General features: G+C 37.8%; 2 protein-coding genes and 1 long non-coding RNA gene across 3 annotated transcripts; 1 reads left to right on the forward strand and 2 right to left on the reverse strand.

The window, feature by feature from the left end:
- Positions 1–32700: 32700 nt before the first annotated feature.
- LOC145164834 (putative serine/threonine protein phosphatase 2A regulatory subunit B''delta) lies at positions 32701–47745 on the reverse strand. The gene is made up of 6 exons (XM_079083499.1): positions 47594–47745; positions 41179–41248; positions 33292–33507; positions 33075–33186; positions 32908–33007; positions 32701–32815 (listed from the first exon to the last, which is right to left on the reverse strand). The coding sequence occupies exons 1-6, from the start codon at positions 47743–47745 to the stop codon at positions 32701–32703; spliced, it is 765 nt and encodes a 254-aa protein (XP_078939625.1).
- Positions 47746–72660: 24915 nt separating this feature from the next.
- Positions 72661–83244, reverse strand: LOC145164836 (uncharacterized). The gene is made up of 2 exons (XM_079083500.1): positions 82850–83244; positions 72661–73684 (listed from the first exon to the last, which is right to left on the reverse strand). Exons 1-2 carry the CDS (start codon positions 83242–83244, stop codon positions 72661–72663), a joined length of 1419 nt encoding a protein of 472 aa, XP_078939626.1.
- An 11115-nt stretch (positions 83245–94359) lies between these two features.
- On the forward strand, positions 94360–96794 carry LOC145167500 (uncharacterized). The gene is made up of 7 exons (XR_013741201.1): positions 94360–94692; positions 94959–95130; positions 95259–95467; positions 95551–95596; positions 95683–95711; positions 95924–96040; positions 96602–96794. It is a non-coding gene; the product is annotated as an uncharacterized LOC145167500 (long non-coding RNA).
- Positions 96795–109859: the final 13065 nt, after the last annotated feature.

The raw sequence follows: 109859 nt of genomic DNA on the forward strand, positions 1-109859 counted from the left end.
TCAAAACAAAATCATCGAGGGGCCCAGATATCGCTTTTAATCCAAGAAGGAACAGATAAACTTTGATTCATATGCTTGTTCTACTACTTGTTAAATCACACACAAACGCAGGTTTTATAACATCGAGTTACCAATGCGTTTTCGCACGATCAATGCATAACCAACTCATAGACAACAAGTCATATCTCTAGGTTTGAAGACTTATATGATATTACTGTCTCGCGATCACTCGAGATAAATTCCATGAAGTGATAGCAGCGAGCGTGGGTTGAATCCAATACTCAGAACTTATGAGCACTCATGAGTGTTGAGGCCATGTCCAACATCTTAGACCTCTACAACCAACTCATGACAGTCTTAATTCATATCTACTTCCAACATATGACCGACTGTGGATAATTTGAATAATATGTAAAACACAACATAAATATTCTGGAAGTCAAAACATGCAAATGAAATAATAGTAAACGATTGACAAAGGATAGCAACACTTTACTTATAAATAAAACACACCTTTTATTCATCATCAAATGTCAATTACACTTTACAAATTTCAAAAATTATCTAACTACTAAAACTAATATCATCCTTTAGCCCTATGCTTCTTGCGTGCTGGAGATGCTTAACCCTACCCAGTCCCTTCGTGAGGGGATCTGCCGGGTTCTCATCCGATGATACCCTCTTTTCCACGAGGAGTCCTTCTTCTATTCGATGTCTGATGAAATGATATTTTCTGTCAATGTATCTGGATCTCCCGTGATCCCTTGGTTCCTTTGCTAAGGCAACAGCACTTTCACTATCACAGAAAATCTCTATGGGGTCCTTTATAGCTGGTACAACTCCAAGGTCTCCAATGAAGTTCTTTAGCCATATCGCCTCCTTTACTGCCTCGCTTGCCGCTATATACTCTGATTCCCAAGTTGAATCAGCCACTGTCTCCTGCTTGGAACTTTTCCAAGAGATTGCTCCTCCGTTTAAGGTAAAGACCCAGCCCGACTGAGAGCGGAAATTATCCCTATCAGTCTGGAAGCTAGCATCACTATACCCTACAACTCTCAAGTCATCACTCCCACCAAGAGTAAGGACCCAATCCTTAGTCCTCCACAGGTACTTGAGAATGTTCTTTACCGCATTCCAGTGAGCCTTACCAGGGTTCCCCTGATACCTGCTAACCATGCTCAAAGCAAAGGCTATATCAGGACAAGTACAAGTCATAGCATACATGATCGATCCTAAAACTAAAGCATAAGGTACTCGACTCATTTCTGCTATCTCAACCTCGGAACTCGGGCTCTGAGTCTTACTTAATCTAGCATTAATCTGGATGGGTAACTCTCATTTCTTGGAATCTTGCATGCTGAACCTTTTCAGCACCTTCTCCAAGTATGTACTCTGACTAAGTCCAATTAGTCTTTTACTCCGGTCTCTCTGAATCCTTATCCCTAGGATATAGGCAGCTTCTCCAAGGTCCTTCATAGCAAAACACTTCCCAAGCCAGGACTTCACTTCTTGCAAGGTTGAGATGTCATTTCCTATGAGTAGTATGTCATCCACATACAGTACCAAAAATCCAACTATACTCCCACTAGCCTTGACATATACACAAGATTCATCTTCACTCTTTGAAAAGCCAAATTCTTTGACTTTCTCATCAAAGCAAAGATTCCATCTGCGAGGTGCTTGCTTTAATCCATAGATGGATTTCTCAAACTTACACACTTTATTAGGGTACTCTGTGCTGACAAAACCCTCTGGCTGATTCATGTAAACATCCTCAGCCAACTTTCCATTGAGGAAAGCGGTTTTGACATCCATTTGCCATATTTCATAGTCATGAAATGCAGCAATGGCTAACAATACCCTAATAAACTTAATCTTGGCTACTGGTGAAAAGGTCTCATCATAATCAACTCCTGGAGTTTGAGAAAAGCCCTTTGCAACCAGTCGCGCCTTATAAGTGTGTACATTACCATCCATTTCGGTCTTCTTCTTGAAGATCCATTTGCACCCTACTGTCTTATGACCTGGTACATTGTCAACCAAGTTCTAGACTTGATTGTCATACATGGACTGTATCTCGCTGTCTATTGCCTCTTTCCATTTAGCAGACTCGGGGCCTGCCATGGCTTCCGCATAGCTGTTAGGTTCATCCAGACTTACCAATGTCTCATCACTGATAAGTGTCTCACCTTCCGCAGTAATATGGAAACCATAATAGTGCTCAGGTGCATTCCTAACCCTTGTGGAACGCCTCAGAGGTACGGACTTGTCAATTGGATCAACAGGAGTTTCCTCCTCAAGTTGACTGCTAGGGTTTGAGGTTCCTTCACCACTTGACTCTTGAATTTCTTCAAGGTCAATTTGCCTCCCACTGTTTCCTTGGCTTATGAACTCTCCCTCTCGAAAGACACCCCTCCTTGCTACAAAGACCGCATTCTCACTAGGTCTATAGAAGAGGTAACCAAAGGATTTCTGTAGGTAGACGATGAAAATACACCTCTCACTTCGAGGTTCGAGCTTGTCGTGAGTCTCGCGTCTCACGAAAGCTTCGCAACCCCAACTCTTGATGTGGGCTAGACTAGGAACTTTTCCAGTCCACATCTCGTGAGGTGTTTTGGCAACCTTCTTTGTAGGGACCAGATTAAGGATATGGGCGGCAGTCTCTAAGGCATATCCCCAGAATGAGATTGGTAGCGTAGCTCGACTCATCATGCAACGAACCATGTCCAACAGAGTTCGATTACGCCTCTCAGCTACACCATTCAACTATGGTGTCCTGGGAGGTGTCAATTGTGAGACAACCCCACATTCCCTAAGATAGTCGAGGAACTCTGTACTAAGATACTCACCGCCACGATCGGATCGAAGCATCTTAATGTTCTTGCCCAATTGATTCTCTACTTCCTGTTTAAAGTCTTTAAACTTATCGAAAGTCTATGACTTATGCTTGATTAATAGACATATCCATATCTACTATAATCATCTGTAAAAGTCACATAATAACGATTAGCATCCTATGTGGCAGTTTTGAAGGGTCCACACACATCCATGTGCACTAGATCCAACAAACCTTCACCCCTTGCACAAGAACCTGTGAAGGGTGACTTTGTCATTTTTCCAAGTAAGAATGATTTACAACTATCATCTGACCTTAGGTCAAATGACTCCAAGACTCGATCCTTTTGGAGTTGGCCTATGCGTTTCTTGCTTAAATGTCCAAGACGACAATGCCACAATGATGCTTTATCCAAGTTATTATCATTAGTAGAATCAATACACAACACATTATTTCCTAAATTTGTTGGATTAATGTCTAAGTCCATAACTATAATTGGTAAGACTTGACCCGACCCGGCATGGTCCATTTGGGTTGCATGGCATCATGCATTTAGATAGACTATAATGAGAGAAATAACACTTAAGGGTGGTTAATATATTATAAGTTCTAATATATTAATAAGGTTATTTAATTAGTATTGATCAAGAATTAATTTGGAATTAATTAAGTGATCAAAAGGAGACTAATTAAATATATGGGTTGATTGTGTAAATCATTCATTCTTATATATGTGGGCTTGTGATCCAAGATTCCTTATGTTGGACTAAGTCCATGGGGTGACCCATGGATACTCCATGGAGGTTAAAATCCATGGAGCATAAGGAATGGGTAAATTTATGAGTTACATGGTGTAACCCTAATAGCCACCATATAAAAGAATCCCATGGCTCAAGAAATCGTGAACTAATGTGTGAATATGAAGGCTAGACGATTTCAAGGAGTGTTCCATTTCTCTCAAGTCATTCCATGTGCATTTGGTGTTGTGTGAACCATTTGAGGTGTCACACTTGGGGCACTAGGCACTCAAGCTTCATGGAGACAAGCTACATCAAACAAAGGTATGTATTCTATCCATTTGATTACCCAAGTATCAAGTATTGTATGCTAGATAGAGTAATACCTTGGAAAGTTCATAATTGCATGTATAATAGAGAAAACATAGATCCAAGGTATTTAGGGTTGCATGTACACTTAGGAGTGTTAGAATGCGCAAAACCCATCAGTGGTATCAGAGCCAAGGCTTGTTTTCTTGTTATACTTGCAAAATTAGCTGAAAAATCGAATTTTAGAACCCCTGACAGCATATATTCGACTGTTTTGGCTAGAAATGGACTAGGAACATTACCCTTAGATGTTTTTGGACTTATAAACTTGTTTTTGATGTGGTAATGTTCATGCTAATCCAATTTCAAAGATAATTGTCAATAGATTCATGTTTTGTATTAGTTTAAAAGTTATGCTAATTACTTGAAAAAAAATTTGATGTGAATTATCTTTGTTCATATGAGTTTATTAGATTAATAGAAAAGTTAATTGATTATGTGTTTTCAATCCATTTTAATCTAAGAGTTGATTCTAAAGTGTGTTTTTGTAACTTGTCCTCAAGTTATATGAAAAGTCACATTTAAGTTTCATAAAACTCATAAAAAGTTGGCAGTGGTTACAAAAATGAAGAGTCTTGTCCTCATTAAATGGTTTTATGACTCCATAACTTGTCCTAAAGTTATGGAGGTTCAAGAGTCACTTCATTAAATGATAAAATGTGTAACCTTAATTAGTTCCATAAGTTACAAAAATAAAGAAAAGTTACATTCTTTTATTAGTTTAAAGTCTTCCATAACTTGTCCTCAAGTTATGGAACTTGAAGAGTTTTTTTTTAATTAAAACTACTTTAAACACATAAGTTATGGAATTAATTAGTTTTGAATATTTTCAAAACTTGCCCTCAAGTTTTGGAATTTGTAAAGTTTTCCCCATGAATACTTTAATTCCAAGTTAGCCCTTAGAATTTTAAAAGTTAAAATTCAACCCTTATACTTTATAGTATTATATGTTAATAATAAATATATGTATAAGAGCAAGTCCGTCTTACCGTTAGTAGGCCTCATTCACGAAGCCGGTCTATAAGGGGGGTATAAGGTTACTGCCTATAAAATGGCAGTTTAATGGGTGTCCACTCTCACCCACCGCTTCCTTGACTGGTGGAGGGTCGTTCGCCGAACGGGTAGGACAAGGACTATAATTCTCCCTTCATTAAAAGTATTAATGATAAATACTAAGTAACTAAACACTTATAAATTCCCAATCTTAGTTACTTAGGAAAATGTGAATAAGGTGCTAATCCATGAAATTACACTTTGCACTTTGTTTAAACCGTTAGTGGAGCGTGTGTGGTTAACCGACACACTAACCTAGATTTAACAAAGTAGGCAAAGGGTAACTTAATATTTATCATAGTATCGGTGGAGCTCGTGTGGTTAACCGACACATCGATTGAGGGGTAAATATTAAGGGTACCAAGTATATTTGCATGGTTACTTCACACCTTGTTTTGTGATCCTCGGCATCCCAGTCACAAAACCTGAAGGGCACACTCGAGATTGAAACATGCCATTGAAAACTTCAATGAATCTCAAAAGATCTAGGAGTTTCAAATCCAATTAAAAAACCTAATTACATTATTTCGTTTTTCATGGTGGAAATTGGTAAATCGTCATTTACCTACCTTCAACTATTTTATAACTCGGATTACGGCATCCCTCTTCCAGTTATAAATAGGTTGTTGGATCCTAGCCTTAATATTTCATATTGGGTGTTATATTAAGGACTCTAGATCAACTATCTTGAATATCTCCCAAAAGATGTCTAGTTCAGACATCTATGATCTTCCCAAATCTCTTGGAACTTTACTTCCTCCACCTCCTCCAATTATTCTCCCTAACCCACAAGTTCAAGGTCACTCAAGCCCTAATGGCAAGCAAGGTCTATGTGTGATCACATCTTAGAGATGAAGTCACATATTGACAAGCTGGGAGAGTTGGGTGTCAAAGTCTTGAGAAAGTTGGATGTTCAATCACTTTCTAAGTCACATAGTGAGTTCCTTTGGGACTACTATGAAACAGACTATGACATGAACCTTAATGATCATATCTATTTGCTTGGTGCTGCTGAATCAGCAATAATTTGGAACGATAGTAAAGCAAATTTGATTAGAAGATCAACTTCCCAAAAAACTTTATGGACAGTGACAATGGTGACACTGGAAATCCAGAAAAAGCATTCTCTTCCCAATGGAAAGGGATTGGGCATAGTCAACCCGGTTGACCAAATGGTAAAGAGAAAGGCTAAGTCTGAGATAGTCCCATTACCAAAGGGTCCATATGTTTATTTTGCCAAAGGAAGGGGCGTTGATTGCAAAGCTGCCAAATTTACCTAAGGATGTTAAAGTCAATAAGTTTGACTCTACATTAGGTAGAGCCCATTATCTAACTCTGTTAAGTTCTATTCTGAGATCCTCATTACATGATGTGATTGGGTCACATGTTGATGTTTTAAGAATCAAAGAATAGAGAGAAATCTTAAAGGAAGTATATGTTGATTCTGATCGCGAAGGTGGATTTCGATCGCATCAGAATTTTGAGCAAGGAATAGATAACAACAATTTTCCATGTGCATTGTAAGGATAAGTTTTTCCGCAAAGTTTTAAAATAAAAGAAAATTGTTTAATTTTATTTATTTGAAGTATCCTTACAATCGCATTTGTGGAAAATTGTTGCTTATATGATTCCACTGACAGCAATATTGGAAAATGGATTTGATTCTTTCATTTATGGTAGTGTCTAAATTTACCAAATCAGGAAAGTTCCTTATCGCCCAAGTTTCAATTGGACCGAAACTTGGAATCATGCAAGTTGAATAGTATGATGAATGAGAACTTTCAAGCATTGGAAAATCAAGACTAATTACTTGTTCACATGGATGTGTGAGTCAAGTGAAGGACTAAAGGGATCGAGTACACATTCTTGTGCACTGGTCATGTCCACCACAAAGCTCGTTAAGACTATTTGATTTACTAAAGTTTAGTAAATATGGTTATACTTACAAGCTTAAGTATAATTCTGAAACATTGGAAAAGTCTCAATGTATGGCAGAACGAATGGGAAGAATCAAATTAGGCAGAAAGATAAAAGTTTCTCAAATCTGAAAAGATGGGAGAGTACTTTAGTATCATGTTTGTGATCATCTTAATGATTTAGAAATCATATCACAATTAGTCTTTTTCTAAGGACATCTTAGTGCATTCTTATGACTAAGAAGAGGAGTCATGAATTGTTGAAATGGTTAAATCAAGGAGATGAGTCATACTGCGTTTCAAAACAAGTCTTAGAGTCATACTCCAAGACTATAAGTTGAGTGGCATATCTTAAAGAAAGGTTTATAACACTTGTCAAATGTAAGAGTAAAAGTGTCCTACTCTTGTACATTTGAAGTTGGTAAGTTGTGATGTTTTGGATTAAACAAAGACCAACTAAGGCCAATTGTGTGAAGTGTTTGTCTTGATAAAGAATCCGCACTATCTCTTGAATATTTGGCAAGATAGTCTTATATGTCAAGAGGACAGTGGGCGTCTTAAAGATCCTAAAAAGAATTTCAAGAACTAATCAAGAATAAAACCTGAGGTTCTTCACTAGCACACGACTTGAGGTTTATAACCTATCATGTTGACATATTTTGTGCCCATTCCAGTTAAAGTTGGCTTTGCATAGGAGTTCTGAAAGTTCTCAATTGGTTGCATAACAACTTGGAAGCAATGGCAGGCCATGTACTGCCAGGTGGCAAGAAGTTAAGATTGCATAAGTTCAGTCCATATGAGTTTGGATTTGTCATTATCCTTGTCTTGTGACTATGGTTTTGACGATTCACATGGATAAGAACACATACACCATAAAATCTAAGGGTCATAAGGTTTCTCTCCGATTCATGAAAATGATGGTGAGGAAACACTTCCACCAAGTAGATTTGAAGCAGATGGCAAAAGGTCTAAACAATTGAGACTATGATTACGGCATCCCTTTTCATAGTTCTGAAATTGTTTAGACACACATGCATGCTATCTAAGGAAAGGTGTATGATTTTGATAAAGTTTTATCAAAGCATCTCGTATCAGAAATCTGAACTTTGGTAAGGAAGTCAATAAAGTATTGATTTCTAGAAGTCCAGCTGATTTCTGAGTACATGTCAAAGCTAGTGGGAGCATAAGTGTTATGCTAATAATCATCATGTTAGTGGGAGCAAGTTAGCAATGTTAATTATAGAAAACAAAAGTTTCAATTCGTGAGGCTGCCGGGATTGAAAAAGTTGTTTTGCTATAATTAAGGGAGAGGATATACTTCATTTCAGTTCTAAAGGCTTAGATTGAGACCTTAATCATCTTTAGTCAAGAATATATATATATATATGAATTTCATGTTGGATTGGTTCAACTTAAGGAAATTCTATATATTGCGTTCTCAAAATTCGATTATGATTACGGCATCCCTCTTCATAGTCAAATTTTGAAAACATGGGAAATAAAAATATTGTAGCAAAAGACTGGTCTAGAATCATGTCTTTATGTGAGACATCATGAATCGTGTACCATTTGCTTTGGGTACAGGATCGATTGCATGTGCTATAATATTTGTCATTTCTAAATTTTTCCAAATGCCCAGAGGCATTAAGAAGGGAAAAGGTCTAGAATTGGATATGACTAAAATGATTAAGCAATTGTCGAGGACAATCTGACGTTTTCCAAAGATTGGTTGCTCAGGGACAGTTGGAAGTATAGTACTAATTTTGGAAGGACCATATTGACATATTCTGAAAAGAGGCATCTCTTGTTCAGAAGTGATAGTCAAAAGGAGAATATGGAGTTGTCTCCATAGCTGGAAGTTATCTGTGTAAGATTAGAAAACTTAATGCAAGAAGCATGTCCAAAGCAATGTACTTTGAATATGAGACTTAGTTTCCATGGAGTTGATCTCCATTGGAATACCTTATAATGACTGTTGACAAGTGTTTGTGACTTTGTACATATTCATTACAGGAGGGTCAGTGCATATAAGTTTAAAATCTAAACAGATTTCGATAAATGATACGAATTTGAAATTCTCACATTTTTCGATAAGGATTTGGGAGTGTGAAATTAGAATCATTGAAATTATGTTCAATTGGTTTATTTCACAAAGTAAGGATCATAGACAAACATAGAGTGCATACTTGGTGTATGGCAAAGCTATTGTTTAAGAAAACATAGTGTACATGCTTGGAGCATGGGACAACTAGTGTTTTTAATTCAAGTATAAAGTTGATAAAACCGAAACAATGAATAATGAGTAATCAGTATGGTGATAAATAAAAGTGTTTATTTATATTCATAGGGTTTGATACCATATTTGATTCATTTATTCTTGTTTTTCACTTTGCATGTTTTGACTTCCAGAATAAACTAGGTCATTCTTCTTGAATGACTAAGTTATTCAAACTATCCACAGTCGGTCATATGTTGGAAGTAGATATGAATCAAGACTGTCATGGGTTGGCTTGTAGAGGTCTAAGATGTTGGACAAAGCGGTGCTACAACACTCATGAGTGCTCATAAGTTTTGAGTATTGGATTCAACCCGCGCTCATTTGAATCACTTCATGGATTTTATCACGAGTGATCATGAGACGATAATATCTTATATTCTTCAAACCTAGAGATATGAGTTGTTACTATGAGTTGGTTATACATTGATTGCACGAAAATGCATTTGGTAACTCGATGTTATAAAACGTGCCTTTGTGTATGATTCAACAAGTAGTAGAACAAGCCATATGAGTCGAAGTTTATCCATTCCTTTTACCTTCGGGATAAAAGCGATATCTGTGGGCCCCTCGATGATTTAGCGATGACACATGTGAGTGCTTGGCCAAGCCAGGACTGACTTGATTTGTTCAATCAGTCAGTCATCATAAATCAAAAATCGGGAAACAACAAATGGACAGAGAGAATGATTATAATCCATGTCTCAGTCCATATGATATCTAGAATGGAGGAATATATGATCCCTTATCTAATGGACAAGTCATTGACAAGGTCAGAGTTCGACAGCGGCTTTAAGAGCTACGATTGCCAGTTAGGTTTTGAAGTCATACTCAATAATAGTTTTAGACTTATCCAAGTAGGAGACTGTTGGATTAATGTCTAAGTCCATAACTATATTTGGTATGTACTTGACCCGACCCGGCATGGTCCATTTGGGTTGCACTTCACCGGCATAATTTATATGGATAGTCTTTTGAGAATAGTATATTTATGATTTATATTAATATATTATAAGTTCTAATATATTAATATGGAATCATATTATTTAATTAGTATTGATCAAGAATTAATTTAGAATTAATTAAGTGATCAAAAAGAACTAATTAAATATGGAATCTTATATATATGGAATGGGCCAAGTTCATTTAGGTTGGGCTAAGCTTTCATGGATGGTCCATGGAGCTTTTAACCCATGGTTCCTATGTAAATGAAAGGTCATGGGTATTAGGGTTTACATGGATGTAACCCTAATCCTCCATAATATATAAAGGGGTCCTTGGCTCACAAAATTGGCACAAGTGTGTGAAAATAAGAGTGAGCCGATTTTAGTGTGCATACATATTCTCTCAAGTTCTTCCAAGGTGTTTTGGTGATTTGTGATTCCATTTGAGGCTTCTACACTATTGGGGCTAAGCTCTTAAAGCTTGAAGACATCAAGCTACATCAAAAGGTATGTCATCTAACTAGAACTTTGTAGTATAGGTGCTTCATAATATGCTAGTTAGGATGAAACCTTGGAATAGTTAATATTTGCATGTATAATAGAGAAAACATAGATCCAAGGTTTATAGGGTTGCATGTACACCATAGGAGTGTTAGAATGCTCAAAACCCAACATCAACGTCTCAAATACGGCCTGCTGCTCAGGCCCCCAGCGAAAGTCCATGGCTTTCCTTGTCAACTCGGTCAGGGGCACGACTATTTTGGAGAAGTCCTGAATAAATCTCCGATAGTAGCCTGCCAGTCCCAGAAAGCTCCGAATCTCAGATGGAGACCTCGGAACCTCCCACCTCATCGCGGCATTCACCTTGGCCGGATCGACCGAAATCCCGTTCTGATTGACAAGGTGCCAAGAAACTGCACCTCGTGCAACCAGAACTTACACTTGGAGAACTTAGCATACAAGCTCTCCCTCCTCAAAGTATCTGAAACCTCTCATAAGTGCTCCTCATAATGCTCTCACGTCTTGGAATAAACCAATATGCCGTCGATGAAAACTATCACAGACCGATCCAACATCGGTCTGCACACGCGGTTCATGAGATCCATGAACGCGACAGGAGCAGCCTCAAAGGTATGGGAACCAAATCTACCGGATAACGCTCCTCGAGCAGCCTCAAAACACAATCTCGGTAGACCTCTGATGCTCGCACTGACCGGTCGTCCGCAATCTCGACCTCTAGAGGGCAATCCAACATGCCTGAAGACTCAGGAAACTTCTTGCTAAGCGCAAGAGAGAGACAAACGATCGGGTAGCACCCGAATCAGACAATACCTGAACTGGGATACCGTTCATATGGAACGATCTGATGGGTTTTCAGCATTCTAACACTCCTATGGTGTACATGCAACCCTAGAAACCTTGGATCTATGTTTGACTAAGATACATGCAAATAATTATTTTTCCAAGGTTCTTATCCTAACTAGCATGGCATGGGGTACTTGAATCAAATAAAACTAGTAGAATTACTTACCTTGTAGTAGTAGTTGATTGCTTGGAGTTTGAGAGCCTAGCACCAATAATGTGGATGCCTCAAATGGAAGTCACAAATCACCACAAACTTGGAAACTTGAGAGAATAGTCACAAACTTCTTGAAATCGGCCCTCTTAGTTTACACACATCAACTAGTGCAATTTCAAGAACCAAAGCCTCCTTTATATAGTGTGGTGGATTAGGGTTACATCCATGTAAACCCTAATACCCATGTCTTTTCATTTCCATGAGATCCATGGGTTAAAGCTCCATGGAGTATCCATGGACTTTCCATGCAAGCCTAGCCCATTCCAAATAAGCATTAGCCTACACTATATAAATACAAGAGCCCATATTTAATTAGTCATACTTTTGATCTCTAAATTAATTCTAAATTAATTATAGATCAACACTAATTAAATATTATGATTTTATATTAATATATTAGGACTTATAATATATTAATAAATCATAACTTATACTATTCTCAAACGATTATCCATAAATTGTTCGGGTGAAGTGCAACCCAAATGGACCATGCCGGGTCGGGTCAAGTACATACCAAATATAGTTATGGACTTAGACACTATATCCAACAGTCTCCCACTTGGATAAGTCTAATAACTATAGTTGCAAGTATGACTTCAGGAACCGATCAGCAATCGTAGCTCTTTAAACTCTGTTGAACTATGAAGCGCCATTTTAGATAAGTGATCATATAATCCTCTGTTCTAGATATCAGCCGGACAAATACATGGAACATGGTCTTGCTTATTGTCCAGCATTTGTTTCCCGATTTCCGATTTGTTTGACATAGAACTTAACTGAACACATCAATTTAGTTCTGACCGGGCCCGGTACATAGGTCAAAACAAAATGATCGAGGGGCCCAGATATCGCTTCTAATCCTAGAAGGAACAGATAAACTTCGACTCATATGTTTGCTCTACTACTTGTTGAATTACACACAAAAGCACGGTTTATAACATCGAGTTACCAATGCGTTTTCGTGCAATCAATGCATAACCAACTCATAGGCAACAAATCATATCTCTAGGTTTGAAGACTTATATGATATTACCGTCTCACGATCACTCGAGATAAATTCCATGAAGTGATACAAGTGAGCGTGGGTTGAATCCAATACTCAGAACTTATGAGCACTCATGAGTGTTGTAGCCCCGCTTTGTCTAACATTTTAGACTTCTACAAGCCAACCCATGACAGTCTTGATTCATATCTACTTCCAACATATGACCGACTGTGGAGAGTGTGAATAATATGATATAAACCATAACATAATTATTCTGGAAGTCAAAACATGCAAAAAGAAATAATAGTAAACGATTGACAAGAGATAGCAACACTTTACTCATAAATAACAGCTTTTACTTATCATCAAATGTCAATTACATTTTACAAATTTCAAGATTATCTAACTACTAAAACTAATATCATCCTTCAGCCCTATGCTCCGAGCATGCTGGAGATGCTTAGCCCGAGTCAGTCCCTTCGTGAGGGGATCTGCTGGGTTCTCATCCGATGATACCCTCTTTGCCACGAGGATTCCTTCTTCTATTCGATGTCTGATGAAGTGATATTTTCTGTCAATGTGTCTGGATCTCCCATAATCTCTTGGTTCCTTGGCTAAGGCAACCGCACTATTGCTGTCATAGAAAATCTCCATTGGCTCCTTTATAGCTGGTACAACTCCAAGGTCTCCGATGATGTTCTTTAGCCATATAGCCTCCTTTGCTGCCTCGCTTGCTGCTATATACTCGGATTCACAAGTGGAATCAGCCACTGTCTCCTGCTTGGAACTTTTCCAAGTAATTGCCCCTCCGTTTAGAGTAAAGACCCAGCCCGACTGAGAGCGGAAATTATCCCTGTCAGTCTGAAAGCTAGCATCACTGTACCCTACAACTCTCAAGTCCTCACTGCCACCGAGGGTAAGGACCCAGTCCTTAGTCCTCCGTAGGTACTTGAGGATATTCTTTACCGCAGTACAGTGTGCCTTGCCAGGGTTCCCCTGATACCTGCTAACAATGCTCAAAGCAAAGGCTACATCAGGTCGAGTACACATCATAGCATACATGATCGATCCTACAGCTGAAGCATAAGGTATTCGACTCATTTCTGCTATCTCAGCCTCAGTACTAGGGCTTTGTGTCTTACTCAATCTGGCGTTACTCTGGATGGGTAACTCTCCTGTCTTGGAGTTATGCATGTTGAACCTTTTCAACACTTTGTCCACATAGGTGCTTTGACTAAGTCCAAATAGTCTTTTACTCCTGTTTCTCAAAATCCTTATCCCTAGGATATAGGCAGCTTCTCCAAGGTCCTTCATAGCGAAACACTTCCCAAGCCAGGACTTTACTTCCTGCAGGGTTGGGATGTCATTTCCTATGAGTAGTATGTCATCCACATACAGTACCAAAAAGCTGACTATACTCCCACTAGCCTTCATATAGACACAAGATTCATCTTCACTCCTTGAAAAACCAAATTCTTTGACTTTCTCATCAAAGCAAAGATTCCATCTGCGAGGTGCCTGTTTTAATCCATAAATGGATTTCTCGAGCTTACACACTCTACCGGGGTACTCTGTACTGACAAAACCCTCTGGCTGAACCATGTAAACATCTTCAGCCAACTTTCCATTAAGGAAAGCGGTTTTGACATCCATTTTCCATATTTCATAATCATGAAATGCAGCAATGGCTAACAGAGCCCTAATAGACTTAATCTTGGCCACTGGTGAAAAGGTCTCATCATAATCAACTCCCGGAGTTTGAGAATAACCCTTTGCAACCAGTCGTGCCTTATAAGTGTGTACATTACCATCCATGTCGGTCTTCTTCTTGAACATCCATTTGCACCCAACTATCTTATGATCAGGTACATTGTCAACCAAGTTCCAAACTTGATTGTCATACATGGACTGTATCTCGCTATCCATAGCCTCTTTCCATTTAGCAGCCTCAGGGCCTGCCATGGCTTCCGTGTAGCTGTTAGGCTCATCCAGATTTACCAGTGTGTTATCACTGATAAGTGTCTCACCTTCTGCAGTAATATGAAAACCATAATAATGCTCAGGTGCATTCCTAACTCTGGTGGAACGCCTCAGAGGTATAGATTCTTTAGTCGGCTCAACAGGAGTTTCCTCCTCAGGTTGAGGGCTAGGGTTTGAGGTTCCTTCACCACTTGACTCTTGAATTTCCTCAAGGTCAATTTGCCTCCCACTGTCTCCTTGGCTCATGAATTCTCTCTCTTGAAAGAATCCTCTTCTTGCTACAAAGACCACATTATCATTGGGTCTGTAGAAGATGTAACCAAAGGATTTCTGTGGGTAGCCGATGAAAATACACCTTTCGCTTCGGGGTTCGAGCTTATCGTGAGTCTCGCGTCTCACGAAAGCCTCGCAACCCCAAATATTGATGTGGGCTAGATTGAGAACTTTTCCAGTCCACACCTCGTGAGGTGTTTTGGCAAACTTCTTTGTAGGGACTAGATTAAGGATATGGGCGGCAGTCTCTAAGGCATACCCCCAAAATGAGATTGGTAGCGAAGCTCGACTCATCATGGAACGAACCATGTCCAACAAGGTCCGATTGCGCCTCTCAGCTACACCATTCAACTGTGGTGTCCTAGGAGGTGTCAATTGTGAGACAATCCCACATTCCTTAAGATAGTCAAGGAACTCAGTACTAAGATACTCACCACCACGATCGGATCGAAGCATCTTAATGTTCCTGCCCAACTGATTCTCCACTTCTTGCTTAAACTCTTTGAATTTCTCAAAGGTTTTTGACTTATGCTTGATTAGGTAGACATATCCATATCTACTAAAATCATCAGTAAAAGTCACATAGAACCGATTAGCATCTCTTGTGGCGGTTCTGAAGGGTCCACACACATCCGTGTGTATGAGGTCCAACAAACCTTCACCCCTAGCACAAGTGCCAGTAAAAGGTGACTTTGTCATTTTACCAAGCAAACAAGATTCACAACTATCATCTGACTTTAGGTCAAATGACTCCAAGACTCCATCCTTTTGGAGTTGGCCTATGTGTTTCTTGCTTACATGTCCAAGACGACAATGCCATAAGGATGCTTTATCTAAGCTAGTGGAAGAGTTAATACACAATACATTATTTCCTAGATTATCTACAACAGATACAGTTTCATACACGCCATCACAAGGTAATGTTTTAAAATAAAGAACATTATTAAAGAAAGCATCAATACTACCATTATTATTATCAATATAAAAGGTAAAACCTTGTTTATACAATGCATGAAAGGAAATAACATTTCTTGCCATTTCTAGCGAATAATAACATTTATTCAAATCTAATGTAAACCCACTATTTAGCACTAAGGAATAAACTCCTATCTTAGTGACAGGTGAAGCTTTCCTGTTTCCCATGATCAAGTTTATCTTTCCCTGCTCCACGTTCTCACTTCTTTTTAGTCCCTGCAAATCACAACATATGTGAATACCACAACCTGTATCAAGGACCCCAGACTTAGAATGAGGTGAGTTATTAGACAATATAGTGTATATACCTGCATGGTTGGGTTTTACTTTCCCATCCTTCAAATCTTGCTGGTACTTTGGGCAGTTTCGCTTCCAGTGCAACTTTTCATGGCAATAGAAGCATTCAGCCTCATTAGGGTTAGCAGAAGGAGTGACAAAACCTTTCTTGGTTTTGCTTGAAGAGGAGCCTTCAAGGGTCTTACCCTTGGTACCCTTAGAAGGGTTCTTTCTCTTCTTCCCTTTGCCATGCCCGATTGCCAAGACATTGGCCGCAGTTGAAGTAGGAGTAGGAGTAGTAACAACCGACTTACCCTTTAGACCACTTTCGGCGGTCTTCAAGAGTCCTTGAAGTTTGCTGAGGGTGACTTCTTCCTTGTTCATGTGATATGTCATGCGGAATTGATCATAACACGATGGCAAGGAGTGAAAAATGATGTCTATTGCTAACTCCTCAGGGAAGTTCACATTCAGCTTCAGTAAACGGTCCACATACCTTTGCATTTTCTGCATGTGGCTCGTGATGGGTTCACCATCCTTCATTCGGGTTGTTATCATGGATGAGATTATTTAATATCGCTCTTGACGAGCACTTTGATGGTAGCGATCCATCAAGTCCTGGTGCATCTTAAAAGGATAATAGTCCTCATAGGACTTTTGGAGCTCGGTTGTCATGGTGGCCATCATGATGCATGCCACTTTTGTAGCATCTCTTTCATATACCTCATATTCATCAAGCTCTTCAGGAGTAGCAGTTGGCTCGGGTACCTTCAGCTCCTTGTCGAGAACATATTCTTTGTTCTCATACCGAGTGACCATCCTGATGTTTCTGATCCAATCTGTAAAGTTGGACCCATCAAAGATGACTCTCCCACAAAGATTCATGAGAGAGAAGGAGCTAGTAGGGTTTGAGCCAGAAGCATTGTTATTGGAAGACATCTGAAAAGAAGAGGGAATAGATTAGATTAGATATAGAGATAGTCCTTAACAAAACACCCAAATGTAATATTAAGGCTAGGACCCAACACAATATTTTATAACTTAGAAGAGGGATGCCATAATCTAAGCTATAAGATATTTGAAGGTAGATGAATGACGATTCACCAATTTCCACCATGAAAAACGAAATATTTAATTAGGTTTTAATTGGTTTAGAAACTCCTAGATTCTTTGAGATTCATTGAACTTTCTTCAATGGCATGTTTCAATCTCGAGTGTGCCCTTCAATTTTTGTGACTGGGATGCCGAGGATCACAAAACAAGGTGTGAAGTAACCATGCAAATTACTTGGTACCCTTAATGTATTATCCCTCAATCGATGTGCCGGTTAACCACACACGCTCCATCGATACTATGATAAACATTAAGTCACCCTTTACCTACCTTGTTAAGTTCAAGTTAGTGTGCCGGTTAACCACACACGCTCCACTAACGACTTAAACAAAGTGTAAAGTGTAATTTCATGGATTAGCACCTTATTCACATTTTCCTAAAATAACTAAGATTGGGAATTCAATAAATTTTAGTTACTTTAGTATTATCATTATACTTTTAATGAGAATTTATAAGTCCTTGTCCTACCCGTTCGGCTAACGACCCTCCACCGATCAAGAAAGCGGTGGGTGAGAGTGGACACCCATTAAGTTGCCATTTTATAGGCAACAACCTTATACCCCCCTTATAGACCGGCTTCGTGAATGAGGCGTACTAGCGGTAAGACGACTTGATCTTATACATATATATATATATATATATATATATATATATATATATATATATATATATATATATATATATATATATATATATATATATATATATATATATATATATTATTAACTTATAATATTATAAAGTATAAGGGTTGAATTTTAACTTTTAAAATTCTAAGGGTTGGAACTAAATTTTAATCATGACTTTACTTGTTCCAAAACTTGAGGGCAAGTTTTGTAAACTTTCAAAACTTTTCATTTCTTATAACTTATGAATTTAATTGAGTATTAAAATGAAGCCTTTTCATTTTTCTAACTCTTGTGTTCTTTTAATGGATTTTTATTAAAGTGTGACCTTTGGTTTTCCATAACTTGAGGACAAGTTATGGATTCCATTAAAACACATAATGATCAAGAATTAAACTACCAAGTAGGTTACAAACAATTCCTATGATCATCTAATCTTCATAAGTTCAAGAACATGAATATGAACATTTCAAGAATCATAAATTACTCATAAAACTTGTAATTTTTGATAATAGCCATTGTAGATGGATTAGCATAAACATTACACCATCTAAAACAAGTTTTATAACACCAAAACAGTTTAGGGTAATGTTTCTAGTCCATTTCCAGCAGCAAAACTCGAAAAATTGGACACTGCAGCCTCTACTCGTCGAGTGCATGAACAGACTCGACGAGTAGCAAAAAAACGATTTTTAAGCTATTTGCATCAAGTATCAAGTAAACAAGCCTAGGCTCTGATACCACTGATGGGTTTTCAGCATTCTAACACTCCTATGGTTTACATGCAACCCTAGAAACCTTGGATCTATGTTTGACTAAGATACATGCAAATAATTATTTTTCCAAGGTTCTTATCCTAACTAGCATGGCATGGGGTACTTGAATCAAATAAAACTAGTAGAATTACTTACCTTGTAGTAGTAGTTGATTGCTTGGAGTTTGAGAGCCTAGCACCAATAATGTGGATGCCTCAAATGGAAGTCACAAATCACCACAAACTTGGAAACTTGAAAGAATAGTCACAAACTTCTTGAAATCGGCCCTCTTAGTTTACACACATCAACTAGTGCAATTTCAAGAACCAAAGCCTCCTTTATATAGTGTGGTGGATTAGGGTTACATCCATGTAAACCCTAATACCCATGTCTTTTCATTTCCATGAGATCCATGGTTTAAAGCTCCATGGAGTATCCATGGACTTTCCATGCAAGCCTAGCCCATTCCAAATAAGCATTAGCCCACACTATATAAATACAAGAGCCCATATTTAATTATTCATACTTTTGATCTCTAAATTAATTATAGATCAACACTAATTAAATATTATGATTTTATATTAATATATTAGGACTTATAATATATTAATAAATCATAACTTATACTATTCTCAAACGATTTTCCATAAATTGTTCGGGTGAAGTGCAACCCAAATGGACCATGCCGGGTCGGGTCAAGTACATACCAAATATAGTTATGGACTTAGACACTATATCCAACACGATCCTAAACAGAGCACATACATATAACATATCAAGATCACAGTGACATAACATAAAGACAAGAAATCATACCCGTCACCACATCGGGTGCGGCGCGTGCCTCTTCGGCTGTCAACTGAAATGCTCGGCTCCGCACCACTGGAGCCTCTGCCTTGACCTTTCGGCCATCCATAACCCCCGTCGAGTCCCATGATTCCCAGGTCCCTTTACGCATCTAAACCACTAAGGGACTTTCCACCCTAACAACTGGTCCATCCACAGAAAGGATTTGGTGGCATTGCACCCCGACTCGCCGAGTCCATCCTTGACCATTACCATATAGTCGATTTAAATGGGTTTTAACACATCAAAACCATAGATCTGGACTCCTAATGTCCATTTTACACGTAAAGCTACAATCTTGCTATACATGCATGGGGTATTTAGCTCAAATGGTCCTAAAAGAGGTTCTTAAAATGATTGGGACTTCTCATGGCCATAAAGTTGACAACTTTATGCCATGTAGTCCCTTAAGGACCCTGGATCTGGAGTCTTAACCCCTAACCATGATTGCACTCATGATTGGCACCAAAAATGGTTGCCAAAAGCCCTAAATCACTCCAAAAAGGGATCTAGAAGATGAATGGACAAGGTATAAGCTTTATACCTCAAATGAGCTGTAAATGTTGCACAAACTCTGGATCTTCTGGCTTCCTCTTGGTTCTTCAAGCTTCTCCTTCCTTCTTGTGCTCCAAAATCACCAAAATGTACCACCAAGGCTCAAAAACCCTCAAGATAGACTATGGTTTCGATACTGAGTTCTGGGGGGAAATGGCGGCTGAAGTTGGGCCATATAAAGTGTTTAAATAGGATGCAAACCCTCAAATTTAGGGTTTCATCCAGACAGCTGCTACTCGCCGAGTCGGTATACCGACTCGTCGAGTAGGTCACTTAACTCCCACGTCCACGCCCGATCCTACTCGACGAGTTGGTCCTTCAACTCGTCGAGTCCCTTTGCTAAAATGATAAATCTTCATTTTAAGAATGCTTATCAGGAACTGGGTGTTGCAGAGTTAAGTCTCAATCGTCGAACTTTGAGGGAGAAGTGAAAGACTTGAAACGTGTGGCCAAAGAACGACATGTGTTGTTCATTCAAGATGTGAAAAAGGTACGAGAAAATGTTAATCTCAAACTTCAAGAGCTTCGAGAAGATATGGCCAACGAAAATGAAGTAGTGCAACGTGATTATGCTTCTCTTAGTCAGCAAGTTGATGTTATTGCTGATGTGGTCACCAAGTTCGTGAAATTATACGAAGTAACGAGTCCTCAACTTACTCAGTTGTCTACTCAAGAATCGAACAGTTTAACTGAGATCACTACTCAGTTGAATGAGTTGAAGTCTTTAATCACGAAGTCAAGTTCTTCTCCATTAATAACTCCATAATTTTTGCCCCAGAAGTTTATCCAGTTTGAAGTTGTTCTTCATAAACAATTGGCCCTATTATCAATAATTTCAAGTCTTTTACCAACAGATGTCCCGCCTGTTGTCACAGAGGTACAAGGGGGAGAAGGAAAGGTTGGTGATGGAGTTTCGAATGAAAAAGTCAAGGTTGCTGGAAAAGTTTTCTCAACAAAAATTCCAACAACAAAGCCAATTGTTTCAACAGCTGGGCCAGTAAGTTCAATGGTGGTGACTTCAAAGCCAATCTAAAAACCAATTACAAAAGGCATAGTGATTGGTTCTTCTGCTAGAGAGCGAAGTAGTTCTAAACCAAAGGAAGTTGTTGATAATTCTGCTAAGAAAGACAAAGGTAAAACAATTATAGTGGAAAAGTCGAAAGAAGAGATGAAAGCTGAAGTGGAAGAAGAAATGGAAAAACAAAGGTTGATTCAATGCATTCTTAGACTTCGTGAGAATGATGCACCTGAAATGAATAAGGGAGATCCAAGCAAGCATTACAACTACGAAACTATCGAAGCAAAAGTTGCTTACAATCACATGTATGCTTTCGAGAAAAAGCCCAAGCAAAGCTATGCTGTCACTAACACTGATATGAGCCAACTTGATTTCCCTGTGAACGAAATGATGTTCATGATTGCTCAGTACAAGATTGTAGAGAAGTTTGATAATGATGATGCTTACACATACATGAAACTTAGGTTTCATGCTGTTCTTGGAAAAGTGCCAGAGGAGATATGGTCGTTGGTGAAAATCAAGAAGGTGCTCAGCATAACAAAGGATGTATTGTTCGAAAATATGTTACAGAATTTTCGTTATCATGTAGTAAGGGCGAACAATCAAGTTTGTGATTTCTCTATTGCTGATTTTCCACTGATAAACTTGTAAGATCTCATTTAAGTTGCATTGCTTTTGAAAGACAGAAATGCATCACATCTTCAAGGGACTGATCAAGAAGTTTTTAGGCTTGGTCTTGCTCACATCAAAATATTCATAGAAAATTACTATTAGTGTTTGGCTTTGACAAATGTGGAGTTGGCAACAGATGTGGAGAAGGAATTTAGGTTGCTATGGAACTGTCGAAGACTCAAGCTAAATTAAAGAAGTATGCAGATGGGGAAATATGCTTGAAGTCATTTGGATTGGTCTTCGCAGGAAAGGATAAGAATGGAAAGGCTAAAAGATTTTTGTTCCAGGCATGCGAAGTGGAGAGATACACTACCTCCCAGTATACGAACTTTATTGTTCGTATGAATAATTGTTCAAAGAATAATCAAGGAGATAAAAAGGAGTTGAAGAAAATTTTGTCATGGTATACAGAGATTCGAAGGGTGATGCTTTTTGATGCACAGATTCTTGCGAGTTGAGAAGTTCGACATTATTACAAAGGGGGAGATTGTAAGGGTCGAAGTTTTGTTGTAATATGTCGAAGTCTGTTATATTATTTTACAAGGCATTTTGTATCGAAGCTTAGAGTTTTAATCCTTGTAATTTTTTGTATGCTTTCACGTCTCCTATAAATAGGGACTTTACTTAGAGTTAGATAAGATCGGAGAACAACTTGTCTACTTTCTCTTTGTAAGAACTAAAAGCATAATACGAGCTGAAACCAGATTATATTTACTCTCTTTGTTCATTTAATCAATTACTCTGATATATTCTTGATTCATCACTTCATCAAAGTTTTGGGATTAAAATGTTATTTGACCAAAGTTTGAGTCATAAATGTAAATAAACCAAATTTAGTGGTGAAAATAACATTTATTTCTAAATGGGACAAAAAATGTAACTTTTATCAAAATTGGGCCGCAAGTGTAAATTTTTACAAACAAGGGGCTGAAAATGCACTTTTCTGCAAAACTGGGTCATAAATGTCAAAATATAAATTTTTGGACTAAAACCGTGAATTTCTAAACATTTGGGACGAAATTACAAATTTTTATAAGTTATGGACTAAAGTATTATTTTTACAAAACTTTGGGCTTTAATTGAAAATTTGAGGCTTATTGGCCAAGAACGTCGTTTTTACAAAAAGATGACTTTTTATAATCAATTTGGCAAACTTTGAGCTAAAACAAATAACGAAACAATAACGAATGAACGAAATATGTCGATAACAATTTTATTAGGCCTAATATTCACATTGCATGGCCAATGGGCCTTAAGGGCCCATTCAAGTGTATATTGAGCCCAATATTTTCCATGACATGTTTATTGGGCCTTGCGACCCATTTACATGTTAATTTGGGCCTGAGTTATGGGTCACATGTTTGTTGGGCCTTGGTGGTCCATTTACATGCCTATTGGGCCCAAATTACCCTTTTACATGTTATTGGGCCTTTGTGGTCCATTTACATGCTAATTGGGCTTGGACTGAAATTCACAGGCTTAGTAGATCGTAACTATACCTTTACATAATTATTAAACTTCGTATACTTATATATGTACCTTTGGATTTGATAACATACAACATACACGTAATCATTGAACATAGTACGAAAGGTTGAGAATCTAGTGAGACGTGTCGGTTGGCACCTTTGAGTGTATAATTGTAACATGTAGTTATAACCAGAGTTTCCTGGAGGGAGAGCCGGAGTTTGTGTATAGATCTATACGGGGTGACCCCCCACGCCTTAGTTGTTCGCTACACCTAGACTAGGCCAGTCTAGGGCGACAAAACCTTGAGCAAATACCGGCATTTGGAAAAATGCCAAAACAGGCAGCCTAGTCATTATCATGTATGGTTATAACGGCTCATATAGAGATCCAATACCAAATTTAACCTTTCGAAGATTAACCCTTCGATTGTGTTAATACGAAATAACTTAATTAATGATCCAAGAACCTCGACATTATTATAAATCAGAAAATATCGAATTTTCTGGGGAAATACTATTATTCAATTATCACTTACTTACAATATAATGAAATCTAAACTACATTCATAAATGTTACTACTACGAAATTCACACATTCATCTATACTTGATTTCACATCATTTTCAGACACTTTACAGAAAATATCGGATTTTCTGGGTTTTTACAAGAGATACAAAGACTTTTATCTAAACATACTTATGAACTCACCAACATTATATATGTTGACCGTTCTCAAAATAACTTGTATTCTCAGCTAATCGTTAAGCAGGAAGATTTTCAAGTATGTATGGATTTAATTTGTGTAACATCACTCAGCGTACTATTAATACTTTGAACTTATGTAATTTATAACAATGTACTTGATGTGAACAATGTTGGTTGTTATATATAATGTTGGTGATGAATGTGTTACGTTTCATGTATATTCATTGTGATGATAATTCAATTGTTAGTCACACGATCCCCCGGACGTTTCCGCCGTCTGGTTGGGGTGTGACAACTTTAGACATGAAAATGTTCCATTATACATTTGTGGTACTTGATACATGAAAGGCTTCATGATACCTCCGTGATACTCTAGACAAAAAGGAAAGTAGTTTGTACTAACAATATGTCTTAGGAATTTATGTGTTATGTGAAAAGTATATGAAAGTATGTTATAAGTGTATGGATATGATTGATATATTAGGTGAGTAATGTGTATGCTTACTATGCTTTATGCTTACCCGTTGTTTATTAACATTTTTAAGGAAAATATATACAAGATTAGGCCTGAATGCATCACACCCAATAATGTTTATGACCTTTAAGTCTTCTGCGAATTGTTTCTTACAGAGAAATAATTATTATATTTTATTGTTTGTTATTATGTAATAAAAATTACCACTTTTAAATAAAATATTTATGTTTATACCTTATATTTATATTGTCTCTTAGTATTATTGATGTAAATTAATTAATATTGATGTTTAATTTAAGAAATGTAAATTAATTTATGATGTGTGTAAAATGCACTAGCTTTAGTCCTATTTTTTAAATATAATTTAGACACACAAAAGGCAGTGTACCTGTCAATTTGTGGTATAGTTAAACAAGCAGGGTATCGAACATAGGGAACGGTAATTAAGTTAATTACTAGAATTATCTAAAACAAGTAATAAAAGGAAAATGTTTTCTCTAGTTTTGCAAGACTAGAAACTTAAACAATTAACTAACACTCAAACTAAGCAACTAACAACTAAAACAAATAAACAATCAACTAAGTTCAATAATGGAGAAGACTTCTGTTTAGGTTCAACTTATTTATTCTTATGGTTGATTTTATGGCATGTGCAATGGATTAATTTATCATTGGCTACCGATTAATATGATTAGGTTCATGTTCACTATTACTAATCCTTAGAAAACAAATTAATTCAACCAGTGATCAGTTGATTAAACTAATAAATTTCCTAGTTTATTGATTCGGGTTAAGTAAGACTTGTAATTAGCTAATTAAATTACAAATTCAATTAACTTTTTGTATGATGGTTCGTTACACAAGCTCACACATTAACTTACATATTTTCTAGTTAACCCTAGTTTCACGTTCGCTATTCCTAGACACATAACAATGTTTTCACATAAATCATATGAGATAAACAATTAAGAGATGTTCATGCAGCTTAATATACTCGTTAATGAACAGAAATAGTTGTTGTTAACACATAAGGTTCTTCAACAAGCTTAACAAAACAAAGTTCACCAATTTAAATTAATCCAACCACAAAATCAAACCATAGTCATAAATTCGTCTACCCTAAACAGAAGATACGAGTTTTAGCTCATAATTACTGCAGAAAATAGCTCAAAAACGAAATCTAATGATTTACACATAGCTCAAACAAAAGATTAAGTAAAGAGTAAACTTAAGTTGCCTTTGATCTTCTCAAAATTGAAGGTTAGGGTTGTTCCACGAGTTCTAGAGCTCCAACTGCACTTCCAATCGCAATTTTATCCCCAAGGGTTCCAGAGAAGGCTTTAATTTCGGGCTCTTGTGTCCTATTTATAGATTTCTGAAAACAGAGGCTACTCGCCGACTCCAGTAACCGACTCGCCGAGTCCCTCATTAAAAATCCGTGTATAGCAAGGACTTCTATTGCTTCACGAATGTCCGTGTCTACTCATCGAGTAGGCATCCAACTCGCCGAGTAGATATGGTTTTTTGACTATTTTTTTTTCTTTCTTCAATTCCCGAGCTTCCGATTGCATTTCCCGCTTCCTTTTGCTTCTGAGCATGTCTTTTAGGCTGAAAATACAATTTAAACATAATTAAGTACCTTTTGTCAATAAATTGTAATAAATTAGCCAAAAAATATTAAAATTCTATAAGAAATATATAGCTAAATATGCACATATCAATTTATATACATAAATTTAATATTTTAAAATTTTCATTTTGCTTTGAATTTTTTAGTAATCTACTTTAATTCAAGTCTTCAAACTTTTGGTAAGTATTAATCAATTATTTATGCATAATTGATTTGTACAAAAAAATTTATAACTTATACCTCTTAAGATTCAAGATATGACTAATATATATATATATATATATATATATATATATATATATATATATATATATATATATATATATATATATATATATATATATATAAGAGTGGGTTCAACATAGAACCAAATTAATCTATAGAACCATGTAACCATTTTTGACCATTTAATCTAATTGTAACTATAAGCTATGATAGTAAAATGATTACTTTTTTTTAAACGGAAAAAATAATCATTTTATTAATGATGTTCCTAAATTATAGCATTTTTTAAAAAAAAAATAGGATAACTTTCACAATAGCATAATGTTTATATATGTTCATGAATATTCATACAAACACCTAATAAATGATCATGTTCATAATTGTATGAATATTACTTCCATACATGAATATCTAATATATGAATTTTCTCATGTTCATGTATGAATATAAGTCACTTAAATAAGTTTTATGCAATGTGTTATGTTCATAAATGAACATTTATACAAAAACCGAAAATTATTCATGTTCATAAATGTTAAATAGTGAACATGTATGAATACAAATGCTCATAAATGAACATCCATGCCTAGAGTAATATCAATAATTATGATATAAAAAAATTCCACCATTCAAAAGTAATATACTTAATCCAAGGAATAAATCCATTATTTTACAAATCGACTAAACCAGGGATGAGAAAAGGAACCGAACAAGTCGGAACCGGCCCGAACCGGAACCGGCCCGAAAACCGAACTTGGTGGAAAATTGTAACCAAACCGGTTCTTACCGTGTATTCAATGTTGGAACCGGTCCTCGAGAAGTAGCAACATACGATTCCGTTTTTGCCGGTTCTACCGGTTCCGATTTCCGGTTCTAAAATTCCACAAGAATATCGTCCCGGTCCCGGCCCGACCGATTTCATCGGGTTCCGGTTCCGGTATCGGTTCCGGTTCCGGCCGGTTCCCCGGTCCATATGCTCATCCCTAGACTAAACCAACAATTAAAATTTATGCAATGTGCCTATATTTGTAGATGAACATAGTTTCAAAAACTCACAAATTGATTATATTTACACAAGTTCTGAACATACACCGAATACACATGTTCAGTTACATATTTTTTGAATAGAAGAACAAAAATATCCTACAGCTTGGTACTTCATCTCTGTTTTGTGTTCACTCCATCCCTCTTCATCTCATTGAATTCAACAATTTTATTTATAACTGTCTTGAATCATCATACACTTTCATCTAAAACACAACTATCCCACAAGATTAGTCAAGATGCATAATATGGAGAAGAGTATCAAATGGGTGGGAATTCAATATCAAGCACCAAATCAAATGAAAGGTATTGTGATGTCTATGTACCGTTTTTCGGTACTAGAACTCAATCGAAGGGCAAAACAATTGATTTGATTTATCATGGGAAAATCTATAAAAATATGTATTAACCCACTGTCGACTGCTAGAAGTCCACATAATGATTGACAAAAAAATCCAATTCAAGTTTGAAAAAAGTAAATCGTTATATGTGTAAACCATCAGAGTGTTCTGTTTGAATATGAAAAAAAAATCCAATTCAAGATTAAAAACATATTATCTCCCAAGTTAGACAAAAAGTAATCCAATTCAAGATAATAATAAAAAATATACTGTATGTTTTGTTTAAATTAGAATAACTAGTGATAGTTATAATACACGATTACTTGATTATCGATTCACTAAAAACAAAATACCCAAAATATGAATTAGAGATTCATCGATAAATAAAAAACCTTAATTACTAAAGGATTAAGCGGTGAAGGTTTAGAGGAAAGCAATGCGTACCTACCTAAACTCTAAATTACACCAGGAAAAAAAGCTTTAATACCTCAAATACAAGCTTGTGTGTGTGTATTTTCAAAAAAGAGAAAAAAAGAAATGAATGAAAATTTCCTCTACTACCGATGCAAGTTTGAATCAAGATCTAGTTGAAGATAATAAAGGTACCAATGGTGGTGTAGGGTTGAGGATGTATCACCAACGAAAAATGGCACAAGATGGTGGTAGTTCAGCGATCGTAACGGGCATTGATCGTAGGTGATGGCGTTGTAGTTGGGCGTTGATTGTTAGTAGCGATGGCCGATTAACAGAAAATTAAGTGGGTTTTTCTCGAAAAAAAAATCGTTTTTATATATAATCATGGATCTCTATGGAAAGATGACGAAAAATCGTAAACAACGGTATATTCGGTTTTTTTTTCGATAAAAAACTTGGCCTAAAAAAATTTTAAATGAAAAAAAGGAAATGAGTTTTTTTATAATCCGGTACATGTACGTCCATTATAAAAGTTTACAACCCTTCTTTTTGCCGTTGATCGCTTTAAATTTCGACGCTTTAGATTGGTTCTTTGGTTCCTTAATTAATAATGGTTCTCTATTAAACTTTTTCATATATATATATATATATATATATATATATATATATATATATATATATATATATATATATATATATATATATATATATATGGTGAGGTTCTATAGAGAACCATAATTAACCAATGAACCAATCGTGAGCGTCGAAAATCATAACGATCAACGGCCAAGGAAATAGATGTACACTTTTACATTGGACGCACACACACCGGATTATACCAAAAAATCCACCCTTTATAAAAAAAACCACCACTTTTTTTCGTTTAAAATTTTTTTTAGGCCAATTTTTTATCGAAAAAAAAACGAATATACTTTTGTTCACGATTTTTCGTCCTCTTTCCATAGAGATCCATGATGATATATAAAAAACGAACTTTTTTTTTCGAAAAAAACCCACTTCATTTTCTTTGATGAAAAAAATTAAAGGTCTATTTTTTTATAGAAAAAAAATTAATAAATATATCAAAATTTATATTTTTTTGTACTTTTTAAAAATAGATTAATATTCATGTTAAAAAAACGATATTTCTGTTCAGATTCATATTGTAAACCTGTTCAGATTCACATTGTGAACCTCCTCAGATTCACAATGTGCATAATAATAAGTCAGATTCACAGTGTGAATCTGAACTGATTAAAGCTTTTTCACATTGTGAATGTTAAAATTTGAAATATTTACAGTTTAGATTCACAGTGTGAATCTATACTGATCGATGTTTTTTTTTTGTGAACCTCCTCAGATTCTCAGTGTGCATAATAGTAATTCAGATTCACAATGTGAATGTGAACTGTTCGAAAATTTTCATATTGTGAATGTTAAAAATTGAAATATTTACAGTTTAGATTCACAGTGTGAATCTACACTGTTCGAGGTTTTTTTTTTAATCGGTGTTGATGTTTATTAATAGAGTACAAAAAAATAATATTTTTGGTATAATTAGTTTTTTTTATAAAAATAAACTTAAATATTGAAAAAACTAAGAAAACTAAGTGGGTTTTTTTCGAAAAAAAACTTCGTTTTTTATATATCATCATTGATCTCTATGGAAAGATGACGAAAAATCGTGAACAACGGTATATTCGGTTTTTTTTTCAATAAAAAACATGGCCTAAAAAAATTTTAAATGAAAAAAAGGAAGTGAATTTTGTTATAATCCGGTACATGTACGTCCATTATAAAAGTTTACAACCTTTCCTTTTGCCGTTGATCGCTTTAAATTCCGACGCTTTGGATTGGTTCCTTGGTTCTTTGATTAATAATGGTTTTCTATTGAACTTTTCCATATATATATATATATATATATATATATATATATATATATATATATATATATATATATATATATATATATATATATATATATATATATATATATATATAGGGGTGAGATCCGTTGAGAACTCATAGTTTCCCGAGAACCTAAGAACAAAAGGTGGAACGTTAGATCAAAATTATTTCATTAAGGGCATGATCGTCATCTTACCGATCTTATTTAATGTTTAATTGTTTTTTGTTATTGGAGATATTAATAAAAAGCTCTATAAATTAACATAATAAATCAAATTTCAGACTTTTTTTTTAAAATAATTTCGGATTTTTTGTTAAAAAAATAAATTTTGACTTTTTAAAAAAAATTTAATTTTTTTTCAGAAAACATTAATTTTTCAAAAAAAATGAAAAAATATACTTTTTTTTAAAAAAACTACATATTTTTCAAAAAAAAAAACTGCACTTTTTTTATAAAAAAAACTGCATTTTAAAAAAAAACTGCAATTTTTTCAAAAAAACTGCGATTTAAAAAAAAATTGCATTTTTTTCATAAAAAATTATAATTTTTTACAAAAACTGCATTTAAAAAAACAACAATTTTTTTAAAAAAGTTAATTTTTAAAAACTAGTAAATTTTAACACAAAAAAAAACTAGAATATTTAAAAAAAAAAAAAAAAAAAAAAAAAAAAAAAAAAAAAAAAAACTCTAATTTTTTTAACAAAAAAATCAACATTTTAGGTGCATATATGCATATTTCTTATACTATAATATTCGTAAGTAATCATAAAAAATCTCATTTTTATTAATAAATCTATAAACATAATAGTACAAGTATTTTATTTGATATAAAATAAAATATAAAAAATAAAAAATGCTAGGAAGATTCACGGTGATATCATTTCTTCATATCAAGATTTCCATATTTTCTCCAATTTATCGCTTTTTACTTCTTCAATATTTTCCACAAATTCTTCAAAATCTACAAGAAAATTTTTAAAAAAAATTGATTAATGCAAGAACACTTACAAAAATGCATATGTATATATCATGTAAGATACATGTGTTTATATAATGTGATATTCACATGTGATTGTATCTTTTATGATTCAAATGTGAAATTTACAAAAAATTTTAACAAAAAAATAATTAACGAATAACACTCACACAAAATGCATGTGTGCATATAAACGTAATTCATATGTGATTCACTTGTGATTTACATGTGAATCACATGTAATTCATATGTTATTCACTTGTGATTTATATGTGAATCACATGTAATTGATATGTGATTTACATGTGATTAATATGTGAATTACATGTAAATCACAAATAATTCATATGTGATCCACTTGTGAATCACATGTAATTCATATGTGATTCACTTTTGATTTACATGTAAATCACAAGTGAATCATATGTGAATTACATGTGAATCACATATAATTCATATTTTTCACCAAGTTCGGTTCCTATAATTCATATCTGATTCACTTGTAAATCACATGTAATTCATATATGATTACATGTGAATCACAAGTGAATCATATGTGAATTACACGTGATTTATATGTGAATCACATGTAATTCATATGTGAATTACATGTTATCTACATGTGAATCACATGTGATCCACTTGTGATTTACATGTGAATCACATGTAATTAATATGTGACTCACTTGTGATTTACATATGAATCACAAGTGAATCATATGTGAATCACATGTAATTAATATGTAAATTACATGTTATTTACATGTGAATCACATGTAATTCATATGTGAATTACATATTATTTACATGTGAATCACATGTAATTCATATGTGATTCACTTGTGATTTACATGTGAATCACATGTAACTCATATGTGAATTACATGTAAATCACATGTAATTCATATAGAGAAATTGAAGCAGACCAGGTTGGTTTTAGTTATCAAATGATTACTAAAACGCATCAATACTAGAGGCCAACCAAACATGGTAATGGAATATGATGGAATCAGGGAAGAAATGGAATGGAATTACAATACTAGAGGCCAACCAAACATGGTAATGGAATGTCAATTCAATTCCGTAGTTTTTTGAATAACCTTACCTAAATGAGTAGTAGTGTTTTGAATTGAAATCAAAATGGAGCCTCAAGAGACTCATCCCATATATTGCCACTACCATTGGATGCATCATGTACATCTTCCTCCATTGAAAGCCTTGTATATTCCCGATATGCAAACCGATCTCATTTAGTCAATGTTGGATTCTCACGTTCCTGTTTAACAAAAAAATGTTATTTCCATTTCTACCCCTGATGATATTACTAAAGATGGAATGGCTTACCTGGAAAATAAGAAAGGGGTCACGGGATTCAAAGGCCATGAACTTATTAAGGTTAAAGAGGATATTGAAAGTGCTTCCAGAGAGCTTGCTTCCTTTCAAGTCTTGTAATGTAAAATAAGCCTCTTCCTGTAAATAAAAATTATATATAGTTAAAAAGAAAACTAATATGATGGTATAAAACTTTGGTTAATAAAATAAAGGGTACCTGTGGTTTAATCATGTCAACTATTTGACATAAAATGTCTTAAAAAAGAACAAGCTCTTGAGCCATGCATTCCATCCTATGAAACTGATCTTCATAGAAGAATTGTAATTCATTCCTAGTCAGCACCCCATTTCCATCCAAATCTATGCACTTAAACCTGAAAAAAGAAATTTAATTTATTTACAGTGTCTGAGTTATATATCTCAAATCAGGCTGCTTTAGTAATGTATAAATTTGAGTTGCAGTGTCTGTTGTCAGCATGTTGCCATTAGTCCAATAATCCAAAAATGCATCCCTGCAACCATATAAATATAATGTTCCAAAAGTAAATCATATAAATATAATGTTTCAAAAGTAACAAAATTTTAAAAATAATAAAAAATGCACCTGATTACGGTGCCAGTGCTGGCAACATCAATCTTTTTAAAAAGATTGGAGGAAAAGAATGATGGCAGAATACATATTTCCTTTGTAACAGGCTTAAATTCTATTAATCCAAACAAAAATTATCAAACTAATTTCATTTACAGTAAAAGTAAAAAATAAAAACTTACCATCCAATGATAATCCATTAGCATAACCATAAAAGAACTGATTGGTTTTAGTCAAACATTTATCTTTTAAATCATTACGGGGTGGGCGACCAATACCATTCTGAAAATAAAACTACAATTCCAACAACAATTTCAGTTGAGTTAAATGAATCTAGAACATTCTAGAAAGTAAAAATCATTTGACAAACAAAATAAATAAAGAAAAAGGAAAATCTACCTGAGGTATGAACTCTCTGACTGGCTCGCTGACTACTTTCAAAGGAGAACTTAAAACAGAGGGGCCCGCCCTTTGTTTTGTGACATGTGGCGAACCAGAAGAGCTTCTTGGTGAAAGTGGAGGCACAGAGTTGCTATAAGCAGATTTAGGGCTTGAACTTGCTACAGATACATTCAATGTAAGCCCTGATTTAGCCTTGCTTACCAAAGACTTCACCTATATCCAAAAGTGAAAAAGTGGAAAATATAACAACCTTTAGTGGGAAATTGGTAAGATGACATAAATGCTTATCATGTAAACAAGAATCAACAACAATACAGAAAGTCATGAATAAATAAAAAGGAACTATAATATCAAAAGAGAAACATCTATGAAGGAATGGCCTTACAGTCACTTAAATAATAGCCTAGAAATAGTTGTCCATCATAAGACGTTATCTATGAAGGAACATATTTATACAAAATCAAAAACTAATTTACTGAATTGGAACTATAATATCAAAAGTTCGAACTCATACATCGAGAAAAGCTAGGAAAAGGTTATAAATACCTACAGCAAGACCAAATTCAAAAGATGATACTATTTGAAACATAAATCGAATGTAGAGAGCAAAAATCAAACTAATAAAGACGTTGAGTTTACAGTGACATGACAGTCAAATTTAGGTACAGATGTAAGCTGTGGAATTGGAATTGGAATTATGAATTCTGAAAGATGAAGGAATGTAGTATAACTAACCTGTTAAATGGATGAGGTTTCTATGATTGTGAATTCAATTTCGCTAATAGAATTTGTGTAGAGATCGGAGTTAGTGAATTGTTTCAGTAATCGGATGCCTTTTGTGAAGAACTTGCTCCGATATATGCTCAATATTTGAAATTGATGCATCATCACCGCCCTGGAACTCCTCAACAAATCGTCATATTTGATCGGTAGTCATATGGATCCCATCATCGGAGTTTGATTCAATCAAAGGGAGGGCCGGCTATTGGAGGGTGGAGGGAGGCGGACGATAGGGAGAGTCAGTGAAGAATACAAGAGAAGTCGATTTGACAGAGGCGAAGGCGGCAACAACGCCATCTGACGGAGGTGAAGGTGGAGGCAGCGACGACGCTCCCTCGTCGTGGAAGAAGGATCTGATCTGTTGATTCCCTTAATGAGTCATTTTCTGTTATCCTTAAAATACCCTCTGTGACATTTTATTAATATACCCCCGCCCTTCTACTATATTATTTATTTACAAAAATGTCACAATGCATCTTGACCATCCTTTTTTTTATCCAACGCTCCTCTTTTAGTTCTCGGGTTCTCGGGAAACTTTGAGTTCTCAAATGATCCTTCCTCTAATATATATATATATATATATATATATATATATATATATATATATATAGTTAGGTTCAAGTATTCTAACTAATTATTGTGCGGATATCGTATGCTATGAGAATGATAAAGAAAATATGTTGTTTGATAATATAAATATGTTCATTCTTACATAACTATTGTCATTAACACACATTCGCACTAAACAAATCATCTATAAGGTTATTATACACTTATTATTATTATTCTCATTTCTGTCAGAATGTTGTCAGAATGTTTTATTGGGTCGTATTCTGTCAGAATGAAAATGAGCGAAAAACGATGTGTGAGAACAAAAATAAATAATAATTAGCGAGAATGCATGAAAATCACGATATTTTTGTAAGGTTGAACGTATTGACATTGTTAAACAACTTATTCTCTTAGTAATTCTCATAGCATACGATATCCGCACAATAATTAGTTAGAATAGAATAACCTAAGCATATATATATATATATATATATATATATATATATATATATATATATACACACACACACACACACACACACACACACAAACACACTAGTAGTCGACCCGTGCGATGCAGCGGCGCCAGATAGTTACTTTCGGTAGATAGTTTTCATTCGGCGATTAGTTTCATTTTTTTGTCAGATATTTTGTTTCAGCCTTTTGATGGATTGTTTTATGTTGGAAAGTTCTTTCAGTGAATAGTTCTAGCTAGATATGTAGATACGACAACGACAAATTGTTTCTTTCAGCGGTTAAATTTATATCGGTCCTAAATAAAATGGTTTTTAGATAAAAGATACTCCATTATTTTTACTATAAATAGTTGTATTTATTTTCGTTTTAATAATACTATAGGTTTTATTTGTTTTTCTTTTAATAATACATCACATTTCATTTAATATGTTGCTATAATAATAATAATAATAATAATAATATCCAAAATTCTAAAAATTGTTCGGCTTTAAGTAGTTTTAGTTGTAGAAACTTTTGTTTTACTAATATCAATAAATTTAAATGTAATGTTATTATAAACATGTCTTTTAAATACTAATAATATATTAAATCAATATATTTGATAATAGTGTTTATAATAGATAAATAAATAAAATTTAAAATATAAAAGAAACTATCACTATAGTATGGGCAGCTATAACACTGTTGACCAACTATTCCAATATTTAATTAACTTTACATTTGTCTGTTTCGTTGTACAACTGTTGCAACTCTCACTTTTGGTTACCTTCATTTCAAAGAGACCAAGCTCATCTTTTTGTTTATAATATAATTTTTACACAGCATAATGAAAATCCATGACATGTCTTGTCATATTGTAGAGATTGAGCTCTATATTATACTGACTATATATTTTTATTGAATATATGCTTCAGACTCTTTTTAGGCTAGTTATATTATTTTTAAATAAAACTTGGTACCGCATGTATACTCGATAAAACGATAACACCGGTGTTTAGTTTTATATTTTGTTTTTTTACCATGATCATCATTCTTGAACCAATTTAACTACCAGAAACACACTTAAGCACAGACACAAAACCAAACAGACAAACACATTTTTAAATCCTCCAAAACACCAAAAATTAAACATAATAGCTAAAAAAATACCAACGTTCTAAGCCTTTAGATGTATTCCAAAATTTGCTAAAGCATCATCTTCATTGTTAATTCAGGATCCGGGTAAAATTGGACCAAAAACAGATCAAACAATCACAAATATATAGAACACTAAAATCACAAAGCACACACTTGAAACATGTTGCTCCTTGTTCTTTGTCAGATCTGAACGAACAACTAATATCTAACATACACAAGATGACCTATAACACACACACACACATATTTACAATATTTTCACAACCCAAATTGCCTTTTTCAAACCCATAAACCTTCTACAAGATCATATATGCCGTTTTTAAGAGTTCAAACAGCAAAACCGCAAGCAGAATCACTTCAGCACTGTTTTACAAAATCTAGATTTGTTGGCATCTTTCCCTTTACAAGTTCCGATAGCAGCCAGCTAGCATGGTGGTGACTGGTGAAGATGTTTCGTGTAGTGCTGGTTGAAACAGGTGGTGGTGGTGGAGACAGAGTGGAAGGTGGGTGTAGACATCGGAGACAGCCGGAGGTGGGTGAAGGCGTCGGTTTTGAGAAAGAAAACAGTATTATCAGAGTAAAACAAGAGAGAAGAACCAAAATGTTCAATGTATTGAAAATTACTTCACAATGAATACAGAGTACAAGACTTATATACAAGAAAGACTTAACTAACTACTAACTCATCATCTAACAACTAACTAATGCTAGTTAAGTTAATTAACTGTGATTAAACCATCTTCTAACTGCCTTGAGTAACTAACTCTAACAGACCCACCATAACAAACTTTAACGAACAAAAAGCCAATATGACAAAAGTCAACATGACGTCCAATACCCCTCCTCCCCCCCCCCCCCTCAAGACGAGCTCTGGAAAATGGTGTGCCTGTGTCCATTATCTCCGATCGGGATAGCAGATTCACCTCGAGATTTTGGCAGTCACTGCAGAAAGCTCTTGGAACTAAGCTGGATATGAGCACAGGTTACCATCCACAAACAGATGGGCAGAATGAGAGAACCATTCAGACATTGGAAGACATGTTGAGAGCATGCGTTATAGATTTCGGTAAGTCGTGGGACACCCATTTGCCCTTGGTCGAATTCTCCTACAACAACAGTTATCACACCAGTATCAAGGTTGCGCCGTTTGAAGCTCTGTATGGCCGTAAGTGCAGATTCCCTCTGTGCTGGGCTGAGGTGGGCGACACGCAGCTAGCCAAGGGGCAAGTCCCCGACAGCACTCTCACAGCCCAGAAATCATCCGTGAAACCACAGAAAAGATCGAACAAATTCGGGAACGACTAAAAGCTTCAAGAGATAGACAAAAGAGCTACGCCGATAAAAGACGAAAACCCTTGGAGTTCCAGGTGGGTGACCGTGTTCTATTGAAGGTCTCGCCCTAGAAAGGCATGATACGCTTTGGAAAGCGTGGAAAGCTAAATCCGAGATACATAGGACCGTTCGAGATCCTTGCTAGGATCGGTCCCGTAGCTTACAAACTTCGTTTACCACAAGAGCTTAACAATATTCATCCTGTCTTCCACGTCTCGAACCTTAAAAAGTGTTTATTCCCTCTTGATGAGATCGAGATCAACGAGAACCTTAACTTCCTGGAAGAACCGGTCGAAATCATGGATCGGGAAATCAAACGAACGAAACAAAGTCGCATACCAATAGTGAAGGTTCGTTGGAATGCCAAGCGAGGACCTGAATTCACTTGGGAGCGCGAAGATCAAATGAAACAGAAACATCCTCATCTTTTTCTGAGTCCATGATTTGTATTCTATGCTTGAATTTCGGGACGAAATTCCCTCTAACGGGGGGATGATATGACAACCCGAACCTTTTTCCGTTACCTTTAGCCGATTTCTGTTAATAAAATTTGAATTTTATTGATTTTCCTATCTGACAAATTCCTTGGTTTGGAAAATCACTAGTTTTATGTAATTAAATTTTATATATACGAGTCGGAACCAAAAATCACGCGAAAAACTCGAAGTTTACTTGAAAACTAACAGTTTTCGGCCTGAGTGAGTTTACGGCCGTAAACCTGTGTACGGTCGTAAACTCGTTTGTGGTTGGTGCCAGGTGGACCCCACCACCGACCATACCCCCAGCCTATATATACGGGACCCCCACCTTCATTTGAGCCTTCTTGGCCAAAAACTCTCTCATTCTCTCTCTCTACCTCTTGACCGTAAACCCCAAAACACCCTCGTTTCTTCCGAAAAACATCAAGAAATCGCCTTTGGAGGTTGTTTTGGAGAAACTGAAATGCGTTTTTCATCGAATCCAACATCCTTGTTCTTGAGTTTACGGTCGTACACCCTTCAAATATGCAAATATTCATTGGCTGTAAACAGTTCACGGCCGTAAACCCTGCAAGAGGTTGTTCACGACCGTAAACCCTTCAAGGGACAGTTCACGGCCGTAAGCTCCCTTCACGGCCGTAAACTCCATTCACGGCCGTAAACACTTTCTAAGTGGTGCATTAGACTGAAAACCCATTTTTCCCGATTCAATCGAGTCCCGGTAACATTCCTTAACCGAAAGCAAGTGTTTTTCTAACACTTTATCTAACGAAATCGCTAATTTAGATACATATATGTATTTAATTGTTATTAGGATTCCGTTAATTGCCACATACAACAACTCGAGGGTCTTCATTCCAGTTCGTTGACTCGACGCTTGCACACAACTAACAGTGAGTTCATACCCCTATGCTTTTATGGTTTTTAAACGTTTTCAGGGGGAATACAAGTCAAACACAAATGATTTTGTGAACCAAAACAAAAGGATTTCAACGAGTTTAAAACTATGCAATTGATTCATTCAAAACGATTTTCATATTAAATATTTAGATATTTATCCTTCTTGTAATATGCGGAGCATAAGAGACACTTTCCATTTGAAAACATAATTGCATAGTTTTCAGAACAATAAACAAACCAAGTACATAACATTTCAGGCAAACTATAGTAGGTATAGTTTGAGGAGTTTATCATACAGTTTTTACCGATCCATATTATATACATGGGTAAACATATAAACTATGACAGCTTTAGTTTATGATATACATTACTACATTCGGATAACAAGAGTATAACACTAAATAATTATTTAAGTATAATTATTAATACTCTACCAAGTATACAACAGTTTTAGTTACGAGAAAACGATACAGAACTACACGTAAACTAGTTAATACAGGATTGTGAGACATCTCTTCAATTGTACCCTTTTGGGTACTGGTAAAATCCTTGACATTTAGTATAACCAGAGTCTCCTGGAGGGAGAGCGTGAGATTTGTGAATAGATCTATTCGGGAATGACAATCTCACACCTAAACTGCTAGCTACAGTTAGGCAGGCATGCCTGGGGTGACAAATATCATATCGTACGACGCCTAAAGAAACGTCGTTGAGGTCACTAGTCATATCAAGCATGGTTATACGAACTCACAATAGTATAAACTAACATACTATACATACTGGTGGTAGCCAGGGTTTTCATTCTTCATTAGTTTTATTTTAATTAATAGAACTACCATACATTACACTGGAGGATTCCAGGGATACATTACTCGGTTTTATTTTAAATAATAAAACTACTATACATACCGGTGGTAGCCAGGGGTTTTCAAACAGAACATACTATACATACTGGTGGTAGCCAGGGGTTTTCAAACAGAACATACTATACATACTGGTGGTAGCCAGGGTTTTCAAACATAACATACGATACATACTGGTGGTAGCCAGGGGTTTTCAAACAGAACATACTATATATACTGGTGGTAGCCAGGGTTTTCAAACAGAACATACTATACATACTGGTGGTAGCCAGGATTTTCAAACAGAACATACTATACATACTGGTGGTAGCCGGGGTTTTCAAATAGAACATACTATACATACTGGTGGTAGTAGGGGTTTTTGAACAAAATACAGTAACGAACTTACATGATAGAAAATATTGGATTTTCGTGGGAAACATGCATACATTTTACAGAATCCAATGACTGGTTTTCACTACAAAAACATTCTTATGAACTCACCAGCTTTATGTTGATAATCTTTCAAAATCGCTTGTATTCTCAGGAAATCACTAGGCAGGTACTTCCGCAGCATTTTGAGAAGACGGAGCGTATAGGGTCATGTCTTCGTATTTTGTTATACTTTTGATGTACGCAAACAATGAATCAAACAGATGTAAATATTCATATCTTAATGTAATGGTTGTGTTTACTTTGATTACTATGATGCAATTGTTGTGATACATTACATGACGTCCTCCACCCCCGAACGTTTCCGCCGTTTCGGTTTCGGGGTGTGACACTATTTCTATATGTTTATTTCGTTCATGGAAGGTGGGATTAAGAGCTAACTGAATAGCAGATTCATTGTCACAGAAGATGACAGTTGGTTCATGTTGGTACACCCCAAAATTAGTGAGTAAATGACGAAGCCAAACAATTTCAGTTGTAGTAACAGCAAGGGCCCGATACTCTGCTTCTGTTGATGATCTTGATGATCTGGACACAATTGTTTGTTTCTTTGACTTCCAAGAAACCATGGAATCACCAATGAAAACACAAAAACCAGTCATTGACCGTTGAGTGTCTGGACATCATGCCCAATCAGAATCAGAAAAAGCACGGATCTTCAAGGAGCTATTTGAAGAAAGAAATAATCATTGTCCAGGATTTAACTTCAAATACTTGAGAAGATGAGTTGTAGCTTGCATATGAGGAACTCTAGGATTTGTAACAAATTGACTTAACCAATTTACAACATAGGTGATATCCGGACGTGTAATAGTTAGATACATCAGACGACCAATCAAACGTCTATAAGAAGCGGGATCTTGTAATGGAAGTCCCTCAAAATTAGAAGTTTTGCGAGCAGGCTCCATTGGGTATTGAACTGGTTTAGCTGCCAATTTACCTGTATCTTCAAGTAACTTCAAAGTATATTGTCTTTGCGAAAGAAAAATCCCTTGTGCAGACCTTGCAATTTCCAATCCCAAAAAATGTTGAAGTTTGCCCAACTCTTTCAACTTAAATGTGTTGCTTAAGCTTTCTTTAATGGCATTAATTTCAGATATAGAAGTTGTCACACCCCCGAACCAACGATGGCGGAAACATCCAGGGATGGAGGACTTCATGTATAGTATCACAACAACGAGTATAATAGTGCTCAAAGTAAATACAACCATTATAAATATAATCGAGAAAGTTACATGATTTCACAAGTTACATGTTTCAAAATCAATTACAATATAATGACAAAATGTTTTGATTAACGCCTAAGCGTTCCATCCTCACAAGCTGGTAGTCACCAATTTCTATTGATTACCTGAGAATACAAGTAAATTTGAAAGAGAGTCAACAATTAAGTTGGTGAGTGCATAAGCTTTTGTATGTAGAGTTTGTAAAACCTTTGTTTGTAAATGTAGTGTATACTCAAGAAAAATCAAATATTTTCCTTATAAAATGATATGTAGTCTTAAATCCCAAGACCGAGCGTAAGCATGTTATTTCGTACTTGTAATAGTGTATGCAGATTTAAATGAATAAAATCCCTTTTTAACGTAGAAATTCCCATAAACTATATGTGTCGTTATCTCCCTATGTGAGTCGCTATAACCATACTATGACAGAGAAGACCTGTTGCGACGTTCTTCAGGCGTCGGAATAGATATGACATTTGTCACCCCCGACCGGCCGGTCGGACTGTTGCAAGCAGCTAGGGTGTGGGTTGTCAATCCCAATATAGAACTATATACAATTATCACGCTCTCCCTACAAGAGACTCTGGCTATAACTTACAGGAATTTTAACCCGTACTCCACGAGTACAATGAAGAATGTCTGACAATTTACGATAACGAGTTTACGTGTAGTGTGAGTGTAAAACCTTTTCTGTGGTGGAGTTTACGTGTAGTGTGAGTGTAAAACAATTTACGATAACGAGTTTATGTAGTAAGTTTGTAATGTAAAATCCATAAACTATACCTATTATAGTTTATCATGTGGTAAATGAAAACCCGTTTGTATTGAGAGTAAAACCTTTTCATAGTGAGTAGTAGTTTAGCAAAACATAACTATACTTATTATGTCTTCATCTTGTATGTTTGTAATGGCTAAGGACTCTTACAATTAGTGACTAATTTCTGTTATTAAAATGTAACTTAACAGAGAACACATGTAAAATATGAAGTCATCAAAGATATACACTTTGCTCAACATGTTACAAAGTGTTATAAAAATTGTAAGCTGTTTAACTAGTTTTTAACTTTTTTGCACTGTTTTAGAGAAATCACAGAAAAATCATACGAAGTCGAAAACTAAATCCGTAAACTCTGAGAGTTTAGAAAATGTATCTAGTTTGTTCGTAATTTTTATTATGATTTTTAGTGATCTCCAAATTGTGTCAAAACGACCATTTTCACTGACTGGTCCGAAATCTTATCTACAGTGATAGACAATTTTGTAAAATCACCATAAATTGTAGAAAAATCGAGTGAACATGTGCAAGTATTCATTTAAAAGGTGTAAACCTGAACTATTTTCATATTGAGCAGTTTTGAAAGTTATGGAGTTTAAGATAGTCAAAAAAGTTCGTGATTGAACCATAACTTTTCTGCTGGAAGCTGTTGGTTGTATTAAAGTTTGTTTTTGGTGTTGTAACTTGTATTCTCCCCCTTAAAACTTAAAGAAAACATGAAAATGTGGGGGTATGAACTCACCTTGACTGATTTCTTGGGATGGATGATGAAGAGAAGAGGTTTCCAAGTCAAGAACGCTTGGAAAATGCTTGAAGATTTGAGGATCCTAAGAACAAATATGTCGATATTTGTGTAAGAAATCCATGATTCGAGTGAAGGTGTGTAGAATGTTCAAGTGTAGGATGATGATACTTACCAAAAGTGGATGACAAGCTCAAGATCAGCCTTGAAATCTCGAGATTTTAGAGAGGGAAAGTGAGTGAGAGAGAGATATATGTTTGCTTTTGGTGAAAGAGTGAATATTTTGGGAGGAGAGATAAGGATTTTTCCCCAGCCTTTGATTAATGTAACTTGCTGGAGAAGGGTGTGCAGGTACAAATAGTTGACTAGCTAGAGATGAATAGTGACTGGAGGTTGTTATAGAGTGGGTATGGGGGATAGCTTGTTGTCATTACTTTATGGGAAAGTCAACTCTCATAACCAATATCTTGCACAAAATATATTATTCATAGTTAATGGTTTCCCCCAAAATATGATTAAAATATGAATATATGGGTTCTTATATGTCAAAATATGAGTTTGGTTGAAAATCCCACGTTAAAATCATGAAAAACGGGCTTAAAACGCGAAAGTGGTCGAAAACCGGGACCAGGAGGCGAACCTGCGAAATTCTGAGGGTCAGAACCGAAGGTTTGGTCCAAGGAGGTTGAGAACCGAAAGTAGATTGATCCGAGCCGAAGGGGGATTCGGTCCTCACAGTGGTTTCAGTCTCAAGGAAGGTTCGCAGGCGAATGCGTAAGGGAAGCAAAGGCGAACCGAAGTGAATAATCCGAACCGAAGGGGCACGAGGCAAAGCTAGTATCGGTCCGAAAGCTGCTTTCGGTTTGCAAGAAGTCTGTTTTGGTATTTTAGGGTTTCGGTTCCTTAGGGTTCGGTTCTTAGAAGCTGGCTTCGGTTTTTAGAGTAGCTTCGGTCCTAAGAGGCTTCGCCCCCTTTAAGCTGTTTTTCCATAAATGTTTCCGTCTCGAGTGATTTTTGACCAAGTTAAGGGTCAGGATGTCCCGAGTGATTATAAAAAGTTGAGAGAGGTTGTGAGCGAGATTTGGGAGAGAGAGAGAGAGAGAGAGAGAGAGAGAGAGAGAGATTGAGCGAGAGAGATTGAGAGAGACTTTGTTTGTGATTTTTGTGAGTGTTTAGCTTCGCAATGCAAGGTTTGTAAACCCCATTAAGCCTCGTTAGGAGTGTTATATACCCCCGGAGGGTATGTAATAATGTTTTTATCGAGTAGTTCCATCACTTACCCTAATTAGGGTTTAGATTTTCTGAACACGTGAAAACTCAGAGTGATACTTTGCATTAAGATAGTGTGTTGTACAATAGTAAACATAATGTAAACCCTAATATACAAGGGTTAACTAAGTTGACCGGTTTGACTCGTTGACTTTATTTGACTTTGACTTGACCAGAAATTGACGATTGCCACATCATCCCCCCATTAGAAAGAATTGCGTCCCGAACGTAGCACTTTGACCGGGACTTCAAGAGTTGGGGAAAAGATGCGGGTATTTTTGTTTCATCTGATCTTCGCGTTCCCAGGTGAACTCGCGCCCTCGCTTGGTGTTCCATCAGACCTTCACAATGGGAATGCGACTTTGTTTCGTTCGTTTGATTTCTCGGTCCATGATTTCTACCCATTCTTCCACGAAGTGGAGACTCTCGTTGATTTCAATCTCGTCAAGAGGAATAACAAGAGTCTCGTCGGACAAGAACTTCTTCAAGTTTGACACATGGAAGGTAGGATGTACATTTTTGAGCTCTTGCGGTAGTCGAAGCTTGTATGCTACCGGGCCAAGCTTAGCGAGGATCTCGAATGGTTCGATGTATCTCGGGTTCAGCTTTCCCCGCTTACCGATATGTATTAAGCCTTTCCAGGGTGAGATTTTTAACAGCACTCAATCTCCAACCTGGAATTTCAAAGGCTTTCGTCTGTTATCTGCATAACTTTTCTATCTGTCTCTAGAAGCCTTTAACCGTTCCCGGATTTGGACAATCTTTTCGGTGGTTTCTCTTATGATCTCCGGGCCAATGAGGGTGTTGTTAGGTACTTGCCCCTTTTCTAGCTATGTGTCACCCACTTCAGCCCAGCACAGCGGTGACCTGTACTTCCGGCCATAGAGGGCTTCAAATGGAGCAACCTTGATACTAGTGTGATAACTGTTATTGTACGAGAATTCGATAAGTGGTAAATGGGTACCCCAGGCTTTACCAAAGTCTATCACACACGCCCTAAGCATGTCTTCTAGCGTTTGAATGGTTCTCTCACTTTACCCATCAGTTTGTGGGTGATAGGCTGTACTCATATCCAGCCTAGTTCCCAAGGATTTCTGGAGTGACTGCCAAAATCGCGAGGTAAATCGACTATCCCTGTCAGAGATAATGGACTTTGGCACCCCATGTAGTCGTACAATCTCTTTGATGTATGTCCTAGTTAATTTCTCCATCTTGTCGGTCTCTTTTATTGGCAGGAAGTGTGCGGACTTGGTAAGCCTGTCAACGATCATCCAAATGGTATCGAGACCACCCGTTGTCTTAGGCAGCTTGGTTATGAAGTCCATTGTGATCCGTTCCCACTTCCACTCGAGTATTTCCGGTTGTTGCAACAGACCCGATGGTTTTTGTTATTTGACCTTAACTTTGGCGCAAGTCAGGCACTTACTCACGAAGGCAGCAATTTCGGCTTTCATGTTTGGCCACCAATAGAGTTTCTTGAGGTCCAGGTACATCTTGTCTGAACCAGGATGCACGGAGTAGCGAGTTTTGTGTGCTTCGTTCATGACGACGTCCCTGAATCCCCCAAACTTGGGTGTCCATATGCGATTCATGAAATAGCGTATTCTGTCGCCCATGATTTCTAGGTTCTTATCCATTCCTCTTAGGGCTTCACCTGTTACATTTTTTGGTTTCAGGGCTTCCAGCTGAGCCTCTTTAATTTGCATAGACAGGTGTGAATGGATTGTCATGGTTAACGACCTTACTCGACGGCCCATGTATTCCTTTCGGCTGAGGGCGTCAGCTACCACATTGGTTTTGCCTGGGTGATAACGAATTTCACATTCGTAATCATTTAACAGCTCCACCCATCGTCTCTACCTCATGTTGAGCTCCTTTTGATTGAGGATGTGTTGAAGGCTTTTATGATCGGTGAAGATAGTACACTTCGTCCCATAGAGGTAGTGCCTCCAGATCTTTAGAGCGAACACCACTGCCCCCAGTTCGAGGTCGTGCATGGCGTAGTTGACCTCGTGTGTTTTTAGCTGTCTGGATGCGTAGGCAATGACCTTTCCTCTTTGCATCAACACACATCCGAGACCTTGGTTTGATGCGTCGTAGAAGACCACGAAGTCTTCGGTTCCTTTTGGTAGGGATAGAATCGGAGCGCTACACAGAGCCTGCTTTAGCGTTTGGAACGCGGCTTCTTGATTTTCTCCCCAGTCGAAGGTTACTCCCTTCTGAGTTAGGGTGGTAAGTGGTTTAGCAATTTTGGAGAGGTTTTGGATGAACCTCCTGTAGTAGCCGGCTAGGCCTAAGAACTGACGGATTTTTATGGGCGTCCTTGGTGCCGACCAGTTTTCAATTGCCTTTACTTTGGAATGAATACTTTGCTTAGCAGTTCGTTTAGTTGACTGGACAATTCCTACATCTCGGCTAGCGCTAAGCGGTATGGCGCTTTAGGTACAGGGGTAGCTCCTAGAATTAGATCGATTCAAAAGTCGACCTGTCGTGCGGGCGAGACTCCGGGAAGGTCTTCTGGGAATATGTCAGAGAACTCACAGACCTCCGGAATGTCCTTGATGTCTTTCTCCTCTTGCTTCTTATCGACTACGTGGGCTAGGAAAGCGTGATATTCCTTTCGAAGATACTTGTGTGCTTTGACGCAAGAGATGATTTATAGGTTCGCACTAGGTTTGTCGCCGTAGACGACGAGAGTTTCGCCACTCGGCAGATTAAGGCGAACGGCCCTTTCGTAACATAGAATGTCAGCACGATTAGAACTTAGCCAATCCATGCCAATAATGATGTCAAAGATTTTTATTGAGACCGGCAATAGATCGACTTTGAATGAGTGCTTGTCTAGAGTGAGGGTACACCCTGAGTATATGTCGTTAGTGCTTTCTATCTTTCCATTTGCTATTTCTACGACGTATGTATCTTTTAGTGATTGAGGGTTTTGTTTTAATAATTGTTTGAATTTGTGGCTAACAAAACTCCTCTTCGCTCCATTATCGAATAATATGCATGCATATGAGTTATTGAGGAGAAACGTACCGGTAACCACCGTGGGATCTTCCATTGCTTCCCCTTGCCCTAAGGCCAAGACCCTTCCGACACTGCCGGTGTTTGTGTTTCTAGCTTTTGGGCAGTCCCTCTTGTAGTGCCCAGTTTCTCCGCAGCCGTAACAAGCTCGGCTTGCTCCGGCGTTGGCGGCCGGGTTGGCTTGTTGGGCGGTCGCCCTGCAGAAACGGGCGGTATGTCCTTTCTTTTTACAGTTATTGTAGTGCATCTCGCGACAAGGGCCAGTGTGATGAAAGCTTCACTTGTTACATTTGGGAAGATTCCCAGCGTACTGTCTTAGAGGAGTTGGAGCGGCGGCGGTAGTGGCAGCGCGAACCGCCACTACTTGTTGTTTCTTGGCGGGATCCTGGGCCGGTTGGCTTTTCCTGTTGTTCCAGAATTTCCTTTTGTTGTTTTCCCCTTTTGTTTGCTCGGAGGTGGCCATTACGATGCCATGGTTGGCACGGTGGTCGATGAGTTGTTGTGCCAATTGCTTGGCACTGTCAAAAGTAGTCGGCTTTGAAGCCAACACATTTCCTTGGATCTTGGGTGTTAATCCCCAGATGTATTTTTCCACCTTTTTGCTTTCCGGGGCGACCAACCCGGGACATAGTATGGCCAGATCGCTGAATCTGGTTGTGTAGGATGCGATGTCAGAGCCCGTCATTTTAAGGCCCCAAAGTTCCTGTTCAAATTTCTGAATTTCGCCCCTTGGGCAATATTCCGCTAGCATAAGGACCTTCAGATCTTCCCAGCTCATCGCGTTCGCTACCGGGAGAGTTAACGATTTCACATGACCGTTCCACCAGATAAGGGCTCGGTCAGTGAAGGTGCAAGTTGCAAATTTAACTTTGCTTGCTTCAGGACAGGCACATATTTCGAAGACTGGTTCAGTCTTCTCAAACGACTGCATAAGGGCGATGACGCTCCCGGTTCTGTTGAAGGATTTGGGTTTGCCATTCGAAAAATCTTTATAGGAACATTCCTTCGAACGTCCCTGACTGTCCCCCTGATTGGAGGTAGTAGCACCAGTACCCACCAGCGCCGCTTGTACCAATTTGTGACATTGCAGCTACCACAGCTGCTGTTACGGCAGCTTGGAACATTGTGGGGTCAAACTGTGGAGGTGGTGGTGGAGGTGGAGAGGGTGCTACGTTGTGAGTAGGCCTGGGATTTTTCCGCGGTGGCATAATTCTGCCATAAATTTGAAAAGTTTGGTAAGCCTTTAATAGTAGTGAACAGTCGGTTTTTATTGAACTAAAATTGAGTGCGTTATGTTCCGATTATGTAAAGTAATTGTAAGTAATTCGTGCTGGAGAGTTCATATGATTTTGAGCCCATGAATTTAGTAGTGTCAGCGTGCAAACTTGTGACTTGATTCATGCCAGGTCCTTCTACTTCTGCTTAGTGTATGCTTGTTATATGCAATTAAGATCGAATAGATCGTTGAATCTAATGGGTCTGCCCCAGGTCCACAACCAAACAAGGAACAGGGCCTAAAGCGGAACCACCATTTCTAAATCGATAGAATTTTAATTGCATACAACTTTATTTCCTCCACCAAGTAGTTGTAGACTCACCATAAGCAACGATATGTACTGTTTTATGAATTTAGTGATAAGACCGCCAATGAAATATAATATGCATGCTAATTTTTTGTACATAGAGTTCGGAAAAATTTGACCTTGACGCAGGTCAACATCACATCATTGAAAGAGAAGTTTTTGAAGGCATTAAGCTCCTTCGATTAGTGTAACCACATAATCGCAGGATTGTACATACACAGAGAAAAGAGTAGCACCAACGCATACTCATAAACCTAACTTATAAAGATTTGTGAGCAGTGTGGACACTACTCACCGCGACTAGTCCCTTGCGGGCTTTGAGACGAGGTCGAGGCTCCTTGTAGCTCCGCTAATCGACGCTCGGCTATAACTACTCTCTCCTCGAGAGCTAGGTGCCTTTCCCGATATTCCCTTACCTCCACCCGTGCGGTGGCAAGGTCCTCCATGAGTTGGTCCTTGGGATAGTGGTCTCTTTCCAGGTTTCGAGTGCGCACGTTGGCAATATCTGCAACGTCACTCAGCTCCTGAACACGGTTGGCAGTTTCCCTATTCTGATTTCCAAGGTTCATGATTTGTTGGATCACGACTGGGAAGGCGTTGTCAGCCGGTCCTCCGTGGTTGAGGACGTAGTAACCTCGTTGATCGCCAAACGGTAACCGTTGTCGCTGTTGGCGACTCCACCTTTCGATTTATGTTGCCCTACGGGGCTCAGGTCCGTTGTAACCAAATCGGTTCGTGGGAACCCTGGCTATGTAAGGAGGGTTGATGACCTCCGGTTCCTCCTCCGACTCCTCCTCATCTTCTTCATCCTCCAATTCTTCTTCGAGTTCTTCCTCGTCAACTTCTTCTTCTTCTTCGGGGTCTTCCTCGGGTTCCTCCTCGAACACTTCTTTGGGATCTTCTTCTGGGTCTTCTTCTATCCAACCACCGTTTCCTTGATTCGGAAAGTAAGGGTCTCCGGGTAAATGAAATCCTGCCATGACGTCTGTACGAGAATAGGGGTGTAAGAGGCACATAATGAATCTAGAAATATTGTGCTCTAGTAACATAAAATACTCCTATAGTATTTTAAACATTTTGTTTGATTCTCATTGTAGTTTCTGTATAAGTATTGGTAGGTTGATAGACTTGTTGCCCACTACAACTATCCCCTGGCATATGCTAGTCACTTCTCGGACGAATATAGTTGATCAAGCTAGATTCCTCCCAGACTTGATTACATATCCCAAAGCATAATGTTAGTATACAACTCATCCATTTTTACTTTTCGTGATTTTCCAAGATGTGCTGCTATACCGGCATGCATACATGTACTTATACTTTTCATAAAAATAATGTTTTATTTTTAAAAGTATAATTGTATGAAAACGGTTTAATCAGAGAATCTTAGTCCCATTGCATTTATAGTTTGTATATCTTATATGGTTTGATATACTAAGTTCACTATAAACAATGCTCTGATACCAATCTGTCACACCCCCGAACCAAGGATGGCGGAAACGTCCGGGGATGGAGGACTTCATGTATAGTATCACAACAACGAGTATAATAGTGCTCAAAGTAAATACAACCATTATAAATATAATCGAGAAAGTTACATGATTTCACAAGTTACATGTTTCAAAATCAATTACAATATAACGTCAAAATGTTTTGATTAACGCCTAAGCGTTCCATCCTCAAAAGCTGGTAGTCACCAATTTCTATTGATTACCTGAGAATACAAGTAAATTTGAAAGAGAGTCAACAATTAAGTTGGTGAGTGCATAAGTTTTTGTATGTAGAGTTTGTAAAACATTTTTTTGTAAATGTAGTGTATACTCAAGAAAAATCCAATATTTTCCTTATAAAATGATATGTAGTCTTAAATCCCAAGACCGAGCGTAAGCATGTTATTTCGTACTTACAATAGTGTATGCAGATTTAAATGAATAAAATCCCTTTTTAACGTAGAAATTCCCATAAACTATATGTGTCGTTATCTCCCTATGTGAGTCGCTATAACAATACTATGACAGAGAAGACCTATTGCGACGTTCTTCAGGCGTCGGAATAGATATGACATTTGTCACCCCCGACCAGCCGGTCGGGCTGTTGCAAGCAGCTAGGGTGTGGGTTGTCAATCCCAATATAGATCTATATACAATTATCACGCTCTCCCTACAAGAGACTCTGGCTATAACTTACAGGAATTTTAACCCGTACTCCACGAGTACAATGAAGAATGTCTGACAATTTACGATAACGAGTTTACGTGTAGTGTGAGTGTAAAACCTTTTATGTGGTGGAATTGAATCCCCTTTCATGTAGTAAGTTTGTAATGTAAAATCCATAAACTATACCTATTATAGTTTATCATGTGGTAAATGAAAACCCGTTTGTATTGAGAGTAAAACCTTTTCATAGTGAGTACTAGTTTAGCAAAACATAATTATACTTATTATGTTTTCATCTTGTATGTTTGTAATGGCTAAGGACTCTTACAATTAGTGAGTAATTTCTGTTATTAAAATGTAACTTAACAGAGAACACATATAAAATATGAAGTCATCAAAGATATACACTTTGCTCAACATGTTACAAAGTGTTATAAAAATTTTAAGCTGTTTAACTAGTTTTTAACTTTTCTGCACTGTTTTAGAGAAATCACAGAAAAATCATACGAAGTTGAAAACTAAATCCGTAAACTCTGAGAGTTTAGAAAATGTGTATAGTTTGTTTGTAATTGTTATTATGATTTTTAGTGATCTCCAACTTGTGTCAAAATGACCATTTTCACTGACTGATCCGAAATCTTATCTACAGTGACAGATAATTTTGTAAAAATCACCATAAATTGTAGAAAAATCGAGTGAACATGTGCAAGTAGTCATTTAAAAGGTGTAAACCTGAACTATTTTCATATTGAGCAGTTTTGAAAGTTATGGAGTTTAAGATAGTCAAAAAAGTTCGTGATTGAACCATAACTTTTCTGCTGGAAGCTGTTGGTTGTATTAAAGTTTGTTTTTGGTGTTGTAACTTGTATTCTCCCCCTTAAAACTTAAAGAAAACATGAAAATGTGGGGGTATGAACTCACCTTGACTGATTTCTTGGGATGGATGATGAAGAGAAGAGGTTTCCAAGTCAAGAACGCTTGGAAAATGCTTGAAGATTTTAAGATCCTAAGAACAAATATGTCGATATTTGTGTAAGAAATCCATGATTCGAGTGAAGGTGTGTAGAATGTTCAAGTGTAGGATGATGATACTTACCAAAAGTGGGTGACAAGCTCAAGATCAGCCTTGAAATCTCGAGTTTTTAGAGAGGGAAAGTGAGATATATATATATATATATATATATATATATATATATATATATATATATATATATATATATATATGTTTGCTTTTGGTGAAAGGGTGAATATTTTGGGAGGACAGATAAGGATTTTTCCCTAGCCTTTGATTAATGTAACTTGATGGAGAAGGGTGTGCAGGTACAAATAGTTGACTAGCTAGAGATGAATAGTGACTGGAGGTTGTCATATAGTGGGTATGAGGGATAGCTTGTTGTCATTACTTTATGGGAAAGTCAACTCTCATAACCAATATCTTGCACAAAAGATATTAATCATAGTTATAGGTTCCCCCCAAAATATGATTAAAATATGAATATATGGGTTCTTATATGTCAAAATATGAGTTTGGTTGAAATCCCACGTTAAAATCATGAAAAACGGGCTTAAAACGCGAAAGTGGTCGAAAACCGGGACCAGGAGCCGAAGGGGGTTCGTTCCTCACAGTGGTTTCGATCTCAAGGAAGGTTCGCATGCGAAGGCGTAAGGGAAGCGAAGGCGAACCGAAGTGAATAATCCGAACCGAAGGGGCACGAGGCGAAGCTAGTATCGGTCCGAAAGCTGCTTTCGGTTTGCAAGAAGTCTGTTTCGGTCTTTTAGGGTTTCGGTTCCTTAGGGTTCGGTTCTTAGAAGCTGGCTTCGGTTTTTAGAGTAGCTTCGGTCCTAAGAGGCTTCGCCCCCTTTAAGGTGTTTTTCCATAAATGTTTCCGTCTCGAGTGATTTTTGACCAAGTTAAGGGTCAGGATGTCCCGAGTGATTATAAAAAGTTGAGAGAGGTTGTGAGATAGATTTGGGAGAGAGAGAGAGAGAGAGAGAGAGAGAGAGAGAGATAGAGCGAGAGAGATTGACAGAGACTTTGTTTGTGACTTTTGTGAGTGTTTAGCTTCGCAATACAAGGTTTGTAAACCCCATTAGGCCTCGTTAGGAGTGTTATACGCCCTCGGAGGGTATGTAATAATGTTTTTATCGAGTAGTTCCATCACTTACCCTGATTAAGGTTTAGATTTTCTGAACACGTGAAAACTCAAAGTGATACTTTGCATTAAGATATTGTGTTGTACAATAGTAAACATAATGTAAACCCTAATATACAAGGGTTAATTGAGTTCACCGGTTTGACTCGTTGATTTTATTTGACTTTGACTTGACCAGAAATTGACGGTTGTCACAGAAGCTCTAGTTAAGACTATGTCATCAATATAGACTAATAAGGCCACATAATTTTCGCCAACTCCTTTATAAAAAAAGGGAATAATCTGCTTTTGATTGGATAAATCCTTGAGAAATTAAGAAAGAAGAAAACTTTGAGTACCATTGGCGAGAAGCTTGTCTTAAGCCATACAGATATTTTTGTAGTTTACAAACCAAAGTAGTGTTGGCTGAATGAATGGCTGAAGGAGTGTAGCCTTGGGGCAATTGCATATAAACCTCTTCATCTAAATCGTCATTTAAGAAAGCATTATTCACATCTAATTGAATAAGAGGCCATGAATTTTGAGCAACTAAAGTTAATAAGATCTTGATAGTAACCATTTTTGCCACATGGGAAAATGTGTCCAAAAAATCAATACCCTCTTGCTGATTGAACCCTTTAGCAACCAAACGGGCCTTATATCTCTCAGTAGTGCCATCTGACTTCCTTTTGATTTTATAAACCCACTTTGAGCCTAGTGGTTTTCTATCAAAGGGTAAGGGAACAACTGTCCAGGTGTGATTGGCTTCTAATGCTTGCAAATCTTCATGCATAGCTTTGACCCATGCAGAAGATTGAGAAGCTTCTTTGTAATTCTTGGACTCAATTTCTGAAGAGATAGCAAGAGTGTAAGCCCTGTATTGTGGTGATAAATTGGAATAAGACACAACATCCGATAAAGGGTATTTTGGTCCATTTTCCACAATGATGTTATTGATAAGATTGCAATGATAATCTTGGAGGTAAGATGGTGGTCTATGTGCCCGAATTGGTCTTGTAGGATGTTGTGATGCCTCAGAAGATTTGTGATGATGAATTAGGTGAAGATGATTAAGGATGTGGAGGTAATGAAGAAACAGGAGAAGAACTAGAAGAATCCTGATCTGTTTGAAAAGAATCATCAATATTATAGGAGTTGGGAATAACTATGGAATCAAAAGGATTGTGAGAAAGATTCTTTGATGAATGTGATGGATTTTGAGCATTCTAACACTTCCTAAGTGTACATGCAACCCTAATAACCTTGGATCTATGTTTGTCTAATAATCATGCAAAGTTGAATTCCAAGGTTATATTCCTATCTAGCATACATGGGGAACATTTTTAACTTGAATGAAAGATAGAATAACTTACCTTGTTGTTGATTATGATCCTTGAAACCTTGTGAGCCTAGCACCCCAAGTGTGATGCCTCAAATGCTTCACACAACACCAAATGCAAAGGAGTAAACTTTGAGAGAATCTTACACTTGCAAAATCGGCTCTAGCCCTCTTGTTTCTTATGTCGCCGATTTTGGTGGAGAACATGTTTCTTATATAGTGTGTCACATCTAGGGTTACACCATGTAAACCCTAATATGGCATGACTCTTCATTTCCATGACCCATGGGTTTGTAACTCCCATGGAGCCTCCATGGAGCATCCTATGGGTGGAACCCAACTTGATAATCCATGGAGCCTCTTAGCCCACTATATAAGATATGGAAGATTTACATAATCTACCCATATATTTAATTAGTTATCTTTTGATCACTTAATTAATTCTAAATTAATTCTTGATCAAACTAATTAAATAATATTATTAATATATTAGAACTTATAATATATTAATAAACCATAAGTGTTATTTCTCTCATTTTAGTTTATCCAATTGCATGGTGCCATGCAACCCAAATGGACCATGCCGGGTCGGGTCAAGTACATACCAGAAATAGTTATGGAATTATACACCTTATCCAACAGTCTCCCACTTGGATAAGTCTAATAACTATAACTGCAATACTTCAGGAACCGATCGGCAATCATAGCTCTTTCAAGGTCTCTCGGAACTGAGAAGATGATGATACGCCATTTAAGATAAGTGATCATATAATCCTCTGTTCTAGATATCAGCCGGACAAATACATGGAACAATGTCTTACTTATTGTCCAGCAGTTTGTTTCCCGATTTCCGATTTGTTTGACAAAGAACTTAATTGAACACATCAACTTAGTTCTGACCGGGTCCGGTACATAGGTCAAAACAAAATCATCGAGGGGCCCAGATATCAGCTTCTAATCCAAGAAGGAATAGATAAACTTCGACTCATATGTTTGTTCTACTACTCATTGAATTATACACAAGAGCACGTTTTATAACATCGAGTTACCAATGCGTTTTCGTACAATCAATGCATAACCAACTCATAAGTAACAAATGATATATCTAGGTTTGAAGACTTATATGATATTACCGTCTCACGATCACTCGAGATAAATTCCATGAAGTGATTCCAGTGAGCGTGGGTTGAGTCCAATGCTCAGAACTTATGAGCACTCATGAGTGTTGTAGCCATGTCCAACAACTTAGACCTCTGCAACCAATCATGACAGTCTTGATTCATACCTACTTCCGACATATGACCGACTGTGGAGGTTCGAATAATATGATATACCAAACATAATTATTCTGGAAGTCAAAACATGCAGAAGAAATATAGTAAACGATCGACAAGAGATAGCAACACTTTACTCATAAACAAAACACCTTTTATTCATCATCTAATGTCAATTACACTTTACAAATTTCAAGGTTATCTAACTACTAAATCTAATATCATCCTTCAGCCCTATGCTCCGAGCATGCTGGAGATGCTTAACCCGAGTCAGTCCCTTCGTGAGGGGATCTGCTGGATTCTCATCCGATGATACCCTCTTTGCCACGAGGAGTCCTTCTTCTATTCGATGTCTGATGAAATGGTATTTTCTGTCGATGTGTCTGGATCTCCCGTGATCCCTTGGTTCCTTGGCTAAGGCAACTGCACTTTCACTATCACATAAAATTTCCATTGGCTCTTTAATAGCTGGTACAACTCCAAGGTCTTCAATGAAGTTCTTCAGCCATATCGCCTCCTTTTCTGCCTCGCTAGCTGCTATATACTCTTATTCGCAAGTTGAATCAGCCACTGTCTCTTGCTTGGAACTCTTCCAAGAAATTGCTCCTCCATTTAAGGTAAAGACCCAGCCTGACTGAGAGCGGAAATTATCCCTATCAGTCTGAAAGCTAGCATCACTATACCCTACAACTCTCAAGTCTGCACTCCCACCGAGGGTAAGGACCCAGTCCTTAGTCCTCCGTAGGTACTTGAGGATATTCTTTACCGCAGTCCAATGTGCCTTGCCAGGGTTCCCCTGATACCTGCTAACTATGCTCAAAGCAAAGGCTACATCAGGTGGAGTACACGTCATAGCATACATGATCGATCCTACAGCCGAAGCATATGGGACTCGACTCATCTCAGCTATCTCTTCATCTGTACTCGGGCTCTGAGTTTTACTCAGTCTGGCATTACACTGAATAGGTAAATCTCCTTTCTTGGAATTTTCCATACTGAACCTCTTCAGCACTTTGTCCAAGTAGGTACTCTGACTAAGTCCAATTAGTCTTTTACTCCTGTTTCTCAAAATCTTTATCCCGAGGATATAGGCAGCTTCTCCTAGGTCTTTCATAGAGAAACACTTCCCAAGCCAGGATTTCACTTCCTGCAAGGTTGGGATGTCATTTCCTATGAGCAGTATGTCATCCACATACAGTACCAAAAAGCTAACTATACTCCCACTAGCCTTGACATATATACATGATTCATCTTCACATCTCGAAAAGCCAAACTCTTTGACTTTCTCATCGAAGCAAAGATTCCATCTGCGAGGTGCTTGTTTCAATCCATATATGGATTTTTCAAGCTTACACACTCTATTAGGGTATTCTGTACTTACAAAACCCTCTGGCTGAACCATGTAAACATCCTCAGCCAACTTTCCATTAAGGAGAGCGGTTTTGACATCCATTTGCCATATTTCATAATCATGAAATGCAGCAATGGCTAACAGAACCCTAATAGACTTAATCTTGGCCACTGGTGCAAAGGTCTCATCATAATCAACTCTCGGAGTTTGAGAATAACCCTTTACAACCAGTCGTGCCTTATAAGTGTGTACATTACCATCCATGTCGGTCTTCTTCTTGAAGATCCATTTGCACCCTACAGTCTTACGACCTGGTACATTCTCAACCAAGTTCCAAACTTGATTGTCATACATGGACTGTATCTCGTTGTCCATTGCCTCTTTCCACTTGGCTGACTCAGGGCCTGCCATGGCTTCCGCGTAACTGTTAGGTTCATCCAGACCTATCAGTGTCTCATCACTGATAATTGTATCACCTTCCGCAGTAATATGGAATCCATAGTAATGCTCAGGTGCATTCCTAACCCTTGTGGAACGCCTCAGAGGTACAGACTTGTCAATTGGCTCAACAGAAGTTTCCTCCTCAAGTTGAGTGCTAGGGTTTGAAGTTCCTTCACCACTTGACTCTTGAATTTCTTCAAGGTCAACTTGCCTCCCACTGTCTCCTTGGCTTATGAACTCTCTCTCTCGAAAGAAAGCCCTCCTAGCTACAAAGACCACATTCTCACTAGGTCTGTAGAAGAGGTAACCAAAGGATTTCTGTGGGTAGCCGATGAAAATACACCTCTCACTTCGAGGTTCGAGCTTATCATGAGTCTCGCGTCTCACGAAAGCCTCGCAACCCCAAATCTTAATGTGGTCTAGTTTGGGTACTTTTCCAGTCCACATCTCATGAGGAGTTTTGGCAACTTTCTTTGTGGGAACTAGATTAAGGATATGGGCGGCAGTCTCTAAGGCATACCCCCAAAATGAGATTGGTAGCGAAGCTCGACTCATCATGGAACGAACCATATCCAACAAGGTTCGATTACGCCTCTCAGCTACACCATTCAACTGCGGTGTCCTGGGAGGTGTCAATTGTGAGACAATCCCACATTCCCTAAGATAGTCGAGGAACTCTGAACTAAGATACTCACCACCTTGATCGGATCGAAGCATGTAACATCCCAAAATACAAGCCAAAAAAAATTTTCATTTTTGAAACATATACTTAGCAAACATTGGAAATAAAACATTCACTGATCATATCATTTCATAAAAATGTCGCATGTCCGGAAACCATTTTATAAAAACATAATAATGTCAGAGTACAAATCCCAGAATAACTCATGATGCGGAAATCAATGTGTGTGTATGATGTGCCGCTACCGCGCCAGCTCTTTCCCCTTCGACGAAGAGGTACCTGAAAACAAAACTATAAACTGTAAGCACAAAGCTTAGTGAGTTCCCCCATCATACCACCTACCATACAGTTACATAACATACATATATTGTCCGGCATATCTGGGTGCCCGACCTACCCCTTCGGTCCTCCCGACCGGATACTGTCTAGCATATCTGGGAGCTGGCCTCCCCTTCGGTCCTCTCGACCGGGTTCTGACTAGCATATCTGGGTGCTGGTCTCCCCTTCGGTCCTCTCGACCGGGTACTGTCTAACATATCTGGGAGCTGGCCTCCCCTTCGGTCCTCTCGACCGGGTACTGACTAGCATATCTGGGTGCTGGTCTCCCCTTCGGTCCTCTCGACCGAGTACTGGGGACTATTTCACCCCCTTACTACTACCACATAACACATTTATCACATAATCTATCTAGCATGGCTGGGCACGACCGCCCCTTCGACCCTATTGGCCGGTAATCTGGGGACTATCTCCCCCTACAGTCACTAGTACATAGCATCATGTCATTTTAGCACATAAACATATCACAGGTAGTAACAACCCTAGATGAATATCACAGAGACAATCATCTATCATGCAACTCCTACTGGTGGGCCGGCATTGTGGCCGTAGACCCACCGCTACTGGAAGGTAACTCACCTCAAAGTGGCTGCTAATCTGCGTGGGAACTGACTGACTTCTGCTGCTGCTGCTCCGGAAATCCTCCGGCTATAATTCCCACAAAAACACTCAGTCAAATACTGCTAACCGCCCTCAGGGTAAAATGACCATTTACCCCTAACTAAACCAAGAGTCAAAATCAAAGTCAACTTCCAGTTGACCCGACTCGCCGAGTTGGCTTGCCAACTCGCCGAGTCCCTATCCACTCGATTGACCATAATCTCGTCTCTACTCGTCGAGTTAGGCATTGACTCGACGAGTTCCCTTCTAAACCGATGACCACTAGTCCTTCATCCTACTCGCCGAGTTGTATGAACAACTCGCCGAGTCTGCTCTTGAGGCTCGCCGAGTCAGGGCATTGACTCGCCGAGTTCCTCCATGAGTGAGTCTGGCTTCCGACTCACTGAGTCACCCCCTCCCCCCCATGACTCACGACTCCACTCAGCAACACGAAAAGGAGAAAACTCGAGGACTCGCGACTCGACTCGCCGAGTCCGATGAACGACTCACCGAGTCGGCCACATGCCACTAATATATACTCGATTTTGCTTGGATCCAGCTCATTCCATACGTAGATCTAGGTTCCTAGGGCTTCATTAACATGTAAAGTTTCCAACTTTACGTGTAAATAAACACCAATGAAGGTTTTAGGGCTCAAAATGCACTAAAAGAGTAGATCTAGGGCTTTCATGCAATATGGCTTCATAAAGGCAGTGGATCCGAGCTCCTAGAGCTCAATCATGCCTAGATCTAAAGGTTGATCGGCTTATCACAGACCCTAGTTCATACCCAAGCTTGGAAATGGCTCAAGGAGGACTTTAATGGAGCTCTAAGGGACTATAAGCATGAGAACAGAGGGAAACTGAGTTATACCTCAAGGAAATCTCTGAAATAACACCAAGATGCCTGGCCTCCTTCCTCTCCTCTTGATCTACTCTCCTTTCTCTCTCAAAGTCTTCAAGAAATCACACCAAGCACTTCAATTTCACAAGGAACGATGTTAAAACGATATAGGGGGCTCTGAGGGTGAATGGGGGCGAGCTTGGGGCGCATAAGGTTGGTTTAAATAGGGTGCAAACCCTTGGAATTAGGGTTTCACCAGACAGCGGGGACCCGAGTCCAGAATATGGACTCGCCGAGTCGCCAACTTAAACGTGTTCCATGTCCCGGCTCTACTCGGCGAGTCGGGCCTACAACTCGCCGAGTCCAAGGCTAAAAATGCAAAATACTTAGATAAATTTACATACCAGGAACCAGGTGCTACAAATCTCCCCCACTTATTTTAGACTTCGTCCTCGAAGTCTGCTGCTCGGTCCTGAAACAGCTCGGGGTAATGCTCCATCATTTCTTCCACCGGCTCCCAAGTCCACTCTGAACCCTTTCAGTGCTGCCATTGCACCTTCACTAATTCCACCCTCTTGTTCCTCAGATCCTTCGACTTCCGGTCGAGGATTGCGACTGGGTGCTCAATGTAATTCAGGCTGTCGTCAACCTGGATATCCTCTAACGGCACCACCGCTGAATCATCCACTAGGCACTTCCGCAGCTGGGAGACATGGAAGGTGTTGTGGATCTGACTGAGCTCGGCTGGCAGATCCAGCCTATATGCCACCTTGCCCACCCGGGCCAGAACCCTGAAGGGTCCAATGTACCTAGGGCCCAATTTGCCCCGTTTCCTGAATCGGATGACACCCTTCCATGGTGACACCTTCAGGAGGACCATATCCCCGACCTGGAACTCCAGGTCTGATCGGCGCTTGTCAGCATAACTTTTCTGCCGACTCTGTGCAGTCTGAAGCCTGCTCCGAACCTGCTGGATCCTCTCGGTCGTCTTGAGCACCACTTCGGTGCTCCCCATGACCCTCTGGCCTACCTCACCCCAGCATATCGGGGTCCTGCACCTCCTCCCGTACAACATCTCGAAGGGAGGTCGGTCGATACTCACGTGGTAGCTGTTGTTGTACGAAAACTCAGCTAGAGGAAGATAGGTATCCCAGCTACCACCGAAGTCTAGTACGCACGCCCGCAACATATCCTCCAGAGTCTGGATGGTCCGCTCACTCTGACCATCGGTCTGCGGGTTAAAAGCGGTGCTAAAATGTAGACGAGTACCCAGCTCGTCATGGAACTTCTTCCAAAACCTGGAAGTAAACCTTACATCTCTGTCTGAAATCACGGAGACTGGCACTCCGTGCCGCGCCACCACCTCTCGGATGTAGATTTTGGCCAACTTCTCTGCCGAGATACTCTCCTGGATCGGTATGAAGTGAGCGCTCTTGGTCAACCGATCCACGATGACCCATATAGAATCCACTCCCCGTGCGGTCCTGGGAAGCTTGGTGATAAAATCCATCGTGATGTCTTCCCATTTCCACAGCGAGATATCCAACGGCTGCATCTTGCCGTGTGGCCTCTGGTGCTCGGCCTTGACCTTCCTGCAGGTCAAGCACCGCTCAACATACCATGCTACATCCCGCTTCATGCAGGGCCACCAATAGTCTAGACGAAGTTCTCTATACATCTTCGTTGCCCCGGGATGAATGGAGAATCGGGATTTGTGCGCCTCCTCCATCAGAACCTGACGCACACCCCCGTGATACGGTACCCACACCCTACGGTGTAGTGTCAATAACCCTCGACTATCATAGTCGAAGGAGGAAACCTGTCCCACAATCCGCTCGCTCTTCCGATGTTCCTCCTTCATAGCCTCCTGCTGAGCCTCCCGGATCCGCTCCAAAAGCGGAGTCACCACTGTCATCCTCAGACAGATATCCCTGATCGGTGCCGCCTTGCGGCTAAGCACATCGGCCACCACGTTGGCCTTTCCCGGATGGTAAAGGATCTCGCAGTCGTAATCCTTTACCACGTCCAACCACTGACGCTGCCTCATGTTCAGATTCGGCTGATCCATGATGTACCTCAAGCTCTTGTGGTCCGTGTAAATCGTACATCGAACCCCATAGAGGTAATGTCGCCATATCTTGAGGGCGAACACAACAGCCCCCAACTCCAAATCATGCGTCGGGTAGTTCGCCTCGTGAGGCTTCAGCTGCCTCGACGCGTAGGCGATGACGTGCCCTCTCTGCATCAATACTGCGCCCAAACCTGAGATGGACGCATCGCAGTACACAACAAAATCCTCTATGCCCTCTGGCAGGGCTAAGATTGGCGCCTCGCACAATCTCTGCCTCAGTGTCTCGAACGCTGCCTGCTGCTCAGGCCCCCAACGAAAGACCACAGCCTTCCTCGTTAGCCTGGTCAGGGGTAATGCTATCTTGGAGAAATCCTGGATGAATCTCCGATAGTAGCCAGCTAATCCCAGGAAACTCCGAATCTCAGATGGAGACTTCGGAACCTCCCATCTCATCACGGCCTCTACCTTGGCCGGATCTACCGAAATCCCGTTCTGGTTGACAAGGTGCCCAAGAAACTGCACCTCACGCAACCAGAAATCACACTTGGAGAACTTGGCGTACAAGTTCTCCCTCCTCAAGGTCTCTAGAACCTCTCGCAGATGCTCCTCATGCTCCTCCTGCGTCTTGGAGTAAACCAAGATATCATCAATAAACACTATCACAGACCGGTCTAACATCAATCTGCACACGCGGTTCATGAGGTCCATGAACGCGGCAGGAGCATTGGTGAGCCCGAAAGGCATCACCACAAACTCATAGTGGCCATAACGCGTCCGAAACGCCGTCTTCTGCACATCCTCCTCCCTAACCCTCATCTGATGATACCCTGAACGCAAATCTATCTTGGAGAACCAAGATGCTCCCTGAAGCTGGTCAAAGAGGTCGTCAATCCTCGGGAGTGGGTAACGGTTCTTCACCGTTACCTTGTTCAGCTCCCTATAGTGTATACACATACGATGCGACCCATCCTTCTTCTTCACAAACAGAATCGGGGCTCCCCAGGGTGAACTGCTCGGTCGAATGAAACCCTTGTCTAACAACTCCTGAAGCTGTGTAGACAACTCCTGCATCTCAGGAGGAGCCAACCGATACGGTGCCTTGGCTATTGGAGCCGCACCAGGGACTAGGTCGATCCTGAACTCCACCTGTCGCTCCGGAGGTATCCCTGGCAACTCCTCGGGGAATACATCCGCGAATTCTCGTACTACGGGCACATCGCCCACCGTCGCCCTACCCGCCTCCCGGGTATCCATAACATACGCGACATAACCTGCGCAACCCTGCTGAAGGTAACGCCTAGCTCTCGCTGCTGAACATAAGGCCGGTCCTCGCTGTGGCCTCTCGCCCTGAATCACCAGCTCTCCCCCACTTGGGGTCCTGATCCGCACCAACTGCTGCGCGCAGTCGATCACTGCCCCATTAGGGCTGAGCCAATCCATGCCTATAATCACCTTGTTCCCACGCAATGGAATGGGAACCAAGTCTACCAAGTAGCGCTCCTCAAATAACCTCAGCACACAATCTCGGAAGACCTCAGATGCTCGCACTGATCGGTCGTCCGCAATCTCGACCTCTAGAAGGCAATCCAACATACCCGAAGACTTAGAAAACTTCTTGCTAAGCGCAAGAGAAACGAATGATCGGGTAGCGCCCGAATCAAACAGTACCTGCACTGGGATACCGTTCACATGGAACGATCCTAAACAGAGCACATATTAATAACATAAACGTCATAAAAATAAACCAGAGGGAAAGAATCATACCCGTCACTACATCGGGTGCAGCGCGTGCCTCCTCGGTAGTCAGCTGAAATGCCCGACTCCTCACCACTGGAGCCTCTGCCTTGCCCTGCCGGCCATCGGTAATCCGCAGGGTCGCTGGAGCTGGCGCCTTTACTGGCGCTGCTGCTGTCAACTGGGGGCAATTGGCCTTCTTGTGGCCCCTCTGGTTGCAGTGGAAACACAGCAACTCTGACGTCTGTAACACAGGTGCAGGGGCGGTACAATCCCTGCTGAAGTGCCCTAACTTGCCGCACTTGTAGCAGCCTGACGATCCCAACTTGCACGCTCCCTCGTGCGTCTTGCCGCATTTCCTGCAGCGGCCCCGTCCCTGTTGGCCTTTCGGCCCCGCATCTGGTCCCTTGGGCTTCTTCCCCGAAGCCCCCATAACATGCCCCTCTTCCGCCTTTCTCTTCCGAATGTGCTCCAGGTCTATCTCCCTCTCCCTTGCCCTAGCAACCATAGAGTCCAGGGTAGGGCAAGCTGAAAAACTGACATGCTCCCGAATGTCAGCTCGTAGCATGTCATGATAGCGGGTCCTCCTCATATCCTCATCACCCGCGTACTGGGGCACCAGTAACGCTCTCTCCCGGAACTTGGCGGTGATCTCCGCCACAGTCTCCGTCGTCTGTCTCATATCTAGGAACTCCCTGGCCAGCTGCTGAAGCTCGACAGCCGGCGCAAACTCTGCCCTGAGCCTGGTCACGAAGTCCGACCAGGTCATAGCCTCGACAGCCGAGGCTCCCAACGAGTCACCAACGGATTCCCACCAATCCCTAGCTCGATCTCTCAAACATCCTGCTGTAAATCTCACCTTCGACCCCTCGGGGCAGAAGCTAGTCAACTGTGAAGACTCAATGTCTTCAATCCATCGCCTGGAAGCTATGGGGTCCTTCGCCCCGTGAAAATCCGGCGCACCACTGCCCCGGAAGTCCTTGAAGGACAGTGTGCGAGATCCTGACTGGCCAGATGACATGTCGCTCCTGAATGCCCTGAGGCGATCCTCCATCAAATCCAATATCCCTTCCTTGATCAACCCGAAGATAATGGGAGTCGAATCAAGGATGCCTCTGGTGATCTCTGACGCGATGAACTCGCGTAGCCTCTCGTCTATTGGCTCGGAACCTGATCCCGAACCCGATCCCTCTCCTGAACTGCCAACTGCTGGCCTCGAGCGTAGTACCACCATTCTGCAATACATAACGACAGCTGTCAGTGGTACTGATACATCTAAAGGGATCACGTCTACTGCAAGGTTCCTGGTCTCGCCTCAGCCTCCCTTAATTTAAGTACGGATCCTCTGCTTTCAGTAGTACGGGCCCATACTACCTTCCACATCTATCCGTACTTTCCTCAAGAACTGCCTCGACTCCACCAAGTCCCTACTACTACTATTGATCTCATGCTAATCTCATCCTAGGCTCGCCCTAGGAAGTCGCCAACCCACTCTCCGCCCTCAGCTGCATAAGAAGTCCCTGCTTTCTTCCCCTAACTAGCTTGCGAATACTATTACATATTACTCAGACTATATAATTCTTCGAATGAGGGATCCTACCCTACAACGGTTGGACTCAAACAAGAGCTGCGAAATAGGGCTAGACCCAACCCTCTGAAATTATTTAGTCCTTGCAGTATGTATATTAACATATTCGTTTACTAGTTAGTGAAAGACAACTAGAACTCCTAAAAGCACATAGCAAGCAGCATTCGGACATTGAGTACACATAATCAAGTATGTACTACTCTGGCTATCATATCGACTGATCTGTACTAGCATACACTGCTAAGCTCATACTATCAGGCATAACCTAAACAGGCTATCCTACTACTGCCTACTCGGTACTAGCATGCAATTCTCATAAAGCTGGAACACATAAAGCAGGCACATAAGGCATCATTCCTAGATCCTTAGTCCTATTCTAGCATGCTGTTCTACTGAAACTGAAACTGATAATCATAACATAAACTTGTATGGGTACTTTGGGGAAAACTTACTTGAGCTCGGCCGGCCGCGCACATCACACACCTCGGTCTTTCTCGAAACTCTTTTACCCAGTCTATAGAAAATCGTTTCTTTATAAAAATCTTTTAATCCCTCGATTTGAGTCCAGACATCCCCCGAAGGTGTGTCCGAATCCCTCAAACCAGGGCTCTGATACCAACTTGTAACATCCCAAAATACGAGCCAAAAAAAAATTTCATTTTTGAAACATATACTTAGCAAACATTAGAAATAAAACATTCACTGATCATATCATTTCATAAAAATGTCGCGTGTCCGGAAACCATTTTATAAAAACATAATAATGTCAGAGTACAAATCCCAGAATAACTCATGATGCGGAAATCAATGTGTGTGTATGATGTGCCGCTACCGCGCCAGCTCTTTCCCCTTCGACGAAGAGGTACCTGAAAACAAAACTATAAACTGTAAACACAAAGCTTAGTGAGTTCCCCCATCATACCACCTACCATACAGTTACATAACATACATATATTGTCCGGCATATCTGGGTGCCCGACCTACCCCTTCGGTCCTCCCGACCGGATACTGTCTAGCATATCTGGGAGCTGGCCTCCCCTTCGGTCCTCTCGACCGGGTTCTGACTAGCATATCTGGGTGCTGGTCTCCCCTTCGGTCCTCTCGACCGGGTACTGTCTAACATATCTGGGAGCTGGCCTCCCCTTCGGTCCTCTCGACCGGGTCCTGACTAGCATATCTGGGTGTTGGTCTCCCCTTCGGTCCTCTCGACCGGGTACTGGGGACTATTTCACCCCCTTACTACTACCACATAACACATTTATCACATAATCTATCTAGCATGGCTGGGCACGACCGCCCCTTCGACCCTATTGGCCGGTAATCTGGGGACTATCTCCCCCTACAGCCACTAGTACATAGCATCATGTCATTTTAGCACATAAACATATCACAGGTAGTAACAACCCTAGATGAATATCACAGAGACAATCATCTATCATGCAACTCCTACTGGTGGGCCGGCATTGTGGCCGTAGACCCACCGCTACTGGAAGGTAACTCACCTCAAAGTGGCTGCTAATCTGCGTGGGAACTGACTGACTTCTGCTGCTGCTGCTCCGGAAATCCTCCGGCTATAATTCCCACAAAAACACTCAGTCAAATACTGCTAACCGCCCTCAGGGTAAAATGACCATTTACCCCTAACTAAACCAAGAGTCAAAATCAAAGTCAACTTCCAGTTGACCCGACTCGCCGAGTTGGCTTGCCAACTCGCCGAGTCCCTATCCACTCGATTGACCATAATCTCGTCTCTACTCATCGAGTTAGGCATTGACTCGACGAGTTCCCTTCTAAACCGATGACCACTAGTCCTTCATCCTACTCGCCGAGTTGTATGAACAACTCGCCGAGTCTGCTCTTGAGGCTCGCCGAGTCAGGGCATTGACTCGCCGAGTTCCTCCATGAGTGAGTCTGGCTTCCGACTCACTGAGTCACCCCCCCCCATGACTCACGACTCCACTCAGCAACATGAAAAGGGGAAAACTCGAGGACTCGCGACTTGACTCGCCGAGTCCGATGAACGACTCGCCGAGTCGGCCACATGCCACTAATATATACTCGATTTTGCTTGGATCCAGCTCATTCCATACGTAGATCTAGGTTCCTAGCGCTTCATTAACATGTAAAGTTTCCAACTTTACGTGTAAATAAACACCAATGAAGGTTTTAGGGCTCAAAATGCACTAAAAGAGTAGATCTAGGGCTTTCATGCAATATGGCTTCATAAAGGCAGTGGATCCGAGCTCCTAGAGCTCAATCATGCCTAGATCTAAAGGTTGATCGGCTTATCACAGACCCTAGTTCATACCCAAGCTTGGAAATGGCTCAAGGAGGACTTTAATGGAGCTCTAAGGGACTATAAGCATGAGAACAGAGGGAAACTGAGTTATACCTCAAGGAAATCTCTGAAATAACACCAAGATGCCTGGCCTCCTTCCTCTCCTCTTGATCTACTCTCCTTTCTCTCTCAAAGTCTTCAAGAAATCACACCAAGCACTTCAATTTCACAAGAAACGATGTTAGAACGATATAGGGGGCTCTGAGGGTGAATGGGGGCGAGCTTGGGGCGCATAAGGTTGGTTTAAATAGGGTGCAAACCCTTGGAATTAGGGTTTCACCAGACAGCGGGGACTCGCTGAGTTCAGAATATGGACTCGCCGAGTCGCCAACTTAAACGTGTTCCATGTCTCGGCTCTACTCGGCGAGTCGGGCCTACAACTCGCCGAGTCCAAGGCTAAAAATGCAAAATACTTAGATAAATTTACATACCAGGAACCAGGTGCTATAAAGCATCTTAATGTTCCTGCCCAATTGATTCTCGACTTCTTGTATAAACTCTTTAAACCTCTCAAAAGTCTCTGACTTATGCTTGATTAAGTATACATATCCATATCTACTGTAATCATCAGTAAAAGTCAAATAATAACGATTAGCATCCCTTGTGGCATGTTTGAAGGGCCCACACACATCCGTGTGTATAAGATCCAACAAACCTTCACCCCTCTCACAAGAACCTGTGAAGGGTGACTTTGTCATTTTTCCAAGTAAGCATGATTCGCAACTATCATCTGACTTTAGGTCAAATGACTCCAATACTCCATCCTTTTGGAGTTGGTCTATGCGTTTCTTGCTTATATGTCCAAGACGACAATGCCATAATGATGCTTTATCCAAGTTATTATCATTAACAGAATCAATACACAATACATTATTTCCTAAGTTATCAACCACAGATACAGTTTCATACACACCATCACAAGGTAATGCTTTAAAATAAAGAACATTATTAAAGAAAGCATTAATCGAACCAACTTCATTATCAAATGAAAATGTGAAACCTTGTTTATACAATGCATGAAAGGAAATAATATTTCTTGCCATTTCTGGCGAATAACAACATTTATTCAAATCTAAACTAAACCCACTACTTAGCGATAAAGTATAAACTCCAATCTTGGTGACAAGTAAAGCTTTCCTATTCCCCATGATTAAGTTTATTCTTCCATGCTCCACATTCTCACTTCTTCTTAGTCCCTGCAAATCAGAACAGATATGAATACCACAACCGGTATCAAGGACCCAAGAGTTAGAATGGGGTGAGTTATTAGATAAGATAGTGTAAATACCTGCATGGTTGGGTTTAACTTTCCCATCCTTCACATCTTGCTAGTACTTTGGGCAGTTCCGCTTTCAATGTGACTTTTCATGGCAATAGAAGCATTCAGCCTCTTTAGGGTCAGAAGAAGGAGTGACAAAACCTTTCTTGGTTCCACTTGAAGAAGAGCCATCAAGGGTCCTAGCCTTGGTACCCTTCGAAGAGCTCTTCCTCTTCTTCCCTCTACCTTTCCCGATTGCCAAAACCGGGGCGGAGTTTGGAGTAGGAGTGTTAACAACCGACTTACCCTTAAGACCTGTTTCTGCGGTCTTGAGGAGTCCCTGAAGTTTGCTGAGTGTGACCTCTTCCTTATTCATGTGATATGTCATGCGGAATTGATCATAGCACGATGGTAAGGAGTGCAAAATGATATCTATTGCAAGCTCCTCAGGGAAGTTCACATTAAGCTTCAGCAACCGATCCACATACCTTTGCATTTTCTGCATGTGGCTCGTGACGGATTCCCCGTCCTTCATCATGGTTGTTATGATAGAGCATATGATTTCATACCTCTCTTGTCGTGCACTTTGATGGTATCTTTCCATCAGATCTTGGTGCATTTCAAAAGGGTAGAAGTCCTCATAGGACTTTTGGAGTTCTGTTGTCATGGTGGCCAACATGATGCATGCCACTTTTGTAGCATCCCTTTCATGTGCCCGGAAGTCAGCGATCTCCTGGGGAGTTGCAGTGGTCTCATCAATCTCCTTAAGCTCCTTGTCAAGGACATATTCTTTGTCCTCGTAACGGGTAATCATCCTGATGTTTCTGATCCATTCATTGAAGTTGGATCCATCAAAAGTGACTTTCCCACACAAGTTCATAAGGGTAAAGGAGCCATTAGGATTAGAGCCAGAAGCAGCATTGTTTGAAGACATCTGAAAGAAGAGAACAAGATTAGTTTAGATATTAAGAGAGTCCTTAATAAAACACCTAAATGTAATATTAAGGCTAGGATCCAATCACAATATATTATAACTTAGAAGAGGTATGTCGTAATCCAAGCTATAACATATTTGAAAGGTAGGTGAATGACGATTCACCAATTTCCACCATGAAAAACGAAATATAAATATTAGGTTTTTAATTGGTTCTTAGAAATTCCTAGATTCTTTTGAGATTCAATGAACTTTTCAAAGGCATGTTTCAATCTCGAGTGTGCCATCCAATTTTTGTGACTGGGATACCGAGGATCACAAAACGAGGTGTGAAGTAACCATGCAAATCACTTGGTATACTCAATGTTTATTACTCAATCGATGTGCCGGTTAACCACACGAGCTCCACCGACCTATAATAAACTTTAAGTCACCCTTTACCTACCTTGTTAAGTCCAAGTTAGTGTGCCGGTTAACCACACGAGCTCCACTAACGACTTAAACAAAGTGTAAAGTGTAATTTCATGGATTAGCACCTTATTCACATTTTCCTAAAGTAACTAAGATTGGGAATTTAATAAAAGCATTTAGTTACTTTATAATATTCATCATACTTTTAATGAGAATTTATAAGTCATTGTCCTACCCGTTCGGCTAACGACCCTCCACCGATCAAGGAAGTGGTGGGTGAGAGTGGACACCCATTAAGTTGCCATTTTATAGGCAACAACCTTATACCCCCCTTATAGACCGGCTTCGTGAATGAGGCGTACTAGCGGTAAGACGACTTGACGTTATACATATATATATTAGTAACTTATAATATTATAAAGTATAAGGGTTGAATTTTAACTTTTAAAATTCTAAGGGTTGGAACTAAAGTTTTAATCAAGACTTTACATGTTCCAAAACTTGAGGGCAAGTTTTGTAAACTTCCAAAACTTTTCATTTCTTATAACTTATGAATTAATTGAGTAATAAAAATGAAGACTCTTCATTTTTATAACTCTTGTCTTCTTTTAATGGCTTTAATAAAAGTGAGACTTTTGGTTTTCCATAACTTGAGGACAAGTTATGGACTCCATTAAAACACATTATGATCATGAATTAAACTACCATGAAGGTTACAAACAATTCCTATGATCATCTAATCTTCATAAGTTCAAGAACATGAATATGAACACTTTCAAGAATCAAAAAATTACACTTAAAAAAACTTGTAATTTTAATAATTGCCATTGTAAATGAATTAGCATAAACATTACACCGTCTAAAACAAGCTTTAAAACATCAAAACAGTTTAGGGTAATGTTTCTAGTCCATTTCCAGCAACAAATGTGCAAACTTTCATACGAGCAGAAAACAGAAAAACGATTTTTTTCAAGCTGTTTGCACACAAAAAAAAAACAACAAACAAACCTAGGCTCTGATACCACTGATGGATTTTGAGCATTCTAACACTTCCTAAGTGTACATGCAACCCTAATAACATTGGATCTATGTTTGTCTAATAATCATGCAAAGTTGAATTCCAAGGTTATATTCCTATCTAGCATACATGGGGAACATTTTTAACTTGAATGAAAGATAGAATAACTTACCTTGTTGTTGATTATGATCCTTGAAACCTTGTGAGCCTAGCACCCCAAGTGTGATGCCTCAAATGCTTCACACAACACCAAATGCAAAGGAGTAAACTTTGAGAGAATCTTACACTTGCAAAATCTGCTCTAGCCCTCTTGTTTCTTATGTCGCCGATTTTGGTGGAGAACATGTTGCTTATATAGTGTGTCACATCTAGGGTTACACCATGTAAACCCTAATGTGGCATGACTCTTCATTTCCATGACCCATGGGTTTGTAACTCCCATGGAGCCTCCATGGAGCATCCTATGGGTGAAACCCAACTTGATAATCCATGGAGCCTCTTAGCCCACTATATAAGATATGGAAGATTTACATAATCTACCCATATATTTAATTAGTTATCTTTTGATCACTTAATTAATTCTAAATTAATTCTTGATCAAACTAATTAAATAATATTATTAATATATTAGAACTTATAATATATTAATAAACCATAAGTGTTATTTCTCTCATTTTAGTTTATCCAATTGCATGGTGCCATGCAACCCAAATGGACCATGCCGGGTCGGGTCAAGTACATACCAGAAATAGTTATGGACTTATACACCTTATCCAACAGAATGTGTAAAAGGAAAAATATCCTCCTGGAATGTAACATCTCTGGAAACAAAAATTTCTTTTGTTTCAATATCCATCAACTTATAAGCCTTCATGCCCATAGGATAACCAATAAAGACACAGCATCTTGCCCTTGGTGTGAATTTATTTCGGGAACTAGGTAAGGTTGAAGCAAAAGCTAAACAGCCAAAAGATCTAAACCTTGAAAAATCAGGAGGGCATTTATGTAATTTCTCATATGGAGTAAGGAATTTGAGAAGTTTAGATGGTGTTCAATTAATGAGAAAAGTGGCACAAGAAACACATTCATACATAAAAGAAGTTGGAACTTTAGATTAAAAGAAAAGAGCTCTAGCAACATTAAGAAGATGTTGATGTTTTCTTTCCACTACTAAGTTATGTTGAGGCCTCTCAACACATGAAAATTGATGAATGACTCCTTCCTTGTTGAAAAATTTTGTGAATGCTAATTCTTTAGCATTATCAGATCTGAACATTTTGATTTTGCTATTAAACTGTGTTGACACCATTGCAAAAAAAATTTGGAATAATTCCTTGTACTTCAGATTTATGCTTAAGAAAGTATGTCCATGTGAATCTTGTACAATCATCCACAATTGTAGCAAAATATTTGAAACCTTTATAATCAGATACATGATAAGGACCCCATATATCACAGTGAATTAGATCAAAAGGTTTATCAGCCACATGATTAAGAGAGACAAATTTCAATCTCTTTTGTTTAGCCAAAGGACACACAGTACAAACATGTTTATTCAAATCTTTATTTGAAAACAAACAACTATCAATGAACTTGAGTTTCTCATTTGCAGGATGGCCAAGTCTTTGATGCCAATGTTGAAGAGACACAACATGAACAGAAACTTCTTCAATCATATCTTCAAGCAAATAGAGTCCACTTTCAACACTAGCAGTGCCAATCTGCTTCTTGGTTGAAATCTGTTTCACAATAGCACGATTGTGATAGAATGATGCTTTAATCATCTTGTTTGCAACTAACGTGGACACAAAGATCAAGTTCAACTCACATTGAGGAACATATAAAACATTTTGAAGAACAATATGCTCATTGATCTTAATATTTCCCATATATTCTACTTGTATGAGCATATGATTTGGTAAACGAACTTTGGTTCCAAAGATTCGTTTGAGGTTTATGAAAACCTTTTTATTATTACACACATGTCTAGTTACTCCAGTGTCTAAAATCCAAATGTTAGATTGGTAATTTCCAGACTCACAAGTAAGAACATAATGAGTACCTGATTCTTTGTCATCAGCAACAATAACAGAGTTAATAGAAGCAAGTTGACCTGTAAGAACTGCTATTAATTGTTGACATTGTTGTGTGGTAAGATTAGTAATGGAATCACTTGTATTATCCTCATTGGCATTGTTGACTGTAATAGAAGCTTGATCAAAAACAACATTAGTATGTGGATTGCCTTGATTAGAACGATAACCAGGTGGAAAACCATGGAGTTTATAACATTTGTCAACAGTGTGACCAAATCTTTTGCAATGAGAACAAACTGGAGATTATCGATTCTTTGAAAAAGATTTAAACCTTTGATTTGAATTTGAGTTAATTTGAATATTGAAAGAAATGGGAGAATTATTGATGGAAGGAATACTTATCTCTCTTTGACGTTCTTCCAGAATCAATAGAGAAAAAATCCGATTAACAGTGGGAATTGGATCCATTAGGAGAATTTGTTCCCTAATTTGAGCATACTTCTCATGTAATCCCATCAAGAACATCATAGTGTGTTCGATATCCTTCGCTCCTCCACCAGTACACAAACCACAGGTGCAATGAACTTCAAAATTAGACAATTCTGATGGGTTTTAGGTAAAACAAATAAACCAGAAAACAATTCCTAAGTTCACATGCAACCTATTTTGGATCTATGTTTTAACTATTGAACATACAACTTTGAATTGCAAAACAAGAACCCTAGAGAAGGAGGCTATTTTCGAAAATAGTAAACTAGGGTTTATGAGTTACATACCTTTCAATTGTTATAGCAAACAATTGACAATTCCCTTGATCTTGATCTTGATCTTCTTGGAAGCTTAGCACCACAAGTGTAATGCCTCTAATGGAATCACACCCAAGAACTAGCAAGAAAGAAACTAGAAGGAGAGAGGATGGAGAGAGTATGCAATTTCGGCCTAGATATCTTCCAAAGAATAGAGTGGCCTAAAATGTGAGCCAGGAGGCTCTTTAAATAGCTGAGGGATCTAGGGTTTAGGGAAAACCCTAATTATCCTTTGCTTAGGGCCTAAGCAAAACCCAAGGGCCTTATCTGGACCCCTTGGACGAAATCTCTAGGGTTTCCCCTATGGATTTCGTCCACCTCCTTCCAAGGGGGTTCTGGATCCTTCCACTCAACTATTAGTTAATTGCAAACTAGTCCCTGCACTTTATAATTAATTCTTTTAACCCCAAAATTAATTCTGATTAATTTCTGGCTAACTATTAATTAAACATAATGATTTCTAATTAATATATTAATCTTTTAACATATTAATAAATCATTTATATATATTAATTTATTAATCTTATAAATTAATATCTCTCCTTTCATAATTTCCTTGTCCAGTTGCTAGGTTGAGGGCAACCCAAAAGGACTGTGCTGCTATCAATTCAAGTACATGCCAATTATAGTTATGGGCTTAGACACCTAATCCAACAGTCTCCCACTTGGATAAGTCTGTAACTATAATTGCTAGTATGCCTTCTAAATTTGACCAGCAAATTGTAGCTTCCAAAAGCTGCTGCCGAACTCTGACCCAGTCAGTTACGTGTCCTAAGATAAGTGATCATATAATCCTTCGTTCTGCTAGATATCCCTAGACAAAAGACATGGAATGTAATCAATCTCTTTGTCCAGAATCTATGTTTCCTGATTCCTGATTTGTGATGATGTAGGACTTCTAATTGAACACATCAATTTAGTCCTGGCTGGGCCCAGCACATAAGTCAACACCAAATCATCGAGGGGCCCACAAATATCGCTTTTCCGGTTAGGGCAAAAGGAACGAATAAACGTTGACTCATATGCTTGTATCTTTTACTCATCAAATTATACATGACAATACGTTTTATAACACCAAGTTACTGATGCGTTTTCGTATCACCAATGCATGACCGACTTGTAAATTACAACTCATATATCTTCGTTTCAAGATTATAAGATATTATCGTCTCAGTATTACTCGTGACGAATTCCATGAAGTGATACTCTGAGCGAGGGTTTATCCAATACTCAAATCTCAATTTCTGAGTACTCATGAACGTTGCAGCAATTCTATTGTCATGTCTATCCTTAGACAATCTACAATCCAGTTCATGACAGTCTTAATTCACTACTTACTTCCAAAAGTATGAGCGACTGTGGAGTTTTGAATAATCTTATTATTTAGGAAGTAAAACATGCAAAATATGAAACACAATAATAAACAATTAACAAAAGGCAGTAATCAAACTAATAAACAATACTTTATTATTTAATCACCAAAAGTCAATTACATTTATTTTGTTACAAGTTTCAGAACAAAACTGATCTAACTACTAAAACTAATATCATCTTTCAGTCCTATGCTCCGAGTGTTGGATTAGTGTCTAAGCCCGTAACTATATTTGGTATGTACTTGACCCGGTTGTGCATGGTCCTTTTGGGTTGCCTTCACCAAAGCAACTTGACAAGGTAATTTGATATGAGAGAGAGGGTATTATGGTTTATTAATATATTATAAGAATAATATATTAAAGGAGAAATCATTTTTATTTAATTAGTATTAGTCATAAATTAATTATGAATTAATTTGGTGACTAAAAAAGATTAATTAAATAAAGGGGTATAAACTGTCAAAAGTGTGATTGTTAGATTTTGGGTTAAGGAATCCTAATGGACTTAAGGGGGAACAAAATTATGATGGGGATCCATCATATTTTCGTCCAAGGGCCTTATTCCAGAAGGTTCCTTGGGCTGCTTGGTGGCTAAGCTGTCCATTAGGGTTTAGACTGAAACCCTAGTAGCCTACAAGTATAAATAGAGACCCCTGCATGTGATTTTCGGCTACCACTTCTTGAAGAGAAACCCTAGAGCCGATTTCTAGCATCCTCCCTCCTCTCTCTTATTGCCTTCTTGCTACTTGGTGTTTGTGATCCATTAGAGGAATTACAATTGTGATTCTAAGCTCAAGCAAAGAAGATTCAAGCTATTTGAAGAGGTAAACATCTAGATCTGATGTTGTTTGTTATTTTGATAATATGTATGCTAGATTAGGGTTTGCAAGACTTGGATTCAAAGCATGTACAATAGAGAAACCTAGATCCAAGCATTAGGGTTTGTATGAGCACATAGGATTGTTTCTTATGCATAAAAACCATCACCGAGCATGCTGAATACGCTTAGCCCTACTCAGACCCTTTGTGAGGGGATCTGCTGGGTTATCTTCAGATGACACCCTCTTTACTACAAGATGGCCTTCTTCTACTCTATGTCTGATGAAATGGTACTTTCTGTCGATATGTCTGGTTTTACCATGATCTCTCGGTTCCTTTGTCAAGGCAACCGCTCCTTCATTATCGCAGAACAGTTCCATAGGCTCCTGGATGGTTGGAACAACTCCGAGATCTCCGATGAAGTTCCTCAACCAAGCTGCTTCTTTCGACGCTTCACTCGCTGCTATGTACTCTGATTCACAAGTAGAATCAGCCACCGTATCTTGCTTGGAACTTTTCCAAGTAACTGCTCCTCCATTCAGTAAAAATACCCAGCCCGATTGAGAACGGAAGTTATCTCTATCCGTCTGAAAGATGGCATCACTGTAACCATCTACTCTCAAAGTATCATTGCCACCAAGTACAAGGACCCAATCCTTTGTCCTTCGCAAATACTTGAGTATGTTCTTTACTTCTATCCAATGAGCTCTACCCGGGTTTCCCTGATAGCGACTGACCATGCTCAAAGCAAATGCCACATCAGGGCGAGTACATGTCATAGCGTACATGATTGATCCGACAGCGGAAACATAAGGTACACGACTCATGTCATCTATTTCAACATCTGTACTCGGGCATTGGGTCTTACTCAATTTGGTATTGCTCTGGATGGGTAGCTCTCCCTTCTTGGAATTTTCCATACTAAACCTCTTTAGTACATTATCCAAGTATGTGCTCTGACTAAGTCTAATTAGTCTCTTCTTTCTATCTCTCAATATTCTTATCCCAAGAATATAGGCAGCTTCTCCAAGGTCTTTCATGGCAAAACACTTTCCAAGCCAAGACTTAACATCTCTCAAGGTTGGAACGTCGTTACCAATGAGTAATATGTCATCGACATATAACACCAGAAAAGTTACTATACTCCCACTAACCTTGATATACACACAAAACTCATATTCACTTCTAGAGAAGCCAAACTCTTTGACTTTCTCATGGAAGCAAAGATTCCAGCTGCGAGATGCCTGTTTCAATCCATAAATGGATTTCTCAAGCTTGCACACTCTATTGGGAAACTTTGCATCAACAAAACCCTCTGGCTGATTCATGTAAACATCCTCAGCCAACTTCCCATTAAGGAAAGCAGTCTTGACATCCATCTACCAGATTTCATAGTCATGAAAGGCAGCTATGGCGAGCAATATCCTAATAGATTTAATCTTAGCTACTGGCGAGAAGGTCTCATCATAGTCAACCCCTGGGGTTTGAGTGAAACCTTTTGCAACCAGTCGAGCCTTGAATGTGTGCACATTTCCATCCATGTCTGTCTTCTTCTTGAAGATCCATTTGCACCCAACTGTCTTACGACCTGGTGCACTATCAACCAAATTCCAAACTTGGTTGTCATACATGGACTTAATCTCGCTGTTCATTGCCTCTTTCCACTTGGAAGCCTCTGGGCCTGCCATTGCTTCCTTATAAGTGACTGGTTCATCTAAATTTACCAGTGTCCTATCACTTATGAATGTGTCACCTTCTGAGGTAATATGAAAACCATATAACTCAGGTGGCACACTCACCCTAGTGGACCTTCGAAGAGGTAATGAGTTATCAACTGGTTCAACAGGAACTGTTTCCTCTGGTTGAGTGCTAGTGTCATCTAAGGTTCCTTCATTGGCTGACTCTCGAATTTCTTCAAGGTCAATGGTGCTCCCACTGTCCTCTTTGAATATGAGCTCTCTCTCCAGAAAGACTCCTCTTCTAGCTACAAAGACCACGTTTTCACTTGGTCTGTAGAACAAATATCCAAAAGACTGCTTTGGGTAACCAATGAAAACACATTTCTCACTTCTAGCTGCTAGCTTGTCGTGAGTCTCTCGTCTTACGAAAGCTTCACAACCCCAGATTTTAATATGTGCCAACGAGGGAACTTTCCCCGTCCACATTTCGTGAGGTGTTTTGGCAACCTTCTTTGTAGGGACAAGATTGAGGATGTGGGCGGCTGTCTCTAAGGCATACCCCCAGAAGTAAATAGGAAGCGAAGCACGACTCATCATAGAACGAACCATGTCTAACAAGGTTCGATTACGCCTCTCAGCTACACCATTTAACTGAGGTGTCCTAGGAGGAGTCAATTGTGAGACTATCCCACATTCTTTCAGATAGTCGTTGAACTCGATACTAAGATACTCCCCGCCTCTATCGGATCTAAGTATCTTTATCTTCCTGCCCAATTGATTTTCGACCTCATGCTTAAACTCTTTGAACTTTTCAAAGGTTTCTGACTTATGCTTAATCAAGTAGATATAACCATATCTGCTATAATCGTCAGTGAAAGTCACATAGAATCGATTAGCATCTCTTGTAGTTGATCTGAAGGGCCCACACACATCTGTGTGTATGAGATCCAACAGACCTTCACCTCTTTCACAAGACCCTGTGAACGGTGATTTTGTCATCTTTCCCAAAAGACAAGATTCACACATATCATCTGATTTTAGGTCAAATGATTCCAACACTCCATCCTTTTGGAGTTGGGCTATGCGTTTCTTGTTAATGTGTCCAAGACGACAATGCCACAAGCATGCCTTGTCTACACTATTAGACAAGTCAATATTAAGTACACTATTTCCTAAGCTATCAACACAAGTCACTGTTTCATACACACCATCACAAGGTAAAGCTTCAAACATAAAAAACACCATTCTTATAAACAGAAATTGAACCATTCAAATCATTAAAAGAATATTTAAAACCTTGTCTGAACAATGCATGAAATGAAATAATGTTTCTCGTCATCTCAGACGAATAGCAACAATTTATCAAATCTAATCTAACATCATTACTAAACAAAAACTGATAAACTCCGATCTTGGTTACTGGTGAAGACTTTCTGTTTCCCATGATCAAGTTTATCCTTCCTCGCTCTATATCCTCACTTTCTTTTATCCCCTGCATATCAGAACAGATATGAAGACCACATCATGTATCAAGGACCCATGAACGAGAAGATAATGAGTTATTAGCAGAAATAGTGTAAATACCTGCCGAAGATGGCTTCACTTTGCCATCCTTGATATCTTGCAGATATTGTGGGCAAGATCTCTTCCAGTGCCCCTTTTGATTGCAGTAAAAGCAAACGGCCTCTTTTGGATCAGAAACATGGGGAGTGGAACCATTGGGCTTAGCCTTTGGGTCATTGCTTGATGACCCAGCTTGAGCCTTGCTCTTCCAATTTTGCTTGGGAGGACCTTTCCTTTTTTTCCCCTTTCCCTGTCCAATAGCCAAGATAGGGGCACTTGCAGGTGTGGAGGGTATACTTTTACCCTTCATCCCTGCTTCAGCTGTCTGCAACAAATTGTGCAATTGGGCCAGAGTCTTCTCAGTATTGTTCAAATGGTAAGTTAGAATAAACTGACCATAACAATCAGGTAGTGAGTTCAAGACCATGTCAATGGCCAATTCCTCATCAAAGTGAATGTTGAGCTTGACCAAACGCTCTATGTAGCGTTGCATTCTTTGCACATGTGACACAACCGATTCCCCTTCTTTCATCTTGCAAGCCATGAGTGACTTGACTACTTCAAACTTTTCTTGACGAGCTCGCTTATGGTACTTTTCCATAAGGTCCTTGTTCATCTCGAAAGGCCAGTAGTCCTCATAGTACCTCTGCAGTTCTGGGGACATGGTTGCCACCATGATGCATGCCACTTTGGTAGCATCATCGTAATGTTTCTTGTAGGCAGCATATTCTTCAGGAGTAGCTTCAGACTCATCAAGCTCTTTGAGCTCCTTTTCAAGAACATATTCTTTGTTCTCAAAACGAAGAGCTATCTTGATGTTGCGCATCCAATCGTTATAGTTAGAGCCATCCATAATGACTTTGGAGCAGATATTGAGCAAAGAGAAGTTTTGGTTGGAGGAGGATGAAGCAGAAGTGTTTCCAGGAGTAGACATCTGAAAAGAAAGAAAGTTTTAGTTAGATTTCAAGATACCTTAATATAATAACCCAAAGATAAAATATCAAGGTTAGGATCCAACTATGAAGATTCACAACTTAGAAATGGGATGCCGAGATCCAAGTGTAAATTTCATAAAGGTAGGTGAATGACGATTCACCAATTCCACCATTAGACGAAACAAACGAAGTGAAATTCCTAATTCTTTTGAGATACATTGAAACTATTCAATTGCATGTTTTAATCTCAGATTATGCTCTTCTATTTGTGACTGGGATGCCGAGGATCACAAACAAGATGTGAATAACCATGCAAATGTGCTTGGTAACCTCATTGTCTTTATCATTAACTATTGATGTGTTGGTAAACCACACACGCTCCATCAAAATGACAATTATGAGATACCCATTACTGCTCTTTATTAGTGCCTTTTAGTGTGCTGGTTAACCACACACGCTCCACTAACGACCAATAAAGCATAATGTGCAATTTCATGGATTAGCATACTTTTCACATTTTTTCTAAAGTAACTAGAGTTGGGATTTTGTAAAATAATGTTCTAGTACTTTCTTTAATAGCATTATACTTTTAATGAGAAGTAGTTGTCCTATCAAATCCGTTCTGCTAACGACCCTCCACTAATCAAGGGAGCGGTGGGTGAGAGTGGACACCCATTCAACTACCATTTTATAGGCAGTTTCCTTATACCCCCCTTATAGACTAGCTTTGTGAATGAGGCATACTAGCGATTTGACTGACCATATTCTTATACATATATAATATTAAACATTTAATCATAATACATATATAAGGTATGTTTTAAACCTTTTAAAACTTTAAGGTTTATATAAATTTCGAAAATTAAACTATTAATTTAAATTTAAAATAAACCAAATTACTAGATTTAATATTTATCTATTAATTAACTTTTAATCAATTTATTAAATCTTGTAACGATTATCTAATTAAATTAATCAATTAATTTAATCCTAATCCTTATCCCTCTAAATTTCGAAAATTAGGGTAAGGATAATTATCCAATTAATCTAATCAAGTAACAATTATCCAAAACAAGAAACCCTAAAACTTCTAGCATATTTCGAAATTTACAAGGGAGGAGGCTAGGGTTTTCAAAACCCTAACCCTAATTTCGATTAGGGTTCTTTGGAGGCTAGGGTTTTCGAAAACCCTTTTATCCAAAACCCTAATTTCGAAAATTTGGCCTTTAGGGTTTAATAGCTATAAACCCTAATTTGCAAATCAACAATTATAGCAATTCAATTTAAAACAAACAATGGCTCTGATACCATTGATGGGTTTTAGGTAAAACAAATAAACCAGAAAACAATTCATAAGTTCACATGCAACCTACTTTGGATCTATGTTTTAACTATTGAACATACAACTTTGAATTGCAAAACAAGAACCCTAGAGAAGGAGGCTATTTTCGAAAATAGTAAACTAGGGTTTAGGAGTTACATACCTTTCAATTGTTATAACAAACAATTGACAATTCCTTTGATCTTGATCTTGATCTTCTTGGAAGCTTAGCACCACAAGTGTAATGCCTCTAATGGAATCACACCCAAGAACTAGCAAGAAAGAAACTAGAAGGAGAGAGGATGGAGAGAGTATGCAATTTCGGCCTAGATATCTTCCAAAGAATAGAGTGGCCTAAAATGTGAGCCAGGAGGCTCTTTAAATAGCTGAGGGATCTAGGGTTTAGGGAAAACCCTAATTATCCTTTGCTTAGGGCCTAAGCAAAACCCAAGGGCCTTATCTGGACCCCTTGGACGAAATCTCTAGGGTTTCCCCTATGGATTTCGTCCACCTCCTTCCAAGGGGGTTCTGGATCCTTCCACTCAACTATTAGTTAATTGCAAACTAGTCCCTGCACTTTATAATTAATTCTTTTAACCCCAAAATTAATTCTGATTAATTTCTGGCTAACTATTAATTAAACATAATGATTTCTAATTAATATATTAATCTTTTAACATATTAATAAATCATTTATATATATTAATTTATTAATCTTATAAATTAATATCTCTCCTTTCATAATTTCCTTGTCCAGTTGCTAGGTTGAGGGCAACCCAAAAGGACTATGCTGCTATCAATTCAAGTACATACCAATTATAGTTATGGGCTTAGACACCTAATCCAACAAATTCTTCCCATAGAACCTTCAATTTACTGAAATAAGTGCTTACTAAATCATCTCCTTGAGTGAGATTCATCGGATCACGCTTAATTTGAAAGATACGTGGACCATTGATCTACTGAAAACGTTCCTTGAGTTCCTTCCAGATAGCAGAAGCAGTAGTCAAATATATGACAGAAAGCAGAGATCTCTTTTGATATTGAATTCAAGATCCAGGATATAACGATGTTGTTATTTCGATTCCATGACTTTAAGCGATTAACTTCAGTAGGCAAAGGTCGTGGTATATCTCCAGTAACAAAATCAAGTTTGTTCTTCACGGATAAAGCAATTGTCATCGATCGTGACCAAGAGGCATAATTGTCCCCTGTGAGAACTTGATTAACAAGAAATGCACTAGGGTTATCAGAATGATGAATGTAATACAGATCATCACATGATCCAACACCACTTTGTGAAGAACTAGGTGTAGAAACCAAAGGAATTGAATCAGACATGATCAAATCTCAAAAATCACAAGAAAAGAGATGAAAAACATAGTATGAATCACGAAAAAAAAATTAAAGAATCATTGATATGATGAATGCGGACACAAAGAGGAAAAATTGCTCTGATACCATATTATCAGAGTAAAACAAGAGAGAATAACCAAAATGTTCAATGTATTGAAAATTACTTCACAATGAATACAGAGTACAAGACTTATATACAAGAAAGACTTAACTAACTACTAACTCATCATCTGATAACTAACTAATGCTAGTTAAGTTAATTAACTGTGATTAAACCATCTTCTAACTACCCTGAGTAACTAACTCTAACAGACCCACCATAACGAACTTTAACGAACAAAAAGTCAATATGACAAAAGTCTACATGACGTCCAATAAACAGTGTGTGTATCCGTGATCGAAAATTAGATAGATAAAACAAAGGACTGAGAAGCTAGAGCAAGGGAGCATTAGTCGACATGAACAAGGGAATCTTGTGTTTTATAATGAAGTAGATAAAACAGACACGTTGACAATCCGTGTGTGATTATGTTTGTTTGAGAGAGGGATTTGAAATTTTAAAAACCTAAATGAGATAGAATACAGGTAAGTAAAGGGTCTAGCATTCAGAAAATGGGTAACAACTGTAATTTTTTGTGGACGTGGTGGGTAGCATGCAGTGAAAGAAGAGTATGAATATTTAACTTGTGCATAACTTGATGGTATCTTGTGCAAAATAAGTTATACCTCTTAATTTTAAGATATGCTGCTTTAGATATTGTACATCAAGCTTAATTAGTTGTATTTAAGACATTTATTATGTATGTATTATAGATAGTATATATATATATATATATATATATATATATATATATATATATATATATATATATATATAGAGAGAGAGAGAGAGAGAGGGAGAGAGAGATAAAGAGAGAGGTAGGTTCAAATGTTCTAGATAGTCATTGTGTGCATGAATGGACCAATGAGAATTTAGCAATAATTTAATCATTAATTAAATTAATAAGGGTAAACTAGTAATATTACATACATGTATTAATTAATATCCAAAATTAACAACTGATATCCCTTATCTAAGGGATCAGTTCTTATTTGCTTATTAAAACCCTATACCACCGTTTTCTCTAAATACGACGACACCATCCTCCGTCCTCATAGCCACTGCCACCTACTTATTATTTCCCCATAGCCACCGGCCAACAACACATCAAAACCAAGGTATGTGCTCGTTTTTTAGAGTGAATCGAGGAAAAAAACCTTCGCCTAATTCTAATTTCTAAAAAATAGAAAGCAGGGGATTGGATACGTAGCCGATCACACAAAAATCAAGAACACATACCCTCTCTTCTAATAAATTAAGAATCACATCTCCACTTTTCCTTTGATAAAATCACCGCCGGCTAGTCAAATGTGAGTTATCTTTTGTTTTCCCTTCAACGCGTCTCAATTGTTTATTGGTTTATCCCAATTCCAATATATGTGATATAAATTTATTTGAGTTTTGTTGTGTGCACAAAAGGAATACTAGGTATTTACTGTTAAAAGATCTTTAATTGGGTATCACGAGTAATACACCCACACCTCCCTTTTTATTTACACATGCAACATTCTTAATTTTTGGTATACGATATTATTAAATGATAGAATATAATTGGGAAAATCTGTAATGTCAAATGATATTGATCATCATTGATTTTTTTTGTTTAACTAATTGTAAGTAGTATATTTTAATGACTTTTCATGAGCAACTAAGGTGATTGGGAGCATCTGGAGCAAAGAGGTATGCATTGATTATGATTTGGAATTAAGCATTTGATACATTAAATGGAATCATTTTTGTATTACGGAATCCAAAATAGATTAATGATGTCTATGTACTAATGAGTATTGACTATATTGTTATTACAAAGAGAATTATGGTTAAAAAAATTCCGAATTTGATGAATATCGATTATGTGGCATATATGTGGTGGCTAGTTGTATGACAATATGTTAAACTTGTACTTTGATTCATTCATAAGCTTACCCAAAAAATATAGTGTTACATGTGACATCCCCATTTTCACGGCCAGAAAAGACCGATTTCGTTTATGCTTTATAAAAATCAGAGTACTTCTTTTAATAAAAATCTTGCGGAATTTATTCCCAGAAAAACATGATAAATACGTTATCAAATCATTTCCGAAGAAATGTATTTTTATTCATTTTAAAACATTTGGGATGTCATCGTCAATACAGAAACATAAGCATAAACATAACTTACATTCATTTACACTAGTGATTTACATCTCTTTTAAATCTCTCAGTGTAAAGTAACTTCATATCGACACCTGTGATACAAATAAACTGAGTGGGTCAGGTTGGGAAACCTGGTGAGTACATAGGGTTTTCAACCCACAATAATATAATTATTATGTTTAAACATCAAACAATCAACCCAATTACCAATCCCCATTATCTTCTTTACTCTTAAGGATCTACCCTAAGAATCAACTATTCCTCGTTCATTCATTCCTAAGGATCATCCTAAGGAATCGGCACGAAGTCCATCGTCACCGGGGTTTAGGCACTAAGTCTGCATAGTCGCCAGGATTTATACAACAGGCACTAAGTCCGCATAGTCGTCAGGGTTTTGGCACCAAGTCTGCATGATCGCCAAGGTTTAGGCACCAAGTCTGCATGATCGCCAGGGTTTATACAACAAGCACTAAGTCCACATAGTCACCAAGGTTTTGGCACCAAGTCTGCATGATCGCCAAGGTTTAGGCATCAAGTCTGCATGATCGCCAGGGTTTAGAGTACACCGGGTGGACACATCGTTCACAACACCTACAGGTTGCGAGCCTGCTAGTGTTCCACTGGACTGTCTAGAATAGTCTGTGGCTGTCATCCATACTCTGCTAGATGGCGGGGCCATCATTTGGGAACAAGGCTTCTCACATCGTCCACCTCTCACCCTTACCTCATGGTCTATATCACCTCTCAACTCATCATCCAACTCATATTTCATCTACCCATGTTTTACCCAACATATTATGTAGATATAAATACATATACAGTTTAAATCATATAAAACTTGTATAAAATCGTTCATCCAACATAGATAGCAAGTATATACAGATAATATGCACACATAACACGTAGTTTATATAAAATACTTCATATCTATGTGTAAGATGAAAGTAACTATGCACTCACTTGATAAGGTGGTGACTCGGTACTCGGACAGTGCTTCGTTTACTTTAAAATAATTTCCTTCGACGAAACCTAGTATTATTACCACTAGATTTTAGTCTAATATTTACCGTGACTAATTATTAGTCTTATTATTATTATCATTATATAAGCGTTTAAACAATACTTTCCAACCACTATGTACAGACAGGGGCCAGACATAAAACATCGGAGGGCATGACCATTTTGGCATATAGCACTTCTGAAATCCAACAACCCTATGCGGCCCTTTAAACCAGATTCCGCGTACCACGAGTAGTTAAAAATATATTATAACGACACTTATATAAGTCATAATAATAGCTCAAATATTTATTATAAGTTCATAATAACAATACTAATTTTAAATATAAGCTATATTAAAATAGGTAAGCATAACTTACTTACAAGGGGGTTTTAGCTAGGAGTCGGGCTCTGCAGGGGCAGAACTTTGTCGCTGAATCTTTTTAAGAAAGATTCGTGCAGCGCTGCGCTCACCTTACTATACTAAAACTACAGAAAGAGAAGTCGAATCACGAGAGACCGAAATGCTCGGGGGATAAGAAGAGAAAGACTCTTGAATCAAGATAATGGTGCAACTTTCATTTAGACGTTCTTTATATCCACGCGTTGGTATTTACGAGTACTACAACTTTCATTTAGACGCCGTCAACTAATTCTCATTCTATCTCAGATTTACAAAACTGTATCGAATTTATCGCGCTCGAAGAGTAGGGACCAACTTTCGTCCATATCTTTAACATACGAGCTCTACTCTCGACATTCTTTATATCCACGCGTTGGTAAAAACAAGATCTAAAACTTTCATGTAGACTCCGTCGGCTAATTCTCGACCGCTCTTAAATTTAACGGTAGGAGGAGATTATACTGTTAAATGTCCGCGTAAAATTCATAACTTCTACATACGGACTCCGTTTTCGTCTGTCTTTTTACCGTTGAATTCCTATTAATGAGATCTTCAATTCTCATTTAGGTCGCATAGGCCAAAAACCGCTCGAACTAAAATTCGAGTTTCGGGTCGTGCACTACTATGCCAAATCTTAGAAAATTCATAACTTCCTCATACGAAGTCAGATTTGGGCGTTCTTTTTTTGTTTGTTCTCAGTTTAACGTATACTACAAACTTTGTTTAGATCACTAAGGCTAAAAATTCTTCTACCGTAAATTCACTATTTACGTCTCCCGGTGCCGTGTCGGTTTTGCCGTAAAACTTCGACGGGCCATAACTTCTTCGTTATAACTCGGATTTCGGCGTTCTTTATATGTACGAAACCCTTGTAACATATAATAAAACTTGGTTAAGATTAATACATCTAAATAATCTTCCATCAAAAACTCATTTTTGATGCTCATCGTCTCTAAATTGACTAGTCTGGATCTGCGGGCGTTACAATTATCTCCCCCTTAGGATGATTATGTCCCGGAATCATCAACGAAACAGGGCTGTATAATGACTCCGTATGTTATCTCTTTATCCTAGGTAATAATCGTAACTTCTATGTTCCTTCGAATGAGTATCTAATTCTTGGACTTCTCAACTGCAGGCGGTGCTCGATCTTGTACTTGCTCCCTATCTCACGTTAGACTCCAAATTATGAAATTCAAGTGACAATCTCGATCCTCACTGGATACGAACTTAAGATAAGTTTTTTTTATTACTACAATGGAACGATGTGTCATATTCTAATGACCTATCATCGTATGTTGCAACGCTTAGACTCAGGTCTCTTAGAGACAAATTCCATAATGGAATATACTTTCCTTCATGTTCTAATGTGATATAATCACATTTTAACATGTAGCATTTCTAGCTACTAGCTTCTTTAACAACGATCACGATACTTCTATTGATCGTTTTGATTATCTTTCACTTTAATCTTCTAGCTTAAGTCAGATGCTACATCGGACTTGGTTCTCTGAACCATGTAACATACTCATCTTAGTCGGACTCAATTCGATATGACCACTAGGGTCGGAATAACAACAATCTTCTTAGTCATTACTGAAACAATGGTAACAACATACTTGAATAAAATGGTATCAATTACTAGCTTCTTGGTAACCTTGTGACTTTCCCTGATCCAAGTGTGAGTCATGTGCTTCCGGTAGTATAGGCCTCTACTACCATTCACACCTACTCATACTCGTCCCAAGTATTGTCTCGCAGTTCTCTAAGTCATTATCACAAAAACAATTTTAACACATACAAATGTGTCCAAACAATCATATAATTTTCCCTAGACTCTACTAGGACTTCTTCCATGTGTATCTTCAATCATCAATTCTGCTTCAACTCGGTTGGTGATGGAAATGTCAGACGATGGGGTAACTTCATGGATAATCTTTCTTTCTGCTAATCGAAAGTGTGCTTCTCCCGTACTAGACGTATTATTTATTAAACTTATTCTAAAGACATGATATCACTCTTACGATATCTTCCGATAGGTACCATTCAATATCGTAAGCCTTCTCATTTCATCCATTTACTCAATTCATTACGAGTCTTCACCATGATGTTCTACACACCAAAGCAGTTGTTTGGTGTATCGAGACGAGAATATAGATAGAGGAAGTTTAGACGCGTATTCCTCCTTATTACTTCGAAAAATTACATGCCAGTTCTAATATCGTAATTAAACGTTTAGAAATCTGAACACACAAAGTTTCCAGATCCGGTCGGCAACAGACCATAAATCCGATCAAACGATAGCATCATAAAGCATCACAAATCATTTAGCACATAAAAGCAATTTAGGCATCTTCCCTAAATGAGCTAGTGCTCGTGTCTATTCAGGTGCACTTCCAAAAACATATAAGACACACTCCTCACGATCATTGCTTAGCATTCTAAGTTTAAGTCTAGAAATAAATCCTTATTCCTAGTTCGCTTAAACTAATGCTCTGATACCAACTGTGACATCCCCATTTTCACGGCCAGAAAAGACCGATTTCGTTTATGCTTTATAAAAATCAGAGTACTTCTTTTAATAAAAATCTTGCGGAATTTATTCCCAGAAAAACATGATAAATACGTTATCAAAGCATTTCCGAAGAAATGTATTTTTATTCATTTTAAAACATTTGGGATGTGATCGTCAATACAGAAACATAAGCATAAACATAACTTACATTCATTTACACTAGTGATTTACATCTCTTTTAAATCTCTCAGTGTAAAGTAACTTCATATCGACACCTGTGATACAAATAAACTGAGTGGGTCAGGTTGGGAAACTTGGTGAGTACATAGGGTTTTCAACCCACAATAATATAATTATTATGTTTAAACATCAAACAATCAACCCAATTACCCATCCCCATTATCTTCTTTACTCTTAAGGATCTACCCTAAGAATCAACTATTCCTCGTTCATTCATTCCTAAGGATCATCCTAAGGAATCGGCACGAAGTCCATCGTCACCGGGGTTTAGGCACTAAGTCTGCATAGTCGCCAGGATTTATACAACAGGCACTAAGTCCGCATAGTCGCCAGGGTTTTGGCACCAAGTCTGCATGATCGCCAAGGTTTAGGCACCAAGTCTGCATGATCGCCAGGGTTTAGAGTACACCGGGTGGACACATCGTTCACAACACCTACAGGTTGCGAGCCTGCTAGTGTTCCACTGGACTGTCTAGAATAGTCCGTGGTTGTCATCCATACTCTGCTAGATGACGGGGCCATCATTTGGGAACAAGGCTTCTCACATCGTCCACCTCTCACCCTTACCTCATGGTCTATATCACCTCTCAACTCATCATCCAACTCATATTTCATCTACCCATGTTTTACCCAACATATTATGTAGATATAAATACATATACAGTTTAAATCATATAAAACTTGTATAAAATCGTTCATCCAGCATAGATAGCAAGTATATACAGATAATATGCACACATAACACGTAGTTTATATAAAATACTTCATATCTATGTGTAAGATGAAAGTAACTATGCACTCACTTGATAAGGTGGTGACTCGGTACTCAGACAGCGCTTCGTTTACTTTAAAATAATTTCCTTCGACGAAACCTAGGATTATTACCACTAGATTTTAGTCTAATATTTACCGTGACTAATTATTAGTCTTATTATTATTATCATTATATAAGCGTTTAAACAATACTTTTCAACCACTATGTACAGACAGGGGCCAGACATAAAACATCGGAGGGCAGGACCATTTTGGCATATAGCACTTCTGAAATCCAACAACCCTATGCGGCCCTTTAAACCAGATTCCCCGTACCGCGAGTAGTTAAAAATATATTATAACGACACTTATATAAGTCATAATAATAGCTCAAATATTTATTATAAGTTCATAATAACAATACTAATTTTAAATATAAGCTATATTAAAATAGGTAAGCATAACTTACTTACAAGGGGGTTTTAGCTAGGAGTCGGGCTCTGCAGGGGCAGAACTTTGTCGCTGAATCTTTCTAAGAACGATTCGTGCAGCGCTGCGCTCACCTTACTATACTAAAACTACAGAAAGAGAAGTCGAATCACGAGAGACCGAAATGCTCGGGGGATAAGAAGAGAAAGACTCTTGAATCAAGATAATGGTGCAAGAAATATGAGAGCCTAAGCCTCTTATTTATAGTAATTGAATTTACAAAAACTACCCTCTATAATTACTTAATGACCTTATAGTTATATAAACGACTAAACACTCCTTCATAATACTATTTTAAATAGATTTAACGATATTTATACTAAACTAATGTCGAAAGTACTCAACACTAGTCTTATAATAACCGCATCGTCGATATCTTTCTAATGATATATATACATTTGTATATATATGTGTACGTATATATGATTTATACTTTATTTTAATACGTAAATATGCTATTATAATTTGTAACTCGTTCATACGAACTCCATTTTTGACGTTCTTTATATCCACGCGTTGGTATTTACGAGTACTACAACTTTCATTTAGACGCCGTCAGCTAATTCTCATTCTATCTCAGATTTACAAAACTGTATCGAATTTATCGCGCTCGAAGAGTAGGGACCAAGTTTCGTCCATATCTTTAACATACGAGCTCTACTCTCGACATTCTTTATATCCACACGTAGGTAAAAACAAGATCTAAAACTTTCATTTAGACTCCGTCGGCTAATTCTCGACCGCTCTTAAATTTAACAGTAGGAGGAGATTATATTGTTAAATGTCCGCGTAAAATTCATAACTTCTATATACGGACTCCGTTTTCATCTGTCTTTTTACCGTTGAGTTCCTATTAATGAGATCTTCAACTCTCATTTAGGTCGCGTAGGCCAAAAACCGCTCGAACTAAAATTCGAGTTTCGGGCCGTGCACTGCTATGCCAAATCTTAGAAAATTCATAACTTCCTCATACGAAGTCAGATTTGGGCGTTCTTTTTTTTGTATGTTCTCAGTTTAACGTATACTACAAATTTTGTTTAGTTCACTAAGGCTAAAAAGTCATCTACCGTAAATTCACTATTTACGTCTCCCGGTGCCGTGCCGGTTTTGCCGTAAAACTTCGACATGCCATAACTTATTCGTTATAAATCGGATTTCTGCGTTCTTTATATGTACGAAACCCTTGTAACATATACTAAAACTTTGTTAAGATTAATACATCTAAATAATCTTCCATCAAAAACTCATTTTTGATGTTTGTCGTCTCTAAATTGACTAGCCCGGATCTGCGGGGGTTACATTACATGTTGTCATTGTTGTTGTTAATCTCTTGTTAAGAATCTTCACAACCATGCTCAGAGAATATTTACAGAATCATTCTTGCAGAATATTTTCGGAATCAATCATTTTTGCAGGATATTTATAGAATGCAGAAAGTTTAAAGAACGCACAATCACATACAACAGATGGTGAGCCTCGACGAACATAATTCTCACAGAATGTTATTCTTATATAATTTGATTTTCATGGCTGTTATTCTCATAGAATGCTAGACTTCATGGCAGTTATTCTCATAGAATCTTAGTTAATTATTTATATGTTTAATTTTTAGTTGTTACACATGTATCACCACAAAATATTTGACAATGCATTTGTGAGGAATGGCTTGAAGACCTGATAGGTATGGCTTGAAGAATGAATCAAAGATTGATCACACTCAGAGTTTAAGAATGTTGTTATTTTTTAAGAATTATATTTTTTATTCTTTCAGAATGTTATTATTCAAGAATGTTTTTTTGTATCACAATAATACAATGTAATTATTTGATGTATTATTAGTTCAAGAATCGATTGTGTTCATTATTTCATAATGTATTTATTCATGTTTTCTTTTTATATATATTTTCTTAAACGATGTTATAAACTATCATTCTAACAGAATGTCATAGAATTTCATTTTGTTAATGTCATTCTGACAGAATAAAATAGGTTATAATTTGTTATGATTACAAATTAAATTATAATAACTTGCTCATTTAAAAAAATCTGAATTATCCCTTCAAATTCGAAAACTTCATTTTTTAAATATAGGTAATTATCTAAAATACTCTTTTAATTAAATTTGAGTGATATTATGGTACATGATATTTCATTGTAATATCATAGACCCCCAAAATCATAGCCATTTATTATTTTCATCTATTGGTCCAGAATTCTCCTTACATACAGACAATAGTTACCTAAAACAAAATAACCTAACACTATATATATATATATATATATATATATATATATATATATATATATATATATATTTCAATCTGGCTTTGTATATAAAAAATTGTTTAACCCAAAATGTTCTCGAGCTATATTCATAGCTTCCTGGAAGTTACAACATCCCTTGTAAAGGGGATTTTGACATTGTATACATTTTAAGACTGTTGCCCAATTATTGAAAATTCCAGTTTTAGTGACCCTGATGTGTAAATTTTTTTGTTTTCTTTTTCAGGGGTCAACGGTGACTGTTTATGAAAATAAAAAACTTCTATTATCATTCATTTTCTTGGTAACTAATGTTTATAAGGTTGAGGTTTATTTGACATTTTTCGTCCCTAAAGTCAAAACTTTATATTTTTGCGTTTTAATTAAATTTTTGTGCCTTTAGGTTTTTGCCACAAGTCTTTAGTGACTTTCACACTTTTCCTCCTTGCAGTCAAAACTTTTACATTTTGGTATTTTTGCCACAAATCTTTAATGACTTTGACACTTTTCGTCCTTGCAGTCCAAACTTTTACATTTGGCATAAAAAAAACTCCTTTAGACTATAAATCATTAATTTTGTATAAATTTATTGTGTGAATCTGCACAGATTCACAGTGTGAATCTGCACAGATTCACAGTATGAATCTGCATAAATTTCACAGCACAAATTTCAAATGGTGAATCTGCACAGATTCACAATGTGAATTTGTTCAAATTCACAGTGTGAATCTAAACAAATCAATTTTTTATCAAATTTGATATCAATGGATGAAGGATAAAAAGTTAAGAATTTCTATATTTTTAGTTTTTTTTTTTTTTTTGATGACAAAATTGCTCTAAAAGTTAAGAAAAAGATTTGTTCCTTGGTTCTAAGGTTTAAAATGATTCCTTGTTGAACCTAACACACGTGAATATCAAGATATATATATATATATATATATATATATATATATATATATATATATATATATATATATACACACAGAGACAGAGAGAGAGGAATGATCATTTGAGAACTCATAGTTTCCCGAGAACTAAAAGTGGGGCGTTAAATCAAAAAAACTGAAGGCTAAGATTAAAGGAGGCAGTTTTTTAATTGTGAAGAATTTTAATGGCATATTTGGTTTTTTAAAACAAATGATAAGGGTATTTTAGGTATAAAAAACAATTTCTACAAATTAGCATAATTAATTGTATCTCTCTTTTCCTCACACAGTGCTCACAACTACAAAAAAAAATCGACGTCGTCTCCTCTTCTCTTACCATCACCTACGATTGATCTTCGGCTCATCTCTGACGACCGATTCAAATCTCTAACGTCTTCTTGGTGTGCACCGATGCCACCATACAGAGATCGGACGCTCTCACTTTCGGAATCGTTTTTGCGGCGAGGACTGTGTTTTTCTTCAACAGCTCGGTTCAGTTGTCACCTTGCGATAGGAGGCTTTCTCATTCGAACTCACAACTCGCTGTTTTTCACCCCAAGGTGGATGAGATCTCTCTTCTCACGGTCAACAGCAGTAATTTTCTGCCGGTAGTTTTTCAATTTTGTCGATTTTAATTGCGATTATATAATAAATTGTGTGGATTGAATCGTCGATTCTGCTCACGTAAGCTACAATTTCAATTTTGTCGATTTTTTGACCAAATACATGTTTCCGATGAGTCGGATGCCTAAAATCGATGGAGATTGGCCGATGATAACAGATATGCTTAAGCAGAATCGACGATTAATAGTGTTTACTTCCAAATCGAAAAAAGAGGCATCACAGATATAGTAATCGTGGATCTGTTTGACAGTTCCTTTGCCGATATGTGCCTCCTCCACATTAATTCTGCCTCCTTCGAATCCTCACCTGCCGATCTAAACCTACCGTAATCGGTTCCTCCTCCATGATGATTCTGAAGCCATGGGCGTACCTGGTCTCCTCGTCCTCCCTTAGTCGTTCATGGCAGGGAAATAGTAATCAAGGTGATATTTACTTTTTTACTTTCATTTGATTACTTATCAGTCCAATTCCTAGTCCAATATACGATTTCATTTTTTGAAATTATATTTACTGAAAGAAGTATTGAAATCGATTGATTGATTCATTGCAGTCATTTGTTATTAAATAACTTTACGTATGAACGAAAGCACGCGCTAGAGGGGAAGGCACCTCTTGTAGTTCAGCAACCTAATTCCTATAGAATGAGTGAATCTGGTCTCAATGGAATACCTTCTGCAGATAATACTGAAAACAATGAGGATGATTCTTTTGATGTGTTTGCTGAAGATGATAACAACTCTAATGTTGATCCATTGACTGGTAAGCAGACATGTAGTTTTTTCATTTTTTGCCTTCAGATGGTTTGTTACAATATTCCCCCTAATTCGGTTTTTCACTTGCAGGCATTGGATCTACAGAAAACGATTATGTATTTGATGAGTCTTCAGGGTATGCAACTCTTTTTGTTTTCCATTGAGATTTATATTTAGTAAAAAAACAGCATCTTATTGTTTCTTCATTGGCTTTATGGACAGACGGAGGAGCTTGACTTGACTATGTTGTGGTATGTAATATGTGAATTTTAAGAACTATGGTTACAATCTCTATCCATTCCATTTGGTATGATCTATTCAATTAGCTTCTATGATTGACTGATGTGCTTGTGAATTCTATGAGATATTGTGAAGAACTTAGATTTCTTAAAGTACTAACTCTTTTTAGATTAAATCTGAATAACTCGAAATAACAAGTGTTTTTATCTGATGTGTTTTCAAGGTCAATGTCGGAAGATTCACCTGGAATGAGTGTATAACCACAAGATGGAATGAATTTGATCATGAAGATTGCAAATCATGAACCTAAAAACTGGATACACCAAATCAGGCCTGTAATGTAAGCTTTTCCCTAGTTTCAATATAAATTCACAAAATTACTTAGTTTTAATCATGTTATTCACATATAAATCACATGTAATTCACATATGAATTATATGTAATTCACATATGAATTACATCTGATTCACAAGTAAATCACATGTAATTCACATATAATTCACATATGAATTACATCTGATTCACAAGTAAATCACATGTAATTCACATATGAATTACATGTAAATCACATATGAATTACATGTGATTCACATGTAATTCACATATGAATTACATTTGATTCACATGTAAATCACATATGAATTACATGTGATTCACATATAATTCACATATGAATTACATGTGATTCACATGTAATTCACATATGAATTACATGTGATTCACATGTAAATCACATGTAACTCACATATGTGTTACATGAGATTCACATGTAAATCACATGTAATTCACATATGCATCACATGTAGTTCATATGTGAATCGCCTGTGATTCATATGTTAATCACATATGTATTTTTGTGACTGTTTTTTGCATCAATCAATTTTTTTTTTCTTTCTTGTAGATTTGGAAGAAATTGTGGTGAATATTGAAGATGTGAAAATGATAAATTGAAGAAAAATATGGAAATATTGACACGAAGACATAAAAACGTTTTGAAATTTTGAAATTTTTTTTGTTTTTAATATTTTTTTTGTATCGAATAAAATACTTATTCTATTGTGTTTATAGATTGGTAAATAAAATGAGTTTTCTTATGATTTTCTTACAAATATTAGAATATATGAAATATGCATATATATACATTTGTAAAAATATGCATAAATGTACCAAAAATATTGATTTTTTTATTAAAAACTTATAGGATATTGATTTTTTTGGTTAAAAAACTATTGTATTTTTTAAATATTCCAGTTTTTTTTAAATGCTTTTAAAAAAAATACAATTTTTTTTAAAATATTTTTTCAATTTTTTTTTTCAAAAATTCATGTTTTCTATAAAAAATTAAAAAATCTGCACTTTAAAAAAAAAAAAAAACTAAAAAATACTATTTGTAACAACCCGTTATTTTGAATCTATTTAATAGTATAGATCAATTTGTATTTCTTTTTAAAGTAATAAAGAGAAGTTTTCATATACCATGTACATTTACATAATCGATTCTCAAAAATGAAATATTAAATAAACATTGTTTAACGTAAAAAGTGAATTTTCAATAAAATATTTTTTAGCCTTAACTATCTAAATGAAAGTTATAGCATACGTTAAACCGAGAGTATCCATAAAAAGAACGCCTAAATTTGACTTTGTATGAAGAATTTATGATTTTTCTAAGTTTCGACACAGCAGTACACAGCCTGAAACTCGAAATTTAGTTCGATCAACATTTGGCCAAAACAACCTAAGCAAGAATCGAAGATCTTATCAAAAGAAATCCAACGGTAAAAAGACAGACGAAATCGGACGTCAGATGAAGAATTTATGAATTTTTAACGGACTTTTCCTGTCCCGACCTGTTAAAAATATAACTTTAAAAATAAATTCAAAATTAGCCGACGGAGTCTAAACAAAAGTTGTAGAGCATGGTCTCACCTACGCGTGGATATAAAGAACGTCAAAAACGGAGTTCGTATGCAAAAAATATGAATTCTTGAAGTTGGAAAAAGAAAAGTACGCACCGCGTACATGGAGTACGCCCAGCGTACTCAAAGACTAGGCCTCAGATTACCCACTTCGCCTTATCTCTCGCATGTGACACGTGTCGTACACATCCGAGACTTCGGATAAGATCGAAAGGAGTACGCCCCGCGTGCGAGGATGTACGCCCAGCGTACGGGAAGATTACGCCCGACGTAATGATATTAGCATCGACGCGTGCCTCGTAGACTTGTCACCTCCAAAGTTCGGATAAGGAACCAACTAGTATGCCCCGCGTACACGAAGTACGCCCAGCGAACTAATGATTTCACTAGTACGCCCCGCATACGTGTATATTACGCCCAACGTACTAAGACCGGAAGCCCTCCTATAAATAGGATGCGAGACCTCCGGGTTTTGTTTACTTTTTTCAACCTCTCTCCTACTTTCCTTCAATTTTAAACCTCTCTAAACTACCCCGAAGCCCCGGTGACATATCTAACACTCGAAGCAAGCCCCGAAGTTCTCAATCTTGTAGCGGAAAATCTGCCCGAGTAAAGCCGACTTTTCATCAAAAACTCTCAGTTACATCAAGAAAACTCATTTCTAAGAAACGAAACGGTACCCAAATCACTACCTATCATGTGAGTTCATACCCCCCGTATTTTCATGGTTTTTACTGTTTTAAGGGGGGGAATACAAGTCTAACACAAGGATTTTGTGTTACAAACAAATGATTTCAAATTATGATAAAATGACATCAAGTCATCAAAAGTATTTCAAAATGTTAAACTCTTTTATAAACTTATATTTTTCCCCAAAAATCATATATATATATATATATATATATATATATATATATATATATATATATATATATATATATATAATATTTAAAAGACTTAGAACTGATAACTTACTTTATTTCCTTTTCCTTGTTTGGATGTGGATTTAGGGTATCGGTTATTTGTCCGACTATCATTTCAATTTTAATTATATATCTTGTATATATATATAAATATGAAGGTTATTTCATTCAGATTCAAATACCCTTGGTAACATGTCGAGCAAGGGGTTACATTCATGAACAATTAGTATCAATACAGAAAGTACATATAAATTATAATAGGTATAATTTATGATTCAAGAACACTAACTCACGAGTCAAGTATACTAGAGTACACTATTTTACAAGAACATGGGTTTATACTATTGTACAAGAACAAAGGTTTGATTCAAAATTAAACAAGGGTATACAACTTTCAAGTACATTTAGAGTATACAAAACAAGGGAAAATACTATCAGCCATTTATTTCAGAATGATTGAGTTTTCATTATACACGTAACGTTTATATGCTTTTTATGAGATAATATGTTCAGGATGTTTATTCATCTGAACAACACAGTTAAAGTCATGATATTATAACCAGAGTCTCCAGTCGGGGATCGAAACAAGTGTGTATAGATCTATATTGGGAATTGACAACCCCGCACTCAGGCTGCTAGCTACAGTCGAGCATACACGCCCATGAGTGACAATTGTTATCAACAGTTTAAACGCCTTCAAAGCGTTTGTTTCATGCCATCCATTCATAGTATGGTTATAATAACTCATTAAAAAGATATTAACAATACGTTAGTGTATATTTAACTAAACATGAGTACATTTTCAAAGTACTAGTTTACAGAGATACAGTTTACAATAACATCTGGTGGAGCCAGGCACATTCACTTATACAGGTTTTCCAAAAGGATACAAACACAGAACAATGGTTTACAAGCAGAACGGTTTTATGGGATTAAAACTACTTTTCATAGACAGCAGAAAATATAGGATTTTCTGGAACAGTTTACATTTTCAAGGAACAGAAAACATACTTTTAAACATAAATACTTATGCACTCAATCAACTTTATGTTGATACTCTCTTTTCAAATTACTTGTATTCTCAGGGAAACAATATGTAACACCCCGTTTATTAAATGAATAAATAGATAAAGTTGATGAATGGATAGTAGCCCTAAAATCCATAATTTTATAATAAGAGTTGGTCTCGAGGAGTTAATTGTTACAATATTAGAAGTTGGGGGTTAAAAGTGTGAGTTTCATATTAATTTTGTAAGTATTTAAGAAGGCAGGGACTAATTGGTAATTTATGGGACTTCTTTTGAAAAGATTTATGAGGTTAAGGGGCTAATTGGTAAATTCCGGAGTTTATTTGTATAGAATTTCAGAAGATGGGGTTAAAAATGTAAAATAGGAACTTAGATTGAAAGGAATGTGAGAAGGAGGGGTTGGAATTGTAATTATGGGAAAGTTTCTATTTGGTTGGGGTATATAACTCGTGAAACCCTAACCCTAGGGCATGTGTTGCAGCCGCCAACCCCCCTAAGCATTGGTCGCCATTTCCCCACCCTCCTCCTTCACCTCCGATAGTTGCCATCACCGGAGGACGTCCAGCCGCTACCATCTCCGCTGTAGCCAGAAGTCGGGTTGCCGAGAAGAGCCGCTTAGACCGATAATGAGTTCGGGAAGGACCGGTCGAGAGGCTGATGTCGGGCCTCGGCGTTGTAACCTCCACCAGTCGACTGCTTCATCAAGTGCGCTGCCGCCATCCCGTTTTTCGATCTCCGGTCGGCGCTCCGTCGCACAACAGATAGTCGTCGCGCCACCTTCCTTTATCAGTGCTCCGGTCGAAGTCCTCCTCCCCAAGGCGGATCAGCTGCGTTTGCGTCGTGTGTTGATAGGCCGAGACTCAAGGAAACTCGCCACCACCGTGAGATGGTGGTTGTTGATGCAAACCACCGCCTGCCGCCGCCGTGTAACCTTCCTCCTGCCGCCTTCTGTCGGATCTGTTGGATTAGTGTCTAAGTCCATAACTATTTTGGTATGTACTTGACCCGATTGTGAGCATGGTCCTTTTGGGTTGCCTTCACACGGGTGACTAGACAGGATGACAGTTGAGGAGAGAGGTTGATTAAGGCATAAATATGATTTATTTATTATATTATATGAATAATATATTAATTTGGAATCATATTATTAATTAGTATTTAATCAGAAATTAATTAGGAATTAATTTTGGGATTAAAGGAATTAATTAAAACTACAGGGGCTGTTTTGTAATTATTTGATAGTTGAGACTTTGGGCTATTGGATCACCTTTATTAAGGCTTGAACGAAAATCCTAGAAGGATCTAGGAGTTTTCGTCCAAGGGCTTAAGGAAAGGAGTCCATGGACTTGCTTAGGCCCTAAGCTAAGGGATTAGGGTTTCCACCTTGAAACCCTAGCTAGCCTCAAGTATAAATAACACCCTAAGGTACTAGAATTCAACCACCCCTTGGGAAAACCCTACTAGGGCCGAATTTTGGAGCTTAGTACCTTTCCTCCTCTCTCTCATATTCATCCTCTCACTCAAAGTGTGTTTGTGAGCCATTAGAGGTACTACACTTGTGGTACTTGCTTTCAAGAGCTAAGGAAATTGAAGGAACTAGTTGTTATTACTACATAACAACAAAAGGTATGTATTCTATTCTCCTATATCAATTTCGAAAATAGTAGATGCATACTAGGGTTCTTTTGTGTTCATAAAGTTGTATAACTAATAGTGAAAACATAGATCCAACTCTAGGGTTGCATGCACACATAGGATTGTTTGTAGAAAACCCAACAGTGGTATCAGAGCCATTGGTTTTTGTTTTCAATTAGCTTTATTCAAATGTATGAACTTGACATACTAGGGTTTATAGCCAATAAACCCTAGGAGGCTAGAGATTTCGAGATTAGGGTTTCTATACCCTAATTTGCGAAATTTTGAAAGGGTTTTCAAATCCTTTCCTTGAGCCTCAAGATTTCGAAATCTAGGGTTTGTAAAACCCCATGATTTTCGAAATTAGCCTCTTCCCCAAGATAAGATCCTAAATTTTAGGGATTTGGATTACCCCATATCTTGTAATTATCCTTTAATGGTTATATATGGTAATTAAAGATTTTGAATTATCCTATCCCATGATTTTCGAAATTTAGAGGGATTAAAAGGATTAGGATAAATTAATTGTTTAATTGGTAATTATCCTTTATGATCTAGATAATCCCTTATGATTTAATAATTTAAATTAATAGTTTAATTCAAGATAATTATTAAATCAAGAGTTTTAATATTTAAAATTTTAATTTAAATAGTCTTAAATTTCGAAAAATTTTAAAGTGAGATTAAAACCTAATTGTTTTGAAAAGTTTCAAAACTTGCCCTCAAGTTTTGGAATTTAAAAGTTGATTAAAAGTTTAATTTTGAAATGTTAAATTCTAAAACCCTCGTATTTTGAATAAGTTCAAATTACACCCTTATGGTTTTGGAAAGTTAATAAAACCACCTAGTATTTTAAAAGTGTAAAATACACCCTATACTATATATATGTAACATTAAAAGTCTAAAATTATATATATGAGTAAACAGTCAGTCTTACCGTTAGTAGGCCTCATTCACGAAGCTTGTCTATAAGGGGTGTTTAAGGAAATTGCCTATAAAATGGCGATTGAATGGGTATCCACTCTTACCCACCGCACTCTTGACTAGTGGAGGGTCGTTAGCCGAACGGGTAGGATGGGACGAAACCTTCCATTATAAGTATAATGAAGTACAAAGTAACTACATGCTTTTACAAATTCCCAAATTCTAGTTACTTTAGGGCAAAATGTGAATTTGTATGCTAATCCATGGAATTACACTTCGTACCCTTGTCAAACGTTAGTGGAGCGTGTGTGGCTAACCGGCACACTAATTTGGGATTGACATTGGTGGCGAAGGGTGGCTCGATGTTTATCATAGATCAATGGAGCGTGTGTGGCTAACCGGCACATTGATTAGGTGATAGTAGCAATTGGGTGCACCACGTGATTCGTATGGTTATTCACACCTTGTTTGTGATCCTCGGCATCCCAGTCACAAATAGAAGGGCATAATCGAGATTAAACATGCCATTGAAAAGTTCAATGAATCTCAAAAGATCTAGGAGTTTCAAAACATTTAAAACTTAAATTTCTTTTTCGTTTTTCATGGTGGGAATTGGTAAATCGTCATTTACCTACCTTCAAATATTCTGCAACTAGATTACGGCATCCCTCTTCTAGGTTGTAGAATGTTGTGTTGGATCCTAGCCTTGATGTTTCATTTGGGTGTTACATCAAGGATTCTTATCAACTAACTTGAATTTTCTCCCGTTTTGTAGATGTCTAAATCTTACAATGGTCTTCCCAAGTCCCTTGGAACAAGCTTTCCAAATGAAGATGACGTTCCACGATACAATCAAGGAAATGAGAGTCATGCTTCACTTCCTCCACCTCCTCCAATTATTCTCCCTAACCCACAATTTCAAAGGCTTGAAAAGTTCAAGCTCACTCAAGCCTTATTGGCAAGTAAACACGAAGATGGGAAACCTGTGTGTGCACACATCTTAGAGATGAAGTCACACATTGATAGGTTAAGGATGATGGGTGTCGATATCTCAGAAATGTTGGCTGTTGACTGGGTTCTTCAGTCACTTCCTGAATCATATAGTGAGTTCGTTAGAGAGTACTATATGATGGACCATGACGTAACCCTCATTGATTTGACCTATTTGCTTATAGCTACTGAATCAGAAATGATTTGGCGTGCTAATCGAGCAAATTTGTCTGACAAATCAAACTCCCAAACTTCAATGGACATTGAAAATAGTGACATTGGAAATCCAGAAAAGGTAAATTTTGAGATAGTTCCTTGTGCCATTCCAAAAAAGTCCATCTGCTTCTACTGCCAAGAGAAGGGGCATTGGAGACGAAGCTGCCCTGTTTACCTGAGAGATCTAAGAGATGGGAGAGTCAAGACGTATGGCTCTACTTCAGGTAAAATCCAATAACTAACTCTATAAGTTCCTATTCTTTGATTTTCAATACATGATGTGATAAGATTACATTTTGATGTTTTGTAGGATCGAAGAAAAGAGAGGAAGCTTAAGGGAAGAAGTAATCTGAATCTGATCGTGAAGAAATGGATTTCGATCGCATTGCTTGAAGATCGGATTTTTTTTTGAGCTACTACTTTAGAGTTAGAATAGATTGCTTAGAAATTGAAATAGCATAGTTTTCATTTGAATTGCATTGTAAGGACAAGTTTTTCCGCAATAAAATGAATTTTGATTTCGTCCTATTTATTTATCCTTGCAATGACATATGTGAAAATGGATGTTTATGTATTTCTAATTTTAGCAATGTTGAATTGGATGTGATTCTTGATTATGTTATTTGTGAAATGTCGAGGATTTGCCAAATAAAGGAAGATTCTCATCGCCCAAGTTTCAATTGGACAGAAACTTGAAATCATACAACTTGGTTGCGTGATGAATGAGAAACTTCATATTTTGGAAATTAGACTAATTCTTTGGCAAAGTGTCAAGAGAAGGACCAGGAGATCGAGTACACTAGGTTGTGCGTTGATCAAGTCCACCACAAGAGTGATAAAGATATTCGTCATGATTTACTAAAGGTTAGTAAATATGATTATACTTATGAGATTAAGTATAATTCTAAGTTGATTGAAAGAGTTTCAATCAATAGCAGAACGAATAAGAAGAATCAAGTAGGCAGAAAGATAAAAGTTTCTCTATTCTAAGAAGAAGGGAGAGTACCTTTTATTGTGTTTTATGATAAGTCTTAATGATTAAGAACCATATCTCAATTGATCCTCTAAGTGAGTCTTAATGCAATTGCATGTCTAAGAAGAGGAATCGAGAATTGTAGAAATGGTTAAATCAAGAAGTCAATCATACTTCGTTCCAATATCAAGTCTTAAGAGTCATACTCCAAGATTGTGACTTGAGTGACATGTCTTTAGTAGGTTTATAACACTCAACAAATGTGGAATTAGAAAAAGTCTTCTTATTCCTGCACATTTGGGATTGGTAAGTTGTGATGTCTTGGATAAGACAAAGACCAACTAGAACCAATTATGTGAAGTGATAGTCTTGATAAAAACTACACTAACTCTTGAATATTTGTTTGTCAAGAAATGTTTCTTGACAAAAGAATCTTATATGTCAAGGAGTCAGTGGGAGTCTTAATGGTCTTGAAAAGTTTCAAGAACAAATCAAGAGTAAACCTAGTTGATCATCACTAGCACACGACTTGAGGTTTAAAGCCTATCGTGGATGACATACTCTTTTTCTGTGCCATTCCAATTGAGTTAATTATGCGTGTGAGTTCTATGAGTTCTCATTTGAACGCATAAAGACAAAGCACCTTGATCAATGGAAAGTACATTGATATGAAAGGGTGAGTTGCTTGGAAGACATGGTGGGCATTCATGTTACCATGAGGCAAGAAATCAAGATTGAACAAGTTCAGTCCATATGGTTTTGGATTTGTCGCAAACTTTCGTTTTGACAAATTCACATGGATAGGAACACATACATCATAAAAACTAAGTGTCATAAGGTTTTCCTCCTTCATGAAAATGATTGTGAGGAAATGCTTTCACTAAGAGAGATTTTAAGAAGATAGCAATTGTGAAAATTGTATTCTCAAATTCGGTTATGATTACAGCATCCCTTTTCATAGTTCGAATTGTGAGATTTGGCAATTGATCTGAACATTTAGGACTTAGTAACATAAATTCTGAATTGTTTAGACACACATGTGAGCTATCTAAGGTGAAGGTGTATGAGCTTAAAAAGCTTAGATAAAGGCTTATCAAAGCATTAGGTATTAGAAATATGAACTTAAGGAATTCAATAAGCATTGTTTTCTAGAAGTTCAATTGTTTTCTGAATACATGTCAAAGCTAGTGGGAGCATAAGTGTTATGCTGGTAAGAAAATAATCATCATGTTAGTGGGAGCATGATTATTATGGTAAGTATTTCAAGTTAGCAATATTAATTATAGAAAACAAAGATTCACTTTGCAAAGTTGCAAAGGTTGAAAAGTTGTTTTGCTATAATTAAGGGAGAGAATATTATACTTCGTTTCAAAATTCTAAAGCTTAGATCGAGAAATGTTAATAAATTTAGTCAAGGATACATAGTGCATTCTCAAAATTCGATTATGATTACGGCATCCCTCTTCATAGTTCAAATTGTGGGAACATGGCACATAAAATATTATGGCAGAAGGATGATAAAGTATCATGTCTTTATGTGAGACATTATGCATCGTGTCCAATACACTTCGAGTATAGGATCGATTGCACATGCTATAATATTTGACCGTTCTAAAATTTTCCAAATGCCTAGGGCATTAAGAGGGAAAAAGGGACTAGAATCGATTTTGACTAAAATAATTAAACAACTATCAAAGGACGATCTGAGGTTCACTGAGGATTTGTCGGTTGTGAGTAGTTGGAAGTATAGTAATGGATGGACTATATTGACATTATTATGAATAGATAAGATTCTATTAAGAATGAGTTGTCATATGGCAAATATGGAAATGTTTCCATTAATGGGAGTTGGATATTAAGAAATATGTCTAGATTAGAAACTTTTATGCGAGAAGGATGTTCAAAGGAATGTACTTTGAATGTAAGACTTCACGTCTATGGAATTGTCTTGTAACAATTTCCGATAGAATAACTTGTAATTTCATTAGCCGAGTCTTGGTGACTTTTGTGCTATGACATTACGAAAGAATCATTGCATAAAATGTTAGAATCTGACATATTCTAAAAGTGGCAAGAATTTGGTATTCTTATACTAATAATAAGAATTGGGGATTGTGAAATGAGTTTCATTGTAAAAGTTTTTCAATTGATCTATTTCACAAAGTATGGACCATATGAAACCAAAGTGTGCATGCTTGGAGCATGGGACAGTTGTGGTTATAATTCGAGTAATAAGTTGATTTTGTGAAACAGTAAGCAATGAATAATGAGTAATCAATATGGTGTTTAAATAAAAGTGTTTTTATTTACGCTCAAAAGTTTTGGGGCCATATAGGATTAATATTATTATTGCGTTTCATTTTGCATGTTTTGACTTCCAGAATAACTGGGTTATTCGAACCTCCACAGTCGGTCATACGTTGGAAGTAGGTATGAAGGAAGACTGTCATGAATCTGTCTGCAGATTGTCTAAAGTGTTTAGACATAGCACAAGTTTGCTGCAGAGTTCATGAGTGCTTTGGTAAGATTAAAGTATTGGATTAAACCCACGCTCACTTGAATCACTTCATGGATTTATCACGGGTGATTAGTGAGATGATAACATTGTATATTCTTGAAACCGAGATGTGTGAGTTGTTATTTGCTGGTCGATTGCACATTGATGATAAGTAAACGCACCAGTAACTTGGTGTTATAAAACTTATTGTTGTGTGTGATTCGATTAGTAGGTGCAAGAAAGCATTTGAGTCAAAGTTTATCCATTCCTTTTACCCAAAGTGGGATAAAAGCGATATCTGTGGGCCCCTCGATGATTTATTGATGACAAAGGAAAGTGCTCGGCCGGGCCAGGACTGATTTGATTTGTTCAATTAGTTAGTCATCATAAATCGGAAATCGGGAAACGACACATAGACTGAGAGAATGATTTCAATCCATGTCTCATGTCTATACGATATCTTGTAGAATGGAGGAATATATGATCCCTTATCTAAAGGACACGCGTATCTGATAAGATCAGAGTTGACAGCGGCTTTTGGAAGCTACGATTGCTGATCAGGTTCTGAAGTCATACGCAGAATAGTTATTAGACTTATCCAAGTGGGAGACTGTTGGATTAGTGTCTAAGTCCATAACTATTTTGGTATGTACTTGACCCGATTGTGAGCATGGTCCTTTTGGGTTGCCTTCACACGGGTGACTAGACAGGATGACAGTTGAGGAGAGAGGTTGATTAAGGCATAAATATGATTTATTTATTATATTATATGAATAATATATTAATTTGGAATCATATTATTAATTAGTATTTAATCAGAAATTAATTAGGAATTAATTTTGGGATTAAAGGAATTAATTAAAACTACAGGGGCTGTTTTGTAATTATTTGATAGTTGAGACTTTGGGCTATTGGATCACCTTTATTAAGGCTTGAACGAAAATCCTAGAAGGATCTAGGAGTTTTCGTCCAAGGGCTTAAGGAAAGGAGTCCATGGACTTGCTTAGGCCCTAAGCTAAGGGATTAGGGTTTCCACCTTGAAACCCTAGCTAGCCTCAAGTATAAATAACACCCTAAGGTACTAGAATTCAACCACCCCTTGGGAAAACCCTATTAGGGCCGAATTTTGGAGCTTAGTACCTTTCCTCCTCTCTCTCATATTCATCCTCTCACTCAAAGTGTGTTTGTGAGCCATTAGAGGTACTACACTTGTGGTACTTGCTTTCAAGAGCTAAGGAAATTGAAGGAACTAGTTGTTATTACTACATAACAACAAAAGGTATGTATTCTATTCTCCTATATCAATTTCGAAAATAGTAGATGCATACTAGGGTTCTTTTGTGTTCATAAAGTTGTATAACTAATAGTGAAAACATAGATCCAACTCTAGGGTTGCATGCACACATAGGATTGTTTGTAGAAAACCCAACAGGATCTTGCCACCACCAGCCACCTCTACGAGTTTATGTATGGGTGTGTAACCTAGTAGACCAGTTGTATTTGATTTTCATAAGGTTGTGGTGGTTTGTTTAGCCGGAAAATGAGAACAACCACCACCACCACCGTGAGGTGGTGGCTGCCGCCAAGCGCCACCGCCGGCCACCATGGTGTGGCTATGTGTGTGTGTGTGTTAGTTAGTGTGTGTGTGTGTGTGTGTGTGTGTTTATGTTTGGATTAAACATTGTAATTGTAATTAGCTTTGGTTAATAATAAAAATAATGATAACCACCACCGTAAGGTGGTGGCCGCAGCCATGAGCCGCCATTGACCACCACTACCCGAGGTGGTAGTGGGTGGTGCCCCACAAGCAAAACCCTAATGGACCTAGCCAAAACCCTAATGGGCTTAAAGATTAATTTTGGACCTATTGGTCCATGTTTGAGTGGAAACCCTAATTAGGGTTTAGAAAACCCTAATTGTGAGTAATTGGGCCTTAGACTTATTGGACCCACTTTTGGGCTATTGAGATTGGATTGTATATTAAGCCCACTTTCTCCATATCATTGATCTAGTAGAGTAAAGGACTTAATGGATTAAGTCCTTAATGGGTTAAGTAAGAAACACTTAACCCTAATCGTCATTTTATGTGAAACCCTAGTTTCACTTGGGCCTTGAGTTGGGCCTTTCGATTGGGTTTTGGTAATTGGTTTATTAATGGGCCATCCAAGAATAATTAAATGGACTAGAGTAATTAGTTGGGCTTTAGGGTAAGGCCCATATGAAAGATTGGGCCCAATTTGGAAAACAGGGCCATTGATGGGCCATAGTTTGGGCCTAGATGGTTGTATGATATTGGGCCCTTAGAATGAGACATGTTGGATTGGACTAAACAATTGGGCCTTAAGGGAAGTCCATGTAGAGGTTTGGGCCCAATTTGGAAAGTTGGGCCATATGTTGGGCTTTGATCCCTAGTTGACTTTGGGCCTATGGATTGGGCCTTGGGCTTGGGTAAGCCAAGCTAGGGGTAATGTAGTAATTATCCAAAGTATGTATTTATAGTTATGTAGTGGAACCCAATTATTAATTGGGTGTTATTTTGATATTGACAGATCGGGAATCTGTCATCCAGCAGCTATGGTTTTGTCAGCAGGACTTCAGCAGTGTGAGGTGAGTTTCCTTCCAATAGGAACGGGTCTACGGCCACAATGCCGGCCCGTTTAGATGATAGTAGTCCGGACTTCGGTCTGATGCCAGGCGGGGCCTGATACAGTAGTATGTATGCTTGATGTCTTCGTGATTCATGCATGTTTGTGATATGTGTTATATGATTCGGACTTCGGTCCGATGCAGTATGTGATTATGCTATATATTTCCTTGTTATGTTATGCTCAGTTTATTCCGGACTTCGGTCTGATGCCGAGCGGGGCCCGATGCAGCGGGCGGGGCCCTAGTTAGTTCCGGACTTCGGTCTGATGCAGTGGGCAAGGCCCTAGTTAGTTCCGGACTTCGGTCCGATGCAGTGGGCAAGGCCCTAGTCATTTTCGGACTTCGATCCGATGCAGTAGGCAAGGCCCAAGTCAGTTCCGGACTTTGGTCCGATGCAGTGGGCAAGGC

This window comes from Lactuca virosa, chromosome 3, assembly GCF_052849685.1.
Source record: "Lactuca virosa cultivar CGN04683 chromosome 3, Lactuca_virosa_CGN04683_v6, whole genome shotgun sequence".
In the NCBI taxonomy this organism is placed as follows: Eukaryota; Viridiplantae; Streptophyta; class Magnoliopsida; order Asterales; family Asteraceae; genus Lactuca; species Lactuca virosa.

Coding starts and splice junctions, on each gene's coding strand:
- LOC145164834 (XM_079083499.1), bottom strand. CDS start 47,745: ATGGCCACCTCCGAGCAAACAAAAGGGGAAAACAACAAAAGGAAATTC. Junction 33,187..33,291: donor TCAGAGAGTTCATACCTCAG/GTAGATTTTCCT, acceptor TTGGAATTGTAG/TTTTATTTTCAGAATGGTAT. Junction 32,816..32,907: donor AGCACTGGCACCGTAATCAG/GTGCATTTTTTA, acceptor ATATGGTTGCAG/GGATGCATTTTTGGATTATT.
- LOC145164836 (XM_079083500.1), bottom strand. CDS start 83,244: ATGTCTGATTCAATTCCTTTGGTTTCTACACCTAGTTCTTCACAAAGT. Junction 73,685..82,849: donor TCAGTAGATCAATGGTCCAC/GTATCTTTCAAA, acceptor TCATTGCAAAAG/ATTTGGTCACACTGTTGACA.